The sequence below is a fragment of the Neofelis nebulosa genome, chromosome 2, assembly GCF_028018385.1.
Source record: "Neofelis nebulosa isolate mNeoNeb1 chromosome 2, mNeoNeb1.pri, whole genome shotgun sequence".
Classification (NCBI taxonomy): Eukaryota; Metazoa; Chordata; class Mammalia; order Carnivora; family Felidae; genus Neofelis; species Neofelis nebulosa.
In genome coordinates this window covers 29,138,624-29,282,802 of record NC_080783.1, presented here as the reverse complement: position 1 = coordinate 29,282,802, position 144,179 = coordinate 29,138,624, and the positions used below count along the sequence as shown (strand labels likewise).

Here is a 144,179-nt window from a genome sequence, read left to right as displayed (position 1 = left end):
AAGGTTCTCAAACACGAGGGCTTTTCAAAGGAGCATCTACTCGGAGGAGCCAGAAAACCTTGGTTTAATCTCAACTCTGGTATTTGCTGTGTGGCCTTGGGCAAGTCATGCTTTATGCCCGAGTTTCCTACTTTGAAAAATGGGCACAATGATAATAAATACCCAACCCAGAGGCATAGAGGATTGTGAGGATTAGCTAACACAACTAAAGCGTATGGATGGGTGGCGGGTACTTAGTTCTACATGAGTGTGTGTTATTATTGCCGCTTCTGCTGTCATTAAGAAGACCTAGTCCCTGCCTGCTCCCCAATCCTGGCAGCTGATTCCTAACCTTGGGCCTGAAGCTCTTGTCCTCATATCTTGCCTACTATTTGGTTTCTCTAGAACTAGGACCTGGACCAGACCCTCTCTAGAATCTCAACCCATTGTTGTTAAAAGAAACGCAGCATCTATGGCCCCTCCATCTCTCCAAAGACATCCCCCATATCTCCACCTGCCAGGATGCCCAAATGCTTTGAACTCTCTGACTCTGGGCTCCACTCTCTCACCTAACCATCCCCTAACGTGTTAACCCCGCCAGTGATGGCGAATGACTGGGCTACACCTGCCACCTGCCAGCCAGAATGGACTTGCTCCCTATCTCAGTACCTGCACTGTCCCCGAGAAGTCTGCCCAGATACCAACAAGCAGGCTGGATGACTCCTGTTTGCTCTAATTTCCTGCAGAAAATGGAGTCATATCCAAATATGAGACTGAATGATTCCACATCCCACCAAAATGGAGTCTGTTCCTTTGACTACAAAGCTGCTAAAACATTAAAACTATGTGGGGGCTCTATGGGCACTTGACAATGTCTATTTAATAATGACAAACCCATCAGTCACAAGGCATTCCGTGTGAATGCACCAAATCATAAGATTAAGCAGAATGGGAAAGTCGACATTTGTAAGACTTGAAAGAATTTCTCCTATTCTGCAACATTCTCTGTAACTGCTTCAATGGGAGGTATTTAGAAAAAACATCCACAACAAAATACAAAAGTCAAAAGTTAAATCCTTTTCTGCTTGTCATCGTCTTCTCTTCAACATGACTACCTACCTATAAGGTATTAGTTAAGTTCTACATGAGGAGCTGAAGGGCAGGCAGCTGAGACCCAGGGGCCACGTAGGGAGGAAGGCCTGTTTGTCAACTACTGATCGTGTTCCTGACCTGGTGCTAACTGCTTCACACAAATAATATAACTGAATCCTCATAATAAACTTGTAAATTAGGCACTAATCCTGTGTTTGGTTCGTTTTGGTATACAGATCGGGAAACTGAAGCACAAAAGAGGTGAAATAATTTGACCCAGAATCAAAGTCTGCTTTAGCTGAGGTTTGAATGGAGGTCCTAGTCCAGACCCTGGGCACTAAAGCTGAAGAAATAACACCCTTCTGCCCTTTTTCCTCCTTGTCTCACTGGTTTTGGTTCCTACAGTGTGACAGTGTCCAAGTAGCATGCACCTTCCAAATGGATTCAGTGACATTTGCTCGCAAGAGTCACAGCCAGCAAACACTACCTTCATTGTCCCCAGCATAATGCAAAGTCACCATGGCCAGGGCAGCAGAGGCAGCCACCTCCCTGTCGGTTTCATTAACCAACCTTGGTGGAGGCTGGGCTGGGAAAGCACTAGAACTGCCCTTCCAGCCGGCAGCCGGCCTGGCCCGAGGACAGAGGTGGGATGTGATTGGGACCTGTCTCGGACGACGGTCCACCTCTGGATGAGGCGGGCCCTGAAAGCCCATCTTGGGTGATTTGGAGTGTGTTGATGGGAAAGGGAGTGGAGGTGGGAGCTTGGTGAAAAGTTTTTAGGAACAAAGGTCGAAACTGGTGGCAAAGCTTCCCCCTCAAATCAAAGAAAATGGCTTGAGGAAGTTGAATCTCTAGCCCTGTTCCTGTTGTTTCCTCCTTACAAATCTACCCCTAAGTAATCTTGAGGGAACTGAAGCGGTTGCTTTCTCCCTGGCAATAATGGGAATTCCAACTACAGTCCAATTAGAATACACCCAGAACTGCCAGTAAAATGTTTCACTGACTTGATTTTATTGGTTTCATAAAACAAGTGAAAAAAAAAAAAATCAGACAGTCTAGAACCTTGCCAAGGCACAAGTCTCTGTATGAAGCAGATCGAAGCCTGCCTCGTGGGCTCCTGATGTCTGGTCCTTCCTCCAACACGATGCTCTCAGCCACTGCCACCTGCTCAGGGTGTCGTGAACCCCAGCTCAGCACACAGACCTGAGGTGTAGTTGTCACTTCCCTGAATATTTGATCCGTGCCCTCAGAGGGCTCACTTTGTTTTTCTGAGCCTCAGTTTCCCCATTGGTCAGTTTCAGGCGATACCCCTCGGGTACCTATCTCAGGCACAGGTATAATTGCAAAGCCTAGAGAATGGCAGAACACTTAGAAATGCTAGCGATTGTCTTCATTCTTTCTCGCCTCCCCACATTACACTTCTGCCTTGGCTTCCTCTCAGTGTTTCCAGCCTAGACATAAATTATCCTTGCTCCTATTGACTCCCTGTTGCAAGTGCTGCGCGTGTGTGTGTGTGTGTGTGTGTGTGTGTGTTTGTGAGTGCGCGTGCCCTGCATGCCTGTATCCTTGTCAGTCTTTCTTTGTTCTTTCCCAAGGCTTCCCTGAAAGTAGCGAAGGGAATGGAATGTCCTTGACCAGCCTCCTCCCCCCAGCAGGACGAGGATGGACCACCTACTATCACCCCCTCTCCATCCCTCCCCCTCCCCCATCTTCATCTGTGCAGTCGATGAACTGAAAGCCGAGGAAGAGTAATTTGATTATTTGCCTGACCTTTGCCGGTGCCGGAAAATGTGTAGATCCACATGCTTTCCTCCAATACCCCTTTGGGGCTTTTCTGACCGAGTCCCCAAAGGAGCCCTCTGCGGCTCCGCCTAAATCAGCCTCGGAGGGCTGGCTGTGGTTCAAAGCCTAGCGGACCCTCCCCCCAGCACCCCCACCCATCCCGCCTTTATCCGGCATCTTGTTCATCACAAACAACAATTACTGACAGTAATTAGCTGCCCAGAATAACAAGGACGTTATCTTTGCTCTGCTCTACTCAGAAGGCGCATGAGCAAACCTTACTGTGCTTAAGCACAGTAAAATACACTTAACAATACCCTTTTAGAATCCTGGAAAACACGACCCTTGCCACTCCCTTATAACCTGTGGAACCAATTCCCCTCTTCATTAAGTTGGATTTTCCTTTTTGGGTAGAGTACAAAGAGGGGGAGAGAAAATTGTGGCTAAGAAAACTGTCACTTTGTCCATAATTTTGATAATCCCATTGCTTGGTGAAATTTATTTCACCGTACACCCACTCTTTAATATGCATTTCTTGGGTTATAGGGCTTTAGGTCGCCTTTAAGGTGTCAATATTGAAGCAGAAGCCACAATCCAACGTGAAGTTACAGAGGTGAAAGGGGAGAAGTTAAGACTCTATTTAAACTACTGGAGAGGTCGGGAAGCCAACTTACCAAAATAGCAGAATCAAAAAAAAAAAAAAAATCTGAAAAACAAATTCACCACCAAACAGTTTCTCCTGCTCCATTTATTTCAACTAGTGTGGTATTAATAGAACGCCTAACAGCAGGGAGTTGGAAAATAAATGTATTCTCACTCACAAGGGAATGTCTAAATGACTCACAAATGCAAAAATAAATAAATGGTTCCCTATGAAAATCTGAAACTATATTACCCTGACTGAAACAACTAAGCTTCTTCACTGTAACCTAACATGTTAAATTCAATCAGTTTTATTTGAGGCCATAGATAGATCGAGCGATCAATCTCCATTATCCCGGGCTTTTTTTCATCTTCATAGTGCTATTTTTCTTCCTATGAGACATTTCAGTTCATTTCCTTGAGCCTTCCTCAGTTTAATGGCTGATTTTCAGACCAAAAAAAAAAAAAAAAAAAAAATTCCCCCTTTCTCTAGAGGGAATGGGAAAAATAGAGCAAGGAAAAAATATTTAAGAAGGGCATGTCTTAATTCTATGTAGTAAAGAGAAGGAAAGAGGACACAGTGTGAGAAAAAGAGAACAGGTAGATAAATAATGTGTGTTATAGCTTGTTTCAAATGTTAAATGTTAACAGGTGCTGCCTCCTGACACTATAAAAAGATCAACTTTTTGTCTCCTTTGTAATTTGTGAACAGGTAGGCCCTGAGGACTTGAATGAGGTCATGCCAATTAACTCACGATTCCTGCAATCAGAGTGATAATGACATCCTTAGCAACCATCCTATCACTATGGCACCAGCTTGCTGCTATAAAAACCCTTTTTATCGACACTAGTTTTAGGTTAGGTGGCCAAAGCTGTGATCCTGAAATCCACAGACTGAGAATGTATGTTAACACTACTCCCCCCACCCCCCACCCCCGCCCCGTCCCCCGGGCGCCACCTCACCCAGGAGCATGAATCTTTCTCTTTCCAAAGAGGAACATTGAGAACAACATTTTCACTGGCTCCAAAAGCTAAGGATTGGGGCTTTCCCCAAACATCATATAAATCATCGGTCGGATCTTTGGAAGCATCTCCTATTAAAGGAAGCTAATGAACTTTATCTTTCAACTTCGTCCAGCCTGATTGCCCTATACATACATCGTATATACCTGCTACCTAAAAACTGCTCGTTACTGTATTACCTTTATCAATAAAGACTTTATCGGTTACTTTACAGGATGAGAATTGATAATTCCAAACACAGCTAAATGAAAACCATCAGCAACCTGTTAAGGGTTTCTTTCCCAGATTATGTTGAAAATTTTTAGTTTTCTGGAGATCAACTGAATACATATAACAAACAGAAGGGAGGAGATCAGGGAGACAGAGTCAAAAAATGTATTGGGTGGCCAAATTTATCTCCACAACCTTCTCCAGCTAGAAGCCTTTTAGTTTAGGCTAGCATTCATTATACTGGGCCTCTCCTATATGTCCCTTGTTAAATTGGGTACTTTGGGAAATCCACAAAAATCTAAGACACTTGAGTGTGTCCTTATTTCAAATAACTTAAAATCTATTTGAAAAGAGAGAGAGAGAGGCATCTGAAAAACAACAAGTTTCTGTTGTTCTGTTGTTCTGGAAGAAGCAAGTCTAGCAGTCTGATAAATAATCAGAAACTAAAGAACAACTAAACATACCGGGAGAATAAAGAGAAGGCAGTTGAATATACCCAGGGCCTTTGCATCGTTGTCCCCTAGGTGGAATACTCTTACTATTTTCTCAAATTTTCATGTGACTCGTCCATTTTCACTTTTATATGAAAATGTCTCACTTTGTACTTTTCCATTGTTTCCATCTGCCCCTCTCCCCAAACTCCTGGAACCAGGGACTCTGTCCAATCTAAAATAGTGCCAGCACAAGGTGGGTTCTCAACAAATCTGTTAAATGAATGAATGAATGCATAGGAAGAGTTAGTTGCAGGGGATGGAAATTGCGCATCAGGGAAGACCGTGTCTAATACGAGCAGTGGGCAACATAACTGAAGTAAGAGCTATGTTCTCAGACAGATTCCTTCAGCATCAATGACAGGGTTGGGTAGGCCTGTGACTTCAGAGATGATTTGCAGAGCCAACGTTATCTGTAATGTCAGCAGTTACCATACATTTCTCATTGGAGGATATCAATTCTCCGTTTTCCTAATTGATTCCCGTAACATAGATACCCCGAGTGCTGTGTACAGCTCACTGATTGCTGGGCAAACATTATTGAAGTGTCAATATTTGCTCTTTTTCCTAGAGCATCATTTTCAAAAAGACTGCAATTCATTTGGGGACACTTCTCTTATATTTAATGCAAGGAAGTGCCAATACAAACTAAATCTTCCTTTTATTATTCTTTACCCTTGCTCTGTCACAGGGATGGTTTGACTTACCAGCCGCCATGACTGTCCTTAGGCGGCTCTAGACATGTTCCCATTGGATGCTGCTATTGGCAACTGCTACACAATGCTATTTCCATCTCTTCCGATGAGCTTTGCAGTTTAGAAAAAGACAATCTGGAGTGGCTTGGGCCACTGATGGTCAGGGATCTTGATCCTCTCTTCCACATATGGCAGCTGACTTTCCCATGTGACTTCTTGGCTCTCAGCCTTTTGGGTTGACCTGAACCACACTTTGGCCCAAAGCTCAGACTTGGATCAGTAAGGAATCATTCTGCTGTTTGCAAGGCCAAACACATGCAACGTACTTTGGAACATTCTCTCCATGGTGGCAAACAAATGCCTAGTCCCTTTTCAGTTTGTTTGTTTTGCCTCAGGAGAGACTTGGCCTTGGCAGAGTCAGTGACCTTAGGCTAGGTGCCTGTAACTCATAGGGAGGTGATTTTTTCCTACACTTATTTCTGGATGCGAATAGAGCCATATTCCAGCACTTTTTGTCTCCTGGGAAATTCCTGTAGCATGCCTCTTCTGGAGCACGTGCCCTGCTATCTCATTGGGTGTGCTCTCTAGCCTTGAGCAGTCCAATTTTTCAGGGTGACTTTCTTCCCACTCTTCCTGGGGGAGACTTCCAGACTTGGAACCACACCTGACAAAATCATTACTATGTATCTGGGAGTTTAGACGATGTTTTGACCAAGGCCTTTGATCCTGATGTCCCTGGACCTTTGTGAGCTTCAATCCCTAGATACCTAAGTCGAAGATATTAATAACTGCTCTATTCCTTCCAGCCACATTAGTGGTAATTGAGGTGCTTCTGAGAATGAACACAACCTGTGATCATGCTGAGATATGATCTGAGGTGATGTGCCAGCCAGTAATATTTCTGATTAGTCATCACTGGGCCACCTAGACTTTTGGTTTACTTCTAATTGCGTTTCAGATGCTGCTATTCCCAGTTAGGCAGATGATCATTGTCATTTCTGGTAATGAAATGGCTAGGGAGCCCGTCCAGTGCTGGGAAGTGAGCCAGAGGCTGGCACTTTGTAAGAAACAAGTGTTATGGTCTAGGATGGAGACATGAAGCCAGGGTACTAGTTGAACATTATAGCATGTACGGGATCGAATCTTTATCTAGTGCCCTCTTTCATACTTAAGACTAATATGTTTTCAAAGGGACATCCCTCAGATTGAAAGCAACTCTGCAGAAAGCAAAGACACCGACAATTTTTCTTTCCCCTTTGCACCCTTCAATACGCCAAATAATCATCATTGGCCTTCCATGATGGCAAAGTCATTTTCTCACCATGGTCAATAGTGGTTTGACCAATAACATCTACAGACGGCATCGATAAATAATAATGGGAATTTTTCTTTTATTTTTTTGGTGAAAGTTATCGAAAGGACTGTGGTCAAGAGCTCTCCTGATGAAAAAGTAAAATGAAGCGTCTCGAAAGGTGTGGGGCTGTCATTCCCCTCTTTTTCTGTGTGTCTAACGTCTCATGCCTCAGGTATGCTCATAACAAAATAATAAACATAACAAAATAATCAAGTCCTGGCTTCAAGCTTCTGAGTCTTTAGGCATGCCAACTGAAGGCTGACATCCCGAGTCTAAATGGCTTCTTTTCAATCTATCAAGCAGTTCCTCAAGCAATACCTCATCGGCACAAAGATTTCCTTCTCCTTCCAGGTTGGAATCCATCTCTGTTGAGTCCGTAACTGTGGACGCGTCTGCAAACCACGTTTCCCACACTGTCTCCTCAGCAGGCTTCTGGCCGAGTTCAGGCAGTGGGAGGGTGCAGGAGAGCGGGAGGAAGGGAGGACTCAGCTCCAGGTGATGGTTGACAACAGTGCTTGAACCCTGCGGTTCAAGCCGTCCTTCTGATAGCCCCTCTCTCTGGAGTCCCAGCTTCTATCAAGTAGTCCCCGGCTTCTGGCCTAACATCACCTTTTCCCTGTATTTCTCCCGTCATAGGGGCGGCAGCCTCTTCCTGCTGCTGTTGATTTCTGGGTGGCTTCATCGTCTCCTGTTTGGTTTCTTGTCGCTTCCGCCACCTTCATAATCATTCTTGTATTAAGTTCCCTCCATTTAAAATACTTAGAAACGGGTTCTGTTTTCCTGACTTGACTCTGCCTGTGGCAACCCATTCTATCCTTTTCTGAGACTCTTCACTGGATACAGATTGCACCCGTATTCAGACTTCAGATTATCTCGTCAATGCTGAAAATGGATAATACAGTCACAACAATAATCGTAGCAGCTCCTACTACTCAACCGGAGTTTGCGGTGTCCCCGCAGTCAATCAGTCCTATGTACTGAGCTCGTTATTCACAGAGGCTCATCTAATTATCACAAAGCATCCTGAGTGAGTAGTATGATTATCATCCCCATTTCCTAGATGAGAAGACTGAGGCTGAGAGACTATAAAGTAACTCGATCAAAGTCACACGGATAGCAAGTATCAAACATTGATTCGAGAGTAAGTTCATTTCAAGCCCCTAGTTTTACGCCCCATGATGATTTTGATAACCACCAACACCGCACTGTGAAGTCACCGCGACTCCAGAGCGTGGTCGTTAAGCCTTGCAAGCAGCGTGTCTTTGAATAACGCTGTTGGCTCCCTACTTTAAACTTTCAGGGCTATTCCTTCCGCTTAGAGGCATTAAAATGGATATTTTCTACATGTCAAGGACACAGGGGAAAGAATAAATGCCCAACGCTGAGCACAGCTATTAAAGTCCCTCAGGGTGCTTGTGGGGGATGAGAAGACTGTCTTCTTCTCAGGGAGGGCAGCCCGGGCACCTGCTGGATGCCTGCTGCTCTCCGCTCTCTGAGCTCCCTGCAGGCTTGGCCGCCCAGAGCTCTCAGGCTCTGATCTTTCCCTACCTGAAGGCTAAGAGATATGCTACAGAGAAAAATTAATAAGAGCGAAGGAAGAAATAGTCCTAAGAGGAGAAGGGGAGACTTGGAAAACAAAGGGGGATTGTCCAGACACATGTTACATCCTTTCCGCTGGCTTTTTTCCTCCCTGTCTCCATTTTCTCCTCCTAAGCTTTGTTTCCAGACTGATTTGCCTAAGCATTCCTTCCCCCTTCAATGTCTAAATACGGGGGCTGAGGGTTAGGCATAAGAGCCAAATTAGCCAAACATTTTACCTTTGGGACTGAGTGATAAAAATAACAGCTCCATTTCAGCTCTCTGAATCATTTCAATAGCACTGGAAGCATGTGGAGGAGTGCCGCAGGAGGGGGGCTGGGAGGATAGGGGTTAAGGCTCTCACCCTGTATTAGAACTTGATTTATTGCAGGGATCAAGTTCATGTTCCTCTCAGGGTCTGGTTTTGAGTAAAAGCAATGACAACCTGCCAAGTCTCAAGTCCAACATGGTCACGCAGCTTGTGGACATACTACCTTGGCCTCTGGGAAATAGGCATCGGTGAGACCCTGCAAGCCCACAGCTTCCTGTGGAGTGTTTAAACGTCTCTGGGCCTTCAGTCCGGGGGTGTGACAAGAAATGAGGACAGTCGGGGCACCTGGGGGGGCTCAGTCAGTTAAACGTCTGATTCCTGATTTTGGCTCAGATCATGATCTTGTCGTTTGTGAGTTCGGGCCCACCATGGGGCTCTGTGCTGACAGTGTGGGGCCTGCTTCAGATGCTTTCTCTCCCTCTCTCTCTCTCTCTCTCTGCCCCTCCCCCCCCAACAAATAAATAAACTTTAAAGAAAAAGAAATAAGAACAGTCAATTTTCTATTATTTGGGGTCACTTACCCAATTTGTGGTTGGCGAAAATCTCATTTTCCTGTTCTTTCCCTCCAGCTACTTGCCTTCAACACTCCTTCCAAAGAGGTGGGTAATAGAGAATTGAGACTACGAGCAGATCGGTCAACTCTCACTGTGTGCTTCTAAGCAACACTGGTATTGCTTGTTAAGCTGTCCCCTTCCTTCCTTCCTTCCTTCCTTCCTTCCTTCCTTCCTTCCTTCCTTCCTTCCTTCCATTTTTTTGAATGCAAAAAACGTTTTTTGAATATCAAAAAGTCAGAGATACAGGTGACCCTTCTGACACTTCTAAAATCCTGTTTAGATCACACTAACAGACACCATATTTTTAATTTGACTGTGTGAAGGGGGGAAAAAAAGATATCCTTGTTCACCTCCTTGCCCCAATTGGTGAATGGTACATGGCTGCATATACACAACATCTTTTTACACCCAAAGCCAACAGCTGCCACGATGATTTAATACTGCAGTCATAAGAGCTATTGAAAATGCAATTTTTATGAAAAGGGGACATTTTTATATAAATACAAGGATGATAGAAAATGAAAAAAGCAAAACAAATCCGAAGATATACCCTATGAATAAGTGTCTGCTATTTTAATTATTAGTAAAAAGAAGCAAAAAAATAGCAGATGGAGAAAGCTGAAGGAACGTACGTGCGGACTGAAAGACAAAGGAAAGGGGAATAAATGATATCTTAACACTGAGATGTGCGCCTCAGCAGCAATTATCACTGGCATATTCTGCCCTGACAGGGGGAGGCAGGAGCTGTATAAAAGGACTTTTTCATTTCTATGTCTTACAGTTTGTGAATTCCCGGGTGACAATTACTCTGCCTCCTCCGAAGGCTTCCCTACTCGCTTCGACCACTCACAGCCCAAGCCCTTCAGAAATAAAACCCCACTGGCTCCTCCCATGGTCTTCTTTCTCTGAATTGCAAGCCTGACCTTGATGGACCTAGAGTTTGGGGGATAAAAATAGGAAAAGAAAAGCTACCTTAGGACAAAAACCTCCTTTCCAGGATTGATTCCCCTGCTCTGTGAGCCTGTCAACAAAGACCCAGACAAAGGGCCATGTGCTATCTTGAGCCACTTCAGACCTGCTGGGGAGTCTGATGGTCAGCGTCTGAATGTTCCTGAGGCAAGAAGGAACCTAGGAAAGTGCTGGCGTACTGGCTTCAGGCTCCCCTTGGAGGTACTGTCTGTAAAGTGGCTTCACCTAAACGTATCTCCCCAAGAGTGTCAGAAATTCCATGAAGATTGATTTGTAGCGCTGGGGTAAATCAATGGGCCGCACTTGCATTTGGAATACCCTAGGAAGATGTGATTTCACGAAGACTGGGCTAAATATTTCTCCTTCCCCAAAGAACTCTTTTTTCCCTTTTAGGATTCCAGTATCATAGGGGTAGTTGTCATTAGTCACAAATACCCTAGTGAGGATTAGTTTGTCCAAATTACATTCCTATAAGCACATTTTTTATGAAATAGTGGACAAAGCTCACTTTTCAAAGATGCTAGCAATCTCTTGGGGGAAAAATTGGAGATGAATATAAGGCTTAGAAAAAGTATGGAGGAGCGCATTCATGCTGACTGAATTACACAAATAGGAAATGTTACAACTCAGGGCAGGGGTACGTCGAAAGCTTCAGGGAGGAGGTAGGACTCGAGTTGGAAGGAAGATAAAACAGAAATGGAAAAATGTAGTAATCGTCCCACTTTTTGCAATGTTCACCAGTTGGAGACTTCTTTGAGAGAATGACATTTACTGAACTAAGACTTTCGAAAAATTAACATGAAATGCACTGGTACTCTTTTGGCTTATGCCACCAAGGTCTCTCCCTTAGGTTCTCATGTGCCATCCTGCCTTCTGTCCTGCCCTCCTGCTGTCCATCCTACAAAGAGCAGCAGCGGGATCTAAAACTCTAATTGGACCTTAATGTGGCTATGCTAGTGAAAAATCTTCATGGCTCCCCGTTGGTTTCAGGAGAAAATCCACACCAACACACACAGTTTACAAGACCAAGCTCACACCTCCAACCCTAGCTGTCCCCTTTCCCACCATTGAATTTCAACCATGCTCTCTCTCTCCTCTTGGTTCAGAACCATAACTCCTACTCCAACTTCCTCCCTACCCACAGGAAACCTGGTTAATTCCCGCACACCCTTGAGGCCTCAACCTAGAGATCATCTCTCCCCAAACTAGATCCCTTCCCTTCTATATGTACTACGTGGCAGCACTTTTCTGGATCCTGTCTCCACATTGATGACAAATGGTCCCTGTTCTTGGTGGAGCACCTATTCTGGTGGGAGAAGGCACAAGAGCGAAAAATAAGCACACAAATATACACGATCATTTGAGATGGTGTTTAGGCCTGTGATGAAAAGAAAACAAGACGGTGGGCCAGAGATCAATAAGAACAATGATGGAGTCGGTGATTGGGGTATACTTATATCCTACTTCAGTGGAGTGGTCACAAGAGTTGGGACCCCTCCAACTGTTTGCTTTGCAACTCGCACTTCCCCATAGCAGGTGATAACCACCCAGTGTGGCAAGAGTCATTTATTCGTCTATATTCCCCAGGAGTTTATAAATGCAGGGGCAAGTCTTATCTACTTCCTCATCTTCCCCTAGTCACTTAATGGGGGGCGTAATACGGGGCCTAAGAAATATTTGTTGAACGAATGAGAGATTAGTAGGGCAAAGACTTGAGTTAGATCATTATAACCTCCCACTTAGTTTATGAAGGCCCGAGGTCAGATGACAGTAAGAATAAAAAAGAGAAACTGGATATGCTCAGCGATGTTGTGGAGGAAATATTAACAGGACCTGGGGGTTAACTGGTAAAAGGAAGGCGGTCCGAAAAAGACCTAAGGGATACTATCTTCAGGCTTTGGACTCAGGGAGAATAACAGACAGCTGACTACTCACTAAAACCCATTTCCATGTGGGCACAGGGCTGGATAATATTGCCCAGTGTCCTTTGCAAGTAGGTCATGTGACCAAGTTCTAGCCAATGGAACGTGAACAAAATGCCGCCTGCTACTTCCCGACTTGGACTATGTAAACCTCCTCTGCCGATGCTCAAGGGCCTTTCTCCTCTTGACATCTGGGTGTCAGCCCCTGAGACTTCCTTGGAAGCCATGCATCGAAGGCGGCAGAATCTCTATCTGGCTGAGTCATGAATGACCAAGCAGAGCCCACTCTTTTTCCACCTCTGCCCATCTTGGGATGGGAGGGATGTTTCTGCCTTGACCTCTTGCTAGGTCAAGAAATGGCTTCAGATCAAGAAATGAATAGAAATAAGTAAGTTAGGGGAAAATGATGGTATGGGTTTGGTGTGGAGAACACGGATAAACTTGACTTTAGAAAGTGGAGTGTAGGGGGGTGCCTAGGTGGCTTACTCGGTTACACATCAAACTCTTGGTTTCAGCCGAGGTCATGACCAGGTCATGATCTCAGGTTTGGTGAGTTCAGTCCCCACATTGGGCTCTGTGCTGACAGTGTGGAGCCTGCTTGGGATCTTCCCTCTCCCTCTCTCTCGGTTCCACCCCTGCTCTCTCTCTTTCTCTCTCAAAATAAATGAACTTAAAAAAAAATTATGAATAAATAAATAAATAAGGGGGAGTATAAAGTTTCAGAAAAGTATTCAGTTGAAAATGTCCCAAAGGATGTTGGAAAGAGATGTGACTCCATGAGGACCAGATTGACCCTGTGGGCTGCATACCTGTGAGGCCTCTGCCATCACTCTCTTATTTTCATTTCATTTGGAGGCTCCTGTTCACGTATCTAGTCTTGCCTCATCAGCTCAATGTATTGCTTAATCGCTAAATCACAGGATTGTGTCCAATGTCAACGACTTGGACCCTGAATGGTACTCGAGCCTCCAAAACAGAGATGATAATTATGTGAAAGCCAATACACTGGCTGAAAGAGCAGAAAAGAACCATATCTCACACTTGTAACGGTAATACGATTAAGGAGCCTGTTCTGGAAAACAGTCTGCTTCTCTTGAATTGTATAAACTCTCAGGGACCTAGATTCCTGGGATAGAAAAGAAAATCTATTTTCTGCCCCTAGCATAGAGCCTGAAACATAGTAAGAGCTCAGCAGATGTTAGCTGCTCTTATTAATATCATCATTAACCACTCTCTCCTGGGGGGTAAAGTAGTCAGCCTAGAGCGTTATGACCAACATTAGACCAAGGGGTCGTTGATCATTATAGCTGAAGCCTAGGGTTTTCATGGCAGGACTTTCATTGGTGGGGGAGGGAGGAAGTGGAGGCAAGACAACTGTGGGCCTGGGTTTCCCACTAATGAAGAGGGTCAAATTTATACTTTAATCATTTCACCAAATGAGGTGGTGTCTTCAGTCTCAGAGTTACTCTGACAGGACTGAAAGAAGCTATTCATCATCCAACCTTAAACTTGTGTTCCATTTTTGGATCAGACTGCCTATGGTTCCCTAAGAATAACTATTTTTCATAAATCTTTAATTATCTTGCAAGATTAAATTGCATTGCAGTCTTATATTAAATGATATTAGTTTAAATGTAAACATAAATTATGCGTTCAAAATATGCTATTCAAATATTTTTTAAGCTTCATTTTGATTTTCTGATTACATAGAAACGCCCAAACGTCAGATATGAGTTCGGATAATTCCTGGCTAGAGATGACCTAACTTAGTGATTTTTAACCAGAGGAGCACATCTGAGTCCTGGATGGTACTTCTTGAAAGACAATGCCCCACCCAGCCCAAGAGTCTGCTTCAGGTGGGTCCGGATGTGTCCAGAATCGCATCTATTCTGAAACAGTCTCGGGTATTCTGTCCTACGGTTCTGATTAAGATCCACTGATGGGGCCCAGTTGCCTCTCCCGACTCCCCATCCGGGGCTCCTCCCACCAGTTCACAGCCAGTGTGTCATTTATAAACATATGTCCTGACCTGAAGGGCCTGGGGCAGGTGCATTTGCCCTCTTTTGAATATTAGCAAGTGAGTCCGTTTGAGTTGTTTGTTTCTTGCCATTCTTGTTAAATCAGCAGCCCGAAGCAGGACACGATGTGGTGCCTCTTAAAAGTCATGTGTATCTGGCTTCAGAAACAATGAAAGAAGAGAGCCCTCCTCCCCCTTTTACCCTCGTGAAATTTGGTTTGGGAGGCATATGTCCCTAAACTGGAATTACTGATTAACTAAGAAGCTTGCTTTATGAATGGGACTTTAGTCCCTGTGCCCCTGGGCATGGAAATGCGATCGGTGCATTTTCCCTTTCTAGCAGAGCAGCCTGAGTCTTATGCTCTTAGGATCCTGGAACTCTGTGTCTTGCCCTTGGGGCACTCCTCCTGAAGAGGGGCTGAAGTCAAATGGTTCAGCTCCTCCCCTCCAGGACACACAGGACACTGGGACAGCTGGCCTCTGGTGCTCCAGGAAAAGACTGAGCATTTGTTGATGTGCCTTAGACTCCTGGGGGACGGTACAGGACACAGATGCTGCCTAGAAAAGGATCGACCATGTGTCATCTCTGTGCTTCCAGAGGGTCACGGCACATTAGCATTGGTCTTGGCGCCTCGCAGAGGGACAGAGCATTGTCTCCCGATTTCATTCAAATTCTGGACTTAACGTCTGCACATTTGACGCGAAATCATAGCCTGGCTCATAAAATCGATGATCTTGTCTTCTGTTGTTCTATAACTTTATGTGAGTGTATCCTATGTCCCCCATTAGACGGTAGGTTCTTTGGGCAGGAACTGTAAGCTGTTCATCTTTGTGTCGCCACTGCCTAGGGCACAGTGTGGGTTCACTGATTTCAGATCAAATGAACAAAAGAATTCAGGAAAGTAGCCCCAGTATAATTCCTAGTCACTGGTGCTATTAATACAAAGTCATATCCAAAGGCAGGAGCCTTAGACCTTGTCCCTAACTGGCAGAAAGATGAAAAGCAATCAAGTTGATCGTTGAACACACTCCTGTTGTTACGGGTGGCTCTCCGCAGCAAAGTAGATCCGGGCTTTGTCCCTTATTGGGGAATCATCAATGGACATCACCATTTCAAGTTCCTGAAGTTTTTAAAATACTGGAAACACCAAGAAGAAAGATCAGAGTGACAGCGGATGGCAAATGAAGTGTATAGTTTGGATTTTTCTTACCTGAAGTCCAGGCTAGGTTTTAGTAGATGATATATCAATTACAGAAGTGAGCACTCTGAGAGACACAATTGCTAAGAGTCCAGATCCATATCACCTGGTGTAAACAGGATCAGCACTCTTTTTTTTTAACACTCTTATTTAATATCCACCAATCCTACTTCTAGGAATTCACCTTGAATTAAGCAATACGACGAGTGTGCAGAGATATACATTAAGGAAGTTCATAGAAATTTGAAAATATTGGTAACCACACAAATGTCTACTCATGAAGGATTTGTTAAGTAATTTATGATATGGCTGCACAGGGCAATACTCTGCAGCTGTCAAAAAGTTAAGGTGATTTTTAAATCTCTGTTTCATCATTTATAAGGTGCCTTTTAAATATTTTAACATGTCTGAAATTACAATATGTCTTAGCATCTACGGGACCTGATGGTTATAATCTGCAGCATTTTTTTTTTTCTTACAGATACTAACCTTACAATGAGAAGTGCCTTTCACTCACTGAAGCATGGCATATTGACATGGAAATATGGCCATCATACGTGAAGCTAAAAAAAGCTCCTACAGAACACTGCATAGAGAAGATTCCGAGATGCTATATGTGTGTTGATTTCTGGAAACATGCATCAAATTCTTGACGGTGATTATCTGGGTAGGGTTATAAGATTATCTGGGTAGGCTTTGTTTTTTGTTTTTGTTTTTTAAATAATTTACACTTCTTTATTATTAAGAAAAAATAAAGATTATTTTCAAATGAATCAGTTGCTTTGATTTCTCCTTTCTACCCACTATGAGGCTATTACTCGGAGTGAGAAGTTCTGGACTCGTTCCCCTAACGCAGCCAGGTGAGCCAATGTGGTCTTTCCCTCCTCCAGCCTCGGTCAGCCACATGGTCATGGCCACGAGTCTACAGTTCTCGGCCCCAATTATGCGATCCAGACAGTGTTTTTTTTTCTTTTGTGGAGTGAACTTGTGTGACAGAACTCCTACTGGGCCGGGATTACATTGATCCCAACAGCACTGATGCCATATTTTCTTCTGATGAAGGCAGGGAGGCGTTGTCAGGGAACCTGCCTAGCAAGGGGAGGAAGGAGAAAGAAAAAGTAGTTGTTTCAGGAGAGAAGCTGTCTATGTTGATAATGGAAAAAGTAAGGGACAGAGGAGGAAAAAAATAAGGCATTTAGAACCTATTTGCCATCTGTCTTCTTCTGCCCCAACAACTATCTACATTTGGCAGAAGTGTGGCCATCAGGATAATATTCCCTCCACCAGGACTGCAGGGTGGAACAGAAACTGCCTAAAAGGAGGACTCAGAATACAAGCGTGCTCACTTAAAATTATTAGGGCTTTTTAAATTTTTTTTTTAACAGTTAATTGTATTACATTATTTAAACAACCGTAATTAGATGATAACCAGAATCATTTAAATTTATTTGATGTGTGATTTTTAAATTCTTAAGCACTGTGCTAAGTGTGTTATTATCAACTAAATTAGCATCGTCCCCACTTTTGCTCTCAATAACTTTCAGCTGCTATTATCTGGAATTTTAGTAGCATCTCATCAGTAAAGGCTCAGTGTGGTTGTCCCGTCTGTTCCATTAATAATTTCTTAATTAAATGAGATGACAGCTGTCCCTCCTTGTCCTCACTACCTTGTCACTCTCTTTCTTTCCAAAGTAATTTTTTTTTTGGTCTTCCTCATTTTTGCTCCTTATTTTTCTCCCCCCACAGACAGCTCCTGGTGTCGTTCACAAATGGATCTGGAATTTCTTCTCTGATCCTCACCCCGCCTACCCCCATCTGTTCCCTCTCTGTCTTCTTGATTTCAGTTCCATATTCATTTCTCTGCTTCAAAAGCTTTTCTCACTTCTTGCCATCCCCTGTCTCTAGTCCCTTCTCTTGTCTTGGGTTTCTTTTCTGCTGAGCTCTCACTTTCGCCTGAAACACCTCAGTCACGTCACCTACCTGTCCTGTCCATTTCTCCTGATATTTCACCTCATGTTCTAAATATTCAGTATTGGAAACACAGTCCTTGTGTGTAGAGACAGAATTAGTGCCAACTTCATCATGGAAACCCCTGATGACCTCACAACTGTCAGCTTCACATAAACAATCTCGACTGCAGCCATCCATTTATTTATTCAATTCCAAATATATATTTTTTCCTAGTGACTTTTCTTAATGAGAAATGGGGAACGCTAACTTTGGAACAAGTAGGCTGCTTGCTACCAAAATACAACTCCCGGGAGAACGTGTTTCTAAAGTAGTTCATCTTCCAGGATTGCGTTTCACTCGGAAAGATCAATTGACGGCAACTGGCTTAGAACTATACAAGGCAGAGGTTGAAGAATCTGGGACTCGGTCTTGTTCTAAGCTGAAGACCCCAGTGCCCTATAATAAAATTTATTTTGTAATGCTGCCTTACAATATAGGAACCTGAGAGGTCACATACAAAGGGAAACTGAATTAAATATAATTTCATATAGTTGATCGCTCAGGAAGAGAGGCGCTTCAGCTTACAAAGCATGTTCACATCCGTCATCACGTTTGAAGCTCACAGCAGTCCTGTATGACGGAAAAGACAGGTGTTTACATCTTCACTTCCGAGAAGGGGAAACAGCAGTTCAGAGACATGAGAACGTGTCCAGAGCCACACTTCTGTAAAACGAGGATGTAAACCCAAGCCTCCTACTCCAAACCCCTTGATCTTTTCGTCATGTTGAAAAGCACAAGGAGGATGGACGCTACTACAAAAAAAAAAAAAAAAACAAAACAAAACAAAAAAACATGTGTATTAAGAACATTCAAGAAGCCAGGTGCTCTGTTAAGTGTTTATGTGCATTATCTCATGTAACCCCAGCCTGACCTTTAGTCTTAAAGGTCCAACCACCTACTTGACGTCTCCCTTTGAAAATCCACTAAGTTCTCTGACAGTGTCTAAAATGGCATTGCAATAGCCTAGACAAGACAAAAGAACTAGGCCGGAGGTAGTTTTAGTGGAAGTGGAGAGACCCTGAGATGCTTGGGATATATTTTAGGGAGCAAGTTCACTGAATTCATTGATGGAGCAGCAGAGGGAAACTGAGCAACCAAAGACCTAGGTTCTTCACGTGAGCAGTTAAATGCCGGTGCTCTTTACTGAGGCAGACTGCTCGTTACAACATGTAAATCAGGTAAGGACACCCGTTTAAATTCCTCAGTTGAATCCCCACTGCTTTTAGAGCAAAGCCCCAGTTCCTGACCTTGCCCCACAGAGAGCACTTCATGACTTTGCCAACGTCCAGCCTCTCTCCTGCCTCGCACTTAGTTTGCTTCCTAAGCTCTGGCCCCAGGGCCTTTCTTCTGTTCTTTCAGCCCTGCAATCCTGGCCTCTCCCTGGGCTTTGCCCTTGCTTCCTCTGCCCAGAAAGCTCTTCCTTAGCTCTACACAAGGATGCTCACACTCTCCCCTTCCAAGCTCTTAGCTCAAATGTCACCTCCTTAGAGAAGCCTCTTCTTTTCTTTTTTTGAACGTTTTTTTAAGTTTATTTATTTATGTTCAGAGAGACAGAGATAGTGTGAGAGGGGGTGGGGCAGAGGGAGGGAGGGGGAGAGAGAGAGAGAGAGAGAGAGAGAGAGAGAGAGTCCCAAGCAGGCTCTGCACTGCCAGCACAGAGCCCGATGTGGGGCTTGAACTCACGAACCATGAGATCATGACCTGAGCTGAAATCAAGAGTCGGACGCTTAGCCAACTGAGCCACCCAGGCGCCCCATAGAGAAGCCTCTTCTTACCACATTGTCTAAAGTCACCCGCATGGCCATGATTGAGTCCACATTACTCTGTTTACTTCCTTCGTAGCTCTGCGTCACATTTTTAATTAATTCATTTACTTATTTTCGTGTTTATTGTCTAGGGACCCTGTCACCTGTGTTTTCTGAAATACCTTCCTGAAACTTGAGCTCCTGGTGGATCCTCAATAAATTTTTATGCAGTAAATAAACAACCTTGGGAGTAAGTTCCATTATTATTTTCATTTTACAACTAAGGAGGTGAAGGCTTAGATAATAATTCACTGATTGTTTCACATTTAGTAGGCGGTTCAGCCCACAACTGATCCCAAAGACATCTGACACCAAGGTTCTTAATCAAAGGTCAGTGTTGTGCCTTTATTTTTGAAGTCCCTGTGTTAGTTGATTCATTCATCATTCATCAAACATTTATTGAGCATTTACAAAGTATCACAGCAGGATACTCTGAGCAAATTCTGGCTCTTCAAAAATGTGTCTTCATGTAGCTTAAAATTTAGCAGGCAATTCTTTTGTGAGGTGAAAAATAATCACCAGTTTATTTTACATATTCACCTGATGTGCTTAAATCTGCATGTATTGATTATAACACAAGAATCATAGAAATAAGCCAGTTCCTGAGAGGTTATTTCTTTGTCCCTCTCACCTCCCCTTCCAGGTGGGAAGAATCTTTTCTTTCAGGTAATTTTCCGGAATGAAGGTTTTGTAAGATAGGTTTTTTAATTAAAATTTTTAAAATATTTATTTATTTATTGAGAGAGAGAGAGAGAGAGAGAGACAGACAGAGCATGAGCAGGGGAGGGGCAGAGAGAGAGGGAGACACAGAATCTGAAGCAGACTCCAGGCTCTGAGCTGTCAGCACAGAGCCTGATGCGGGGCTCCAACTCACAAGCCGTGAGATCATGACCTGAGTTGAAGTCAGACACTTAACCGACTGAGCCACCCAGGCAACCCTGCAAGATATTTCTTTTTTAAGTGTATTTATTTATTTTGAGGGGGGGGGGGGGACAGGAGAATCCCAAGCAGCCTCCATGCTGCCAGCACAGAGCCCGATGTGGGGCTTGAACTCATGAACCGTGAGATCATGACCTGAGCTGAAATCAAGAGTTGGATGCTTCACCAACTGAGCCACCCAGGCACCCCACAAGATATTTTAATAACTGACTGAAACAAAATATACAGAGCTCATTTGGCACCATCCAAGTGGCTTGTCACAATAGACTGGATTATTAGTGACACAGATATGATCCCTCATGTTGACATTAAAGTAAAACCCAAGGAGGGGCAGAAAGAACACTCCGTTGGGAACTGAAAACCCAAGTTCTAGTCACACTTCTTCCCCTAAAGTAACCTTAGCCAAATCACAGTCCTCTAAATATTTCTCTCTTCATCAATAAAATGGGGAGGCGGGGGATAGGCCTGTCCTGTTCATATCACGCCAAAATTGTGTGAATCCAATGAAAAAGTTTATGTAAAAGTGCCCTGAGGGGCCGCCTGAGTGGCTCAGTCGGCTGAGCGTCTGATTCTTGATTTTGGCTCAGGTCGTGCTCTCGAGGTTTGTGAGATGGAGCCTCTCTGAGCTGACAGTCTGGATGGAGCCTGCTTGGGATTCTCTCTCCCTCTCTCTCTGCCCCGCCCACACTCGTGCTCGCTCTCTCTCCCTCTCTCTCTCAAAATAAATTAATTAACTTACAAAAAAAAGTTCTCAGAGAAGGCCAAAAGTGCTATACGATGAGCTTCCTATCATTTCAGGACCTTATCGGCTCCTTAGAGGATGGGGAAGGTGGATGGGTCATACATCTATGCACAAAGGGACATAGAGTGCCACTCCCCTCTCCAGCCTCATTTTTCACTCCTATGCGTTATGGTTCTATGCTGCTTCCCTCTGCCTGGAATGTCCTTTCCTCACTGATCATTCTTTTGTGTCATATTTCAAAACCCATCTGGAGTCTTACTTTCTTTGTTCCTGATTTCCTCTTTGGCAGAGTCATCCCTCCTTGTGTGTTTTTAGAGCGATCTGATAGATTTCTTTTATTGTTGGGTTCATGTAATTATAGTGCCATTATTTGTTTCTGTGTCATGACATTGGGAGTTTCATGAGAGTTGGGATTGTCCATTCTTCAGAGGATTGTCTTCTTCACACCCTTCCTCCAGTGGCAGCTCATTTTCACCTTCACCCACGTGGTTATCATGTGACCCATCCTGCTGGTCCAGTATAATATCATCCCTACCCCCAACCAATTGGTTAGGAGTGAGTACCTGACCAAAGCAGTGTATCCTACTCCAAGGGGCAGAGTCATATGACCTAGGGTGAGCTTCTGGTCCAATTTGGGGATTGGAACTAAGGAAAGGAGCCCAGTCTCTTGGTTTGAAAGTAATAAACTCCAGAGTTATCAGCAGCCGTGTTATCTGACATGAGGGCAAAAAAAGGGGAATGTTTAGAAAGACAAGAATGAAATAAATGGGCCGAGAGGAATAGAGCTGAGACAGAGGGTCCTGAGTGTTGGAATTACCATTCCTAGTTGTTTTAGAAGTCATATTCTACATCTAGGGTTTCCACAAATATACTCTAAGATCCCTATAGTGAATTATACCCCAATCCTTATAATGCATTCCCTTTTGGGCATAGACCATTTCAGGTTGAATTTCTGTCACTGCCTAACATAAATAAGTAAACCTAAAAACACAATTCTAAAATATTTGCCTGGGCACCGTTGAATCTTCAGTGTTGAACACAGTCTTTAGCTTATTGTACCCATCAGATGAGCTAGTCAATAATTAATCCTTGTTTGAATTCCTGTGTCATACCATTTTCACAATCCTAAGTAAAAATGCCCGATCTTATAAATCACCAAATGTAATAATGCAGCTGTGTTTTTAATCTTTAAATATGGACCAGTTACTTAATAAAAATATAGCAAAACTCATTTTTGAATAAACTTCCGAAATATTAGGATAACTTAATTATAAGCCTAAGTATCTATTAAATGAACCACATCTTTGGGTAACGTTTGCTTCATAAAGTGCTGATGGGCCCATGGTAGATGAGAGAGAGAATTAAGAGAAGAGAGATGTTATCATGTCAGCTCTAGAGCTTAGCACTTTTGTGGCTTCGGACAAGCCACCCAACCCCCCTGGGCTTTACTTTCCCCATTCAAAAGCAAAGAAGGGGCAGGCAGTTAGGCTTGCATAATATCTACCCTCTTGACTGCACGACTGGTGTTGTGAATATTAAGTGATCAGTATATTCAAGCTATGGGCAAGCTATTTAAATAATAACTTTTAAAGGATAACTTTTGCTCTTATCCTAGTATGTCACTAGTGAATACTTGGATAAGTCGTTTTCCTTCTTTCTGTGCTTATGGAGAGCTGACATCAAAAGTCTAAATAATCAAGTCAAATCAATCAATCCCACAATCCTATGACTGCTGTGCTATAAGCACTGTGACCTGTGATTAGCTGGTGAAAACCTCTACAAAGTTATTTTTAAAGAGAGGTGGGGGGCGGTGTGTAGAGAATATCTCAGCATATTTTTCTGTAACTCTCTTTGGTGCCTTTCCCTTTTGAAGATGTCCTTTCTTCACCTCTCACTGAGTGCTATCTCCCAAGACAGAAGCCTTTTACAACAATAATATTAAGTTAGACTTGCCTGCCATCTTATCTGGAGGGAAATCCAAATCATTTATCAAGCACATATTGTCTCTGTTTAGGGGCTGAAGAAACTGGCCCAATGAGACACGGCTCTTGGAAAGCCACTGCTCGTGAGTGACAAAACTGAAGGGAAAATGCTGAATCTTCTGCTCATATCATCTGGGGTCCGTTAAACAAAGGCCCTGTTCTTTCTATACAAAAATAACCAATACAAGAACATCTCAAAACCCTTTCCTGCCGTCGTGAAGGAAAAGGATGGAAATGAGTGGGCACTTAATCACTGCTCCCCTCTGTGCTGAGTTTCCTGACCCCTCTTCCTCCTGGTACTCTCCAAGAATTGCAGGAAATCGGACCTCTAATATGGAAAAAATAACACTTAGCAAAGAAAATGGCAAACATTTCCACCGGGGTAGTGTTTTGTGAGAACACACCGATTGGCTTTTTGGGGCTGAAGTCTCTGGAGAAAGAGAAGGATTGAACTTGGAAAACATTCAACCTCCCCCCCGCCCCCCCCCCCCGCCCCAACCTCCGCCTGCCATTCCCCCTAGCTTCTTCTCTGGCGATTTCAAAGTCAAGGAGAATCTGAGACGGGTGAGGAGAGGTGGGGGCCGGGGGGTGGGCACAGCAGTTGGGGTGGCTGCAGGAGAGGAGGGAAAAGAGAGGCTGTGTGCTATGAATGGAGATCCTCTTGTGGTCTCTCCTTCTCTGAGCCCAAAGCAGAGGCTGCCAGTCTAAGACTTGGGGTGCATGTGAGCAGCACGTCCAATTTCTCAAGGACGATGATTAGATTCAGATCCAGGAACCTCTTCTCTGAAATGCTTAAGCTTGCTATTAGTAATAATAATAATAGTAATAATAATGACAGCCAGCACTTACTGAGCATGTGACATATGCCTGTCCCATCATTTCCATGTATTAATGTGTAACATGTAGCACGCAACACGTAAGTACTTGGCTGAGCATGTAACATGTGCCAGTCTCATCATTTCCATGTAGTAACGCATGATTCTTTTTTTAGTTAAAAAAAAATTTTTTTTACAATTGTTATCTGGCCTACAATGTCTACCTTTGAGAGACAGAGTGGGACAAAGTGAAAGCGGGGGAGGGGCAGAGACGGGGGGGGGGGGGGGGGGACGCAGAATCCAAAGCTGGCTCCGGGCTCTGAGCTGTCAGCCCAGAGCCGGGTGTGGGGCTCGAACCCACGAACCATGAGATCATGACCTGAGCTGAAGCCGAACGCTCAACCGACGGAGCCGCCCCAGTGCCCCTTAACTCATAATTCTTAAAGCCATCTTCAAGTTGCTAACACAGGCTCAGCCAGTCAACGTGGGGGGGCAATTCATAATCAACTTGTGATCGTGTTTCACAATCCTTTTACATTTGTCTTTGGATATAAAGGCTTCCGGTGTTTTTAGAACTTATTCCAAACCTGAAAATGAAGGTTCGTTAGGAAGACAGAGATGGGACAGAGATGAGCTAGCACTCAAACGTTCTCGATAAAGTTTTGTTTAAGGAATGAAAAGAGTGGATGAAAAGAGGAACCATTCTTGGCGACCACTCGACACCTGCTGTCCTATAAATTTTGTATCGTACATTTCTCGAAATTGTATTATCACAGAATTTAAGAATAAGGAAGGACTTGCCGATACATCTAATCTGTTCTCTACTTAGGAAGAGAAAACGAGGCCCAGAAAGGCTCAGTGCTTTGCCTCAGGTCCCGCAGCTCACCAGAGGCATCGTTAGAGCTAGGAAAGTTCCCGACTCCTTATCCACTGTTTTGGGGTTTTTGGTTTTTGTTTTTTTTTCCTGCCTTCACTGCCTCACACGTGAGGTAATAGGGAAACTCGTCTTTGTCCTTAATAGAATTCTGTGTTTTTCCCCATTGTTGCAGTGTCTCTCTTGGTTCTCCTGATGCTCTGATTTTTTTTTCTTTTTCTTTTTCCCCTCCTCACTCAATCTCTTGAAAGGAGATGTAGCAGAAATGTGAATGGGGAGGAGCTGGAGGTTCTGGCAGAGTGAGTGTATCAGTGCAAGTGTTGGAGTAGAGGATAAATGAGGAACCGGAAAGAAAACCAAAACTATTTGCAAGGCCGTGCTGGATATTCTAAGACGCCTGACAGAGGACAAGGCCTTTTACGTTGTCCCGAGGAAGATCATCGGAGCTGCTGGTGTTTTGACATCTGGGGCCCAGGGACTGTGTCCGTTCCTGAGGGTAACCAGGCGACAGGCCCTGCAGAGGCTGGAACTAGAGGAGTCATTTGGGGGCCGCTGAAGGGAAGGTATCCGGACTGTGTGCAGTGAGTGAGAAAGCGAAGAAGCTTATTTGTGGGAGGAAGGGCAGAGCAACAGGTCAGGGAAAATGGAGATCAATATGGGGGTGGGAGTGGGGGACCCGATGACTCTCAAATTCCCTCAGGGACAACTGACCCATCGCGAGCTTTGAACAAATTTCCTTGCGGGCTTTTTATCAACCTTTTCATCTTGAGACAATTGTAGTGAAGTTGTGTCCTTTGCAAAGAGGGGGTGACTTCTGAGAAGAGCCAGGAGAGGAAAGGGGCAGGTGAGCCGGTGCTGGAAGGGGAATAGCACTGAGAGAATGAGGCCGAAGGGCAGAGAGCCGACGGACACAGGGACGGGGACGGGCAAGACCAAGGCCTGGTGGAGCCGAGGGGAGAGGGGTGACGATGGCTGCCTTCCAGATCCCTCACGGACTCGGTGCCCAGCCAGACTCACTTTGCATCCCCAAGAGCCAATCAGCTGCTCCTCGCCGCTGCGCAGGGAGAGCATCAAAGGGATTTAATAATGGTTGGCAAATGTCAAATTACATTGAATCGAAACCAAATTCCAGACATTTCGGGCTGCCTAGTCATTAGCCACCAATTAGTGAACTTGCTTTTCAGTCAAAGCGTTTTTTTATGCCCTCTCCTTTCCATGACAAGGAAGCACGTGCTGGGGCGGCCGGGGCCCGCGCATCACTCCTCAAAGCTTACTCAGCCGAGGAACAATCTAGTCCCTGTTCTCTCACGGCTCTGTTTCCTTGCTTGCTCTCCCAACAGCACTTTCAGGAGTGGAAGGGAACATTGAGTGGCGTGTGTACCTCCCGTCCTGCAAATGTGAGGAACTCAGAGAAAGAGAGAAATGGGTCATTTTCTCCTTTTCCTGGGAAACGTGAAGTCATAAAACGTAGAGAGGACGTGGGGAATCATCTAAAACCTTTTCTCTAGGTGGAAGCAAGGGGCTTTGGCTCCTGTACATGGAAGAGCGATGCGTACCAATTACACAGGAGGGCATTAGGTGAACTCATTTCACCTCTAATGGCCCATGTTCTGATGCAACGGCATTACATTCCAGCAACAGAGCCGTAAACGTTTACCACAAAACAAGACGACGCTCTATTGATTGCTGAGTATCTGCTTCATCCTTCCCTTTCCAAATTAGCTCAGATTTATGGCGATTCCCTTCCTGTTCCCTGAGCCAATCACCTCATCTCTGGGGCGGTACGGGTCAGAGGAAGGAGATAAGCAGGAAGCTGTGTCCACATTTTCAAGGAGAGCTTTTGCAATCATTTTGAAAATTCCCCTTTCCTCCTAGTTTTCCCTGTTCGGTCTTCCACAGGCCTATTTTGGGAATGGCTTTCTCAGAATATAGAAAAACCCACATTCTCCAACTGTGGCATGGATTTCGTCCTCTAGTTTAGTTGATAAAACCTGGAGGTAAAACCAGGCTTTAGCTCAAGGGCTGCTTGACAGACAGCGGACTCCTCTGAGGTCCTCAAGCTCTTAGGGCCGGGGGACTTCTGCTTAAAAGATGAACTTCAGGGGAATCAAGGGGCAGTGATGAAGGAGGCAAAGGTATAAAAAACAAATAGGACTTGACACAGAGACATTGTTGTTGGCATCTCAGAAACCAAGGACAGGGTCCAGACTTTGGTCTTATGCCCAGAGGGGATGGGTCATTAAGGCCGGGTAATAGGCTGGCATTTCTATGCCCAGGTTAGGGCTCTGCCAGAGATCATCTCTGCACAGGGCATGAGCCATATAAGAAGATTGAATCAAAACCAACAAAGATGAACCTTACTATCCCCAAGGAGTTACCACCAGAGTTCTTTTCTAAGAAAAGACCCAGAGGCCATCTGTTTCAGCATACATTCAGGGGAAGGTCCCCGGGACTTCACCTGATCAGCTGCCCTGTTGGAGGTCCCCCAGTAGTCACTGGTGGAAAGGCAACTCTCATAGTGACAGATCCTAAACAATGCGGTCTGATGAATAGACACACTGTCCTCTCAGCAAATCACAGGTGCACATGAAAATCCATATTTCCACTGAATAAAAACTAGAAAACACTTACATGAAATTTTAAAATGTTGCTTTGCTTTACATGTGAGTGTTTCTCAGGCTCTGAGATGCTCTGAAAATGACCCCGAGAGAACATGCTAGGTCCTAGGACTTAGGTGGGTCTAGGTCCCACCCCCAAAGAATCTGATTCAGGTTTGGGATGAGACTCAGGAAACTGCATTTTTGAAAAGAACCTTTGATGATTCTGATGTACGTGGTCATTGGTCTGCCCTCTGTAAAACACTGCACACACCTGGCCTTTGTATGCATTGAAACCGAAATCAATTGCTATGTGGGGGTCAAATATGTCACATAAATCAGAACCCACCTATGTTGTAATGGACAGGACGGTGAGCTAAGAGAGAAAATTGCCATTGGGCATTTTACAATCCTGACTCTCTAAGATTCATCTTATTGTTATTATTTTATGACTGCTTATGTGTCTTGAGAAACGTTCAAACAGGTATGCATGTAGCTGACAAATCTTCTACAAGGCACATATCCAGGCAGCCCTCCTGCCTGGAGATCGGTGTTTAGCAAACGAAGATGCGTTCGAATTCTCTGTGTCGTCCCACAGATTTCTCACTGTGCCTAGGGAAACCAGGAGAACAACTCAAAGCATTGTCTTAGTGGCATCTTTTTAAGTTATGCTGAAAAGCGCACACACCCTTCCACAGGGAAATAGGGATTCTATAACGAGACAGAAGAGGAAGAAAAGGCACCTGGGAAGATGAGGCCAGCTCACTGGGACAATACCAGAGAATGGGGCCCAATGTGGGCTTTGGGGCGAGTTCCTCACAGTGATTTTCTGAAGACACCAGGAGGCAGAGAGCAGGGAGGGAGAAAAGAGGAAAAGAGAATAAATGGGACCACAAGTGGGAAAAAAAATCAAGATTGGGAACAGAAAGGTGTTAAAAGTCCCCAGGGCCAAAGAGAAGATTCAAATTATAGTCGTTTATTAATATTGTCATTGCATACTATATGCATTAGGGTGGGATTAGCCATTTCCAAGCAGGGATGGAAAGTGATTTTGTGACAAATTCGACACTGAATCCATTCAGGTAAGGTTTCAAGTGACAAGTCTTTCTGTTTTCTTGAGTCCTCCAGAGCATGTAAATAAGATCAGGGTGTTTATTTCTTATAGCCTGGGTTCTTTGACTGGCAATCCCATGATCCTGGGTCATGTGCTTCTGAGAACAGTCTGCGAACTTAACCCCCCAGTGATGCTGCAGGAAATATATCCTCTTGCTTTGGTTTTGATATTATTTAGAATCCTTCGGTGATGACCCTTTAAATATTCCCCCAAACACTCAAGCACATTCCCATTTTTACGGAGGGAACCTGACCTTCCTCTCATAAAACCAGGACCCAGGAAGTTGTTGCTTCAAGGAACAGAACCCAGCCTGGCAACTGAGGGTCTGTCATTGCCATTATTATCTAACTAGAAGCCACCCATTTGCTGGTAGCTGTTTCCTGTGATAAGCTCCGCAGGCCAGCTTCCTGGAAACTCTTATTTTGATCATGTAGCAGACTTTGCCAGCAACAAAATATTGTTTAAGTCCCTTTATGAACTCGTTTGACTCTCCTGTGGTTCTGTAGTGATGGGCAAAGAACTGCCTGCCTGAGTGCTAACCTCTCTCTATCTCCCGAGTCCCAAAGTTAGCCACCTGTATCTGTGATTTTTTTTTCTATCCATGATCCCCATATCTCCCATCCACCTTGCACTTGAAGCCTTTCCTTTGAAAGGATAGAATAAACTTGAGCACATTAAGGTACACATGATGGATAAGGCATAAAGAGTCACCTCTTTCTGCCTAGCTGTAGTTTAAATACAGGAAAGCCACTAGGCAAAAAATATTTAGGAGTAGACTATCAAGTGCCTGGAAACTGGTTGGAAAAATATTTGGAGGGTCACATTGTGTATATGTGTACACGTACAGATGGCGGTCTGGGAATTTCAGAAAACATGCCGCGGAGGTGAGCACATTTTTTTGCAGTTGTATCTTATAGCATATACATTTATTTCTAGGCATTGACTATTGACGGGGGACACAGGGAAAAGGTGATTTCCTTGATTCAGTCAATGCCTAATGTCCAGGGCACCATTTCCAGGATAATGGTATGACCTGGCCATGAGCCCATCCGCTGAGAGCGCTTTTTCCTGAGGGAAGATGGGTGTTCCAAGGATGGGAAAACAAGGCAGAGAATGCATGCACACTTCACTCACGGTCACATTATCTGCTATCTCCTAAGAGACCTCTGGGTCCTTAAGTAACTTCCCAGTCATCAAATCAGTCTTTATTAAATTTTCACATGCACTTAGTTTTAGATTCAATTTGAAATGTGCTCCAAGGAGCATCATATGGACTAAATAATTAGCTAAAGAGAAATGGAACAGAATAGATCTCAGACTATGGCACAGAACAGCGTGGAGAAACACTGCCGATCTTAGTTGAGCATTACTGCATGTCAACAACCCTGGGTTGACTCCTGTCCTGCAAAGGATGTGCCGTATCGCCGTGGGCAAGCTGCAACCTCTCTGAGCCACAGTTTACTCAAGTACAACGGTGGCCTTGAAAGAGATCTCCAACTTCCCTTTCAATTCTAGCATGCAATGACTTACTCATATTCAAAAGTACCTTTTGTAATGAATCGGGGAGGAAATGGAAATAAAGTCAGTGTTGTCAGCGGTGATGCTGTGGCTAAGCCCCACACACAAGCATCAAGTTAGCTCCTGGATTATCCAGAAGCAGTACATTCTAGAGTTACCTCTTTCTGGCTAATTGTCCACTGGACTGAGAATCTGGGGACATAGGAGCCAGCTCTGTCACTTACTCTGCCCCCTGGGCCTTCACAATTCACTTGCCCTCTTTGAGCCCCGGGTTCTCTATTTGTGAGGGCAAAGGGTCATGGCAATGAATGACACCTATTCCATTACCATGCAGTCTTGCTGGACGGCTTAAATGCAGCACTTGTGAGGAGAAAATTCTATACAGACAGACGTCTTGTTCTACCACCCTTTTGTACCTGTCTGTTTCTTTCTGTTACTTTTCAACAGTATGGTGGTATGTATACCTATATTATGATAAGACAGAATTTCTTAAAAAAAAATAGGTCAAGTTCAAGCAGGCAAAATATCGATTGTCTTTGATAGCGCAGATAAAATGTTGAATGTTGGAGAAGGAATCATGAATTGGCTCCTCATGGATAACCCTGCAAACCGTCACGTAGCCGTCACCTCGAAATCTTGTTTCAGTTAAAAGTTTTAACCATCTCCTCTTTTAAACCTCTACTCGTAAGCGGAAGACGGGCTACCTTATTTGATAATTGACTAAGTTATTTATCAATTGCACTGAGCTCTGCTTTTTATGAGGCTCCTTTCCATTAGCACAGAGTACCCCACTGGGTAGGCAACTTCAGATTACAACTGTCACGAGGCTTATGCACTTCTCTCCCCTAGGAGAGCCAGGTTACGCTTTCAGACGACAGCCTGTTGAGTTACAATTATCCTTCTTTTTGCACTCGCTAGTTACCAAGCTTGCTTCTCCAGTCTGCTAGTGGACGAGGAGATAAATATTGCTGGAAGCCGACGCAAAGACGGCGTAATAGGGAGGACACAGCAGAGAAGGGAGAGTCACCCAGTATAAAGTCAGGAGCCATTTAGGGTGAGCTCAGGAATCCCAAAGTCTGGAGTCCTCCCTGAACTTGTATTATATTGCAAAAATGGATGCTCAAAAAGGTTGTAAAGTGGGTAATGTATTTTTAGCCACATTTTAAGCAAAAGTTAAGTCTCTAAATGTGGAAGCTTCAGTTGTCTAGAATATCCCCTTATGTAAACCATCTCATCTCCTTATGTGAAACGATCAGACTTACTACCCGCTCCTCCTTTCAGCACAATGCTGGTCGTCCCCCACCTAAAATACCCAATTCGATCTCTTTTTTATCAGTCAGCTTCTTGGTACAGAAAAATAACCTTTGTTCTAAGTCATACTGCAAAGCTATCTTATCCTTCCTCCTGCAAAGAAACATCTAGGCAAATGACTTTGGTTATGAGAATTAAATCACTCATCTAGTTACAGAGCTACTGAAGGACCGGGAACCAGGAGACAGGTCCGTGGCCTCTGGGCCAGTGATTCCCCACCCCCGCCCCAGATCTCGAGGTTTCTCCCCAGTCAACATTGGGTTGCCCTGTTGCCCAGCTCACTTGTCTGCTCCGGAGATGTGGCAGCTGATACAATTTTCAAGACCCTTTTCTGGCCCCCACAGCTCCTCCTTTTCCTGGTAGCCTAAATTTTATCAGGGTGAGGACACAATCACTCAGCTTCCCTTCCCAACCCACCGCCACTATCCTTTCGTCTGCTCTCCTCTTCAGAGACTGGAACATGTCTGTGCCAATGGACTAGGTTCGGTCACTGCACCACAGTTTTTCTCTTTTTCCTCTATGCAAATTTGAAGAGTTTCTTGTTGGATTCATTTGACGAGGAACTGAGGTTACTCACCGCTCTAGCCGGTTCCAAATCCAAAGCGTGAAAAGAAAGCTTGAGTAGTGACACGTCCCCCGTAAGTGAGAAAGGTGCTTACTGTCGGTTCCAGTTAACGATACCACTTCTCTGGGGGAAACGCCCTGCAGGGGATGCTGGGATAACAACACGGGTTCGATTCCCTACCTTCCTCCTCACTCGGTTTTCTTTCCTGGAGGTCGGGCATGGGAGACAAGATTTTAGTGAGTGTTCTTTTCAGCTCTGAAGAATTTCCCGAGACCTTTCACCCCATCCACCCCCCCTTTCCTCCATGTTTGAGGCTGCTTATATATGCGTCTCCCTCCCCGCCCTATGTCTGGCCACCTGAAGGTCTCCACCTCTGGTTAGCCACCTGTTCCCCACTTTGTTCCCAACTCTCTCCTGGGCGTCGACTCCCCCCAACCCTCACCTCAGTTATTCCCTCTGGCCTCTGCCTCTTTTCCCTCCTCCACAAACTGCTTCCGGGTAGCCTTTCCAAATAGGCTCCTATTTCACGCTGTCCCGGAATAAACTCTCGCCTTCTCTCACCAAACAAACTGCTTTCAATAAGCCTCTCCTACCCCCCCTCCCAAACAAATAATATCCCGTAACCCACCTCGTTCTGAGATATTGCTTTTCATAACCTCCAACCGTTTGTTCCCCTCCTCTCAGAGAAACAGTTTTCAGAGTTCCTTCTTATTGGGCACTGAGCTACCTCGGTGAAACCATAAAACACACACACACACACACACACACACACACACACGCACACACACCCACACACACACACACACACGACCAACAGCCTCCCAAACAAAGACAAATGACCTAATATAATCTCCCCTTCCCTTTCTCTCTCTGAGAAAGAAAACTCTCGTGAGGTGTATAAGGGCCCATTTGGGTCCCTTTGAGGATTTTCTTCTTCCCGACGAAATGAGCTAAGGAGAACTACAGTAAGGCATTCCAAGGCCAAACACATTCTACTGTTTATTACACATATTACATTCTTAAATAAAAATGCGTCACATAACATTTTTTGCATAGATATCTTACAATATACCAATTTAAAAAAGAATTATGAAACAGACCAGTAACAAAAATAAATTTTTTCTTCATTAATAATTTTGTAACATTAACATACCACCATCATATAATACAAATAATAGTTTTAAATTAAATCTTAAGACTTTTGTACAGCAAAAAAACTTGACAAAGTAATATATTTATATATATATATAAAAAGCTTAAAAAAAATAAAATGTCAAAAAAAGGCATAACCGAGGGCTATAAGACTGGGTACTTCTGTGATATATTATAAATACCAGAGAAGGCCTGAGAGAATGTGACCTGGGGGGAGGCGGGGGAGGGGAGGGGGCTGGGAGTAGGTCTCTCCTAACACACTTGTTAGACACATCTGGCAAAAAGAAAATGTATAGTGCAAAAATAAATTTCTTCAAGCAACTGTTAAGAGGATAATAGAGATTTGAAAGAAAAGTGGTGGTGGTCGGGAAGTTGTGTGCTGGGTATGGGGACAGGGTGATGAGAGAGAAGGAGTTTGGGGCGATTCATGGAAAGGAAGGGCAGGCTGCAAAAACATTCAACATTTATTTTTGCCTCTGTGTTAGCAAGGAGATCTTGGCCATAATAGGTGTATTTTTCCTCCCTGGAATGAAGCAGAAGTGAAAGATAAGGAAATTAAATCAGGTCTGGGTTTAGATAGGAAATGCATGCTGGAAAAAAAAAAAAGAAAGAAGAAAGAAAGAAAGAAAGAAAGAAAGAAAGAAAGAAAGAAAGAAAGAAGAAGAGAAAAGGAAAGGAAAGGAAAGAAAACGGTTGAGAACCAGCCAATGAGCCCCGAAGCCTTTTGGAACCTAGATTTGCAGAAATCATTCTGCCTCCGGTCCCAAGGCCTAGGATTAAAATGTCCCCTTTCCCCACCCGCCGCCCCTCCCCTCCACGTGGAGCTCCCAGTGTGGTTTCAATATACTGGCATTATAAGCATCCGTCCCCCCCAAAAGATATTAGGCACTGGTGGCTACTCCTCTTAAACGTCAGTAGCCTGTTTTCCTTCTGCGAAGGTACAATAGGTACATCTGCACGCCTGTCTAGGCGTGGGCACACATACCACCCTCATTATTCTGACGTGGGGTCCGTTTTATGGCAGTAGACAGAAGCTGGAGTCAAAGCAGTTTACGATTCCAAAGCTTACAGTTGAAAAAAATTGTATAAACAGTCCCCAACAAAGAACGTATCACCCTTCCCTCATGACCGCTGAGAGGGAGCCCTGTTTGAAAAGAGTATCTGGTTGGGGATATTAGTGAAGTGACCGCCTAGGATTTCGCTCTCCATTTTTGATACCTGTTTCCCGAGGACTTAAAAACATAAATGCAAAACACCTGAAGAATACAGTACTATATTGGAAGGGCGCACAGAAGAAAAGTGAATTGCAGCTTTATTTTTCCCCCCTTTTCCGGGATCTATTTATCAGGAACCAACAGAGGGGGGTTAAGAGTGTTAAAAGCAAGAGAAAACCCTGAAGCCTCAGGCCATTAGTCAGGGGATCTCACGTTTACAAGCAGTTTTTGTTTCCTTGGACGCATTTTTGTTATTCCGTCTCAAGTATTCCCGAAGATCCTCACTGAGGAAAGGAGGCCGTCAAAGAGGCATTGGTGTATGCTCAGGCCAGCCCCTCTAGTTTCCAAACTGAGAGATCACCATGTTTACCGAAATTTAACCCAAACTCAGAATTCGAATTCTCTCCTCCAGCCCCTACCCTCCCACGACCACCCCCCACCCCCCCAACGCTTGGCAGGTGGCCACTTCCGGAAGATGCCAGGGAAAGCTTCCACATGTACATTTCAAACAGGCTCTGCTTGATGAATTTTCACTTTGGCAAAGATCTGGGTGCAAAATTATGGCCAGAAATGCTGGCCCTCATGAGATCTTTTAAAAAGAAAGAAACGACAAACCTGATTTTTGCAGTTAAATACGTCGCATCTCTCTGACTTTCCCTACCTTCTTCCTTCTCCTAAAACCAACTTGTGCAAAAGAGAAGACAAAAGTACTCTGCACTGTAGTTTATATTTTATGAAGCGACTTCCATGGCAGAAATCATTTTGAACCAATGAAACTGATCACTAGAGGTGGTTGTTCTTGCCATTGGAGTTCATTCCTTTTGACTTTGCCATACAATTCAGGCATGGGGGCTATGGGCGGAATGTTCTGAATGCACTAGGTGAGCTGCCCTGAAAGTCCCATTTATTTCCCCTTTTGATGCAAATAGACATGGCTAATCTGGAAGCTTATCCCAAAGGAAAGTCCTTAAAAAATCTTCTCTGGCTTCTGGATTCAAAGAAGATTTTTTTTTAAAGATAGGAATCAGTTCTGCTAATCATGCGTGAGGTTGGCTGTCTTTTTACCCTGTTATAATCAGGCAATCGAAGATGGAAAAAGGGCACAAGAGGCGAAGGAGGGGAGGAGATGGGGTGTCTGAAGGGCTTTGCAAGGGAAAGCACACAGAGAGGAGGAGGAAATGGCCAGCATGAGTTCATTTTGGGGTTTCCGATATTTTTATAAAATGCAGCTTTGTCATGGAATCTGAACATTTGTTTTTCTGGACATAGGACTCATCACCACCAGGCTTTAGGCTGGGCCAATTAACTGTTAGTGGGGCAGGAGGCCAGTAGCTAGGAGAAGCATGATAATTTCACGTTTCCACATCTTTGACTCACAGCCATGTGGCAGGAGGATTCAGAAGCACAACTTGAAAGAAAGGAAATGGTCAATGGCTTAGAAACACTCTTCCTCTGAACATCAAGCTCTGAACCCTGGATAGAATGTGCTCGAGAGGACAACCGCAGGAAACACCATGCCAGGTTTTTCCTTCCAAATTTGGGATCCCCGGGAATGTCAGGAGGTAACGATTCAAATGAGAAAGCGGTTTAATGTGTTTTAAATGTCCATTAAAGCACGGTTTTAAATAACCTGTCCTCTTGGGGGGCAAAGCATCTTCAGATGGTTATTTCCTGGAAAGCCTGCTCCCGCTCACAGGCTCTTACCAACCATCTCTGTCATTTCAGAGACGATGGACATTTTATCACGAATCCGTTTCCAAAATGATGGGGTGTTACCCTCGCTTTTGTGGCTAGGTCACCGATCACAGGTGTCAACCAGGCTAGAGAAGAACAGTTTCAAAGCCATACACTTAGCACCCACCGAATTTCAGGCCAATTCTCACAGCCCACAAAGGACTCTGAAGCAAGTAAGCCTCACCATCGTGGTTCAGCGCGCCCTGCTCCGACCAAGGTCAGGAGCAGATTACAAAGGACCTCACTGATACAAAAGAGAGAGGAATTACTGAACATTTCAGACACTGATGAGGACCAAAAGGGCCTTTGTTCCGCCACATTCAAATGAGAACTTTTCAAGACCACAGATGACAACAGGGAGCAAACAAGCAATGATTACTCTTTTGCGTTCTTTTTTTTTTAAACTTTCTTTTTAATAGAGCCTTGCATTGGTCAGTTCAAAAATTAAATTCAGTATTATAAACCCTTAATAATAGCATTTCGAGAGGCAAGAGCAGCTCCAGCAGGGGAGAGAACATTTGTAAATCGTGGCAGCCACGGCTAATGCCATCACTGGTCTGTGCGTGCATTCATGCTGGAGGCTGCTATAGAAAGGGAAATCAACGAACCAACAAAATCTGGGGTGTCTAAAGTTTCATCTAGTGCACTGACTGGAGGCGCTACAGTTTAATACAGCTGAGGTTTAAGGGTCCCTCACACATCCTTCATCCAGAAAGGATGCACCACACATTCAAATATAATCCCATGATACGCCCTGATGGACTGGCCACAAAATGCACTCAAATGCAGTAGAGAACTATAAGATTGTCAGCAAGCAGTGCTCCAGAAAATGTTTCTAAGTCATGTCTAGTTTTAAATCTTTGGAATAAAACTGATTTTTTTTTTTTTTTTAAATACCCTCCAACTAACATATACAGAATTGCCTCCGGCAAATGGGCAGATTTTATTTTATGTGTGTGTGTGTGTGTGTGTGTGTTTTAGGGTGGTTTTTCTTTTTCTTTTCTTTGTTGTTGTTGTTGTTGTTGTTGTTGGTTTTTTGTTGTTGTTGCTGTTGTTGCTGTTGTTTTGTTTTTGGTCTACATCGAAAAAAAACGAAAAAGAGAAAGAAAACTTTAAGGGCCAGACCTCAGAATGCCCAAGTGTCCAACTGGCAGTTATAGCATTTGTGATAAGGAGGCTCCTTTACCCTTAGACGAATAGTTTCAACATTTCAGTGAAATCAAAGGTTGCAGAAAGCTGAGAAACCAAATGCCAAGGATCTTGAAGGTTGCTGTCAGAAATGTATTTGTGTTGCTTAGATTATTATTTCCTTTTAAAGACTTCAGTGTTGCATCCCAAATAGATATGGGGCGGCATTTTAACAGTCAATGAGTCAAACAGTCAAAGGAGGGCAGAAGGGGAGCCAGCTGGTATGAGGGAGCAGCAACCATGTGCGGACCAAACGCCATTTTTGTTTTTTTTTAGACGTGTCTTGAAGGGATGGTCCCAGAATATACAAAATATACAATCTGTCCTAATAACCACCCCGCTTGCTTGCATAGGCCATTTAATGGTCCTAAAGGCAGTCTTTGGAGTTGAGGCCAGGGCCAGCTAGCTAAGAATGCGGGTAGATAGAGACCGATATTGGATGTGTGTGGGCTGAAAATGAGGAATGTATGCCCCCTTGGAGTCAGCTTGCAGAGTACGTGTGAGGCCTCTGTTGATCCTGGGTGCTCTAGGTCACGAGTCATGGGGGGTCTAGCCAAAAAGAATTAGAAATATGTCTCTCCTTTCAGACAGACCATGAGAGAAACTTCTCGACCCTTCCCTTAAATGTCCACCCTTCGTTCCCACAATGGCATTTCGAATTGTGTGTTTTAACAAGTGGGGGAATATGAGCTCAGTGGGTATGAGAGAGGAAGATAGGATGATGTTTTCTGAAGCCACTAGACTCGGGAGGCATCCTCAGTTCTCCCCACTCCTGGAAAGAGTGATATTTTTGGCTTTTTGTCAGGTCAGAACCCAGAGTTAGGTTAAATATGCAGCTGCCCTTTGAGACTAGCGACATCTATGCTGAAAGTGGTTCTAAGGTGGCAATGACACACAGCACGGGGTTGGTCACTATGAGCTGAGGTCATGATGCCTCAAGGGGGATGAGAGAACTGTGATGTCCCATCTGATTGGCTGCTTCGAGAGCTGGACATCCAGGTGCCGAGAGAGTCCTGGAGAGGTTTAGTCCATGGAGAAAAGATAAAACATTTAAGCTTCCAAATAAGCTTTTTCAAGTTTTCGTTAGCAAAAACAGAGAGATTAAAAAGAAAAAATCTAGCACTGGCAATAAGGTGAGGCTCAAGGGATATACTGTGATTTATCATCAAGGACTTTATTCTCTTGGCCACTTTGCAGTCATGCTAGAAGTTTCCAGAATCCCTAGTGCATATGGTGTGCAAGAGTCAAAAAGTAAGAAAAGAAAACTCCTCCCTTGAGAGTGAAGTCTAGAGAAATGCAGGCCAGAAAGGTGTAAGGTGTTATTCCAGAGTCTGCCGCCGCTAAGGCCGTTGGTATTGACTCGAAAGATCTCAATAGTACTAAGAAGAACCAAAACCGATCAACAGTTCTGTGAGGAAGTCGGACGCACGGAATAGTAGGACTTTTCACACACAAAGGACAAATAAACCAAGAGTTAATTTTGGCTACCAAACTGCAATTTGGTTTTCTAGGTCATTTTCCCCCAACTATTTAAAAAGAAACATCAGTGCTACACATATGCAACTTTAAGACGTTGTATTCTCCTATCAAGTTGCACTGAGAAGCAAGTTAAATAAGCCCCTCTTACTGCCGTCCACCTGCAGAGACGTCACATCCATTTTCTTTGATTTCCATTGGCAACAGCGGGAAATAATTCCAATAGTGCTGAAGTAAGCAGCCAGTCTGCCTTGCTGAGTTCACCTGGTTTCCTTCTTCTTCGTCTTCCACCATCTGGCAAGGGCAAGGCATAAAGAATAGACGTATATATTTTAAATATAGCTGAGTGCATGACAGTGCGTGTGTGTGGGTCTATGTGAGTGCGTGTCTGTGTGTGTGTGTGTGTGTGCGTGTGTGCGTGTGTACACAGAGGTTTATACGTGAGAACTTTCTTCTGCGAGGCAATGGCTCCCCGCCTGAAGTCCAGCCCCCTGCCTCACGGCATTTCCTTTAGACAACGGCCGACGCCATGGCAACTCTGGCCTTTAGGGTTTTTAGATATGTCTCTTCATATGGAGGGCAAGATGGTCAGACCTGGAAAAACACCTAGGAAATATAAACAACAATAAGGATATAAGAGGGGTCCAGGTAACAAACCCAACTTCCAGCACCCCTTAGAAAATGATTAGCCCTACCTTAAAGGGACGCGGGTACATACGTATGAGAAATAAGGCAGTGTGTAGGGAAGGGGAGCTGGAGGTCAGACTGCGTGGGTTCAAATCCCAGCTCTTCTACTCTTTGTGTGAGTGACTCTGAGCATGTTAACCTCTCTGGGCCTTAATTCTTCCTCAGTAAAATGGCGATAATTATAGTACTTACCTCACAGGTTGGTTTGGGGGATTAAATGAGATGATCTATGTAAAGTGCTTAGAATATTAACTGGCACAGAGGAAGATGTCAATGAATGTTAACTATTATCATAGTTGTCATTATTAAAGAAGAAACCAACGAGAAAGTGCTTCGGAAACATGGGACATGCCCGTATGCTGCCCGTAGTACGGCAGAAAGTGATTAGCTTGTTTCATTGAATGGTGGAACTCTAACAGTTCAACGCTCAGATTTTAGTCTTGAGCTTTACAGTGAAAACACAGAAATGCTGCCTGTGATACCTACGGGTCTGTACAGATGCTCTATTACATAGTAAGTCAAGAACAAGAACGGAGAAGTGAGCTCACATTTATTGAGAATGAGAAAACACGCAGGCATGTGCTTGGTATTTCCCCAGTATTATCCAGTAACATTCTCAGCAACCTTCCATGGTAAGTGTTCACACCTCTTGTGTGTGTGTGTGTGTGTGTGTGTGTGTGTGTGTGTGTAAGGAAACTGAGGCAAGGGTCCTGTAGCCAGCGAGTGGTAGACTTGGGATTAGAACCTAGGCAGATCGGCAAGCCCACTCTTTCAAATGCCCACTCTTTCGACTGCCCGGTTTCTTGTTGCCTGAGGTCCACCACTGAGTGCCCTCCTCAGGCTCAGATCCGGCACAGTGGTCATCTTCACTCCTCCCCCTTTCCTCTGGTCCCAGCAACTTTATCTTCTCTTGGCTAGCCACGCTTCTGCACTCCCAGGAGTACGGGCTGACCCTCCTCCTAAGGCTAAAGCTACAGCCACAGTGGGCCGACAGTCCTATGACCCATGAAGATTCATGACAGCCAGTCCTGGAATGCTTGCTGAAACAATTGGAAGACAGAAGCTCTTTTCCCACTCGGGCTGCTGAGCTACTAAGATTGAAGCTGGAGCTGCTGGTGTCCATTTGGCCACGTGGGAAACAGCCTGCTTAAGAATGAAGTCAATGGGGAAAAATGGGCAGGAGAAGAGAAAGAGAGAGAAAGAGTCCTGATGACCACATCTGAGACCCTGGATCCAGCCAAACCTAAAGACCAATCTAACTTTGGTCTTCTTAGTTCGTTGAGCTACCAAATCCCCTTACAAGCTAACACCAGTCTGAGTCAGGTTTCTGTATCATATACCTAACAGAGTGGGCATTTCCATATGCCTGCAGCCTCCAATCAATCTAAGGTTCTGGCTAGAATCTCAGTACAGTCAGCACCCAAGACAGCAATCATTCTTAGCTCTGAGTGTGTGCTCTCCCTCTGGATTCTTCTCTTGAAACTGGCCGCTCTCTTACCTGTGAGAATATTCCCAGGCTCTCCTGAGGCCCAAAACATGCTCACAGTCCAACATTCTTGTTAGGATGTTAGCAAGCTGCCCTGTTCAGGTTAGCAAGATTTCCTGTTTGGGGCAGGATTTCCCAGTGTTTGTTCATTCTTCGAACAAACAAACAAAAAAAACCCCACCCTACCTCCTGTGTTGAGTGAACCCACTCTACCCACTCTGTGTTGATTTTTTAAATAGGTACACATGCAGGATATAACCCCAAGGAAATGAAGCAAAACAGAACAAAGGCCAAAATGGAAAACATGTAAAAATGGGAAAAGTGCAGTAGAAAATAATCGAATCCAATAATGTATTGAATAATAATAATTCTAATTCTAATCACACCCACTTATTTTAAGCCCTAATTTAATATGAGCGAGATATTTGGATAATCCCTTAGAGTGCCGTCTAAAGGGGATTTAACTTACTATAAAATAGGGATAAATATTCTTTAAAAGTAAGTGTTTGATGTTACTGGTATACAGATTAGCAATACAGCCTATAGGGAATTCAGCAGTTAACTTCCATGACTTTGTCTTATCCTGAGGGCATACTCAGTGTTGACCACTGCCTGCCTGTTCTCTTTCTTCCCTCCCTTCCTCCCTCCCTCCTGTCCTCCCTTCTTCCCTCCCTCCTTCCTTCCTTCTTTCATCCCAACAGCCTAGGGAAAGAGGATCTAAGTTGGGAAGTTCTTTTTGTAGGCATTTTTTAAAAAGTTAACATCCTCAATAAAGACTCTATAAAGAAGACACCATTCTTATCTCCTCCACCAGCTGAGACAGTCATCAGAAGGAAGCAAAGCCAAAATTTGAACCCAAGTAGTGTGACTCCAGAGCCCATGCTCTAGCCACACCTTCTCTTTAGACTGAGAAGAAGGGAAAGCTGAGCTGTCAGTTTGAGGAGTTTGTAGCAAGAAGAGTAATGGGTTTGCCCCCACCAAATGTCTACACTGAATCCCTAGAAACTGTAAACATGGTAGGTTACGTGGCAAAGGGGAATTGAGATTGTGGATGGAATTAATTTGCTGATCAGCTGATTCTAAAATAGGGAGATTATTCCGGATTATCTGGGTAGGGCCAATGCCATCCCGGATATCTTCAAAAATGCAAGAGGGAATTGAAAGAGAAGACAGAGAGATGGCAGCGGACAAGAACTCAACGGCTTGGATGAGGAGGGGACGAGTGAGTAGGGAAGAACTATGGGCCACCCCCAGAAGCTGGAAAAGATGAGGAGATGAAGTCTCCCCAGAGCTTCTAGCAAAAAAATGCAGCCCTGCTGACAGCTTGACTGTAGCCCAGTGCCACCTTCTAACCCACGGAAGGTTACCCGTAAGAGGGTGCCTATGAGAAAATGCACTTATAAAGTTAAATAAAGATGATACTAAATTTGTGGCAATTGGTAATGGCAGCAACTAGAAAATGAATCCAGAAGCGCATGCGGTCAGGCCTGAGTGGTGAGCACCTGTGAGAAAGCAGGAAAGCAGGCACCAGGAAAACGCTGGCTGTCTGAAAGAGGAACACGGGGGTTGGAGGTGGTGGCGGTAAAAGACAGGTCTTGGCCTGTGGACGGAACCTCTTTCCTTTCTATATCCTGAGAACCTAAGGGAAAATGGTAATCCTGATACGGAGCTTCATCTGAAGAAACCCCTCGGTGATGCACACGTTTAGATTTTTATTCTGCCTTTACCAATTGCCTGCTACTATGTGCTGGGCATCCAGCGATATATGCGCAAGCATCTATCTTTACGCTTCAAGATCTTTCAGGGAAGAAGAAAAGTGCAAAAACAAACCAAGTCTTTCACGTGATATGAAATGTAACTGCACTCTTCCTGAATCGAACCAGCCTCATTATTTGTGCAAATTCTTGTAAGTGTATGGTGCTTAGAATTCAGATGAGGTCCCTCACCATTGGGGTTGTATTTAAATTCAATACACCAGCAAGATACTTAGTCGTGATTAATTTATATTTATTAATTTATACTTACTGAGAGCCACATAGGAATAGAAAAAGGTAATGCATAAACTCACCATCTAGAAATGCAGAATCAAATGATTCTAAGGGTAATATACCCCCAGAGGGTATTTATGACTATACAGCAGTCAGATGACCTTAAATAAGAAGGTCCTTAATGACTGAAATTTGTTCATTACAGAGGACTAGTCAAACCACTATTGTCATTTTGTCTGCTTATGAAAAAGGCACAGTAAAGTCATGAGGGCATGAAGTCAACGGCAACCCTCTAAGGCACCAAAGGGGCTAGAGATGAGTTGGTATTTGTTACCACCTATAAGTGGGCTGATGCAAAGATCACAATGTTTCCTCTCCACTGCCCAGGATCTCGAAGGTACTGTCCTGATAGCAGTCTCCTTGAGTTGTAACTATGCTGAGTTGGCAGAACAATGGCCTATATATCACGGCTCATGGAAACAGAGCCCTGTTTACCAGCACCAGTGGCCTCATGCCGCATGGGCTGAGACACAAGACTCATCCCTCTAGCAAGTGGTCACTCCACGGGCTATCCTGTTCAGTCTGATGGCAAGGAAGTGGCAGAGGCTCATGGCTTTCTCCCCCAACCCACACCTAAAGCCAGAGGTCACAAAACCCAAAGTCTTCAGGGGCCGGGCAGATAAAGTGAACAGGTGCAGTGGGCCAAGGACTGACTACCTGATTGTACTTGTGATAAGGCATGGCTATGAAGCAATCCTGCTCTTCTCTAAGAGGAGACAACGGAGCAAGCGAGGATGCATGGCAACTGGTGGTCTGGCTTCACACCGGGAGACACGGGGTGTGGTGGGAACGGTGAGAGAGTAGTGAGCACGTGGCCACCACGAATGCGTAGTGACGACTGTTTAGCTCCAGAGAATTCTGGCCACACGGGAATGCGAGCCCAGCGTGACCGGATCTTCTGATTTTTCTGGACAAAGCCAGAGATGCAGACATTTTTGTGGCATCTGGTAATTTTAAATGTAAGCAAAGCAAATACACAAAGACAAACTCATTTATTTTTTCAACCTCCCCAATCGGCAAAATAAAAGTCTAAATTAGACTTGGTACACGCTTTGCAGACAGGAAGCCCCATTCCAAGCTTAGCCTATGGAGTGGTCTGCTTTCTCAAATTACAAGAAGCAAGAGGGAGGTTTCTTACACTTATCCACGCTGTGGTACCAGCGGGACTCACAGTCCTGCTAAGGGCTACAGATGCCCTCTTTTCTGAAGGTAAAAGTCCTTTAGGAATGCCTGCTCCCCAGTCATACCAGGCTTGCCTTTCATCTGCTTTGGGACCACTCCAATCCCCCAATGCCACCTCCCAGACCTGCTCTACTCTTAGCACAATCGCCACCACTGAAACATAAGGTGCTGCCTGTCGTGAGACACTAAATGAGAATCCAACCCCTTATTCCGGACATTGTTGAGAATGCACTATTGGCCAATGCCACAGGACTTTGACCCAGACCTCTCCCAAATCACAATCTCCCCCAAATACTGTGTCACAGAACTTGTACCATCTGCCCAGTGAATTTCTAGCTCCAGAAAGCATATATTTTGGAGAAGAAAATAACGCAAAAGACTAACCAAATTACCCATCTCTGACATCTCCTTCACTGAAATACCCAGTGGGCTTGAAGTTATCTCTCCACAGAAATCATACAAACGGTCAGATTTAGTCCTAGCATGTCGACTGCTGGACAGTTGTAAATTTCTTAAGAAGTCAGTTGATCTGAAGAGAGGAATACTAACTCTGGCCATTTCCCAATAAGAATTGTTCGTCCATTTCTAAGGATGAATGCAGTGCACAGTGCACAATCTGAGCCACGGCCACACCACTCTTCAGGGATGGGCGTCTTTTGTGTATGCCTGCTACCACCACACTTGGACAGCTCACAGAGGATTCATCTTCATCCCAGTTGATATAATCCTCTCCCTCAGAGAACTGTGGGCAAAGAGCCACACGCTATGCAGCTTCTTTATCAGCAGCCGGGACTAGAGAGAAATGAACTTGAGATGGCAGTTGAGGGAAGATGTCAAATGAGAAACATTACTGAAGTATAATCTGTAGAAAAGCAGCCGATGCACATAAATTCAGGAGACCTTGGCGGTAAGGGATAGAAATTAAAAATCAGGTTCTGGGGGCGCCTGGGTGGCGCAGTCGGTTAAGCGTCCGACTTCAGCCAGGTCACGATCTCGCGGTCCGTGAGTTCGAGCCCCGCGTCAGTCTCTCGGCTGATGGCTCGGAGCCTGGAGCCTGCTTCCGATTCTGTGTCTCCCTCTCTCTCTGCCCCTCCCCCGTTCATGCTCTGTCTCTCTCTGTCCCAAAAATAAATAAAAAACGTTGAAAAAAAAAATTTAAAAAAAAATCAGGTTCTGTTCTTGGGGAGCAGAAGAGAACTCCAAGGGAATGAAGGACAATAGCTTCGTAAAGTGGACTTCCTCGGCCGGCCCTGGGGTGGGAGGTTATCTCTGGGCTCCAGGAGGCATGGGGGCTTTATTTAGTGCTTAAAGAATGAAGATAAGAGGAAAATAGCCTCTTCAGGAAGAAGGAAAAAAAGGAGGAAAAACATGAATGCTCCTTTACAAGCATCTTAAAGGAGCACCAAGCCAACCGGCCACCCATGAGACCTGGCTACTACTGCTCTGCTCTCCAAACACACACGCGCACGCGCGCACACACACACACACACACACACACACACACACACACACGACTCCAGAGGAAGGCCTGGTGCAGGGAGGTGCCAGTACAGGCGCGGGGAGGCAGGATGTGAAAGCGATCACATTTCCTCCCACGGAGAGCCAGGCCTCTACGGACATCCTGCGGGCTGGGGAACCCTGAGGCTTTCAGGGCTTTTATCGTATTAGGAGCATTTTTCTCATCATAACTGAGACCTTTAGTATTGCATTAAAAAGATGGTTAATTTTCTTAAGCTTCCTTTTAAACACAGAAATAGGATTAGAAGGATAACATGCTCAGATGCAAGCCCATTATTTGATTATGTCTAAACCTAATCCTGCCTTCACCTTGGCCTGCAGAGTCTCCATTTTGGGGTTTATTGGTTGATAATGCCAAGGCTGTCAGATACTATTACTTGTGAAGTATCTGTTGCTACGTGCTCTTTCTTCTATCAAATGCTGAAGGTTTGAAACTGAATTATAGGATAAGTTCTCCCAGCCTCGCCATCTTTTAGACTTTAGTCCCTATTTTCAAAGGAGAACGAGTGATTCAGGCCCCCAAAGAATGGGGACTCTCTCCGGTAAATTCATTTCTACTAACGCTTCAGAGGAGAGCCTTATGAGTAGCCTTCCTTCCGTTCAGCAGGCTTTCTATTCTTTCATGTTATTAAGCGTGAGGAAAACTGGTATTGATGCTAATAAAAAGATCAGAAGCAGCAGCTACAGGTGACCATTCTCTAGCTTATTACTTTTCATATTACAGTAAAATCATCTGCCACATCATCTCCTTGAGGGTAGGAACTGTGTCTTATTGCCATTCAGTGACGAACATGATTCCTGGCCCAAAGCTGGCATTCGCTAATTACCCATGTTACCGGACCACGAGTCCATATCACCTCTTGATTTTACCCTGAAAGGCACCCTTATCTCCTCGGTTTTCTCAGTGGCCAAGTAAAAGGCATTCCCAGGCCTGAGTCTCTGGGACAGAGGCTTGGGATAACCCCAGAAGCATATGGGCAGTCCACCCCCAACCCACCTCACCTTCTCCCCTCCCCATCCCGGAAGCTTCCTTGTTTCTTTACCTGTCGCAGTGGTTGCATTTAAAGGGCTTTGCACCTGTGTGTTTCCTGTAGTGCCTCGTGAGCTCATCGCTTCGTGCAAAACGCCATTCACACCCTTCCCATGAGCACTTATAAGGCTTCTCACCTGCAAGAAGAGACGGAACGACCATGGTCAACAACGGGAACAAAATGGCCACATACCTGATCAGGTTCTGCTCTCTAGCCACCGTCTTGAGAAAGGACCGTAGAAATCATTCTCGAAAGACTACATTGCCTAATACGCTGTGTCACATTTTCTTTAGTCTCCTGGTGTGGTGTTGTTGCTGTTGCTGTTGTTGTTTTTAACCTTCAAAAGTGGTCTCACAGGATCCTCTAATCGGGAGCTGTCATTTCAGTTCACAGAGTCAGAGCATTTCCTTCAACTGGTGAGGGATCAATTTTTATTTATTTTCTATTCCCTGGAGCACTTTGACCCCCACTGTCCAAGCAGAAAGGAAATGCGCTATTTTCGTCCGAACCGCAAATGCTTCTAATTCTATTTTTCTCCAGTACCTACAGTAATTTACCATTTCAGCCTTTTTAGCTTTCTCCCTCCTCTTCCCTCCTACCACAAACTGGAGCCAGGGACCTGACTGACAAGGCAAACAGCTCAGGTCTCCCAGAACCACTGTGCCTTCCAGTAAATGGGAGTGGATGGACAGTCAGGAGAAAGGGCTACAGTTTGAGAGTAAAACAGAAATCCCTTGACGATTCCTGCCATTTATGTAAAATACAGTCACAAAGTCCTATTTAAGAAGGCCATAACTTAATGGTTCCAGAGCTTTCATAGTAGAGAGAGATACAGAGTATTACAAAATATTTTTAAAGCCAATTTGTAGAGCAAGGTTTTAGCCACAGTGAAGCTGCTTGTAAGTACGAAATTCGAGCTCTTGTGCTCAAGTGACCTTTTCGCACAGTAAATACAGATGGAGGGATATGCAAGAGAAAGACATGATTTTTCCCTAGACCTTTTCTTTTAACCCATCAACGTCTGTCACCAAACATGGCAAATATTTACCCTTCCAACTGTATGGTGGGCTGGTTCTGATTACGAAGAAAAATAATCTTGGGGCACCTGGGTGGCTCAGTTGGTGAAGTGTCTGACTTCGGCTCAGGTCATGATCTCACGGTCCGTGGGTTCGAGCCCTGCATCGGGCTCTGTGCTGACAGCTCAGAGCCTGGAGCCTGCTTTGGATTCTGTGTCTCCCTCTCCCTCTCCCTCTCCCTCTCCCTCTCCCTCCTCTCCCTCTCTCTCTCTCTCTCCCCCTCCCCTGCTCATGCTCTCTCTCTCTCTCTCTCTCAAAAATAAATAAAACACTAAAAAAGAAGAAGAAGAAGCAAAAATAATCTTTACAACACGATGAAATCATGAGAGTTACCAAGCCCTCATAACTGACAGGTAGGTTAGCACAGTGGTCATGAGCTCTGAGGTCGACCTTCCCGGGTTCAGCTTTCAATGCTGCCCCTACCTGTCTAACTTGGGGCAAGTTAAGAAACTTATCTGCACCTCTGTCTTTCTAGAGATAATAACAGCATGGACCTCAAAGTGTTTGAAGAGCATAACTTAATACACATATGTATTATATGTTAATTAGAACAGCGCCCAGCACACTCGATGTTGACGTCACTGGCAAATATTACAAATTGCCAAACCCACAACTTCAGGATACACACACAGGTGCCAAAGTAGTCCTATGGCTGCTCCATTATATCTCTATTTTTAACAGCTAGACCTTCACCAGGCAGCGCTTAAGGAGACATTGCCCAGGTACTATAACTTGACCCACTTTCTTCTTTCACCTTTCTCCTTCCCTTTATACCGGACTACAAAGTGTTCACGATTCTTTATTTGTATCACCTAGAATTGAACCAAACATGATTGAAAATTTTATTTCATTAAATCGATGCCCCAGTGAGCCACTGCTCTATAAGACCCATAGAGAAGAGGAATGAGAAACACAGGCATTTCTTTTAAAGGGAACCAAGAGGACATGAAGGAGGGCTAGAAGCACAGGAGGAAACCCATTCGGTTTTGGAAACCAGGAAAAAAAAAAAAAAAGAATCACTGAGCAGTGTTAAAAGTTCACCTTCTGAATCCTTAAAGCCGAAATTTTAGAAAATTGCACCTGCTGAAGAGAAGGTAGCAGAATGGGGCTATCAAGTCAACTTTGGGGTTAACACACCTGGAAGCTGAGTTAATTACAGACCCTATGCCTCAGTGTCCTTCTCTGTCAAATGGGGCTGAGCTTCCCATGTTTGTTGTGAGGTTTAAATATGTTGTCAAATATAAGACACATATCCTGAAGCCTGACACGAGGTAAGTATTCAATCAATTTCAACTTCTCTTCCTCCCACGTTTACCTGTGTTCTCAGAAGCTGTCTAACGGCTGTCACCCAAAACTTTCAGAGCTCAGGCTCCAGACAGCTGAGCCTGGAATCACTCTGGGCAACCTAAATATTGGAAAGTAGTGTGTATTTCAGTTCTAAATATTTTCTCCATATATCAATGGAAAATTCACCAGAAAAGTGGAGTGTTCTCTAGATCTACTCTGAACGAGTGAAATGCTGAAGGGGAAATTGGAGACCTTACTTGGGGAGAGGTGTGCCCTCTTTGAGAGGTGTGTTGGCATCATTCACTTAATGTGATTGATTACCAACCAGGCTCTGTTACTTCAAGGAAATCTGGCACAAACAAACAAACAGAATGAGGCACCAAAGGTGTTAGAAATTCACAATGCCCTCCACCCCCAAGGCCCTCAAATGCAAGTAAAATTGGGGTTTCCTGGCACCCAGGGGAAGCAAACACACCCCAAATGCAACAAGGCATCTGGAAATCCCATGACATTCTACAGCACCAAGCAGAGACTTCCAGTCCCCAAAATCAATCCCGCAATCGAACTAACCCATCCATCATAAGCAACCACATTTTGAAGGACACAGGAAGGACAGAGAGAAAATAGAGGTTCAAATGGATGTCTTTGGGTATTTTTTTTTTAAATTATTATTTCAAACTGTTTGGTTTTCCTCTTGGTGAATTTTTAAAAATAGTTTGGTTTCCTTTTATTTTGACAAATAATATGAAGGATCTGTTCACTTCCTAGAAAATAATGTCGACTTTTCATTAATTCTGGCACAAACCAACTATCCTATCCAGTAGCTATTTCAGTGTCCCTTTTGCCAGTGTTCAGACAGAAACTGCAGATAGTTTGACTTGGCTTTGAATTGTATCACCTAACACAGTTTCCTGCTTGCACCCAGAACAAGTCCCTTTGTGCCCTGATAGTTTACCCAAGTTATATTATTGTGTCTCATCAAGCTATTTTTCCAGCGTCTGATCCATTTACCTACAAGTTGCCATTTCTGCAAATGCTCAATAATGCGAAATTTAAAAATAACCAAGAAAGAACTCCACCAAATGAAGGAGAAGTGCCTGATACAGGGCAGAGTTCAGAAATCAGAGGAGCAAAAAAACGTTTAAAGAATCGGGAATAAGACTTCTTTATTTAGGACTCAGAAATAGCGGGGTTAGGCTGGCCTCATTTCTGGGTTCCAGGTCGGCTTCTGTAAACCAATGTCTCCTTGAAAGACAGCCGTGAAAACCCTCTGTCAGTACTTTGCATGGTCAAGATTACACCTCCCTGGACACCAGCGCCCACTGCTTGATCTCGGGGTTGGGGTGGCGGGGCAGGGAGCAAACCATCTATAATCCACGATGCACTAGTTTTCATCCGAACAGCCTACCTAAAGATTTCTGTGCATTTCATAAAAAGCTTGGCTTTCTTTCTTGGTGAAAGAATAGCTTTCTTTCTAAAAGACAGGCAGAAAGGAAGAGAAAGGGGCCAGAGGGAAGGAGGAAAGGAGAAAGAAAGTAAGGAGGGAGGAAAAAAGAAAAAAGGGTCGTTCAGTTGTAACTGGAGCAGACCTCATGCAAAATCAGCTTATCTCCTTCATCCTGCCCTCTCTTTCACTCTCTTTCTCCCCCTGCTCCACTCCAGGTACTACTTCGGGGCAGAAAGCAGAAAATGGCATGCCCTTGCCAACGCTATCTGGTATGGCACCTGCACTAATGCCCACCACTCAGCTCACTGCAACTCAATAGCGATCACAAATGTGCGGGAGGGGTCTCTATGAGACAGGAAGATGGAGAGAGGCTTAAAACACGAGGACCCAGGTCTGGAAGGAGTATGTGGATGAAGGCGGCCTACAAACCGGATGGACAAGGGAGCGTGCCAGGGCCTGCACAGTTCACAGGGCCACAAGTGAGGACTCGGTCAGAACCCCCTGAATTGCAGGGGGAATATCAAGATCTACTTTTCCTATCTGGAAATTAGCCCCAGGAGACGTGCTTCCCTCAGAGGTGATAGGAGGTCTAATCAGGTGTAAATGGATTTATAGCCATACAAGGGCTCTTAAGGAGAGCTAAGGATGCTTGAGAAACAGGACTTGACATTTAGCAAGGTTGAATCATGGCAAGAATTCATGCTCTCCCACAGAATGGCCTCTGAGATGGAATGTGGGCTAAACCAGTATGGCTTTTTTTTTTTTTTTTTTAGTTTCTTACAGAGTAACTCTCTCTACATCACGATCATCAAATGTGATTGGTCCAATGCACTTTTGAACATGCATCTCCAATATAAGTAGGTTTATTCATGAATTATATAAGTTTACTGATGTCCTAATACATTAGGATATTATAAAATATGCATTCACTATAGAAACTAAAAAGAATGAGAGTAAATTAAATATAAATAGGAGGTACGCATTTTTCTTCCTGTGCTCAAAAAGACTATGTTGCACACCCTACTTTAGTGACCAGCGCCCCAGAGAACAAATGGAAGCAGCTTGGCTCCCAGTCCATTGGTCCTGGTGCTTCCATACTCGGTCTCTGCAGTCCATTCTCCCTACAACACTCAGACAAACCCTTTGAAAATATAAATCAGAGCAGGTGGGTTGTTTATAGGGGATTTTGGTCTTTATATTGCCATAAATTGGTTTCTCTGACATCCCCTGGCTTTTACTTTGTGCATTTGAAAACATTCCATGAAACCTTCTACAGATTTCACCAGACTGCCAAAGAAGTTCCTGACCCAAACAAGGTTAAGAAGAAATTAAAGTATAAATGCTGCACTGGCTTCCTGTCATTCTCAGAATCCAAGTCAAAAGCCTGTGCAGCCCTGTCGTATAGACTCCATGTGATCTGGCCCCTTTTTAATCTCATCTCCTACCCCCATCTCAGGGCCTTTGCACTTACTAAACCCTCTGCCTGGAATACACGCTCCCTCGTGCCATTCAGGTCCCTGCTCCAATGTCTCCTCCTCAGAGAGACCTACCCTCATCGTCCTCCATAAAACAACAGGTTCTGTCACCTTCTCCACTCAATCACTTTGAAATTAGATTGCATATTGTTTGTGTGTTTTACTGCCTGCTTCCCCTCCTAGAACATAAGTTTTGGGCGGGCACCTGTTTCGTTCACTGTGATACCAACAGCACTAAGGCAGGGCCTGGCTCAATCCTGTAGAATACAGTGAATATTCGAATACGACATCCTGATCTACAACAAAGAACCAAGTGCACCCAGAGGAGCAGGGCAGCCTGTGTGATTTCAGTCCCTGTCTTTCTATACATTGAACTGGCCTAAGAGTAGAAGATGTTTGTTTGCTGGCTAATCCTCTACTCCAGGGACTAAAGTATGGAGCTACAATGGATTAAGTATTCCTTCACCATCAAAGGTCACTCTTCTTCTCTATCTGCCTGAGCCTAAAGAAAGGCCTATCCTGAAAATCTCCCTGTAATATTCAGCTCACACCTGGGACCACAGTCTCCTGGGCAACATCCCCTCTGGGAAGCCAAGTGCGTCATTTTATGGAACTCATTTGTAAAGGTTCTCACTGAATATGTGTTTGGGAGAGCATAAGTGATATGTCAAATGTATTGCACCATAAATTTGCCTTTAAGATATAGATTGTAGAATAAAATATGAACATGTCAGAATCTCGCATACCAGGTTAAAAGTCCCTTGAAAATAAACATCGTTAATGCAAATTTTCTGCATTCATTTCCCGATCTGCAAATTTTCAAGTCCCTAATCCAATTCCTAGAGAGACTAAGACCTTGACACGCCCAGATTTCTGTTAAAACTAATTTTATCTACCGCTTTTTACTTTTTAAAAAGTGTTACTAGATTTCTGTTATCTGGGCATGTCAAGGTCCTAGGCTCCTTAGAATTTGGATTAGCAACTTGAAATTTTGCAGATCGGGAAATGAAAAAGTAAAATGGAAAGGAGGAAGAACACTTCGTAATGGGTTTGTATTGCCACTGAGTCCATGAAGAGGAAATCAGCAAAGACCCATCAATTGCTTTCACATCACACTCGGCGGCACCAGAGAATTTAAGCCACCTGGGGAATAAAGACACCGAGAGAGAAAATGTCACTAAGCTTTCTTAACACTGGAAAAAGAGTAAGCAGTAAACATCACTCCCCAGCTTGGCAATCCCTTCTCAGGGTATATGAGCAGCAAGTAGAAAACCTTGTTATTAACTCGGCTTTGGAAAACTGGCTCAGAGTTCCTCTTAGATTCCAGCTGAATCTTCAATATTTTCTTTTTCCAAGGAATTTTAGTCAGGTGATTGTTGGAAAACGAGACCAAGGCTTTCTTTTCCAGAACTTGAAAAGCATTTGTAACCACACCATAAAAGAAAATGTGTACTCATTTGTTCATGTTCCATGTTGGTTTTTTTCATTCATCCATTACTCGCTCACCCAGGAGCTACAAGGCGCTAGGACCTGAGTGGTTCAATTTGCATAAAGCAGCGGTCACTGCACGGAGCACACGTTTCCTCTTTTTTTCTTTTGTTCATGAAACAACTAAGAAAACAATAACTGGCTGAGGTCTGGATAAGTCCTTACAGCCTGGATCGCCACCTTAAAGTGGCTGTTTAAAATGTATAACCTAAAATTTAAACCATACCCTCCGTAAGGCAGGGTTCCTACTTCAGCATGTGGAGAGGAGCAAGAAAGAATTCTGACATAACCCCACAAATACTGACATCTTGGTGTCCAGCCACTAGCCCCATGTGGCTACGAACCCTTGAAATGTGGCTAAGGCGACTTAAAGAATCGAACTTCTAATTTAATTTTAATTAAAAGTTAAAGACTGAACCATGATAAAGCATAATTTATATACTCTTGTTTTGGTAGGGCTAACTACATTTAGCTTTAACCGTGGAAAATTTAGCATATGGATTTAAATATGCTGTAAGTATATATAATACACACTGGATTTCAAAGACTTAGTTTTAGAAAAGAATGCAAAATATGTCTTATTAATTTTTCCCATATTGACTTTATGTTGAAATGATCGTATTTTGGATATATTGGTTTGGGGTAAAATATTATTATTAAAATTAATTTTACCTATTCCTTTTCACTTTTTAAAAAAGGTGACTACTGGAAAAGTTTAAATTATATATATGGCTTGCTTTCTATTTTAGACAGCACTGGTTTAAAATACATTTTCTATGTGGAAACTCCACCATCACCTCAAGCATAAGGATTCAGCCTTCCTAAACCTTTCCCCACGCTCAGTCCAAAAAAGCTTGTTACCACCTTGCCTTCCAGATCCATGAACCCTAGCATGCGTTATCTCCAAAACACCTCATCTCTGTCCACAGCTGAGCAGGCAAGGTCAAATACCTAGACCAAAGCCTCATTCATGGATGATGAAAATGCAGCCTCTTTCGTGTGACAAGTTGGATTCAATCTACATTAATTGTTGGCTCAAATCTGTACCGAGCAATGACACTGCTGGAGATTAAAGAAAAGCACAGGGTCTCTGTAGTAGGTGACTCCCATGTGGGGAAGCCCCACGCATGCATACAAACAACACAAGGCCCATGTGTTTGATAAATGCGTGTGAATGACATGTGGAGGAGGGGATCCCTAAGGCTCTGTAGAAACATTAGGGTAGCCATGCCTTGAGGCCTTGATGAGACTTGAATCATTGCTCTATTGGAGAAAAATGGACTTGTTATCAAAAACAAGGACTAGCCATCAAAACCACCTTTGCTGCCTAATAGCAGTGTGGCCTTGTAGAGTCGGTAAACTTCTTTGGGACTTGTTTTTAACTGTATGGGGAAGGAACAGAAAAAAAAAATCTGTCCTACTTCCTTTCTAGTTATCAAGATGCGATGGCATTTACCATATAAAAGTGATTGGTCGATTACAAAGTCCCAAACGCGTGAAAGATGTTCTCACGATGATGGGGTATCAGAAGGGAGTGTGCAGGTGCATGGAGGCCAGAGAAGGCTATGGGCGCAAGGGCTTCTCCATGAGATTTAAACTAGAGCCCAAGCATCACTTCTCAGACCCACTTTACCTTGCGAAGCACAGCCAGGAAATACACAGGATCAAACAAATCTTTGAGGGCCAGCTTCCATTTTTAATGACTCAACTTTGACCAAAAAGTTTCTTTGGGAGGGATGTGTTAGGTTCTTGGTGAATTGGTTTGAAATGTTGGAGGAAGACAGGGTTGGTCATGAAAACTGGCAACTATCCCAGAGGCTGGAATAAGTATAGCTGTTGGCAATTGGAGTTTTTTCAATGTGCAACCCGTGATTCCAATACACGTGTTTCAGAAACCATAGTGTGTTTCTCCTAGGCCAAGGGGTATCATAATATTCTCAAAGTCAAACTGAATCTTTATTTAATTAGAAATGTATGCAGTGTTCTAATATTTTTAGTGGGCTAATACCCTCCCCCCTCAAAACAAAACAAAATCCCACAAGGCTTAAGATAGGAATTATTGTAATTCTCAAAAGACTGTCGGGGCGCCTGGGTGGCTCAGTCGGTTAAGCGTCCGACTTCAGCTCAGGTCATGATCTCACAGTCTGTGAGTTCGAGCCCCGCATCAGGCTCTGTGCTGACAGCTCAGAGCCTGGAGCCTGTTTCGGATTCTGTGTCTCCCTCTCTCTCTGACCCTCCCCCGTTCATGCTCTGTCTCTCTCTGTCTCAAAAATAAATAAATAAATGTTAAAAAAATTAAAAAAAAAAAAGACTGTAAACTCACTTAAAAATTTAGATCTCAACACTCATACCTAAAGTTATATGTTCTCAAATCATGACACAGATAAGCATGACTATGTAGGTAAAAAACTCCATGCTTTTCTGGCATTGAGGTTAATTTTTTTTTTTGCATTTTTTCTTATTTGGCTTTATTCTTTTTTGTCTTTGTTGCTTTAATTTTTAAAAATTATTTGTATCAGCTTTTTTTAGAGATAAAGCCAAAGAAAGTTTAATGTCAATTTGGAAACTTAAGTATATTTTGGTGATTGCCAAAGTTACAAAAAGTTAAAAGCTAGACAGAAACTGAATTTGAAGACGAAAGTTAAAACATTTATCTTTTTTCCTGTGAAGATGATGACACCATGTAAATTTACTGAAAATGAATTTATAGGAGACTTCTTCCACTTAGTAGTAAAGGTACTATTCTGTAAGCCAATTTCCCACAAATCGATTTGATGTATTTAGATAGGAACATGATTGCCTAACAATATGAATTTTAAGTTCATGGCCAATCTTTCGTTTTTGCATTCAAACGTGAAGATGGTCATATTGCAGAGGATTATGCAGGGCACAGCCTAAGACCACCACGTGACCAAACTACTAGTTTCTGAATCACTTCTAAAAAGGTAATTTTAAGGGGTGCCTGGGTGGCTCAGTCGGTTAAGCGGCCGACTTCAGTTCAGGTCACGATCTCGCGGTCCGTGAGTTCGAGCCCCGCGTCGGGCTCTGGGCTGATGGCTCAGAGCCTGGAGCCTGCTTCCGATTCTGTGTCTCCCTCTCTGTCTGCCCCTCCCCCATTCATGCTCTGTCTCTCTCTGTCTCAAAAATAAATAAAACGTTAAAAAAAAAATTTAAAAATAAATAAATAAATAAAAAATAAATAAATAAATAAAAAGATAATTTTAAGAATGCAGAGAAAGAAATGTTACTTTAGCTCCACACATGTTCCAAGTTTAGTTAATATCCAAAGTTATCAACAAGCCACTCAGAAAGTGACATCTCCAAATGCAGATGGGCGCCCTCAGAAGCAAGCCAATCCCAGGTGAGAACGCTTCTCCCAAAGATACAGTTCATTGCAGAGGTGGGCAACTCAGGTGTACAACTCCAAGCGAGCACTGCAAGAAACTGATTCTTCCGCGCGGAGGGTAGTAGTAAGGAAAAGAACAAATGTGGAGCACACAGCTTTGAGGAAAGGTAGGCTTACTGGACACTTCCTGGGGAGGATTTGAGGGGGCCTGAGGTCATTGTGAGAGGACTATACCTGGGAGTGATGGAAACAGGGGGTGCGTGGAGGTCCAGTATAGGTGGGTGGGGAGGCGGGGGGAAGGCTGAAACAAGTCTCATCAGACCCAGGACCCATGGTAGCCATCAATGGCACACACACAGTAGTTGAAGATACCTCATGTATTATCCCTGAGCACACTGAATTTTTTACTAAATAAAAATTGGAAAATACAAGCCCAAAGCATTTACTATCAGGATGAAAGTTAACTTTCTGCTACATATTTGATAAATATGAAAAGAAATACATCGGGGTGCCTGGGTGGCTCAGTCGGTTAAGCGTCCGACTTCGGCTCAGGTCATGATCCCACAGTCTGTGAGTTCGAGCCCCGCGTCAGGCTCTGTGCTGACAGCTCGGAGCCTGGAGCCTGCTTCGGATTCTGTGTCTCCCTCCCTCTCTCTCTGCCCTTCCCCTGCTCATGCTCTCTCTCTGTCTCAAAAATAAATAAAAACATTAAAAAAAAAAAAAGAAATACATCGATGGTCTAGAAAACCCATGGGAATACACAATCCAAAACCACCTCAGGTATGATTTGAGAAGCTAGCAAATGATTGGTTTCAGCATCCTGAATTTGTTCTGATTAAGATAAAGTTAATATTAATTGTTATTCCCTAATTATATAAATGCAGATGGTGGAGAAGTGACCCAAGCATATGATTATTTTATATGGCAATTTGCCCTAAAATTAAAAAGAAAAAAAAACCAGGTAAGTTTATCAGTCCTCAAGAAGCACAAATTGGATAATTTACATAGAAATGATAAAGAGATGGGCCCTCCCCTGGACCAGCTACTACTCAAGCATGGATCTAATTCTCCAGAGATTTTTAGAAGTAAATATTAAAGCAGCCAAGCTTTAAAACATCCATTTGTCTGCATAACTCTTTTCCAAGATGATCAAACACTGTTTTTCAGAGACTGAATTTCCTCATTAGCTAAGGCAACCCAAATATGTACCTTACCTGAATATGAAATATAAGGAAAGGGTAACTCAAAAGGGAAAGCTAAGCGTCTTATTTTGACAAATAACAACCTAAGACAGAGATGCTCTTCACATACCACTGCCTATGTACTCAAAAAAGACGTCCACGAAACCGTCTCACTTATTTTTCTACCCTAATCTACCCGTTGCTCCTTATATAAATCCCTCACTCTCCATCATCCTTGAGTAGCCCTCCCCAGCCTGTCCCACTTACCAGAATGTCCTGTACTCAGAATTTAATCTGTCTTCCACATGTCACCCCAGCCTAATGTGTTTCTCCCGCTTAGACAGCTGAAATCTTGTCAGAGTTTTCACTCTTTGGCTACTTATTTATTTACTATGCCCTGTGAGATATTTAATTTCTTACGTCTTGATTCCTTGCCCTGCTTTCCCTACCCACGTTACATAGAAAGTGCTTTTAACATTGGAATGCCTTACACCTCCAATTCAATAAATGGGATTAAGAATCCAATGTGTGTCCAGGAAAGGGGCAAGGTGATTCTCACTTGCTTCTGTGTCATCATCCGCAGCGTCTAGCACAGGCTCAGGCACGTCGTACGGAATCAATACAAGGCTTGCGAATGAACAGATTGGTGATCCATCAAAAATTAACAGCCCCAAAAGTTGTTACCACCTTGCCTTCCAGATTCAAAACCCCTAACACACAGTATCTCTGAAATACCTCATCTCTGTCCACGGGTGAGCAGGCAAAGTCAAATGTCTAGACTTCTGGTCTCATTCACTGAGGGTGAAAATACAGCCTCTTTAATGTGACAAGGTGGATTCAATCTACATTAATTATTGGTCTCTTATGTACTGAGCAATGACAGTGTTGGAGATTAAAGGTAAAAGCAAAGGGTCCCTGCATTAGAGGAGTTCCCGGGTGGGGAGGCTCCATGGATGCATACAACAACACGAGGCCTGATATATCTGGTAAATGTGTGTGCATGGACATGTAGAGGAGGGAAGCCCTAACACTCTGTAAGAACATTATGGCAGGCATCTCAGGGGGAAGGAACAGCGTGCGCAAAGGCTAGAAATGAGAGACAGTGGTTTGTCATAGCTGAGGCCAAGGACGAGTTTATAAGGAGGAATTTCAAGAATGGCTGAAGAGATGGCAAGACCCTTGTGGGGTCTTGATGACATGCTATCCCCCCAGGAGACTGACTGCCTTGAGGTCAGAACCCATGCCTCTGCATATCTGATGCCTCAGAGCCTCCCCCAACATGTGGCATTAGTACTTTAAAGAACATATCCTGTGTGAAGTGGTTCTAGACCAACTCTGATAGAGTTGGGTGCTCCTTCCTCTTTGGTCCCATAACTTCCTTTCAAAGAGTCTTATCATATTGCTTGAATAATTTTTTACATGCTGTGGCCTCACAAAACCAAATGGTTCCGTCATGGACAGAGACCAGGCTTATTCACTTTAGTGTTTCCAACACTCAGAACGCTGAAGACAGGTCAAAGACCCTCGACTAACTTGACTGAATGAACATGCGCATACGTTATTAGTCCTTCTTCAAAACTACTTGAAACACTGCAACCTAGATTCTCCTACATCCTCTTTCTGCTGCTCTGTAATATGAATAATTAGGAAGAAAACACAATGATTGAAGCCACCCATGGAATCTATATTCACACATACACATACACACACACACACACACACACACACACACACGCACACACACGACATCCCCCCCAAATCTGCAAACAATTCAGCACAAACATATTGACACCCACATATATAGAAACACCCCCACACAATCTGTCAGCCTACATACCTCTAACCTGAAACAGCCTTGATTTTGTCTGTGCTAAACTCACAGCCACAAAATACTTTCTCTTTATTCTTCTACTTAATTTTCATCCTGGGAAAATGTCAAGGCGATGTGACTTTACCCTTTACCTTTTGGGGGGGATGCAAGGAATATTAAGATGTGGTTATTCTGACACTTTAAGCTTGCTCTCCCAAGTTATTAATTTCCCATTCACTTCATATTATTCCAGTAATGGACTATCCTCATAAAATGCAAAATGTAAATTAAGTTTCCATTCAAAACTTTTGGCATTCCACAGACACCTAGTTCTCATGCAGTTATTTTGATTTTGTAATGTGCCATGGACTAGAATATACTAAAATTTTTCCCTTACTGTATTATACATTTAGAATTTCAGAACTCAAGTGTTTCATGTTCAAATGCCTGTATTACAAGCTAAAATGGAACTATTCTTAAGACAAAGAGCATAGCACAATGGCCAGGTGACTTTCCATATTCATTTTCCCTTTCTCTATAAGAGAACCCCCAAATTTTAGTTGGGCTCACCGCTACCCAGAATAAAGACTATTTCTCAGCTCCTTTGCAGTGACTTGTTGACATATGACTAAGTTCTGGCTGATGAGATGTGAGTGCAAGTGACAAGTGCAATTTCAAGCTGTACTTTCAAAGGTTGGGACATCCTCTCCCCTTCCCATTTTCAAAACAGCTGTATGAAAACTAGGTTCCTGGAAAGCAAGCCTGGTGGCAGCCATCTTGAATTGTATGGACACAGGCAATTCCTGAAGGGCAGAAACCCTAGGGATGGGGGACAAACAGGACAGAAGGAGTTTGGGCCACTGACAACTTCTCAGAGTACAGCCGTCTGAGATTCTGGATTTTTATGTGAAAGAGCAAAAAATCTGATATCTTTTTAAGCCCCTGCTAGCCTGTGTCTCTATTACAAATAGCTTCATTTATGTTCTTAATAATTCAAAGGGTAACGGAAACTGATGAATGAAAACAATACATGCCTAAATGGCCCATACTTGCAGTGTAAACATTATTTCATATCTCAATCACTTCTTTTACTCAGGAAGGTTGCCTGAGCTCCTGTAAATGGTGTCTCATGTGTGCAAGTACAATTTAGTAGAACACACACACGTACACACGCACACACATGGCTCACAATCAGGAGACCTGGGTTCTAGTCCCCATTCTCACTACTTGGTATATGATCTTAGGAAAGTGACAAACTCTTTGAGTCTCACTTTCTTCCTCTGCAAAGTGGGGCTGACCGCTTCTTTGATGTTGGCCTTACAGGACCATTGTGAAGTATGACGAGAGATAATACCTGTGTTAATGCTTTGTATATTGTAAAGCAGTTACAGGCGTGGTGATTATTAAAATATTCCAAACAAAAATCCTTCTTTATGCAAGGTGGCTCATAAAAACACCTAGTGCCTGAACATACTTTCCTAGTGAATAAAGGGCCTGCCGTCACTGTTTTCAGTCAAGATGAGTAGAGATCTGTGTGCCAGTCTTAGGAGCAGATGCCTCCTGGGGCTGGCCTTTTATTGAATTCAATGCTCCAGGCCTCAGTGCCTCAACTGGCAACATGTCATTGATTAGAAAGCTAAAGAATTTAGACCCAACTGCACAAACCCAACACCACATATAGAAAGGCAGAAAGGGAGCCCAAAGCCTGTGTACCAATAAAATATGGTATATATCTCACCATGCCTTATGTATCATGCACTAAAATATATTTGGCTTTTTCTAGTGGAGATATAGATGACAGAATCAAACCATGATGAGATGTCTATATTTTCCTTCCTCACAGATATATACATAGTGTAGAAAACTAAATGTGAGAGAAAGACACAAAATGTTATACACAAACTAGGCAATGAATGTATCTGTTCAGAGAAAGCACCTTGAATGACCATCCTGAGCCAAGACTGTGACCCAATCCAGCCATCCTCAATTAATGATAGTGTTTTGCAAATCCTGAGGCAATGGGCTATTAGGCAATATTTAGCGAGCTCTCCTTATATGCTGGGCACTACAGGAAACTAAGGGCTTTATGTACATTCTCTCCTTTAATCCTCTCAATAGCCCTATGAGGCACATCATTCCCATTCCACAGACGAGAAAACTGAGGGTCAGAGGATAAAACCACTCACCAAGTTCTCCAGCTTATAAGCGGTCCAGTCAAGATTTAAATTCAGGCAGCTGCACCTTCAGTCCACAGGCTTAATTAACCACTACGTCACTCTCTTACTGAAATGCCAGCAATTAAAATAGAATAAATGTTTACATTCCCCTTGAAAACATTTTCTGATAAAGTGAATTTTTCAACTGGAAAGAATGTCAAAAATATTTAGATGCACCCATATAATAGCTGTTGTAACTTTTTAAACCTGAGTAAGTGAAGGAATGTAATCTATTGAGACTAGAAGCCAAGGGTGTGGACTACAATTCACTCCTCCTCCCCTAGGTCCACCTTGAGCTCACAGAACAGTGCTACCCACCAAAGGACCTCTGTGTGGGACAGGCAGTTGATTTTCCTCAGAAAAGAATACCACATATCAACTTTACCAGTGTTTTTCCATTTAATTCCCTTCACTTTCTCAAAAAACATCCGTTTAGCCTGACACAGCCTTAGATAAACCAAAAATGGAAACCCCCCCAAGGCCAAAAGCAAAGCCAAGGCTTCATCCTTAACCCACACCTCCAGCTGCCTGAGAGCCCCACAGAGTGGAAGTATAAAGTGAAGATGGCCCAGTACTGGGCTATGTCTTCTACTCCTTAGCAGGGGTGAGTTTCTCCAGTCCTCTGCCACATCCTGTCCCACACTGACCCCAGATGCCCAGATGTCCCACAGGGATAGAGAGTCACAATGTGGCTGGAGAATCAGGCAGGGCTAGACCACAGGGCTTAAAGATGAGCTCTGTCCGGTCTGGTGGCCACCAGCCACATGGGGTTCCTGAGCGCTTGAAATGTGGGCGGTCTGAATTGACATGTGTTTTGAATGTAAAATATACACTGAATTTCAAAGACTTAGTATGGAAAAAAAAAAAGGACGTAAAACTGCTCATTAACAATTGTTTATATTGATTACATGTTGAAATAAAGCTTGGCTATATTGAGTTAAAGTCTAGTATTAAAGTAATTAATTAGTACAACTAATTAATAAATGAATAATTAATAAAGTAAATAAACCAATGAAAATAAATAAAGCTGACAGAAGATTTATATGTAAGTGTACACATGGCTCACATAATTTATTTATTTCTATGGGACAGTGATCTTAGCGGCCACATTTAAGAATCTGGACCTTAACACAATGGTGGCCATTGTGAACTTTTAAGCAGAGCCATAACATGATCAGATGTGAATTCTCACAGTATCATTCTGGCTATAAAATGGAGAATGGGCTGCTGAGGGAAATGAGCTGATGTGAGAGGACTTCTGAGAGACAGAAGATAGTGGCTGAAACACAGATGTCATCGCCCCTAGCAGCAGAGATGGAGACAAGTGGACAAATACAAAACATGCTTAGAAAGTAGTGCCAGCCCGATGCGGATGTTGACTGAACAAGGGGAAAAGGCAAGGGTGTGTATCCGGAACGCCTCCGGGGGGGAGGGGGGGGTTGCTATGAAGACTGGGTGGCCATTCAGCTTCCACACCCTAGGTAGCATGCATCCGGGTAAAAATGGCCCATCAGGTTATCCCGGGATTGCAGCAGGCTGTCTACCTGAAGTTCCCCTGCAAGGAGTATGAATCATGGGTGTTCCCAGACTCTGGAACCAGCGCATGCTGCCCCAAAGTGCTTTCCTTCTGAAGAGCTCCAGAACAAGTAACCCAAGATCCTGCTCAGACAAAAACACCCTGGAAAGCTGTCGGAAACGATGAGGGTAATTGCCGCTGAGACCAGGAAATGAGCCGAAAGCACAACACATGGGATGGGCTGCAGTGGAAGCGGGGTGGGGTCTTTGCTCCCAGGCCTCTTCCTGGCTTCTTTCCTAGAAAATTCCAGGAGAATGCTGCCGGAGAACCGGCTTTGGAGTCAGACCGGACTCATAAGTCAGGTCCGCCCCTTACTCTCTGGGTACCCCTGGGCTGTTTGCAGGTCTACATCTCCTCCTGCCTCCGTGGGCAAAGCCCCACCTGCAGGACTCAGGACAAGGACGCAGGCGCAGCACCAGCGCGCTTCCTGCTAAGTGGAGGGACTGCCCGGAACCCCGGGCTGGGACCACTAGGCCTTTCTCCTTCGCTGCAGTGCGCTCAGCACCCGCCCCCCAGAAAGGGGCGGCAGGCGTGCCCGAACCCCCCAACCTTTAGCCGGCTCACCTGTCGCGGGTGAGAGCACAACACAGCTCCCCGAAAAGCCGGGCAGGCTGGTTGGGTGTTCACCGCACCGAGGACCGGACCGGACCGGACGCAGTGCCGAGGGAGGCACGCTCCTTGCAGGGCAGGCATTATCATGAATAATTAAAGCGAAGCTCTGCTTATCTAACTGAATGAACAAAAGGTGCCTCTGACACAGCAGCCACTTTTTGTTGTTGCTGTGGTTTTAGGAGACCTTTCCCCCCCCCCGCCCCCTCAGTTACTGCTGCTTCAAATCTGATCATCTTCAGAGGTCTCCCTATCAATTTGGGTAAATTAGCACGCTTCTCCTCCGTAGGGAGCTGCGGCCGTAAATCACGGATATGAGCGTGTGTAAAATTATATAGCATGGGCCCAGTGTAATAATAAACACATTTATAGTTTATAACCGCTGTTTTCTCCGCATTCGAGCCGTCTCACTGCCTGGGCCCCAGGGGCTCACAAGCGCTCCCCACCCGCCCCGTGCGCGCCCGCAGTCCTGCTTTGTGCGCAGATTGCCTGCCCCCTCGGCTCGGCCCGCTATCTGCCGAATGCCAGCCGGCCCCTCTTTGTGCTGCGGCGGCGGGCAAGGGAGGCCACTCGCTCACGGCACTCGGTGCAGCGCGGCAGAGACACAAATGAGCAGGTGACCTTTCAAACCGTGTCAAAACGGGCCCTTGACCCAGAGACCTCAAAACTTCGGCGGTTTCGCTGTCTGAATCAGCCCGCTGAAAGGACCTATGTTTGCACAATGTGATTGTGTTTACACAAAGATTTAACGCCTCAATAGAGCAAAAGCTGTTCAGTTAATTTTAATTATTGCTTTATTCTTCCCACAACAGAGTAAAAAAAAAAAAAAAAAAAAGGTTAACAGGGAGCTCGTGGTAATTGATCCCATAAGCTTTGTGCCCAGGGTCCTTCTAGCTCCGGGAAGGGCAGTAGACGGAAGGAGGTATGAAAGGATTGTTTCCAGTCTCTGCCTTTGCTTATTAAACATGCTTTGTGGAGAAGACGGATACCAAAGAAAACCACAGGAAAACTTCAAGACCTGACTGTGGTGAGGGGAAGACTCACAGGTGGGTGGGAAGCGTTCTACACGCTTGGCAGTGAACTCAGTCGCAAGCAAAAGGCGAGTATCAAATGCGGACGGGGGCCCTGCCGAATACAACGATTTATGAAGGTTATTTCTCTAGCAGGTAGAATAAATAAAAGGGGAAAGTAGATTTGAAAATACAAAGATAGACAGGAACATAGGATCAGATAAAAAAATATATATATGTAGGCAAACAATCCTCAGGAACCCACACGGGTCATGCGCGCTGTTCCTAGCACCTTCCAGGGATTTGTCTCTTGGTGTGAAAACCTTTTCTTTCTGCAGATCTCTGGAAGACAATGCAAGTGCCTGTTGCTTGGCGGTTCCCGTAGATCCTTTTGGCAGAATGTTAGACACCAGCTATTCTTCCTCACCGTGTGCTTTTGTGAATACGGAGGAGAGACCGCTGCACACAGCAGCAGAATCTTAACCTGAGCTTGGGATCGCTGCCCATGAGGGGATCGAGAATCCCTGTATCGCACAAGGATTCTTCTCCGTAAGACATTTAATACATCCACAAATATCCTCCAAAAAGTGGGGGGAGAGGGGGCTAACGCAGGATTATCTTGAGTCGACATTTATCGTACAAATAAAAATAAAAGCACAAATTGTTTGTTCGCACTCCCCTAGCAAAGCTCTGGTGTACCTAAGCCAGCAATGTGCAACTTGTACAGCAAGATCCATCCACCCCTAGCTTCTTCCGACTTCCCGAAGGCACCTCCATTTGGATTTGCCCATTTAGTAATAAATGAGGGCTGTTAAGGTGCATTCTTGTAAGGGGTCAGGGAGAAGTGTCTCTGTTCACGATTTCTCTCCACAAATTTTCTACAACGTGCAAATGCACGAGTACTGAGATAACGTTTTGAGAATCAATACCTTGCATGTGTTTGTATCTTCGAAACCAGCTTTCTTTCTTAAAATGGAAAAAAAAACAACCCTAAGATCAAGGATTTTTAAATTCAATCAAACTAGGGGCGCCTGGGTGGCGCAGTCGGTTAAGCGTCCGACTTCAGCCAGGTCACGATCTCGCGGTCCGGTCCGTGAGTTCGAGCCCCGCGTCAGGCTCTGGGCTGATGGCTCGGAGCCTGGAGCCTGTTTCCGATTCTGTGTCTCCCTCTCTCTCTGCCCCTCCCCCGTTCATGCTCTGTCTCTGTCCCAAAAATAAAAATAAAAAACGTTGAAAAAAAAAAAATTTAAATTCAATCAAACTAGAGAGGATATAAGAACATACAATATTCCTATACATTATATCATTCTGTCCTCTTAGCTCTTCTGAATTTGCTGTCATGTTGGACAAGTACGATAATAACTCGTGTTACTTAGCATATGTATGAAATACATAGAATGGCAAACAGTAGGCCACTTATTTTGCTCAACTATAACAATATACCCTGCATTCATTTATATCCTGTTTTAATTCAGGCACTCTTGCAAAACAAAAACAAAACAAACAAACAAACAAACAAAAAAACCACACCTGATTTCTACAGGGAAAAAACAGCATAAGGCAGGCTCTACAGCCCAGCAGAGAAACCGGTGACAAATCACCCTCTGAGCCTCAGTTTCCTCATCTATTAAATGGGAACAATGAGAATATCTGCCCCGTAGGTAAGCGAAGGTGAAATGAAATGAGGTGTGTGAAAACACTTGGTAAACTCTAACGGCTAAGGCAAGTTATATTATTGCCTGTTTACTCGGAAAAAGCAACCGTGTGGAGGCAGCCATTTCCAGGCTTGGTACCCAATTGCCTTCTCGTTCCCAAAGCCAATCTGAGTAGGAATGCCTCAGCCTACCCTTTCTTTAGCCCATCTGCGCTGGGGAGCTGTCTAAATAACCACTGCCTCTTCAGGTCATGGAGCTAAATATTACTAATTCCCTATTGTGCCTAAAACTAAGGTCCGATAACAACTGTGATCCAAAACATGGCACTTGCCATGACCCCAGGAGGCCGGCCCACTAATCGCAATCCCTCCAAGAGGCAAGGGATAAGCTAATCTGTGTGAAAGACACAGATGTCACGTATTCCCTACAGCCACATTCACATGTATGAGGGGAATAATGTCAGCAGTATTATCTCCAAACAGCAAGGACAATGCCATACAATTCTAATAGCATATTGTCCATTGTATCTGGGGACGACACTTCTGACAATGTTATTTTCTATGCATGCGAGCATAGCTGAAAGGGCCGATGCATGATTCACATCTCCCGACAAAAATGCAAGCATAAAGTATGTGTCTGTTAGATATTGCCACTTAAATCTTTTTACCTTCGATGGCACCTTTCTCCCTGAGAACTCAAACTGCTTCATAGTACTTTCCACGCGGTGTTGGTGCAAACTGGAATCGTGAGCGACGGGAAAGGCGCTGCAGTGGCACATAGAAATGCAATACGGTTTTCCTAGCAGAGGTTTCTATTTTCTGACTCAGACACCTCTTTCTGCACCAACAGTCGAACTTCTTTTTTAAAAAAATTTTTTTTAAACGTTTATTTATTTTTGAGACAGAGAGAGACAGAGCATGAACGGGGGAGGGGCAGAGAGAGAGGGAGACACAGAATTGGAAGCAGGCTCCAGGCTCCGAGCCATCAGCCCAGAGCCCGACGCGGGGCTCAAACTCACGGACCGCGAGATCGTAACCTGAGCTGAAGTCGGACGCTTAACCGACTGAGCCACCCAGGAGCCCCTCAAACTTCTTCTTAATAACAAGGAAACAATTGTTATTATCCAGTGAGGCTGCCGGATGCCAGAGGACAGGTAGAATATGATCGTCAGTGCCCAGTCGGTGAGGCCCCCTTGGCTAAAAGCCTCCCTCCCACACACCAGCCTGGCAGCTCATGTGATTCATATCCCTGCCTCAGCAAAACCTCAAATTATTACAGGTCAGGAGCCGTCAGCAAGAGGGGAGGGGATGTCACTTGCGAAGAGTCCCAATCACAAACGTTAAATCTAGAAAGCTGAGCGTCTCGCGGAGGTGGAGAGAGTTCTCTCATGTTATAAGGAAGGGCGGGGGGGGGGGGGGAACCAGCACATCTAAGTCCTGACAGAAATAATAAATCATACAATATTTATACTTAGTCAATTTTTTAAAGATCATAAAAGGGAACCAAGACCTGGGGCGTAGTCTTAAGAGGATGAGGAAATACTTTGCAAGTGGTGAAGAGTAACACAAAGAGAAGAAAAGGATAGCTGAGGTTGCACTGGGCCAGGGTTTCTCAACCTTGGCACCGCGGACCTTCAGGGGGCGATGATTCTTTGTTGCGGGCCGTCCTACACACTACAGGATGCTTAGCAGCATCCCTGACCTCCCTTTACCAGATGCCAGGAGCAACACCCCCCCTTCCAAGATGGACAACCAAAAATGTCTCCAGACATGGTCAAACGTCCCCCGAGGGGCAAAATCAGTCCAAGTTGAGAATCACCGCATTAGTCAACTAATGACCTCACATTTGGGAGAACGGCTGGGCTAAAAGGTTTGCTCTCATGTATAATGGCCTCTTTAGCCATTGAGAGCAGGCCCCAGAACCACCCCCCCCCCCCGCCCCCGCCCGCCTTCAACAGTCACGACTTTCCCGTTCCTGCTGGAACCTCATTAGCCTCACCAGTTCTTGAAGGGTCAGGGAAGGCCCGCTGGAGTGGATCAGCACCTGTGGTGAGCAGGCGGCCATGTGACGTTGTGAGCACAGAGCGTGCAGCTGAAGGGCTGAGGACTGCCTCCAGCTCTTCTCCAGCACGGGGCTGCTATCTGCCCCCTAAAAGGGGCACTTTTTTTCTGATTCCCACACAGGCAGAATATGGGTTAGCAGCAGCCCTGCTCGGCAGCCCGGCCCCATCAGATTCCTCTTCGCTAGGTTTGTCAACTGATTTACCTCATATAAGGAGCAGTAGTATGGCATGCACATGAGAATGAGCAAAGCAGGTGACTGAGGAGAATGGAAAGGTTGAAGCAGTGAGGTTGAGGACTACCTCCTTTCCTCAACCCCCAAAGCGTGTCTGCATGCCCCTGACTGCTTTCATCCAAAGAATAAAGATTGCCCACCCACAAGAGCATGAAGATAGGAAGCTCAGAATTGGGAACTGGTGTTCACTCAGGGCTGAGGCTACCCGTGACTATGCCAGTTTTCGAAACCCCCTGTGTCACAGATCTTACCAGAGCCTGAGTGTAGACATGTAACCGCACCCAATGGACGGGTGAAGGAACGGTGGAAAAGACAGACACCAGGCCATCTTTGGACGGTTCACTCCAGATCCTGCTTCGGTTGACTAGGGACGATCCGTCATACACATGGAAAGTTGTTATTCTGACAATCTCCCTCAACAAAGACTAAACACTCAAGCAGTCAAAACCGCTCCCTCCCAAAGTCAGAATATAAAACCTGTCGAGCGATGAAGGAATGTTCCGACATCTGACGACTCCCCATAACCAAACGGCCAAGTCCTTCCATGGGGAAATACTCCTGAGTGATTAACAACCGGTCCTTTGAACAGAAAGGGCAGGAATAATATTTTGCCCACTCTGTAGTTATCCTCTGATGATAAGGTTTTCTTTTGTAGTTTGAATGCTACTAATGGTTAGCGGGTTTAAGGCCTATGGAACATTATAATATTCTCTCCGTCATCCTAGACTAGTTTGAGGTCTCCCACCTATTTTAAGGATACTTGAAGCAGAAAAGATTCCACAGAGACTGATCTGGTCTTATAAGTGGCTTGTTGCTTTGAACAGAACTTCTCCTTTTTCACTTTCGAGAGGGAGTGGTACATCTCATTAGCATGGAGAACCAGTGTCCGCTATTCACGTCGAATAAGAGTTGCCTTTGCTAACTATTTCTGAGCACGGTCACACAACGGTGGGCCGAGTCTTCTCACTAAAACAGCTCCTTTCTAGAGCAATGAAGCTGCCTCTTCAAGGGGCCTCAATGTGCATACACCTTCTCAACCATTTACAGTGGAACCCCCTTGAAACATCACTTCACTTCTGAAGAACCTTCGTCCCCATACTTCCAAGGAGGATTTCGATAATGAGGAAATGGAAACCTCTACTTCAATAGGAGATGCAACTATTTGGAACGCGATTAGACTTTTTTGTACATCACAAAACCAATTTTAGGTTTCTCTCGCACCCCATTTGTTCATTTGCTATAAGGAACGAAAATAAGGTGTGCGAAACATGCATTCCTTCTGTGGAAAGCAATGTCCCACCAAAAAGCATTTGAGACCTTCGCTATGCTTATCAGAGGAATGAAATCCATAATGTAAAGTCATGTGTCTAGAAGTCTCCTTTTACTCCATAATGAATAAAACAGTTGGGAAAATCCGATGATTGCCTTTAGTCCATTTTATTTCTTACTTTATACTCTGTAGGATACCAAGAAGAACGGCTACAAAAGACTCTGGTCCATTTAAGAGATAAAGAGCCACTACCTTTAAGATGTTAAAGATCCTGCTTTGTTATTAAGTTAGTGATTTTAACGTTCGTGCAAATGCTCTTAGTGCCCATATCAAGTATAAATGTGTAATAATTTGCCAGTTCTTTCTAAAGAAGACCAAATCCACCATTTAAGTAGTCGTCGTCAAATGTCTTATTTCTTTCAAGTTCTAATCAAAAGGTATGCAGAGAAAAGAAAGACTCCAAGATTCAATCTATTTTCACAGCTAAAGGATCTAGTTGAGAAAGCAGGATGAGGGGACGCAGGTGCCAGACATTGTGTAGAATTTGCACTTATGCTCCATTAATTGCCAGCATATCTTCCTTTTCCTTTTTCCTCCCCTCCCCCCCCCCCTTAAATCCCTTTGGAGAACAGCAGAGCAGCAGGCCCAGACTGGTACCCAGCAGCAACACCAGGAGCAGAAGTAGCCAATTAGCCTCCAGAATACAAAGAGGGGGGGAAAAAAATGATGCAGTTACCTAGCAACCAGAAAGAGCAGAAACAGCTGTGTAGCAGGCCCAGGCTGGTACCCAGGCAGAAACAGGATAGCCAATTAGCACACTGTATTTAATGCTGATGTGGTTTCCTAGTAACAGGCTGTACAAGTCTGTCTGTTGCGTTTTCTCCCTCCCTTCCTCACATTTTCCTCAATCATGCACAGTATTACTATTTGCCCTAATTACTGTTTCTCCACTGCTTCGGGCGGCCATTATTTTGTCCCCAGAGAAATTGGAAGAACTCAGGAAAAAATCTTCTGTAATGACAGTATTTAGTTTCAAATTTAGATTAGCTGTAAGCCTTGAGACACCAAACAACAACAACAACAAAGAATTAAAAAAAAAAAAAAGCCAGCAAATCGCCTTCTGCCTAAATTTGTAAGTAGCCTATGGTACCTTTTCTATATGCTAATATTTACATGTGGGTGAAGCAAAAAATATTTAATAATGCATAATGTCATTTTGCCATACGCTACCCTTCCGAATAGGCTGAACCCTCCGTGTACTTGAATTTATTCATATTGATTTTCTGACACTCTCTCCTGAACACCAGGAACATAAGATGTCTTATTACCTATATCAGAGAAGGGAGATGTATCTTTTGTTTTCTTTTTAAAATACGAATACTAGTTTCAACAAGCTCGTGACCAATGGAGAATTCAGTATGAACAATCGTTATTTCCTTTCTACAAGAGAACTCGAGTGTGGGTAAAGAGTGTGCATACCCCACGGCAAGGAGATGCAGACACCGTAAGTTCCTAATCCCTGTAATGAATTCCAGTAAGGTGACATTAACCACGTGAACACGCAAAATGAAGACCGAAAACGTTTAAAAATGACTGCTACACAGCTATCCTCTGCTACTCCTACTGCATCGTGCTGCCCTCGGATACTAGAATATGTACCAGTCAAGCTTCTTCTTGGGTTCTATTCATCGGGGCATAGATTATATAATTTTACATTTTTTAGGGCATCCATTAGATGCCTAGAACCTTCCTCACTTAACAGTGCCTTCGCTTTTGGAACAATTTATAGTCCTTTTTACAAAATTTCCCTGATATGAAAATAGCAAGGGCTCCAAAGGAAGACATTATATACCATAACACACTGAACTGGGCGATAATAATCTACCATGAAGGGAAAGTTTTTTCTCAACCGAAGATGGTTTCTGGCTTCCTTCCCTAAAACAAAAGGATTGATTGCTTTTATCAACTTTAGCTTAACCTAGTGAAACAGTTGAGACTGTTCTGTCCCAACAAAGTTGGGATTTTGAACAATTGTATTGTTTGCCTGAAAACAGTATGTGTAATACTGTTTTACTTTACTGAACTCCCTAAGTTAAATGTCAACTATGGTAATGAATAGAGAAAGGATACATTCTAAAGGCAGAAACAACAAAAGAAGCCTAACTCTATGTTTTATGATACTGGATGAGTGGTTTGCAATATAAAATGGGTTTTAAATTATAAATGCATTTTATTTTGCAAACAAAATAAAAGGGGTCTAACCTGAATGCAGGTAACTTTTGAAGGGAAGAAGGCAAAAGACTCAGGGTCTAAAAAAAAGGGGCAGGGGCAGTCTGCCAACTAGGCCTAGTTCAGGGGGTCCAATCCCAGGTGAGTCCTTAACTCTCCACCTCAATAAGCACAGATGGTGAAGGAGAAAGAAGGTGAACAGAAATATGGGACAAACCATGAAAAGCTTATTCTCACTGCAGACACTCTTAAATAATTTAAGTGGGTTGACCTCCATTATATAAGCTAGTCAGATTCCAACACTGGCTACCAAACATAGAGACACTGCAGGAATGAGGAATAACTCTTGTCATTGGTTGGCCAAATAACTAGCACATTAAAAAGTCACTAACTTTTGATTACCTTGAACAATCTTGCTTCTACTAACATTTAGCACGATAACTGTCATGTCAATAGGACTTTTAAAAATGGTTGAAAAGAAGTTACTCTTAGAAAATGTAGAACATCCAGGAGCAGAAGACGGAAGGTGGAAAATGCTGTCCCAGCTTCCAAAACGCCCCCATCTTGTCTCCCTGCTTGCTGGAAGATTCCTGAAATTCCACTAACTGCCTCCCGTAATCGAAGATTAGAAAAATAATAACAAGAAGAAATGTCATTCTGACGTAAAGAAGGGTAATAAAGGAAGGCTTCAAAGGCAGGAAGTGACTCAGTGCAAGAAAGCATCAGGTGTAAGGCTCTTAGGTGGGGCCTGAAGAAGGAACTGAGATTTTAGGAAACAGGTTTGCCCACGGCCATCCAGTTCACCTCCGTTAGGGTGGAGACAGACAGAAATCACCTGGTTGGAAAGAGCCAGACTCTCACCATTAATACCTGAGTCAGCTGGAAGAGCTCTCAGCCCCACTGCACATATGCCCAGCATAGGCTGGGTCCCCAGAGAGTTCCATTTGCTTACCGGAACTAACTTCCTTACACGAGAAGTTTGTTTTCTCTTGATCCATTTTCAAGGCTTCCACCATAATTTCTACTAAATTCAAGCCAGGTATCTTTCAAAGAAAGACAGTCATTTTACAAATACATTTTCATCTATCCTTACATTCTAACTTTTTAAAAAGAGATATTCCAAAGTTTAAAAAAAAAGTTTTGTTTTGCTTTTTTTATTACACACTACCTTCTTCAACTCCTTTTTTTTTTTGTCTGATTCAAACAGAATCACTCCATTTTTGTTTTAACTTCAGAAGACATAAGACATTAAGTATTGTCTACCCCCAGCTAATTCTTATGCTATCACTTAGCCTGTACTCTTTACAAAGCTTCATTTAATCTCCGCAAACCTCCCAATGTAGTGTGTATAGGACAACCACACTCCTCACAGTCATTAACATTCTTATTATAATACAAACAGCTCTGTACATTATCTATTTATTAAACAGAACAGTTACTTTTTTTTTGAAGTTCACATCTGGTCTTCCCAGTGTCATTCCTTCATTTGCACAGACTTCTCATGACCTTCTTTTTCTCTACTCTATCAAACAGAGCTGGCCTAACCTTTAAGTCTGCGAATTTATAAAATTCTATTACTTCAACTGCCTTTTCTGAAATGAGATTCCTCTTTTCTCTTCCCTCATTCCTACCTCCCCCCCCCAATCCATGCCATCTTCTCTTTTGAGATCAGGTTCCAAATATAGTGACTTTGTAAAACCACATTTCAGGCTTTTGCATCAAAAAGCAAAGTCCTCAGGGCTGGGGGAAGGAACAAGAGTCTAGTATAATGGGTGTTCAAGAAATATCGTTTATGATGAAACACTTATTAATTTCATACTTTTTTCTTTTCCTTCCATTCTTGTTTTAACATGCTTATTTACTTTGCGACTACCAATTATCCATTAAAAGGACATCTGGAATAGGCATCCCGTGAAGCCTACATTTATTACCATATGAAAATAATAAAATAAACGTGCTTGCTGTGTATATGCCGAGGTTTATGCCATTTCAGCCAGTATATGTTTACCTAAATTTATCTTCATAAATGTTAACAGCCAGCATATTGCTAAATTACCATGTGGTGAAGCTCTAAGAATTTCTTGAATCATAAAATTCTCCCATCAATTGTTTTCCATCATCTCATTCACACCCGTTCTTTTCAAACACTTTCTCCTAAGCTCTTGAATATGCTAAATCCAAACTATCACACCCTCCTATTAAACTCTCTCCACCTTGTGAACTGAACAGTTAACCCTTATTCCAGTTTCCATCCCATAATAGGGGTTTAATGAGTTTCTGCCTCAACACATGGATAAACTTCATTAGCAGCCATGTGTCTCAGCATATTAAAGGCCCTTTAATGTCTTAAAATTGCCCTATTTCAGTTGCTATTGTATAAATTCAAAGAATTCTTATCTATGGGGCTGAGGAGGTTGAAAGTGGTCGATGGGCCCCCTACAGTTCCAGACTGAGGTATTTAATTTTATCCTGCTGATACGCCTGACCTTGCATTAGGCCTTCTATTTATACAAATGGGTGTATTATCACATTGGCATCATTTGAAACGATGAACAGCATTCATAAACACCCTGTTCAAAAAGAGAAAAGCGACTTTTTCTGAATCATGCTCGCTACTTCTGACCTCTGGTAGGCATCCCTACTCTCATGCCATGCTATGTCTCCCTTTGCACTCTTTCTTGGAAGGGCTGCACTGCTTACTCAGTGGCACAGAGCCCGACATCTCTGGGCACTTACTACCCCATTTGAGGAATGACTGATAGAACAAACAAAGTGACTAAGAGGATGATCCATTAAATAGCACGTAAGCCCAAGGGACAGGAGGCCTGGGTCAAGTTTTAATTCTGCCAATGACAGGTCATAGAACCCGGGCTGGGGCATTTTTACACTGTTGGTGCTCAGTTTCCCCCAACACGTGATAATGCTTGCCTGATTTCATAGGGCTAGAGTATTAACATTTGTCATTTTAATGAGTGCATTGGGACTGTTAGAAGAAGTCTCTCTTTAATCCTACGGTAAAAAAAAAAATGGTTTAATAGTAATGACCATAATAATAGTAACTATAACAGTAACAATAATGGGCCTAGAAACGGAAGACCATTCTTTTGTAATTTCCTTGTTCTGGTACTTAGTCACTTGATGAGGCAATATGTTTAAGGACCCTCCCAACTTTATTCTATTTAGAAGACACTGAAAGTAGTTTTCATTGTCAATTTGTATTTAAACTATGTCTCTCATTTCCTCTTAATAATGAGTTATTAAGAAAAAAATATCTACTTGATTTCTTTTCCTCTTGTTAGTTAGCATAGAAGTTAAGAGCTCAGATTTGAGCAATACTGTTTGGTTTGAATCCTGGCCCAACCACCTAGGAGCTGTGTGACATTGGGCAAGTTACCTGACCTCTCTGGGCCTCATTCCCTCTATATTATAAGAATAGCACCTATGTCATTAGATTAATGCGAGGACTAAAAGGATTAAGTTTGTAAAATACTTAGAACAATGCCTAGGATGTAACACCCGCTTTATCTTTGTTGAATAAACAAAATAAATCACATTTCAAACTTTGAAGAACTTTCATTATATAAATTAAACACTTTTATTCGCCTGTTAAACACAATGCTCTTCTTTTCGTTTATAATATTTTTAGCTACCTTTTCATTTGAAAACAAACTATTTCCCCAGATCCAAGGTAAGCTTAGAAATGGTGCCACCCCGTGACTCAGTGAGACCTGTCCCAAAGCAGACATAAACAGTTAAGTAAATTGCACACTTGTGTTATCTTCCCACCTAAAAAGAACCCCTTTACGTTCTTTGGCACAAAATCCAGAATGTCCTTATCAACACCCGTTGATTAGTCTAAAGCAACCCTCTGTCCATAGAAAGAATCCTCCAAGTAGAACATGTGAGAACATGGCCTTCTTTTTTACCCTCCTCTGTGACCAGCAATCAAAGATTTCATTCCTGGCCTTTGTCCTGACTTTGTCAACATGACTCACTCTGCATAGTGTACGTGAATCTCCATATTAGAAAATTTTATTTGAATTTCCATATTAGGCAAGTCTGATCAATTAACACAAAGTGCCATTTCAATCCCAGGCTTTTTTTTCTTCTTCTTCTTCTTCTCAGAAGTGACCAAGAAGAAACGTGGAAAACAATTCTTTCCCTTTTTGCATAGAAACTACTAACATTTTAACAAACTGACTTGTGCGGAACATGCGCATAATAAAGTGATTTTTTCCACTGGAAGTGAAGATTTCCTTTGCATCAAAACATAAGGACAATTTAGCTGACTCCAAGAAAATGAATAAAACTATGATCATGATAATTGGATTATTGAGCAAGAAAAGTCCGTTACACAAAGACCAGAAGACAGAGTGGGAGAGAAAGGTCTGTAATGGTTGGCTGCTAAAGGACATTTTTACGCACATGCCAGCACTAAGTGCTCTTCGCGATGAATAAACCATATGTCCATTTTTATATGCTTCCTTTCACTAAGATCCTGAGACTTCACAATATTCCCTTTGTCCCAGTCCCTGCCTTGTCTTCCCCCTCCCTCGGTTCCCCCATCCCTAACTTCACCTCCTTGGGCAAACAATATTTGTGCCCTAGCTACCAACTTGAACATCTGCTACCTTAAAAAAAAAAAAAAAAATCACCTCATTGCCTAACATGCTCCAGGGCAAAAAGTTTGAAGGATTCAGCATCCTCAAAAGAACAGCCACAGAAGGGGGGCTGGAGGAGGGGAGGGGGGCGGGGAGGCATATCTTTTCCAGCTCAGTAAATTCTATCTATATAAAGATTAAATGAATAGCATTTTAAAAATTCTTCAGCGCAAGCAAATCCATGTTACCAACAATGTATTGTCTTTCTTAGGCATACAGGGAGACCCACACATTTTATTTTATTTCATTTTTCCAACTGTGTCTCCTTTTCAACATATTACCGTATAGAAGAGATACAGCGTATACAGAACTCTAGAGAAAAGGAGGCCAATGGTTTCCCTCTTTTTACCAATTGTTTTCTCATCTTCTTTTTTTTTTTTTTCTGTCCCCAAACACTTACCCATCTGAAAGATAAAGAAATGTTTCCACTGGATTAAAGTGAGCCCTGTGTTAAAAGAGCTTGCCCGAATCCAACCAGAGCCCATTTCTTTTAAACTCCATTTCAACACTGGGTCGGCAGTTCTGCCCTTTCACTCGCTTATATCGGCGACTCCTCCAACCAGAATTCCCATCGCCATATACCTTTGCCCTCAAGCTTGCACTAGTCCATTGCTTTTATATGTTTGCACTTAATTTGATTCCATCCTTCATGCTTTTTTCATTATTCTTAGTTCATCCACACCACATAAATTATCACCTTTGTGTTCAGTTCCCCATGTGCCCCATTCACACCAATTCCAAATAAATACTTCTGATTCTCATCCATTTGATCCAAATTAATTCACACTCTCTCTCCCCTTCCTCCACCTCCACCTCCCCTCCTATTTCTCTTGCGGCACCTACTTTTCCTTCCATGCTTATCTAGGAGGGAGGTTTTACAGGCAAAAGGCTTCCGGAGGATGCAAGGTGATTGCTTTCTGCAAGGTCTTAGGAAAGCCGAGCTCTACGGTGCTTCCACCTTCAATGAGCCGCCGGCTGCACATCCAGATGCACTTCCCTCAACTGGTGTCCGCGAGCATCGTCACCCCCTGCACAGAGTGACGAAAAAGCCTTCTTGCTTTTCGATGGTATTTAACTTTGGCAGCGGCCTTATTTCCAGTATACATAGAGCTGTTTTTTTCACACGACCATCACTAATCAATAGCAACAGCAATCCTACTAACTACAACCAACTCCACTACCACCTTTCATGAGCTCTCACGGCCTGCCAAGTCTTTTACATACGTTTGTTCATCGAACCTTCAAAACAATCCAGAATGTAGACACAATTATCCCTGTACTTTACAAGCGGCTACACTGAGACTTAGGGAAGACAAAGCACTTAACCAGGTCACAGATCTAAGAAGCAGTGGAGCCAGAATTCAGACCGAAGTGCACCAAACCACAAAGCCCCGCTCTTAACCACTCTGCAGTACTGCCTTTCAGTAATGCATGGTGCCTCCTTGGATAAATCCCCCGCGGAGAGGAGTCTTTCCACTAAAGTCCACCCTACGGCAAGTGGTTGCAGGTGCTGGGGAACATAATTGAGCTCCACCTTGGTAATCGTTCCGAGTAGACGATGCCCAAAAAACAAAGCACCGAATAAGGGATCACTCCTAAGAGGTCTCCTTCTGACACGTCCGTTGGGCAATGGGGATAGGAAAAAGGAGGAAATGCTCTGGACTCCCCCTTGGAAAAAAGAATCCTGCCTCCCCAGAGCCTTCCGGCCTCCATACTAGGCAGGATGTAGCCCGTCTCAAAGTCAATAATTCAACAATGTGTCCATACTCATGAATTCCAAGCCCCCAACGAAGCTCAGCATTCTTGCCTCATCCTGCTTTCTCGGGTTTCCTGGGGAGAACAGGAAGTGAGTCACCAATGAAAGCCCGGGAGCACTGCAATGTCTTGCCATTACTTTCCTCATTGACTCGAGAAGAAAGAAATATAAATAATGATGACCTTCAGGACACTCTCAGGGAGGGAAAGAAAGCTGACTCTCGCAGGGGATGTTAGCCTTGGTGTCTGTGGAGTGGACAACTCAGACCCAAACCCTCACGGGGAACCCTAAGTGGGCCTGAGCTGTGGGGTTCAAGAGTCACGTTAGGAGACCGTCCCATGAACCGAGCAGGAGCTACATAGGCAGCTAAGTGCAGAACTGGAGGAGTACGTGCCTCAGTCCTGTATAGCAAGGAAGCAATGTATTCTCATGCTCCCATGGGAATGGTTTTGAGGTTCAAAATGGTGATTTCTTCTGGACATGTATGCTGCATCTTACTTCAGGGAAGTACTGCTGTCCTGCACAAAGGCATTTCACGCCCCCCCACCCCAGCGCACCGGAGCCTCAAGGGGCCTTAGGCCAGTCTGTGTGACAGACGTGGCAAACGGGGCCCGGTGAGGTAAAGGGACACTCTCAAGGTCACAGAGCTAGTTAGTGGCAGGGTTAGAACCAGAACTAGCTAGTTCGTTTTTCTGATTTTCCAGCCAATGAACTTTTCACTGCACACGTCCTTGGTGGCACAGACCAAAACCCGCCGCAGAGCACCAGGAAGACGAGCTACAAGACCAAAAAGAACTCCCGCCAGCCACTTCTCCTGGCTCAAATCCAATCACGCATTTCTCTCTGGCTACACTCTCACTCTGCTGCTTCTGCTTCTGGAGCTCTTCCCTACTCAGTTGCAATGTACAAGCAGTATGCACAACCATACAGGCGATACAGCCGGGACTCTTTTAAAAGCCACCAATGACAGTAATTGCTCCTAGGATGCTAACGCCAAGAAGAAACACCATCCCTAAGCTTGCGTCTCAAAGCACACGACGAAGACCAGGTTTCAAGGAAAATGCCAATCTCACTCTTTTCTCTATAAACCCCACTCTTCCAAAATTATCCCATTGCTCCAAAGATCACTACGATTCCTGGGAATCACGCAGATAGTCCTGAGAAAAATATACAGTCCCCGCCGGTCCCCGCCCTCCCCTACCACACACATAGCGATGTAATCACTTTAGCAACTTCTCGGTAACAAGCTCATTAAAAAGCAATTCTGCCATCTCCCCATAAAGCACGCGCCAGAGAACAATGCAAAAGAGGAGATGCCAATTAATTATAGAATGATCACATCTAATGAACTCTGAAACCCTCCTGCTGTTGGTGACTTTGACGAAAAATCAGGGACGCCCCGACTACCTTGCGTAACTGTGAATTCTTTCAAATGGGCCTCCTCAGATTCCACGGTTGATCAAGGCTGCAGAACTACACTCCTGAAACACCGAGGAGTGTCGGGAGGTGACAAGTGCCCGGACGGCCGGAGCCCCCCCATGGGGGCATCCTTGGAACCGCCTGGTTCCATGCCGGGGTTGGCACCGCCCGGGGAAGTACCGCACGGCCAGCCCGGGGCCTGCACCCGGGGCCTCTGCGGGGGCTCAAGGTCACGCGTGCGTCCCTTGGCTGCCCCGCCCCCGACCCTCGGGCCTGGCTCCCACCCCCCGAGGCAGCACGAAGCCGCTCCTCGGAGCCCCGACGCCCTTCCCACCGCGAGGCTAGAGGAGGAGGAAGAAGAAACCACGTGCGGCCAACTTGTACCACTACCTGTGTGAGTCCTCTGGTGGGCCTTTAGGTGGGAGCTTTTTGTATAAACTTTCCGGCACCCGTTAAACTGACAGCGGTGAACCCTCTTCTTGTTTTCGGGGCACGCCTCGGCCCCCACCCCTCCTTGCTCGCTGTCGCTCTGTCCGCTCTTAACTGTCCCCGCTGCCGCCACGGCCGCCGCCGCCGTCGCCACCCCTCCCACCTTTACTGAGCCGAGCGCAGCCTTCTTGGCCACCAGTTTCAACGTCACCGTGCCATCCACGGCTGAGAGAGTCTGTGAGGTTTTGACCAGATGGCGGCTGAGCTCAGGGGACGAGGGGGGCGTTAATGAGGTCACTGCGTTGAGCTGGGCCTGGTTGACGGCCGTGTAGCTGTCGAGAGAAGAGCTGGTTGGCTGGAGGCTGAGGCAGGTCTCAGAGAGCAACTTGTCCCGAGAGAGCAGAATGTCCACGGCCGAGCTCTTCTCGCAGATGGTGGCTTCCACGGGGAGCAGCAGTGGGTCCAAGCGCCGGAAGCTCTCCTCAATGCACGGGGGAGGAGAAGCATGGAGGAAACAGTCCAAGTCCTCACCGAAGGTCTCCGAGATCCTCCTGGGCTCCGTCTGTAGGTAGCGTTCCAATTCAAGGCATGTCTGCAGGGGGGAAGGCGGGAGGGAGAGAAACAGCCATCAGAGGCAAAGAACACCATGAGGCCACATGTTGACAGGCAGAGCAGGGAGACACAGAGAATGGTTTCGCGGCCGGAGTCTGAAATTCTCTTGGTGGAAGGTCTGACCTTGTTATTTACTCCCTGAAGGCTTCTGAAGGGTTCCTAAGGGCCACATCATGTGAGTTTAATGAAGGGGAGCTAGAGGCCCAGAAGGGCTGTCTCGCCCCATCGGGATCCCAGAGAATATTCGGGGTTAAAGTCATCTCCTGCCCTATAACCCAAGTCGGCAGGTGAGATGCTCCAAGCAGCCCCAGGAGTTCCCGCGTAAGCAAGAGGCAAATAGAATCAAAGTTTTTCATACCAAAACAAGACTTCCCGTACTCCACGTTCATTTTTCAAATAGACGGGGGCAAGTCACAAAAATAAGTCAATTTTCCAACCTGCCCCGAAGAACAAACCATACCCACCCAAACTAAGAGGTGACCTCGGCCATGATGAGCCAACAGCAAGCTCTGCCTCGGATTCCCTAGCTGGCAGGAACAGACACTGTTCTCAAGAATGCCTCTCACAGAATCTTTGATGTATAAGACAAAACTCCCATTGTCTACAGCAAGTTATTCAAAATCCGATTGCTACCTATTTTGTGGCAAGAAGCATGAGTCCCATTACAATGGTTTAGTATCTCTGACTATGTGATAAGAATAGGTTCAAACACAGCTATTTGACTTGCTAAAAGATAGGACCCAATAGATTTCACCGTAAAGCTTTCACCTGGTAAAGAAATAGAGCAAACTGAAGAGTTCAGAGTTGCAACAAATCTTCACCCATGGTGCTCCTCAGACTTTGTAAGGTGGTGGAAATGCTGTTGTGGCAACGGTGTGGATATTTAAGTTTGTACTAGAAAGCTCTCCTCACTTACAAATCCCACTTTTCCAGAATCTTGTGTAAAACGATGGCACTAACTTGCACCGTCAGCTCAATTTGCTCTGGTTTCTGGGCTCCGACAAAGAAACACTGATGACCGATTTAAAATGAGACTAGCTCCTAATTTACTGCCTCCGTAGAGCATCTTCGATTTCAACCGATGTTCAGAATCTAGGCTTTTATTCTGTTAAGAATAGATTTTAATGATATGCCTCATTGTGCTGTATATGTTAAGGATTTTATTTTGGCGACATTTCAAAAGGTTGTTTTTGTTTTGGTCTTTGTTTTTCTCTTATCCCATTCATTCTCCCATATATTTGTAATAGAGATGCACTATCAGTGGGGTTTACCTTTCCCCGGTTATAGAATTCATAGAACCATGGAGTTTCAGAGCTCTTTATTCTCTGCCAGCCTGCCCTTCAAGTCTTCCAGTCCCCATCTGTATCCTCATGACATCTCATGCCCGACTTCTCCTCCTTGCTTGTCTCACTCCACTCCTCCTCTCTGAATAACCCAAGCTCTACCTGTGAATTTTTCTTTCCTATTTGCCAAAGTATCTACTACCACCGTATAAACTTTAAACTTCAAAATCGTTAAATCACTACTTATGGTCTCTCACTGGTTATACATTTATTTGTCTTGTGTCTTCTGTTTATTTTTTGTTAGTATTTTTTATTGCGGTATAATCGACCTATAACATTGTATCATTTTCAGGTGTATAACATAATGATTCAATACTTGTATACACTGCAAAATGATCACCACAGTAAGTCTGGTGACCAAAAAGATTGGTTTTTAATCAGCCTTATGGTAGAACTCTGCATTAGCGAATAAGACAAAATAAGATTTTTAACTATGAATTAACTTTGGCTTTCACTGTTGACTTTTAATAGTATAAACTAATGAACGAGTCTAATCTTCATTCAACACTCATGTCACAAGTTTTCACTCAACTCCTGTGTTCACAGCAAGGTACAAGGCTTTCTGTGTGTTGGAAGCAGATATTAATAGATCCATGCGAGGTAGGTGCGCAATAAGAAATTACAAGCTAAAAATGACATGAATTTACAAAGCAAAGTGATACCAAATAACATAACATAAAGTATATTGATGAGTTCTTAGGGGATGAGTGGACAATGAATTCTACATTCTATAATATAATGGTATTAATCAAGAAAAGCTTGTGGGAAAAGTCAGTTTTGATTCTGTTGTACTTACTGATTAAATAACAGCTCTGGTTGAGTAGCTTCCCATCACTTCATATTTGAAACCAATACTGCCACCTTCTCAGGTCTAGAAATTTGCATTATCTTCAGTTGCCCCTTTTCTGAATTCCAGGTCTCAAAAATTTCTTTTCCCTTTTTCCATCTCATTGCTAGAAATTGCCATTTATCTCTCTCCAATAATGAAACCCTCAGGCTTAGCTCCAGTGAATTCACTTCTGAATCTTACTCCTAAAACCTCCCTTTAAGCTCCTCTTCTCTTTTAAAACCCTCACCTACCAAGCACAGTGCCTGGCACCCAGCAGGTATATAATATCTATCAAACAAGGACAAAATCAACTTTATACTCTTACTTTGATTATTCTATCTCCTCCACTCCACAGAAGTCATCTCCTGACACCCTATCCTGGACCATGCTGAGGCCAGCAATCTTAGAAATGAACACTAATACATGTCTTCTGGAACGTAACTGTAATGCTTCTTCAGCTTTGCCCAAAACTGATGAACCAGATCTTTGAGACACAGATATGTTCTGGGTAAAAATCAGCTGAATCATGGATGATAAGTTGTCCTTGAGGCAGTTTTTTGCTTCACACACAAAGATTATTTCACAACATAGTCACCTCTGTCTTTTGATAGAGTTTCTGTATGTCATGTTTTCTTACATACTTTCTAGCTCAAAGATTTGAAAGCCACTAAGAAATTGTTGTGATCGTTAGGAAGCTCAGATCTCTTCATATTCAGAGTTGTGGGCAACTGAGAGATTCTAAACACATTTACATACTTTTCTGGGAAGTTAAAAAAAAATAATCTACCCAGTATGCCCTACTTTAAATCCCAGGGGCACACAGGTCACACTAATGATCTAAAGATAGAGATACATCTACTAAAATGTGGGAAATGCTGGACCACTTAAGAGCAGCTATCATTTGCAACCCTAATGCAGGGCATTCTTATTCCATCTGAGAATCAGAGAAGCAGGAGTACCCATCAGGATGTGCTGGATAACCCTATGAAATCATTTTGTAATGGTTTTTGTCTTGAGAAATCCCCTTCTTATAATATTCTACTTAGAGAGAAGAGAAGATTTTGTTAATCAGAAACTCATCAGAAGTGCTGGGAAATAAAATGTCAAGAATGAGAATTTTAATGTTAGATTATTTATAAGCCAAAGAGAAACTTTATCTCCAATGTTTTTCTTTAATGATTACAAGGACTCCCTTAAGAAATGACTCTGATGTTTAATTGGAATTTACTCATAGATGTTAATACATATATACAGAGAGAGAAGTTTATATAGAAATAAACATGTATATGTGTGTGTGGGGGGTTTACATACATATTTCCTAGCTCTGTCTGTAGGAAGAGTCTACAAGCAAAGACACCTTGGTAGCAGTGAGCGCGCCTACTATACAGATCTTGGTTTCTAAATATCATCATCCAATAAAGGGAACCAGGGCATATTGGAGAAACAGTTGATTCAAAGTGTGGGGCAAAGTAAATAAAAGATGAGCCTAGACTATCTTGTGGTACTGGAAGGTAAGGAAGTGTTCATAAAGTGGTAGAGATATGTCAGAAAGACTCAGGAGCCAATTTGAAGGAGCTCTCAGTGGCCAAATTTGGACAATATGAGCAATAGCAATGAATAGTGATAATGTATTTTTAACACATGGAATAAAATTAGTATCTATGAATCCATAGTGATATAAATAAATACTTGAATCAATAAACAAATGGAAAGGGTTAGCTTCACCTTCTAATAAAACTATAATTAATAAACATAGAAGTGATGATGGAAATAGAAAATCACCATTAAGCAAACAAAAAAGTAATAATGACTACAGGCAAGAATCACCAATGGATGCTAAAATTAGTACATGAAACTATAATGAGAAGCAAGATATTTGCCAGTCTCAAAGTACCCCCCCAACAAGGTGGATATATTTTGACTACATAAACAAAAATAATAACTTAACAGTAGGGAAGCCTGGCACGCACCACTTTAAATATACGATCAAAGTCAGCAGCACCAGTAATAAAACATAATCATATTTTGTACCCTGGTATGACAGGCTGCAAAGGGCACAAAATTATTCTATTCCATTCCTGCCAAAAACATATAACCTCGGTGTAATCATGAGAAAACATCCGAACAATCCAAACAGAGGGCCATGCTACAAAATAACTGGCTAGTATTCTTTAAACCATATCAAGATCAGGGGTGCCTGGGTGGCTTAGTCAGTTAAGCATCTGACTCTTGGTTTCTGCTCTGATCATGGTCTCATGGTTTTGTGAGTTTGAGCCCCCATCGGGCTCTGCACTGACAATGCAGAGCCTGCTTGGGATTCTCTCTCTCCCTCTCTCTCAGCCCCTCCCCAACTTGCACTGTCTTTGTCTCTCTCAAAATAAATAAATAAAAACTTTAAAAAATATATCAAGATCATGAAAAAAAAAAGGAGACTGAGAAGCTGTCCCTGATGAGGGGACTAAGAAGATATGATAACTAAATGCAATGGATTTTGGATAGGAAAAAGACATGGATGGGGAAAATCATTTAATTCAAATAAAGTAAACAGATTAGTTAATGGCATTGTATCAATGTTAATTTCCTGGTCCTGATCATTGTACTATGGTCATGAAACATTAGGGGAAGCTGGGCAAATGTATACAGGAACTCATGCACAATTTTTGCAACTTTTCCGTAAGTTCAAATAATTTCAAAAGAGAAAGAGAAAAAAAAAAAAAAAAAAGAAATGACCATTAGCAAACTAGGAGTGTCTCCAGATCGCAAATTTGGATGTAAAGTTCAGATATTTGTTTATCTACCAGAACCAGAGATTTACTCTGTCCCAATGACACTGTAGCTAGCAAACCCCAACTCTGAGACAGCAGATGTCAACTTAATTACATAAATTATGCCTTTCCAATACTTCATGTGGGAGATATGAGACTTCCCTCAACCTGACCTAACAATACAACTTAAGACTTGAGCCGCTGGATCAACTTCCACTCCCTCAAAAATCCATTACAGTCAGCAATGGGAAGGAAATGTACCCAAGTACCAAGTGATTTTCTTATTATTTATGAGGTCCAAATGAGCTTTGTGAAGACACTCCAACATCTCAACTTCAAAATACGTGGTTTCTTCTCCTAGTTTCATAAGATCAACTGAAATTGGTTTTGAAGTCATCTTAAAATTTGATCATCCTGAAGTCTTTTTTAATACTCTCTCCATTTTGTTCATAGTACTTACTGAAACATGCTTATTAAAAGTGATAACCCAAGCCTTAGTTTAAAAAGAAAAAAAATTCAAACCTATTACTGCCATGCCTACAACTTCTGTGACAGGTTCTGGAGGCAGAAATTGACAGAGAACAGAATAACCCAAGTCTTGTAGCACAAATTAAGTTCCCCCAAATCTCCCAATGTTGGCAAGAGGTAGTTACTTTAATAGGATCAAGAAATATGTAAGAAACTTGGCCATATATGGGCATGATGATGCCAAGGTTACCAAATGGTTTTCATTAAACCTGTCCTCCTCTCATCATAAATTATATGAAATTTGTCATTCAGGATTGCAAATATCTCCAGTCACTTTTGCCATTTCCCCTACAACCCTCCCCTAAAGATTCTCTTTACCTATTTTTCCACTCTTTACTTTCCCTCGTATTCATATGCTTGATATAATCTTTCAACTTCCCTCCCACTAATCATTCTTTCATTCAAAGTTCAACATAGTCTATCTTCTTCAGGAACCTTGGTCTAGAAAAAAAAATGGAGTTAAGAAAATATGCTGACTGCCAAGTGTTGAAATACACACCTCCTCAATCCTGGACAAATAAACAGTATCTCCAAAATGAATCTATGAGTCCATAGACTGATGGTATGCCTGGTTTATTAAGATCATAATCTCCTTGCGGTTTTAGTATGCATTTTCCTAATGACTAGTGATGTTGAGCATCTTTTCATGTACTTGTTCACCTATTAAGGTCCTCTGCCCATTTTTAAACTGGATTATTTGTTTTCACGCTATTGAGTTGTACGAGTTCTTCATATATTTTGGGTATTAACTCCTTGAGTACAAGGTTTGCAAGTATTTTTCCCCCACTCCACAGGTTTTCTTTTTACTTTATTGATGATTTCTTTTGCTGTGCAAGAGGCTTTTAGTTTGAGGTAGTCCCACTTCTTCATTTTTTATTTTGTTGCTTCTGCTTTAGGTGTCATACCCAAAAAATCATTACCAAAGCCCACGTCAAGGAACTTTATTCCTATGCTTCCTTCTCGAATGTTTTCTTTACACCCATGCCAGCATGACATGGGTGCAAAGGAAAGGGAACCCTTGTACACTGTCGGTGGATCATAAATTGGTGCAGCCACTATAAAAAACCAGTATGGAGGAGCCTCAAAAAAATTAAAAATAGAACTACCATATGATCCAGCAATTCCACTTCTGGGACTATATCCAAAGGAAACAAAAGCACTAAGTCAAAAAGATATCTGCACCCCCATGTTGATAGCAACATTATTTTTAATAGCTGAGATAAGGAAACAACCTAAGTGTCCATTACTGGATGAATGGATAAAGGAGTTGTAGAGTATATATACAATGGAATATTATTCAGCCGTTAAAAAACAAGGAAATACGGGGCGCTGGGTGGCTCAGTTGGTCAGGTGTCTGACTCTTAGTTTGGTTCAGGATATGATCTCACAGTATGTGCTAATGAGTCGCGTGTTGGACTCTAGGCTGACAGCACAGAGCCTGCTTGGGATTCTCTCTCTCTCTCTCTCTCTCTCTCTCTCTCTCAAAATAAATAGGTAAACATTAACTAAAAACAAGGAAATCCTACCATTTGTGGCAAATGGGTGGCCCTTGCAAAAATTATGCTAAGTGAAATAAGTCAGACAGAGAAAGAAATATGCTGTATGATCTCATATATGGAATCTGAAAACAAACAAAACAACAACAAAACTCATAGAAAAAGAGATCAGACTTGTGGTTACTGAAGGCAGAGGGTCGGGGGAGAGGATATTAGAAAAGGTGGTCAAAAGGTATACGAGATATATAAGAACTAGAGATGTAATGTAAAACATGATGACTACAGCTAACACTGCTGTGTGATATACAGAAAAGTTTTTAAGAGAGTAAATCCTAAGTGTTCTCATCACAAATGTTCTCCTTCTCATTTCTTTCTTTTTATTGTATCTATATGAGAAGATGGATAATGGGTGAACCTACTGTGGTAATAATATACGTAGGTCAAACCATCATGCTGTGCACCTTGAACTTACACAGTAACGCATGTCAATTATTTCTCAATAAGAAAGAAAATTTGATAAATTAATCTTTAAAAATTACAATCTTCTTAAAAGCAATGATCATATTCCTTAAGTTACATGAGTACTCAAACAATAACAGTAATATTTCAGAAATAAACTTCTCCCTTATTATCTCAGATGGCAAAGATATCTAAGTGTTCGAAGTGGTGTAAAGTTGTAAGAGTTAGAACTTTCTAAAAGAATGAGCTAAAATCTCCTTACAACCCCCATCCATAACCACCACCATAACTACATCCATAGTCAGTTGGGCACACTCTAGTCCAGTCTCCTCAATGTCATCCCTTTACAAACCAAGTGTTTAGAACATAAAAAGTTCTTGTTTTCATTTCTGTGTCTTTTAATGTGAACATAAGATAAAGCCATTGGTCCAATATTTTTGCCATCACTCGTTACTGTGTCCTTATGATTAATTATTTGGAGTCTTTGTATCCATGAATACTCAAGTTGGTGAATCAAACACAAGATAGAAAAGAAAAGAAATCGCATTTTGTGAATTATTTTTTTTCTGGAATAGTATAGAGTCAATTAAATAAAATGCCACCTACGACTACCTATGTTTATAATTAATTGTCAGTCATTTGTGGTCCCTTTAGCCAGCTACCCTTAATGCCAATCATTCTACCTATTTCATTCACCTAAAAGATCCAAGAGTTAAAAGGGCAAAGAGATCAAGCAAACTGGGGAAAGAATATAGATGCAAAAATATAAGGATATATCGTTTTCTATTTCAGGGGAACTTGCAAAGTCATGTTCTTCTGAGATCAGACCTGGACCTGATGACGATATTGATGATGATGATGATGATGATGATGATGGTGGTGGTGATGGTGATGATATTAACGGTGACGATGCTTCTAGCAAGGAAGAGGTGAACTCTGTTCCCAGAAAGAATGCTCACCCAGGTAATTGCACATGCAAGTAACTGCATCCGGCTACCCATGGGAGCCCCTTCCGATATTTATTATGTGTGGTTTTGTCACGTGCTATTAACCATGGTACCACCATCCCCAAAGAGCGTGAAGTGCAGAAACAGGGAGATGAATCCCTTACCTTTCTCCTGGGATTGTCCCAAAGCTTAATTACTTTTTTGCACTTTAAAATCTTCACACACATCCCAGAATGGAAATAAAAGTGACACAAGATAAGCCAGTGATAGTGGGGTAATTTGAGCTTCTTTTTAAAAATTATCTTCTAAAATACTCTTTTTTTTTCCCTAATTCCTTCTTAGATATACTTTATGCTTTATGTATACTTTAAACTTTTTATACCTTATACTTTTTAGCAAAATCTGTATTCCTCTGACTCCTGAAACCAACTCTGTAGGACTGCAAAGCTTGATATGCATGGGAATTTTGTGATTTTTTTTTTTCCCTTTAAAGGATGATATGATGTAACGGTTCTGACATGTTTCAAGTTTTTTAAAATTAAGTCAGAGTTGAAAGATGGGAAAGGAAGTGGACAGCACTGTCAGAGAGTTCTGGTACCATTTTTCTTAGGAGTGAGTGGAGAGATAAGAAGCACCATGATTATGATTAATAAGTTCATGTAAGCCCACTAGAGAACCTCAGACACCAAGTAGTTGGACTTTATTGCACATCTTCCTGGGTTTCAACATTTTAAAGCGGGTTTGAGGAGGAGAATGTAATATTAAGTTTAACCCATGGTAGAGACTGTGTATGAGCCAGTGACAAGAATCAACCACATAAGACCCAAAAAATGATTCCTGTTAAACAAATATTCACTGTTGACTTTCATTGCCAGGAAATATTAAGGTGGAAGGCTAGGAGAGAATGATTTTGTCTGGAAAATAAAGGTAAGTAAATATATAGTACAAGTAAAAATCTCCTCCTGAATTTTTTAGCTATTAGGCTAAAAAAAAAACCAACCGCCCCAAAGCCACATCAATAGCACACCCCAGAGGTGCAACAGCATTACACATCACTGTCAGAACTGCTGAATTCCACGAAACAACCATGGGACTACAATGTCAGATCGCATTCCTTCCCTCTGTTTCTTACATCAACCGGTTGCTGGAGATGAAACCAAATTAAGTATTTCCCTCTGGTAATGTGTAAATTCTGACAGACAATGCAGTGAAAATTAATTGAATTCTAAACCAACATGAAAGTTAGGAAATGTGTACCAAAACTTCTTCAGCATCTCTCCTCTCCCCAATTATTTTCCACATACAGGGCCGCCTGGGTGGCTCAGTCGGTGAAGCGGCTGACTCTTGATTTCAGCTCAGGTCATGATCTCATCGTTCATGAGTTCTAGCCCCACATCGGGCTCCACACTGACAGTGTAGAGCTTGCTTCAGAACCTGTCTCTCCCTCTCTCTCTGCCCCACTTGCTCTCTCTCTCTCTCTCTCTCTCAAAATAAATAACCAAAAAAAATTATTTTAAACATACAAAGAAAATATTTGTTTGTATATTCTTCCTTGGGGAGGTGGGGGAGGAAAGAGAGAAGATTAAAGGCCTGGGGAGAGGGTGCTGTCTTTGAAATAGGCCGTGTCCAATATCCCTTTCATCTTCCAAGGATTCCTTAGTTGCAGCGCATAAAAGAAATCCCCAAAACAACTCAAAGCCAAATTAAATGTTAAGGTGAGTTGTAAAATCACATAACTTGAGCAGAGCGGGGGCCCAGGTCTTACGCTCTTTGAAGGAAGGCACTGGAGTCCCCCACACCTCCAACAGCTTGGAAAAGGACTCCCTCCTTCAGAATGTCTATGATCCTCAGAAATAAGTGTCCACAAGGGACAGGATGGCCCATGACCTGAAAAGGCTTCCTACCTTGGTTCAGAGTTGTTTCTCCAGATGTCACCTGTTTCAACATACTGATCCAAAGTCCGTCACGCTGGCCTCTACCCACAATTGCTGCACCTACCCTCCACCAGCCCTTAAGAAGAGTCACTCGCTATTACTTGGCTGCTGGGCTAGAACTAAATTCAAACTCATGAGTGGTCAAGAGACACCATGGCTCACGTACAGCTGGATCCCATGAGATGTGTGGATATGCTACCAAACCAAGCCCGTACTCAGTTCGACATACACTGGAGGAAACCCCATGTGTTCATTTACAGCTTGAAAACAAGTTTCATTAGACGCCCCTGCTTTGGTCATTACACTTTCATGGACGAAATGAAATTCGTGCTTTAACAGTCAATGAAGAATCATCCTACACTGGGCCAAAGATCTAGATTTGGGCTGACAGTGAGGTTTAGGAAAGAAGAAAAATGCAGAGGAGGCACTCCTAAAGGAAAAACCCATCACTGTGCAGAAGAGTGCCAGCCAGGCCTTGCTCACGAAGGGAGGCCCACTATCCCCACCGCTGATGACAGCCCAAGGCCTTGGGAGAAGGCTTCCCCTCTGAGGAGTGATGGCTTCCCAAGAACAACAATGGCCCTGACAGTTTTTCAGCTTCACCATTAATTTTCCATAAAGAGCAGTTTTCTCGATGAGCGCTTGTGTCAGGCAGGGCCTGATGCTTCAGAAACCTGTAATTATTCTTGGCTCCCCACCCCCCACAGCCTCTGCACCTGTGTCAGTTCAAGGCACCAGCTGGTCGTGTCTTGCCTCCTGCCTCTTAAGGGGGTGGGGTGGAGGGGTAGGGGAGCCTTCATTGAAAACCCAAACTCACATTACTTGCCTCTTCTTCCAAAACACAAAAACAAACAAAAAAAAATTTTTAACTCACCAATCTCATCCCTTCCCCCAACGGGTCTTGCCAAAGGAAACAAATAAACATTAATTGGCTAGAGAGCCTTCATTCAAACCAAAATTACTGAAAAACACAGTAACAGGGAAAGGTCTGACAAGGGGTTATTAATCCTGTTTTACAACCCACTCTTACCCAACCCCCGCCCGCTCCCGTTAACTTTGCACTCACATGCACACACCCTCCCCAAACTCCTGGGGCCCCTTTGCACTGAGTGGCCAAGATGGGAACATGCCGAACCCATTACATCATCTCCCCTGCCTCTCCCAAATCACTCGCACAGGCTGACTCAGGCTACTGGGATTTTTTTTGTTAAAGCAAACTCATTTCATTGACTCCCTTCTGGAACACTGCTTTATCCTTTTCATTTGGATTAATTAAATATACCTTACCCCTAATCCCCCTTGAAAATCCATGTATGAGTGTTTCTTTTACCCAAAAAGCACAGTTGCACACATGTACAATGTACAGAAACATGCGTGTGTACACACATTCTCTCTCTCTCTCTCTCTCTCACACACACACACACACATGCACACACACACACACAAAGCTTGAATCCCAAAAACAACAGGTTCAAATCCCATAGGGCCCCTTATGGCAGACGCGATTTAGTGGCTTGTGATCATGGAGGATATTTCCAAATCCAAGAGAGTTTTCAGGAACTTCCATTGTGGACTGACCTGGGAGCACTAGGAGGGGTATTTACTCTCTCCTCAGATGGTGTAAAATGACAGCCAAAAATATAACAAAAACAAGCCCTAAGTCACTTTTCCTGACATGGATGGTTGTACATTTACTTAAGTTGAGGTACACAGAATCAACTCCCCAAAATATTTAAGGTGACTGCATATATGTGCCGCTGTACTGCCCACCCCAGTTAAGGAAATAGACAGCCCTGTGCACACTGAGGGGCAGAAGACAAGGGATTAAGAATATTGGCCCTGGAGCTAGGCTGCCTGGGTCAAAAATCAGGTTAAACTACTTACTGGCTTGCATCATTGTTGGGCAAGTTACTTAACCCCTCTGTGCCTCAGTTTCCTCGTCTGTAAAATAGCTAACAGTAGCAACCACCACACAGGAGTATGTGAAAGTCCCAATCACTTGACATATGTCAAGTGCTTAGAACAGGGCCTGAAACATACACTATGTATGTTGTAGCTATTCTCTGACTAGTGTTATTTTCACTACACTTCCAAGAAGACGGTAAATATAAACAAATATAACAATGGCAGAGAAAGGGAAAATAAAAAACACCAAATAATTCTCCAAGTAAAATAAACCTGTGGCGTATAAAAAGTTAAGCAAAGCAGGGGACTCTAGCTGGGCAACTTGCCTCCCGGGGGGCTCAGTTTTCTCTTCTACCAAGTGAATGGGTTGGACTTTTAAGGAACCTACCATACTAGTCTGGAGTTCTATGATGCTGTGAAATCATAGTGGAAGGGTAGAGGGTGAAACGTGAGAATGGCCCCTTCAGAGCAGGTTCGAAGGAACTGACCCATGGCTCTGCTACCCCGAGGGGTGGTGAGAGGAAGGAGGTTGGAGACTCTGGAAGAAAATGGTCCTTGGACTCTGTTCTGCAAAGGATGCTGTGAAACTAATTCTCTGGTTCACCATGGATATCAGCCTCACATCTAAATGTGAACTTCACTAGAATGGAGGCTCCTCAAAGACACCTGGAGCCGTCCCTGAATCATCATGGCCTGTCTCGAGCATTTGTCAGATGAATGAATGAATGAATGAATGAAGCAACTCCCAAACAAGCCAGTCAAAAGTCAATGGTGATCACAATCCTGAGCAGGCAGGAGTACAACAGTATGAGGAAAGCCAAAAATTCTTCCTTCTTAGAACAAAGAACATCAGAAACAATGTGTATGCATTTACTACCAACATTTCTTACAGGATATGTCAGTATTTTAGGATCTAGCTATAGGTGATATTTACTTGTCTCTACAGTGTTTTTTATTTGAAAAAGAAATAGTTCAATGTTTCCCGTCTGAGCTACATCCAGTATTCTCAACTGTGAGGTACATTTAGGTTCACAAAAGGCCACAGGACAGCCCTGGGAATATGTACCTGGGTAGGAGGTAAAAACCATTTCCTCACCTGGGACAGTGTCTCCCTCTTCTGCCACTTGCTTTTTTTTCTCCTCTGACCTCTAGAAGCCACCAGAAAGAGAAGCAATAAAGACAAGTGGATAAGATGCTATTTTCAACTCTTGTTCTTTACTGATGAAAAGAACCTGACCTAGGAATCAGATTCAATCCCCTGCTTTCCCCACACTCTCTCTCCCCTCCCCCACTCACTAAGCTACTGAACCTGAGCAGGCATTCCACTTCCTTCTCCGTAAAATGAGTGAACCACACTCTCATAAGCCCCTTCCAGCTCAAAATACATGCTGCCAATCCTTCCGTGGCCTGCCATCGCGTGGACCTCCTTGCCGCAGCACATCAGCTCCTCTAAGATCTAGCCTTGCTTCCCTCCTCTCTTACCCCTGTCCCATTCACACAAACACACCAGGCTCATACCTTGTCTCAGAGCTACAGTGCCACTGTTCCCACGCCCCAGATGCAGACTGCACACTTGCTCTCTTTTAAATCTATTGGGCTTAATCGTCACCTATTCAGTGTCCTTTGATCTGCTTAGATAAACTAGCCCAAACACCCTATTTGTTCTTCATCAGGATACCTCATTTTATTTGCTTTTTAGTATTTACCAAGTCCTGGAAAGATCTAAATTATTGGTTTTCATGCTTATGGTCTATCTTTCTCTACCAAGCTGGAAGTTCCAAGAGAGTAGGACTTAGTCTCATAAGTCAATGAATCTCCGGGACCTAGCGCAGCACCTGGAAAAGGCATCCAAAACATACGAGTTGAATGAATAAACAAATGAATCAGCAAAGCCATTCATCAGTCCTGGAATTCTAGGGAAGAATAACTGGTCTATCCTAAAGCTGGCCTACAATGTCTACCTTATCAGGTCTAAGGCTTCATCGTCATTCCTCCTCGATGCACACTCGATGCACATTCATCAAACAGAAGTAAAATGGAGCCTCTTCTCGAGACAGATCAGTCTTGGCTCCTCAGATCTGCCCAGTTCACACAGATGCCAAAAGGGCATTTCTTCTCAGCAGTGTATATTGCATCATATGCTCTGAGTGTCGCTCAGATGAACAAAACCCACCCCTCTCCAGGCCTCTGCACCAGGTGTTTATTAACTGGTGCCTTGAGGGAATAGATTAAAGGTAGAGGCTCAACCCACATCATATCACTTATTCCCATTTCTTTCACCTTGAAAGACCTCCCTGAAAAAAGTAATTCTGGCCACTGGTCTTCAAAGCTCTTGAGGGTCACATCAGTTGGTTCCCCAACATTGGCATCCTTACTATCATCAGTCCTTAAATGAAAGGCTCTTAAATGAAAAAGTTCATTCAATTTTAGCAGTCATCAAGGGCTTGTGTTTTCTGTTACCCTAAATAGTGCCACACTCCATTTACATAGGCGAGGCCCCCAGAAATCCCTATGTGGGCCCATTCTGGTGACTTTCCCATAAATTCCTAAACACAGAAGGATTTCGTTTCTCTCCATTCCCTTTAAGAATTTTACATAAAAAGATATCTCTACTGAGAGGTGCTATTTATTTCGGGATCATTATTTCACAGATACAGAGCCCTCAAACACTGAACCTGGAAGTAAGCCAAAATCCAATTAAGAGGGTATGGCGTTTGAACTAGGCAAGAGCTAAGGGTGAAAATGTTGAATATAGCTGTACCGGGTTTGTGTGTGTGTGTGTGTGTGTGTGTGTGTGTGTGTGTGCGCGCGCGCGTGTATCACCGACAATGAAATGTAGATTCTTTTTCATGTATTTCTGATGCCTTTCTCTAAACCTATCGTTGTTCCAGAGCCACAAAGCTGTTCCCTTTCTTGTTCATTAGGTCAGGCAGTAGGAATCTTTCACATGCTGGCTGCACAAAGACGAGGGAGAAATGAAGAGAAGGTTTTCCATCATGTAAAGAGAAGTAAAATTGTGCTTGGCCCATTTCTGAGCCACATTACGATGTACAGATTTCAAATTAACAATTCAACCAAACTTGACAGGGAAGAATCTAGTGCTGGGGCCCTGAAGTTTGGATTCCAGTAGCTCGGGGACCTCACTTAACCTCAGGTGGCTCAGCTGATATGGGACGACATGCACTCGCAGGCACACCAGACTCTCATTGAAGAAGAGACACTAATTTGAATCATCACTGCCATCCCCTCTCCCCTTTGTTCCTGTCTGAACCAATTTCCATACAGTTTCAAAGAAATCATCAGCCCATGCAAAGGGGAAATCCCAATGGAACAAGAACTACATTAGCAGCATAAGGGGGAAAATCTAATTTCCAATCCGGTTGCTTTGTTGTTTCAACCTCTAAGGAAGGTTCCTACATATGCACAACGTAAATTAAGTTTTAAAACACCACCGCGATTCACGATTAATAAAAACTCTCATGGGAAAAAGGTGGTTCTTGGTACAAATCTCCTTACACGATGAGGGTCAGCTCTACCCGGAGCTTGTGGGTGGTCTGTGTCTTTGAGGTCTCAATCATCTCAGCCAACAAAATATTTTAGAACGTTATGTATTCATTGAAACCAATGGACTTGCTACTTAGTAGATTATGGAGAATGAATTCTCAGTGTGAGGCAGTACCCACCTTAAGAATTCTTAAACTACTTTGTTGACAGAGCTTACTAAGACATATTCTAAACACTGAGATGGTCCAAATTAAGGATTCCTTTTTGGCATGACAGGCTATGCCAATACAATTTCCTAGTGCCCTACTTGCTGGAATAAACTCATGCAAGACAGCAGTGTGACTACATCATTAATTAACCTGAACCACATACCGGAACATTGCTGCTAATAAAACTCCCCTATAAAGAAAACATGTTTTTTCTACTCAGAATCCTGGAATGTGGGCCCCAGCAGTGCCACTGCCTTAATGAAGGAGATATTTTGATGTCGTGTCTCTATCTGCGATTGCCATGAAATTTGGTCATATTTGGCTCGATCTTCAGTAACGTGAGTTCTTGAATGTGCTTTCCGGAAGAAGAAAATGGAAATGTCATCCACACTATCAGGGTGTGCAAACAACTATGGGAATGAAAGGATCACTTTTGCTGAGGTAGGAGTGCTTTATCTGTGCTGTTCTTAAAAGCAGTCTGAGCTCTCAACCTATGATCCACTAAATCAGAGATCTAGAGAAACCTGCCATTATCTCTAAAAAAAAACCACACACACACACACAAAACAGGCTAACAGCATCAGGAACAGAGTCATAACTACAGCAGCCAGATGAAACTGGGACTTTTTAAATGCAATCCACACGAAACGATGTATACTTTTTTACAGAGAATTCCTTTGTGTACAGCTTCTGAAAATGCTTATCAATATTGATCATGTGACTTTGGAGTTCCCCCATGAGACTATCTAGGCAGCAAAGGATTAAAATCCCTATCGTATTTATGGGGAGCCCAACCTAGTAAAGAAAACTGGGCTTTCCATAGTTCTGTAGCCATACAGAAACAGAGCTAAAAGTTTCTTGGCTATTAGGCTTTTTTTGGTCCGACTCTAAATCTTCTACCAGGATCTCAAACATTCTAAAAATTCAACAGGGGTTCCTGGGTGGCTCAGTAGGTTAAGCATCCCACTCTTGGTTTTGGCTCAGGTCACGATCTCACAGTTTTGTGGGTTCGAGCCCCGTTGTCGGGCTCCTCCGTGCTGATGGTGCAGAGCCTGCTTGGGATTTCTGACTCTTTCTTTCTCTGTCCCTCCCCCACTTGCAGTCTCTGTCTCTCTCAAAATAAACAAATAAACTTAAATTAAAAGACTTCTAAAAATTCAACAAGTCATCCTCCCTCAGGATGAAGGAATAGGACTCCGAACAAAAGTTCAGGATCTTCCCAAACTGGAAACGCCACACCTTATCTCAAACTTCACTTCACAAGCTTTTCAACTACATATCTCTGTGTAGTTTCTCCTGGTGAGACTGGAAGGAGGGTCTTGGTCTTGACACCACCCTTTACTGAGAGATTCCTGGGGTTTCTCTGATTGCTCCATATCTTGCTTGGACTGTTAAAAGTAAATAGGATTTCAATCATTCCAACATGTCCATATCAAGAGTCACTGTTGAGACAGGAAGATTATGAAACTAGTATCATTTTTTAAGATCTGCATTAAGAAAACTTACCATAACTGTTACTGAGAACCTAATTTTATTTGTTTATTGGATTAATGTCAAATATATGAAAACTAAAAACAATACATTTTTAAAGGGAAACTTGAACCTGCTATCCAACATTAAAAAAAATTTCCCGGTTGTAATAAATATTAAAATTCATATCTAAGTAAACCAGATTCAACATTTCCCCCAACCAATGCTGTTCAGAATCGTGGCTATTGGCCCATTTCAACACCAGTGTTATCAATCACTCTTTTCTTTTGTTCAAGAGTCAAATAGAAAATGCAGCTTTAAAAAGGACATGGAAGGAAGAGAAGCAGCAAAAAGAAGAGGGGGGGAAATACAGCAGCAATGGAAAATAGATGAACAGTGGGCATCTCATTCCTGTGTACGAATCCTGGATGCCAACAGCTCTTATCAGATTTACGCACCTCTAACCAAGGGAATCCATCAGACTCTGGGCAACAGAGCAGCTCGAGGGCATAACTGACACTTGGCCCTGCTCCCTACATGAAGCCTAAACATTAATTTTAAAGTGGTTTTGTTTATAATCATCTGGTAGTAACAAACTAGAGAGGAAGATGGTCAGTGGGTGAATAACATTACCGTGATTAAGAAATGTGTGGTAGAAAACCATCTTTGTTTAAAAACCAGGTGTTGCACTGGGATATTGTGCCTAACCAATCTTAGATATCAAAATCCTTCAACTTTGGGACTTTTTGTGGATATATAAAGTCAAAGGCAATGCAGTGGCATGGAAAGAATACAGACCAAAGTCGGGAGGCCTTCTACCAGCTCTTCCTCTGTAATTAGCTTTGGCCTTCCTCAAGTCAGTTCCCCTTCGGTCTTTGGCTTCTCATGATCAAATCTTGCTTGCTTAAGGGAAGCAAGGCATGAGGAAGATGGAATATACTCTCCTGATCCCCCTGCCTAAAGAAGTACCATGCCTCCAAGTATCTCAATTTCAGACTCTGGACTGCAGTTTCTATCCTATCTCTTAGATGAGGACCCATCATACAAGGCCACATGGCCGTCCTTGAGGCGCTGGAGTAGACAAGGATTGTTTCTACCGATGCTTTACTCCAGAAGTTAACAACGCCATTCCTGATAAATCTACGTGGGGATTCACAAACTCAAATACCTACAGGGACCCGGAGGATCACATACATTAGTAAAATAGTCAAGGAGTGTGACTGTAGGGCCTGGTGGAGACCATGATAAACGGTTCCCACAATTTTCCATGAAACTCCTTATTTAAGGAGAGACTCAGCTTTTGATAGTCTTCTGCTCAGCTACTCTTGCCCAGCACCACTCAGCCTAAACCCCTGCTCTCAACAAGAATCTCGTCACAAGAATGGAAAGCTGCAGAGGCGGCACCATGAAATGTCACACAGAAGACAGTGAGAACTGTGACAAATCTACAAAAGCTTGGAGGTCTGGCACCAAGTTTTAAACTTCCCTTGGGCTAAAGCACAGTGTTTGGCATAATCAGCTGCTCAATAAATACTTCTTAAATGATTTTTAAAAAATCTTAATTAAGAGCCACTATTATTTCTCATTGCATGCTCTTCCCTGGGGTGACTGGGTCAGACTGGTAGATTTATCCAACGGGATAATGACCAGAGAGCAAGAACTCTGCTAGGATAAGCAGGTTACCCCCACTTGAATTTTGCTGGCCTTTCAGGGGAAGGTACTATATCTTATAGCTCTTTTAAATTACTTACACAGTATTTACTGAGCTTCTGCCTTCTACCTGATGCTTTGCTGGAGACTTCAGGGAATCCTAGGGTTCAATATCCTCCTACGAGTTGCCCATGGTATATAGTAGGGAAAGAGGGACTGAAATGCATACAACTTAAAGATAACAAGGTGTACGTGCGACTAATAAACAGAATGAACAAAATGTTATGGCGACAAAAAAGAAGGAACAATTCACTCTCTTGGAGAGGTCAGTGAAGGCCATGTGAAGAAATCACATTTGAGCTAGACCTTGCAAAATGAATGAGAGAAAAGGAGCAATGACATTCTAGAAAAAACATATGACATGAGAGATAGTGTAGACACATGAAAGCCACCCCCCGCCCCGTGTATTTGGAAAGGGAGGAACAGCCTAGGGGTTCTGAGCATGGGGTATACGTTATAGGGTAGCAAGAAATGCATCCCTGGGTCCTAGAAAATGCCAAATATTTTTGTCTGACAATGCTCTGGCCTCAGGCCTCCCTCCTCAACACCCCCATTTGTTCTGGCCTCAGCCTTTATACTTATGAATAGCAGTGGCTGTCTCTCTAGCTGCTCAGTGGTAGTTCAGGGAAAAACTAAGAGCTCAAAAGACAGTAGTGAGGCCCAGTGGTCATATTAATGTTGCCAACTAATATTCCTGAATGTAAATGTTTTAGACAATCATCTCAGGAATTTCCTTTACAAATCTATACTCCTAATTTAAAGCACACATGTAACACTTCTTCAAATGAGAATAAAAGAAGACAGGAATAAATACTACCAAAAAAATCTTAGCTTAAAAAAGAAAGCTACTGAATCAAGCGCAGAATTAAATTTAGCCCTGAGCATCCTGGTAGGCAAGGCAAAAAGATCAAGAGTGAGTTAAGAAATTCTCAGCATCAAATAAAAGAAGCATCAGTTCCTTAGAGATAGTTGATCTGTGCACACCAGGTTTACCAAGAGGCGAAGAGGAAAAGAAAATGCGGAAGAGACGAAAGAACAAAGGAGGAAAAGAGAGGATTTAAAAACGTATCTCCCCCTCTTTAAAAAAAAAAATAAAGGCAAAATTCCCTCATTAAAAACCATCAAATGTTTTGTTGGTGAGGGGACCAAAGGTTTAGTGCCGGGATATGTTTTTCTCCTTTGTAGTCTCTCTCTGTTGATGCCTTTCTGGCTTTCTAAGCAAAGAGGAAACCTCGCCCATTCCTGTAGACATGCATTTATGACCGCATTCTCCTGGCCAATAACCCTCCGTGGCTCCTTGAGGCACTTCTCAAGGGTGGAGTGTGAGCAATTGGATCTGGTTATGAAAACAAAAGCTCCAGGGCTGGAAAAAGAGTTGGAGGAAGCACGCTGTGAGTGCTGGGCCCATCCCCCACGCATTCCCCAGTGACTGAAAGGCTCACAAAATCAATAGAGCCGCATTATTAACTTTGCAATATCATACGAGAAGGCTTCACTCTCTGCCTGGGTGGAGGGGAAAGACTGGGAGAAGCAGGCTGGCTCCAAGGGAAAGGATGCTTCATTAAAGTCTTAACTCTAGGGAGGCAGCTGCCACGTAAGCTCAACCGATGAACCTGGTGTTGATAGCCTCCCAGAAAAGTCTTGCCCTCGATCCAGGAGTTACGTGGAAGAAAGTGAAGCGGGAGCAAGGTCCGAATGGCAAAGAGTTTTTGTACGGTACAGACTTCCAAAAGGTCATGCCAGGGGGCTAGCCAAAAACAAAATTTTAAAACACAGCATTCAAATGTAACACTCTTTCAGTGGCAGTGTCGAATTTTGAAGCATCCCACTGTTGCTAATTTTTCACTCACTTTTCCTGGGTTGCCTGCAAGTATCAAAATAAATACTTTGTTTTCACCAGAAGAAAGTGCAGAGCTATTGTTACACCTGAATGGAAAGGAAACCACCAACTCTATCCTTATGCCCCCTCTGATTCGCCTAGAACTCCCACCTGGCTGGCTCACCACTTCCCATTCTCAGATCCAAGGAGCCAATCCCACTGTCTCTAGGACCAAGTCAGTGTCACCAACAAATCTTGTGCACACCTAATGGCCAAAGAGGGGTTCATTTCATCTTTCCTTTCATATGAAGTATGCTTTGGTCTCTCCTTTATTCTGCCCCCAACCCTCAATAGTGACAGTAACTGGCATTGCAGGGCTGCAAACTGGCAGACATTAAAGGCAAACAAAGTAAATTTTCAGATACGTCTCAATCCCAAAATCCTTCCTCCAACCCTGCAGATTAGGCAAATGTCTTATCTTTGTAAAGTCATTAATGCCTTCAGCTTCTCCAACTCTAGACAATACCTCAAGCATCCCCTGTCGCAAATCATACCTACATCAATTCAATCCATTTGCTGTTAAAGAAGCATCACACTTCCCAGAAACGTTTTTCCCTTTAACTACATACCAAGGCAGAATTAGGAGAAATATAGCTTGATACACTCATTGTCACTGTTCACATCACTCAACAGGGGACAATGGCAACTTGCCAATCAGTTCTGGAGCAGAACTTAAGGAAAGGAATACTCATCATAGCTATATTTTTAAAAACCGGCACCATTGATGACCATAAAACACCTCCTGCTTTTACATGCACAGACTTTGTTACAAAGGAAGGCCTTCACGGACACGCAGAGGCAAAATCTCTCACCTGCTCTGCTTTGCTATGTAACACGGAAAGACCTTTAACTTTTCCTCTCCTTCACTTCCCTCATTTTCTTTTCTATGCAAGGAATACTATGCATCTATTAGAAAATAAGTTAAGGTTAAAACCAAAATCTTTAAACAGCAATACATGTACTCAATGCCAACAATATCTACGGAATATGGGATGTGATGACTTCTTTGCTTAGCAAGACTAAAACTCCAGCCACAAACATAGCAGGGAAGTTATAAACCCAAGAGGCTAGTCATACATGAAATAAAAGCATCTAAAGGCTCTAAGTTTTGTCAACCCCAAGTATCTGTTCCACTTTAGATTCCTTTTGAGTGGTAACTGTAAACTTTCAGGAAAAAGTTCTGGGAACATTTTGGGGAAGTATACCAAAGAGCTGTCAGATGAACAGGAAAATTCCTTGACTATTTCAGATGGGACTGGGCAAGTCACTGAAGAAATATTCTGTCTTGGCACCCTGTCCTTTTCCTTATATCTCAGTCATGATGTAAACTTCTGTGTGTATTTATTTATCTTTGGGTTCTACTTCTAGACTCTAAACTCCATAAGAGCAGGGACGGTGCCCACCTGGGTCACTACTGCATCCTTAGCACCTAGCTCAGTGCTTAGCATATTGAAAACCCTCAACAAAAGGAAGAAAGGAGGAAGGGAAGGACAAAGAGAGGGAGGACTTAAATGAATGAATGAAAGAGAGAACCAGGAGAGTGATGTCACCAAGGTGGTGACACGGTTCATTCTTGACTCCACTTCCTCTCATAAGATGAGCCACTAACGATTCATAAACAAGGCACCACTGAGAAACTCAAGAAAGAGAACCCTCCCCCAACAAATCACAGAAGAGAAATGAAGCACAGCTACAAAATTAAGCACTCTCTACTTCCCTTTCGATAACCTCAATGGTTTATTACAGACCAGTCTTCATCCCTTGTCCTAATGTCTTCGCCCCTTGTTAATGAATGACATACTCTGATGAGCAAGGGCCAGTTGACTTCAGAGACTAGGAGTGAGTTCTGCTCTGAAGTGGCCAAGAAGAAGTAGGTGGACAAGTGGACAGGTAAAGGACAAAGCAGTCCCCACAGCCAGAGAGTTAATAGAGACCTGGGATTCTTCTGTTCTCTTCTCTCCACCTATACCACTCTTACATTAAGGCTGCTGGTCCAAAGTCCTCCAGTTTTTTCCATTTTTACTTGTAGGTGAGGTTGGGGAATTCAAGATCCACTAGAACCAAACACACCTTGCATCATTCCCCTTCCCTGCCTACTCCCTGAACATTCTCTCTCTGGCCAGTGTTCCTTAAGCACCAGGGCCAAGGATAGTGTACCCTTCCCCCAAGTCAGACAGACCAATGTAAAACCATCACTGCTGACTCCTGTCTTCTTTCCTGCCACCCTGAGGCCTCCCACTTGCTTTGTTGGGCTCCCCCTCCCCTCCACTGGAGGCAAGGTATTCCTTCTTCCTCAGACTTCATTCTGGGTAGAGGGAAGCCTTTCCCTTGTTCTTTGTTTCCCTGAGGGCCCTCCTCCCCCAGAAATAAATACCTCCCAGAAGATCCTGAAAGTAAAGCTTCCAAACTTTCTTTTACTTAACTTCACTCATGCCTGCTCAGCAAAGAAAGTAATTGGTGATAACAGAAGGAAAAGTGGATAGGGGAAGGGAGTGGAGGGGAGGGGAGGGGAGAGAAGAGGAGAGGACAGGAGAGGACAGGAGAGGAGAGGAAAGAAAAACAGTGTAGTGCTCACATCATCTCTCTTTACCCTGACCCCTCCCTAGAGGGCTTGACTCTACCCCCTGCCATGAGGGAAGCACCCTGGGGACAGGTTGGCCTGGTGAATCCCTGGTGAGCTGCTTTTTAGTGGATCAGACACTTACCTGGATGGGCCAGCCCAGAAGCTTAGCAGGAGATGGGGACAGGTAAACACTGGGAAGCCAGAATGAAACAGTACTTCCCAACTCCAGCTTTATCAATGATAAACCTGATATTCAACCTCTGTCTCGCTGATTCTTGACTCTATTTTCTCAAATACGTTAAGGGCAGGAGAAGTGGGCTTAATTTACTGACTGCACTAAAAGAACAGCAATTGTGCTATAATTGTAGACCACTATTAACAGTCCAAATTATTGATTCTCTCAAGAAGCTTGGTAATTTTTAAACTAACATATAAGACTTAAAAAAAAAAAAACATATAATGAGGAAAACACAAGTGGCCCATTATTCCATCACCTGGATTGCTCTTTAAAAAAAATTAAAGTAATGAACATATGTGAAAGTAAAAAACATTTATTTTTTTTTATTTTTTTTTTTTACGTTTATTTATTTTTGAGAAACAGAGTGAGACAAAGCATAAGTGGGGGAGGGGCAGAGAGAGAAGGAGACACAGAATCCTAAGCAGGCTCCAGGCTCTGAGCTGTCAGAACACAGCCTGAGGCGGGGCTCGAACTCATGGGCCGTTGAGATCCTGACCTGAGCCGAAGTCGGACGTTCAACCAACTGAGCCACCCAGGTGCCCCGAAAGTAAAAAAACATTTAAATGGAACAGAAAGGGTATAGAAAGTAAAAATTTCCTTTTCCTCACCCCCCATCATTCTCTCCTCCTTCTCCCCCAAATTGTAAATAAGTACTTACACGTATCCTTCTATTTGAAATGGTAGGCATATCAGCATATATAATAGACATTTGTATTTACTCTTTTTTCTCATTTACACAGAAGACAATGGGCTTTTCGTTTTAATAGCCAAGAGAACCCCGTTGCAAAGAGGCTGGGGTTGGGAGGCCTGATTCCTTCTAGCTCACTGCTCTATCCCTGCCCACAACCACATTTGCCCCTCCTTTTCTAGGTGTTTCTTTCTGCCACACCTACCCCACTAACTCCGAGCAAGTGCCTCAGAAGGAACTAAGCCACCTGATAGCTATATAATAAGACGTCTCCTTTGGGGGAAGCTGGGTGGAGGGCGCAAGGGACTCTGTTAGATTTGCAACTCATTGCTGAGTCTACAATTATTTCGAAAATAAAAAATGTTTTTAAAAGGGAAAATAAGTCAGTGCCTGATGGGGAAAGTTACTGTGGAGGAACCCTCAAGCGGGAGGCAGAGGAGGAAGCGACAATGGCCAAGCTCTCTGCTAACAGAATGTGCTGAAGGCCAACACCAGCCCTTAGCCCCTGCTGCCCGCGTGGTGCCTGCTGGCCGGGCCTGCAGATGAGCCAGCTCTTTAAATGTCTTAGGACTGATTTGATTTTCTTTAAAAAAACAAAACAATGTTTTCCAATAAAGCTATTTGTCGTGAACTTAGAAATGTTACCACTAGATCTGGAGCCTGTTGTGGGCTTTTTTTTTTTAATAGTTGAGTGTGTTTCTATCCTCTTTTAAAAACTCAAAACTAAATCCTAAAAGTATATAAATATTTAATTTTGTAGAGAAAGGTATGGTTCTCCAGATGGGGAGCCTGTCCAATTCATGATCTCAAGCATTTTATGGCCCCACTTCCCTGCAAATCACACTGATGGCAAAAACCCAGCTGCATACTCAAGTGTTTTGCCACATTCCTGACCCCGGAATCAGATTTCTCATGCGGGAGGTTGAGCCAAAGGGGTGTCCTGACAAATCCCTACAGAGGTGGATTGAGAGGCTGACATTCTGGCCCTCTTCATCTCCACTTTACGTTGAAGGTCTGGAGCTAGAGCAAACTGGAAGCTGTGAGCTTCAGGGGCCCCATCCGAGTCTACCTACACCGAGGGAGGAACCATATCTGCCATCGGACCCAGCAGACAGAGCAAGAGCAGCCCGTGCCAAGCCACCACACAGGCTGGTCCCCAGGGCCATCCCAGGTGCAAACTTCCATCCGCTTCTAATGGATATAGAAAGACAGAGCCACTCAACCCCGAAAGAGAGAGAGGCTAAAACCCTGGTGGCTCCTCATCGACAGAGGAGGTGTGCTCTCATTTCCACCAGTGCTCCAGGTGAGGCAGTCTGCAACTGGACCTTTGGACCTGACACTGGCCTCCTAAGTCCTCATCAGTATGGCACCTGTCTTAAGTAGCATGGAGATCTGAGCATCCTTAGTGAAGTCAGTGTGGCCCTCCCGTCGTAGAGATCAACCTCCCTTTTTATCTATAGTTACCTCCTATGAGGGTTACCCAGACAGCATACTGGTATGCTCTGGTGCTCTGTCATTCCAATCCCTATGTAACGTAAGCTGGGTTTCCCTGGAAGTCAAGCTAAGAGGTCACGGTAAGTCTAGGACTTCCTACCCAGGTAAGTCCCCATCCTCTTATCATCTATCAACATGTGACAGTACATTGTTAATGAGTCACACAGACTTCCACTTTCAGAAGCAAACAGTCCCCAGAATTCTTACTTCTACACAAACCACAAACTTCCTTCATCTCTGGGTACAAACGCACACACACACACACACACACACAACTGTTTTGTGAATGGTAAAATACTTTAATCTTTAAAAATTTATCTTAAAAATTAAGTCAAATGTGTCATCTTTATCCAGAAGTTTTGACATACTATCGACTATAAACTAAGTTTACTTTTTCAAAATTTATGTAAAAAGCCAACACACACACACACACACACACACACACACACAAAGTAGAAAGTTTTGTGTCCCTGCTTTTAGACAGCCAGTAGGAAAATTCTTTCAAAGTGCCATGAGTACAACAAGAAGCAAGTATATCCCTGCTCAGAAAACTGAACAGAAATCCTAAGGAGGAAGAAAGTGAACAAGGAGGGCTAGTCCAAGGCTTGAAACAAAAGCCTTCCCTGCCGAAGAAGAGAAAATAATAACACTGTATGGCATGCGACAGTTTACAAGTCACTTTCACATCCATGTATCATTTGATTATAACAAATCCTATTATTATAATCCCCATATTGCAGATGGGAAAATGCAACTTTGCAATTTGCCCTGGTTTATACTTACAAAGTCAGGACAAAATTCCAGGTTTTCTGACTCCAAATCCCTTGACTTTCCTACCACACTAGGATTTCTCAAACTCCATTTGCATTCTACCTTTCTGTATTTTTACCAAAACAGCGTTCCATCTGTACAACCATTTCCCTATCGTTTTCTTTTTTCATTGCCTCATTAAGGCATTATGCATGCATTAAGGCTACATGTATTTTTAAATACTTGTCCTGTAAATGTCCGTCCATCAAAGCTAACCATAAAATTAAAAACAAGAGAACCAAAATGATAGTAACTTTTAGCTAGGTGTTCGCCTGCCAATAGTTCTGGGTCTGAGATCTGTTCTCTTTTTTGTGAGAAGAAGAAGAAGGAGAAGGAGATGGGAAGGAGAAGGAGAAGAAAAGGAGGAGAGAGAAGAAGGAGGGAGACGGAGGAGGGAGGGGAGGGCAGGAAAGAGAGAAAGAGAAAGTAAGAATGCAAGAAAAGGAAAAGAGAAGATGGAGGAGGAAAAAAAGGAAAGATTATCAAGCCTTTGTTGTTAAAAACATACCACTACAAAGCTGAGTCTTTCTCCTTGAGTTGGTCATGGGACTGGAAGGCAAAAAAAAAAAAAAAAAAAAAAAAAAAAAAACCTGAAAAGGGGAAAAGATTACCTTCCGTGGTGATTCCTTGTTATTTAACAGTGTTCTTGAAGCTCAAGAAGTGCAGCCAGCCCTTTAAGAGGCATGGCCTTCAGCTGTGCTGCACCATGCATTGTGTTAACATGGGAATGCATTTAAAATATTGAAAAGGGACTCACAATTCTTGAAGGCCCAATACTGGCTTGGACTTAACTAATGATCTCTAAGGCTCGGACAGGTTATCTGCAAATTGAGGAGGAGGGAGAGGAATTGCAATAAGGTGTCCCATGGTCCTCAGATTCTAATATTTGTAAAATCCTAGTCTCTATGAATAAGGAGCATAAAAAGGAGATCATGGGGGCAAAAGCAGAAGGAGAAGTAGGCAGACACATCTTGGGTAGAAAGACAAAGGTTTTTCTGCATTCTGCTTCTCTTTCATGGAAAGCTGTGTCAGAACATTTTAAGTTCACATAACGGCTACATTTTTCTTTCTTTCTTTCTTTCTTTCTTTCTTTCTTTCTTTCTTTCTTTCTTTCTTTCTTTCTCTCCTTCCTTCCTTCCTTCCTTCCTTCCTTCCTTCCTTCTTTCCTTCCTTCTTTCCTTCCTTCCTCCTTCCTTCCTCTCTCTCTTTCCTTCCTTCCTAGAAATATTTTTTCAGAAATGTTTTAATGGTAGCTAATTCACACAGGAAGGTAAATAGTTATTAGTTTAAAAGTAATGAATATATATATGAACAAGATAATGACCCTCGACCTTTACTTAGCACTCAGAAATTTTTAAAAAGGAAAAGGAACTGGAGATTGGAGAAAAGGAGGAGAAACCCCCAGCATCAAGTAATTGAAAGGAATGGCTTTTTTAAACAGGAAAAGAACGACCCTGAAAATCACCATCTGGTCAACCTAAGTGATATCCTTACTAATATAAGGGAGCCACTATAACATAATATATTTTTTTAAATACCTTTAATGTAGAACAGCATCCTGAAAGCATTAGAAAATGAAGGCCAAGTGCCTTGCTGGCAGTATTTGCGTGCCAAGGGTAGGAAGAAAGCAAATTACTGGATTCTCAGGAAAGTACTTTATTATAATGCCCTGGGGTTCTTCACACAAAAAGCATCACTTCCTCAGTGAAACAAGTCGTCTAAAATCCACCTCAACAACAACAACAAAAAATCAGCCGTTAAAGCAGTCAGTAGGATTCTGTACCACATGTCTCTATGTCAGACTAAGAAACCTCAGAACTGGCTATATGTTTTTCTTCCACAAAAGGAGTTTTTCCCACCACTGACCCATCGGGTCTCTGGGAGTGACAAAAGAAACCCTGACAAATAGCAGTCATTTGGTAAGGAGGGCTGTCTGACCAAAAAATACATTTAGTTCGGATTGTCCCTTTTGCTCTCACTTAGACCAAGGGGAGGCTGCACGCTCAGGAAGCTCCGTTTCCAAATTGGAAAATGTTGCAAATACCAATAAGGAATGAACATGCTCTGGAGCAACTGCTCGGTGCAGGCAGGGAGAGGGGTAAACCAGATGGTCTTCTCCATCCCAGATTTTGAAGATCTACAACAGAACCTGGATGACTCGGAGAAATTCAGATGCAATTTGGAAGCTGCTTTATAAGACAGAATCCTAAACAAAGGCACTCAACAAGGCAAAGAAATCTAAGATGCAATGAAAATGGGTTCTGGGCAAGAGCAGAAAGCCAACCGGTTTGACACTGGGCGGAGTGGGGGAATAAAGGTTGTCCCCCAGTCATAGCATTTTGGAGGGGAAGGTGCCTTCAAGAGCTGCCAGTCTAAGGGTCACAAATCCAGACGCATGCTCACCGGGTCAGAGATCAGAAAGGAAGCTAGGTAGAAATAATCGGTACAAGGTTAATTGAAGAGTGCCTGATCTGTCTAAAAGCATTCAAACTAAAAAGAAAGTTGAAATAGGTGTGCTGGTCAAATAAAACACCTCTTCAAGCCAGTTCAACCTAGAAGCTTCCTGCTTGTATCACTGATAATCTAACTTTCCCTAGCTCTACCCCATGGTGTAACGCACAAGGAAACATACTAACACCTAAGGACCAGAGGGGTCACAACATTTGATGACAAGCACAAAACAGTGGGTATATGTGAGCCAAAATGGCAGGATTATGTTGCAGACTAAAATGACGTTAAATAGAAAAAAATTAAATGATATTAAAGCAAAAATCTTCTGCATGTCTTCGGTTTGGATATACTAAGTTTACATGAAAACAAATTACCATCCAGTTAAACACAAAGCTACTGAGAAGCGGGGGAGGATGTATGTAGAGAGAGGCTGTACGAAACAACACCTAAGTAACCAGAGACCCAGGTAGTTAAATCTGTAGTTAGATTTGTCACAATGGCCCTGGACTAGCGGCAAATGGAGCTCTGACTTCCATTTTCCAGGCAGAAAAAGTGGGGTACTTAGAATCCTTACATCTTGTTTTCAAAAATACTTTTCTAAGTTACATGTTCAAGATTCCTTCGGGATACGTCTCAAAGAGCAATATAAGAAAAATCCTATCCATTCCTGGTATTGGTTAATGTATATTTTTACAAGATTGGATAAATGTGGGACTTTTAAAAATGTTCATTTATTTTGAGAGCGAGAGCGAGAGAGAGAGAGAGAGAGAGAGAGAGAGAGAGAAAGGAGAGGGGCAGAGAGAGGGAGAGAGAGAATCCCAAAGCAGGCTCCACGCTGTCAGCACAGAGCCCCACGTGGAGCTGAACCTTACAACCATGAGATCATGACTTGAACCAAAATCAAGAGTCAGAGGCTTAACCCACTGAGCCACCCAGGCGATCCACTTGAGAACTTTTTTAAAAGTGAAATTCCAGGAAAAAGATCTCATGGATATAGTAAGTCGTATGAAGTCTTCCCAGGAAATCTATGAAGTGGGGAGAAGGATGAGAACATTTTCTCTTGAGACAGCCGGAAGCAGACTAGACAAAGAACTGGAAATGTTCTTTCAAGGAGCCCCCCTCCTGCCAACCAACGGGACCTTCCTTCTCTGGCTTCTACGTATCTGAGAAAACACAAATGTACACACTCCACAGAAGGAGGGAAGGCAGTCTGCACACAGAGCTGGCATCCCTGAAATGAATCTCTCCATAGGTGCTGGGCTAAACCTTCAGTATGAGGAAATAATCTTGGCGTTTTATAGCAGCATGTGCGTGATTCTTCCCCTTCCCCCATAAAACTCCCAACACGAACAACCACATCAAATTATTGCTTTTCAGAGGCCAATTCAAAAACGCCCTACTTTATCACAGAAAGAATATTCCTTGTGTATGTGAGTGCTTCCATTATGTCTTATTTGAAGGAGGAAAATGAAATAAAAATCCTATCTGAGATATTTATAGATCTCATAAAACCTGATTCACTCTCATAAGCTGCTGTAAGCTCAGTCATCAGGTAAGGCAGAAATGGCAGGTGTAGTAACCAGCACTGTATTATGTTATATATGCCTAATTCTGGCTCTTAAAACATAACCACATGCTGGAAAAACTTAAGTAAGTCCTAAGTAAGACTGGAGAGAAAGAAAGGGGAATGGCTTCGACACATGCATGAGCAGGCCAGCCCGTCATGTAGGCCCCCGGTCAGGCCAGTCCTGCCCCAGGTCTAAGTATAAGAGACTTCACAAGAGCTTCCCCTGTGGGATGGATGAAGGAATGCCATGCCCGATGCCCAGCCCTCACTCTCGCCCTGCCTTCCACCATTCACCTTTCCCTAGCCATTCCGGTGATACCATTTAGAGAAAAGAGCATCGTGTCACTTTGCACTGTAATTGGGGAGAGGGAGGATGGTTGAAAATGGAGAAGGAACGGGAATTTGTTAAGTGGATGCTACATGCCAGACCGTGGGCCAGAGAGCCAACGTGCCTGCCCTTACATGGGCATTATTAACTCCATTCCACAGACACCAGAATGAGGCTCAGAGACGCTGTCTCAAGGTTTCAGCTCTGCCTTATTCCAACACCTCCGTGTAATTTGGCTACTACCAAACACTGTGACCTCAAGGAGATGTAGCACAATCCAGTCCTCTTAGACATGACAAAACCAAGCCCCAGAAAGAAGCCAGACCAGAGAACAGTTCAAATCCATACAGGTCCATTGGTTGCCAGGCCATCGTCTTTAGCTTCTGCCCTGGTGTCTCCTATCTAATCAAGAGTCTGCATAAATGTTAAAAATTCAGAGTGTCGAGCAGACTGCCTGAGTTTGGATCCTGGCTCAATCGCTTCCAAGCCACTTAATACCTCCAACCTCGAGGTCTCCCTCCATAAAATGGAGATACACAGAATCTGTATCTCACAGGGTTGGAAGGACTAAATGAAATGCTGCAGATAAGGTGCTCCAGTGAGATCATCCGCAGGAATGAAGACATATATTAGATATTATTATAATGCTTACTTGGCGATAGGAAGAGTCACCGAGTGGAAAGAGGGAGGAGGAAAACGTGTTCCACCACTGGTCTTGCAACTCATTTACTTCGCAGCCACAAGAAGACAACTTGCTCAATCTTCCTCTGCTTCCATTTTCCCACCTCTGAACGGGAAATTCTGTAATATCTGCCCGCTCCTTGGCCACAGGAGGAACATGCTAACGACAAGAGACCATGAGCAAAACACCCTGATACCTTCTGAACAAAAGCTTAATACAGATGTTTGTTAGACGCTCAAAAGCAGTGAGAAAATCCCCATCACAGAGGAAATTATCTCCTGGTCCATACTGAACACTGAGCGAGAGAGGCAAATGCACAGGTGGGGGCTGAACAATCTTAGAACACAGAAGTGAACCCAACGGCTCAATTTGACACGGAGCAGCATCCCCGGGGGCTTACGGGAGAATCAGCTCCGCACGGGGCCTCTTCCCAGAAGACATCTTCTATCACCATACGCAGGGACTGTGCTCTGTTATCGGGATCTATGGTGGCCATATGAACAAACATCAAAAGCTCAAAAGGTATGGGACGGGGGCAATCTATTTCCACTCCTTTGCGCGCTGACAAATGTGCCGCCTCTCCAAAAATAAGAGCCAGCACCGTGACCACTCCGTTGCATTCCTGCTACCCGAGCTCCGGAAGATGAGCCCATGGAGCGGGGTCAGGAACAGGCAGGCACTCCCTTGCACAGCAACTGCTCCACAGCTAATTGCCGTTTTCACAGCTGGGTTGAGCTTTCCAAAAGGCATCCTTCAACCCTAAGCTCTGAGCTCCTCTCATGATGTTCTTTCTCCCCAACCTGTACCCCCATCAAAGGCAGTTTATAGATAAAAGGATGTAGCTACAGTACATACATTTTTGCAAACATCACAGTGTGAAATGGAGGCACTTCTAAGGCTTCTTTGTGAAGATCACCACATGCCACGGTCATTACCACAAGAGCTAAGCCTTCCACGGACAAGGAGGCAGCCTCCTTGCCTGGATGTCCTCCGTGGCAGTTTTTCCACAGTTTATTTTTGCTCCTCTTACTAGAGACATGGGCCCTTTGAAATCCTTTATAAACAGAATCTACTTCCAAACAGTGAGGTCAGTAAGAAATATGGGGAGCTGCTTCCTAACGTCTATCTGGCATCATCCAACAGATGTTCATGCATGCATCCATCCCTGTGAAACCACAGAACAGGCTGAGGTAAGTGGAAAATCATGGTCAAGGGCCTGCCGAGAATGAATTATTTGAAGCACGGCATGGTGGCAGTTGAACGCCCAACACCACAAAGGTACCAGAAATGGAGTTTGACCAGGTTAAGTAAACCTGTAGAGGGTCACAGGAATGTGAGCCAAATGGGACCACACTTGACACTTTAAGGTGAGGGAAAGCAAAACAAGAAGGATGAAACAACGCTTGGGCAGTCGCTATTAACCAGTGAGCTGGATGAAGTGCATCCACCGGCACTGTCCTGCTTTATTCTATACCTCTGTTACACTTGGACTCCAAGTTACACAAGAAATCAGGTATTTCCATGTAAGCAGCAGGCACCGACGACTCTAATACACCGGATATTAAGTCTCTGAAGCTTAATGGCTCAAAGCCTTGGCTACTTATTGGAATCACCTGGAAGCTTAAAAACCAGCAACAACAACAACAAAAACAACGATGCCTGGCTTCCGCTCAAAGGGATACTGACTTAATTCGTCTGGGGTGTACCCATGATTGAGAACTATTTGCTGCAGGCATAGTCAAATGTTAACTCCTGTCATATCATAATCACTACCTATGTATTGAATGCCTACTGTGTGCAAAGCTCTCTATGAACCTGAAGGGTTACATATTAAAAGTTTATTAGCAGTGCACCTGGGTGACTCAGTCAGTTAAGCATCTGACTTTTGGTTTTGGCACAGGTCATGATCTCCTTTTTCATGAGTTCGAGCTCCACATCGGGCTCTGCCCTGACAGTGGGGAGCCTGCTTGGGATATTCTCTCTCTCTCTCTCTCTCTCTCTCTCTCTCTCTCTCCCTCTCCCTCTCCCTCTCTCTTTATCTCTCTCTCAAAATACATAAATAAACCTTAAAAAAAAGTTTACTATCAAAATTATAACCAAGGCATCAACTCTGCTCTAAAATATACCACCTCACTGGAAAACTAAGCCAGCGGGAAAAAAGAAAAGAAAAAGAAAGGAAAATTGTACTATAAGACAAAACTAAAAAGCATCATGAAAAATTAAAAAGCTCTACACAAGAGCATACAAATAGTAGCAATTACTATCGGCCAAGGGAAGGGAAAGGAGTGTCCTGGAAGATGTGGCAACCATCTGAAACTTAAAGGATGGGTAGAATTTGGACAAACAGAATCAGAAGGGAAGAGGGAGGAAGAAGGAAAAAGCTAAAGGAAATGACAGAAATAAAGACAGAAGCAGGAAAGGCACAGTCATCCAGTTTGGATGGCATTTACTGCACTCAAGAGGGGGAAATGTGACTATTACCCAGGCCGGGAACTGGAACATCTTAGAATATCCTAAGTCCTTGAAGTTTGGCCTCATCATATGTGCAAGAGAGAAAGAGCCATCGACAGCTTGAAATCATGGTGATGGAGGTAGAAAGTCAGTCCAGGGGAAATGCAAGGGGCTGCTCTGGGGCAATGGCAGAGGGAGCAGGAAGCTGAAGAGCACGGTGTAGTATGTCAGGGGCCAAATCAGTGGGATTTTCCACCTGATTGGATTCGAGGGAAGAGAGGAGCCAAAGATGACTAGAGCTTTCAAACCTAGACCACAAAAAAGAAGGTCATCTCAAAAAAGAAACTGGGCAGCCAGGAAGAGGGGAAAAGAAGTTGCTGAGTTCAAGCTTTGGAACACATTCAACTGGGATGATCCTGGGACAACCCCTAAGGGATTTATTGTCAGTCCCATGTTTTCAATCCAAAAGTGGGGACTGAAATTCAAGAACATATCTGGAGTTGGAGATGGAGGTCACAGCTTTGAGGAAATAAAGAAGTCCCCTTTAGAGAGGAAACTGTGACTTCTAACATCAGTGAGATGCGTTCCCACAGAGAGTATCCCAAGATTGGGTTGAGAAGGGAAAAAATCATCAGGCACAGGGGCAAAGAGCACCCTTCATTTCCTTTGCTCAGGATGGCCATGTGGAATCAAGCCTGCTTCATCCACCAGCCCCAAGAGGACATTCTGAGAGGTTACAGAAGTTGACTTTCTTCCCAACTGCTTATCCCAATATGGAGTATTTTGCTGTTGTTGTTGTTTAAATCTGTAGAACATTACAACCTCACTGCCCATCCAACCTGCTCTAGAAACTTAGAAACACTTCAAATTTTTTTTTCCTGAATTGGCACATGATTGCTGTTGCAGTTTTGTTCAGTCCCTTTGTTGGCCTGGTGTCAGCGACGAAGCCATTGAACATTCGATGCTTTTGACATAAAACCCCAGTTCTATGGTCCATCCAACCCCCCTACTGCCTACATCCTACACCCTCCTTACTCCCACTCTACGTGTTATCATTTAAGTGACAGTCCTTTTGTAAACAAACCTACACATATAATTGGGGGCTTTTGTTCGTTTTCTTCAGGACAGTGTACATTTTCCAGGTTAGCACACATTATTAAAAGTGGAAAAGGGATTAAATCATACACATAAGCCTTAGCCAAGAAAACCAAGAGCTTGGTTTAGGCCCCAGATAATTCCAAAATTCCATGTACTAGTACTGTTCTAAGTAAAAAGGGCATTTTCTTGTTCCCTTAAAGGGGAGAGAGGAAAAGAGAGAGGAAGAAAAAACGAGAAGTGACTCAAATTATATTCAGACAGTGTAACAAAAAGCAAGCAAACTGATGTGGGCATCCAAAAGGGTCCTGAGCCCTGGAACCACCAGCACTGTTAACTACAGGTGTATGACCTTGGAGGGTTCAATGCCTCATCTGCTTTAACAACCACTTGGTCCAACACTACAGTCTTTGAACTGAAGAACCCAAGACCCTTTTCAGGATTTGAAATTCCAAGATTCTATGTTCCTAGGTTTGGTACGAGGCCTGGGGCCTGACTTTCAATATGGACCCTCAGGGAATGTCAATAAACCCAAATTCAGAAATAGATATCGCATGTAGCTCTACATTAATTATTTTAATTACCTCTAATCATTTCCGAATGACACAGACATGGATGCTGTTTCCGGGCCATTATGGACACGTGTATTCACACTGTATACTCATCTGCCCTACAAGGGCCACCAGCCCCGACAGGCCATTAGCTAAAAAAGCAACAGGAAGTAGTAAATCTAAGGCACACTTTATGAACAAGGTTGTAGCAAAGTGGGGAAACACAGACAGGCATAGGGCAGTACTCAAAAACTCACACAAGACTTACAATTTCTTTTTCTGGCAGTTATGTTCTGATTCTGTACTACTGAATTTTGAACATGTTGACTTTCCCCTACTGGGAGTCCAGCTTAGAGGGCAGATATGTAGTAAAAAGTACCTGCAGTGTAACCTTCACTCACAAGCTTATATCCAAGTCAACTCTGCATCACCCCAAGAGTCTCTTTGCACCTAACCAGCATTAAGAAGGGACTAAGTCTTCACAGTGATATATTTTCCATATTTTAATATAAATAAACAAAGAGAATCTCACAAGGTGTGACCGACTGCATTCACCAGCTCAATCAGGAACGGTATTGCCATGAAATCAGAAGTCACCCACACCTCAAGCAGGCTGATACTGGACCCCTAACCAAGACTGCTGCGGGCTCTTGGCTGTGATACCAACGTTACGACGCATGTGGTGGCGAGGACAGCTAGAAGCTGCTCTATTGCAGGGAGAAATGGACACAACACCCTTAGCAGGACGCTTAGCAAGTTCTCCGGCACGCCAAAATACCAAGGGAGGAAAACAAAAAGGAGTCAAGATGGTAGAAATAACCCTCCAAATGAGCAGCAACAGATAAAGGCAAGGAAAGGGAAGGAACACGATCATGACCGTGTTTAAGTGAAAGCATATCCTGGTAAAGGCAATGCTTCATTTATTTGGGGAACTCTTACACTAAATTGGGAAAGGACAGTTTCTCAGGTGGATGCTCTAGGGCGAGCACACGATGTAACAGGGTAGAGGGGTGTTTCTTAAGTTGCCCACGTTACATGAAATGCTCATGATTAGGTACTGCAAATCGTTCCACGGATTTTAAGCCATTAGTAGTTGTAGAGCTTCCTAATCTCTGTACTTGTTAAGATTCAGCAGTTTGGGTTAAAATGTTTCTACTTGTTTATGCTAAGGAAGCATTCAGATGATTCAGGAAAACAAAGGGATTTCTTTGCAGAGACCAAATCTCCACCCCTCACTCTCCTGGCACCACTCAGGTTAAATCGGGGAGCTGTCCTAAACTTTCAGCAAATCCTAATTCCAACATACATGCTAACTAACGTACTGAGTGAACAGAATCACAGAGTAGTCTGCGTTCACCAGTCACAGGGTCCAGCATAGGAGATAAAGAACTCCTTGCCCACTACTACAAACTGCAGAGATAGGGGGCGTCAGCCATTCGATCAACACGAGCCAGTTGGGGCTGGCCAGAGTAAACTGTATTTTCCTTTGCCCAACGGGCACAGAGTGATTAAAGAAGACTGCAATGCCTTCTTGGACTCAAAAAGTTAAAATACAGGAATTCTCTGAAGGGAGAAGAATCTGAAGATTTATAAGAGTGGCTACTAAAAGCCCCATTAGGACCCTCTCTAAACTAGTCCCGTTTAAGTGGAGAGGCAAAGAGCCCCCACTGGCATTTATATTTAAAATGGGCTGGAAGAGAGGAAGAACCCACATCTGAACACTGAAGGTCTCTGACATACCCACACATAAATCATTTCAGGGTGAGGCTGTCACAGTGCATCTTCTGCTCTGCCCTTTAAATGGATTGGACCCCAACATCACATTCTCCTCAGGGTAGGGGGGGGTGGTGGTGGGAGTTGCATGGAGAACAAAGAAGTCACCACTTCCTTTATCCCCCCACGGAAGACAGAGGTAGTAAGAATATCTGCCGTGTAGCATCCACTCACTTTAACATACTGAACTACAAACAGGTAGATGGAATGATCGCGTTCGTGACCCCTAAATCGACACAAAGATGTCTCCATTAAAAAGAACATGGAAAGAATCTATTAAAGAAAGGCTAAGTGTGTGATTGATTGCATACACATGTGCTTTCATTTGTAAAGCCACATTTACTTAGTGACTGCATCCTTATGAAGAAAATCTGAATTACAGGACAGTTTTCTTTTCCTTTTTTTTTTTTTTATCTCCCAAGTCATTATTTCAAATTAAAAAAAAAATAGATTGATGGTAACTAAAGAGCACCCACATCACATACAAAAAGGCAAAAAAGCCAGCTAGTTTATCCTTTCAGTGTGGTTAGCTAGGCTCCTTTGTGTCTACAAATTTCCCTGGGTGGTGCTGTTGCCAAGAAATTCTAATTCATGACAAGGTTTCCTGCAAATTGGGGACAGAGGCAAACCTACAGATGCAGGGACCCTACAGTTTGCTTTGTCTTTCCGGCTGAGACAGCACCTGGCCGCTCAGGCCTGTAGAAGGCAGTGCACAGGCCAGGGCACCAAAAAGAGGAAGCAGCAATGTAGCTCAGAGAACAAATCCCATCCCTGGTATCATGAGGCTGTTCTTGGAAGGCAACCATTTTTGTAGGTTGTCCCCTAGAGATGCCTCGTATCAAAAGCCCTTGTAACAAGCGTTACAGGGTGCCTGAAACCAAGATGAAACTGCAGTGTTATGGGGACACTTTAGTTCTTACTAAAGTGCCATTAGTTTAAAACAATGGGGGAATGGGGGGAGGAGGGAGGAATGTTCTATGATTTATTTATTTGTTTCCAGTAGCAGTGGAAAATTTTCTCTGAGCAAAAAGGAGGCCTGAAACTGACCCCATCTGCCAATTATGAATCAGCATTAATGACAAGCATAATTCCATAAGAGTTTTCAAGCAAACATACCACGCTCCTCAATGACATGAAGCAAAGCTAAGTGCAAATAACAACTTAGAACTTCATTACTTGACCTGCACTCCTGAAAGAGCAGGCGAGGTATGGAAAATATATCCAGATTCTCAAAGTCTTTGTAGCTTCTCGGAGAAAAATAACCAAGTGTATCATATCAAATCCTTTTTATTTTCCAAGGCAACAGCGGGTCCAGAAAAATCATGATTTCTATTGGCAACAAAACTCATGAATGTGTTTCCCTTTATCCATCAGCAAGTGGTACCCTATACACTACTCCAGCTTCTGTCCTACCTTTGACTTTTTCCTGCTTTTGCTCAGACAGCTCTTGGAAAATTTCCTGCAAGTTTCCAAAGAACTTAAGGCTAGTAGCCTTAAGAGTTGTGCGTCAGCTGAATTCCATAAAATAATAGACCACAGAAGCACAGTGTAATTTACAGTTATATGACAGGCAGAGATGATGTTACTTGGGCCAAGTGCTTAAGTATGCAGTCAGAGCCGGGGAATGGAGAGCTGTTAATGTAGGATGTCCATCTGGATTTTAAAATTACACCGGCAATGATGTTCAGAGTTGGAGCTGTATGTTGCTATAGACATCACTGCCTGAAAGCCCAATGTCAAAATGACGACCCCTGTGACAGCAGGACCATCCCAAGCTCACTGACGGTTAAGCAGGACGATGATCCCAGACCCCAGTTTAAAATAACATCCCCAAATAGTCCATCTTTAATTTTCAAAGGCACAGATGTTCTTGGGTTTATCATCCAAGCCACTCTTTCTCTACAAACCAAATCAGATTATTAGAATCTCTGTATTTCGTTCATCTCAAGCCCAGGTACACTGTTCACTTGCAGAGAACATCTAATAATTGCTCCCCATTTGACCTCTAAAATCTGATTACCCCAGAGCATCAGGAAACTTCCTCCTGCCTGGGGTTCTTTGCAACAACCTTCTTAAGCCATTTTGAGCAAAGGAGTCTCAAAATTTCACCATCTGATGGTTGATTTGGCCCCAGCAGTTGCATATAACCATCCCCCTCTCCTTACACACAGAAGCAGCAAAGGGTGGGGGAGGGGAGGGCCAAGGAGAGGGAGGAAGGAAGAGATGGAGGTTGGAGGTTTTGTCATCAGCATGAACTTAGAGTCATAGTCACCTTTAAAGAGAGCAGTTGTGACTATAGAGAGCAGGGCAGAAAGGTCCTTGGAGTGATATCTTATTTAGTAGTGCTTCCCCACAACTTATGTTTCGGCATAGACTATGAGCATGCTTCTCAAACAGCTTGGCAAAGGGTCTTAAGGTAAGAGTAGCTGCCAGTTGGAGAGGGCTAAGGCAAGAAGTAAGGAGGGAGGTGTGTGTGTGTGTGGGGGGGGGGGGTGATATTCCTTGGCCTGCAGTAGAAACTAAGCTAGCGGTTCCTTGAAGGAGGTGAGTGGAGACGGGTAAAGAGAGGAGGGGGAAGGAAAAGCAGAGAAGGCTTCTGAGGAAACAATAGATCTAACACATCCCCGAATTATCAAACCAGTGATGCTTCTTTACATATCCAGACTTTCTCCTGGACGCTCTAAACCAGATCTAGAAAAGCAGGTTTCCTCTGGAGCGGCCTTCCCCCGAAGCAGGCTTTACTACTGTGAAAACTTGAACCAAAACAAAGTTGTGTGATTCATCAGGAGGGAACGCTGTAACAAATAAAGCCAACTTTCTTCCCTCCAACACTGCTTAACAGTTAGTCACAAACAAGGGCTGCCTTGGGCAGGCTGACTAAATCAACAGATTCCCTACCCTAACCTGTCTAGACAGTCGTTAATACGCAACCGGTTTGACACCAGTGGGCTGACAATGTGAAATGGAGGCTATTTCGGAAAATGAAATTCTGGCCACATTTTGGCTTAATTAGCATGTGAAATAAAAGGAGGAAAAGATCTAGCGAGACCCTTCATGAGACAGTCTCATTAGGGATGGGGGGGGGGGGGCAGAGGAAGGATGCACTGAAGAAATGCCTTGCGCTAAAAACGTATGAACTATGTGCGCACTGAGAGACAAAGTCGAGTGTATCTGCCAGCATCCCTGGGCAGCAACATACATGTGGACACAGGGGCCGGTACCTGGAGGAAAACTCACAGCCTCTAACCAGGGGAGAACAGTAACTAGTAACAAAGGTACAGTCAGAGGATCGGCTTTGCCCCTCTTCACCCTACACCAAAAGCCAAACCTCACCCGCGAAAGCGGCAACTGTTACTTCCCAGCCTCGAGCTGGCAAATCCCGCTTTGGATCCTGGCAGGAGAAATTCAGCCGTTCATTAGCCTTAACAAGCTGCTGTCATGGAGCGAAGTTACATGAGCAGCCACACACCGAGCCTCTCTCGGTCTTCCCCAAGGGCAGGCTGGTTTCTCCAGGACGGACTGTGCGAGTTCACACTTCCGATGTGCAAACCCAGCCTGTGTTCTTGGACGTTCCATGGGGCACAGTGTAGTATTTTTAAAGGATACCCCAACCCCCCGCCCCCCACCCACCATCTTTCCTGCAGAGTGTCCCTTCAGCAGCTCCTAATCCATGCTGAGAAAACCACTGTTTCCGCAGCAGATCTAGCACTTTCCACTGACCAGCACTTTCTTTATTCCACTTCACAAAGCCCGGTGAACTTGTCACCAGACCCACTTTGCCCTCAGTGGGACGCCTAGCCAACTTGGCATCGGTGCCCTTCAGCATCATAGGAGTTTCTTAACTAGTCCTCTAAGACAAAGTCAGAGGCACGGAAGCACATACCACCCTTTGTCAGAGGTTGTGCTGTCTAACTAGGGAGGGACCCCAAACAAAAAAAGAGAAACAGGGACACATACAGAGGCATCGCACTGGGGAAACCTACAATGCATGGTCAGCGTTAGGTAGATACATCTTCCCGTGCTCCTCCTAGATATCCTGGAATATCTTTTGTCACTGGGCTCCTCTGCCCTCTGCCCACCTCCTCAATCTCAAAATCAAGTTTCTCTCTTGTCTTGACACTGGCTAATTACTGAGAAAACACTCCGCTATGCTCCTACCTCCTGACCCCCATCTGACGGTCCTCAGCACCAGTTGAAAGAACTGAACCCGATTTAAGGTACCAAGCAGGTAGAGCTCGAGCATGTAGGGACGCGGTATCCTGGCATTAATGGCTCATCGAGCCCCAAACCACCTTTCCACCCGGTTCCTCCGAACCCCAGAAGTTACGCAGGTCTGTGCTGGGGACAGTGAGCCCGACAACGTGTGCGCAAGGATGTGTGTTGGTGACTGAAACGCAGGCAGCTCAGACCGGCTGCTCAGCTCAGCACGCTAAGGGGTTAGAGGGTGGGTGGAGAGGTAAGCGCAGATGACTGTTTCCGAAAACATTTTAACCAACAAACAGCCAAAAAAGGGTGGGGGGAATAAAACAAACAAACAAAAAATTCAACCCCGAGCCCACACCAACGCAGCCCCTGCGCCTCCGCCGCCACCACACGATTTACACAAGTAATTTAAATCATTCACCTGCTGCCAGGTCTCCTCCAGGGATGGCAAAGCTGAGAAGTAGCCGGTGTCGTGGACAAGTTGTAGCTCCTGGAATATACTATAACTAGCCAACACGTCCATGCTGCTGCTGCCGGGCAAAACGGGAGGAGAAACCCTCCCCCGAACACAGTTGGGTCTGTTTGTTTGTCAGTCTGTCTGGCTCACCCCCCAAGAAGGCAGACATCCAGTGGCCCTTTTGTTTTGTTTTGTTTCAGTCAACTAAAAAGGAAAAAAAAATCAATGCAGGAGAGAGGAAGAGAGGAGGTGAGAGAGGAGAGAGTGAGTGGGGTGGATGGAGAGAGGCATCCAGCGTGTACAAGTGCAGACCGCTGCCAGGAAAAGGGGACTTCTCCACGGGAGTAACAATTCCCTTCCAGGGCTCTAATCACTCCAGCTCGTGGATCAGGAAGGGGGATGCAAACTCACTGACACGAAGCTGCCATCTATTTCTGCAGCGCTGTTCGCTCCTAATGCAATCTTTGCTCTTTATTTTGGGAGGTTGCATTTTTTTTTTCTCGCGATCGCTTCTCTCCCCCCCGTCCCTTCCCTCCCCACCCCCCACCCCATCCTTGCTAGTTTGTAGTCTCTCCCCCCTCCTTTTCTCCTCCTCCTGCTCTTCCCCCTCCCCAAACTCCCCCCCTCCGCCTGGCTCTCCGCGCAGCCGTGGGATCTCGGAGGAGGGCGTCCATTAGGCCGCGTGTGACCATGTAAGGTAAACAGGGGGCTCATGAAGTCACTGAGGACCAATGGGGAGCGCGGAGCGGGGTCCGGGGCGGGGCTTGGCTCTGGCGGCGAGCGCGGATTGGCGGGCTGCGGATCTCCCTGCTGCCTTACAAGGCGGTGCGAGGCGAGCTATTTTTAGAGGGCTATATAAGGGGGCTGAGGCGGCCGCGAGGCGGCCGGGGAGCGCGAGCGCGAGGGACGGGGAGGGCCGCGGTGACACTCGCGCCGGCTCCCGGGACGCCGAGGCGGCCGGGCTTGGGCCGCGCTCCGGCCTCCGACCTTCGCTTCGGTGCCTGGCGGAGCCCCGGGCGCCGGGAGCCTGCGCCCCTCGGAGGGGCGGGGTCGCGTGTCGCCTTCCTGGCGGTGACGCGGCCGGTCAGGAGGTGAAAGTCCAGAATGCGGGGTTAGGATGCCTCCTGGAGGAGGAGCGGGGCGGGAGCCCGGCGGAGCTGCCGTCGGGGGGTGGGGGAGGAGGCAGTGACACTTCCCACTCCGCCTGGCTCCGGGACCCGGGGGCGGAGAGCCGCGAGGGAGAGGCGTGGTAAGGGGGGGAGGGGGGGCTCACTAAAAAATAAACCGAGAAAGAAAGAAAAAGGCCCCCAAAGCCCTTTCACAAATTGCCCACAGGCTGCCAGGGCGCAGGAAGAAGCGCCCGAGGAGGAAGTGGCACACAATGGAACCGAACAAAGGGGAGCGGCGCGGAGACAACGACCGGCGCCCGCCCCCCGCACGCAGTCCCCGCCCCGGTGCGCGCCGCCAGCCGCCCTCCCCCCGCTGGGACCCCACGCGGGGCCCGCGTCGGGAGGCAGACGCCCAGTTAGCGTTGATCGAAAGGGGGCATTTCGCGGGAGTGGGAGTCCGAATGGAAGGCGCCCGGACCGACGCGGGGCGCAGGCAGCTTCTGTGTCTCCCCATGTGGCTTAGGGAGAGAGGTGTCTAGCGAGCTGCGGTGGTGAAGAGTCGGAACCGGATCCGGCTCTGGAATTGGCACGTAGAAATATCCAGAGATACTCCTCTCTTAGATGCAGACCCTGCACACGCACGTTTCTGGGGTCGACCAGTTGTTTGCTTGACCTTCCGTGGTCAGTGTGATTCACGTTTCCCTAAAATGTACCATGAGCCAAGCCTACACCTTTGGAACGACTGCAGAATTCGGTAGTTCTTCAGATGAGAAACTTAATTTTACTCCTAAGAAAAGAAACCCATCCAACTTAATCGCCCTTCTCTCCTTCTGACTCTGTGGGACTCCATAGCATAATATTTGTTAGATTCTGCTTTATAGAACGAGCATAATTTGACATTTAGTTCTTGCCAGGGGAAATTAAACAAATTACTGGGCTTGAGGAAAGTCTAATTTATTTGCTTTGTGATGTCTGGAGTTCTGTTGGTTAGACCTACAGCATCCGTTGTAGGAGAATAATTGGCAGAGCTACTGGAGTGTATATAAGTCGTGCAAGGATCTTAGTGCATTTAGTATTAGGCATATACACATTAGTAGTGCTAGGGGAATGATGGTACAGAAAGGTTAAACGGCTACATGAATAAGATGATATCATGATAGCACACATATGTGTTAGCACAGGGCATACTTCTCATGAAGGCTTCTCTTTGAAAGGCCAGATGGGCCTTTCCCAGAAGTAGAAAACCACTTAGAGCCATCACATCCCAGTTAATGCGTTAACTTGATCCTTATGGTCACTGGTGCTGCTGCTTACTGGCCCTGTGACTAAGCTTCCTAGCTCAGACCCTCTGATTACCCATCTCAGAAATAGAAATAATGGTATCTGCCTCGCCTGGATGTTGTGAAGAATCAAAGTAAGGTTTGCAACTCACCTAGCATAGTATCTGGTGCCATTAGGTAGATGCTAAATGTTAACCATCATTATCTCCTGGCTTTGGCTAAGTAGACCAAATAAGATATCTGAACTAATGAGACCCATGGAGGGGTGGTGGGAAGGGACATACCAAAGTCTTAGAGACTAAGAGGAGTGGTATAAGCCCCTTGCCAATCTGTAATAAGTATTACGAATGTAATGTTCCTATTGTGTGGGGGGATGGGGAAGAGACCATTGAAAAGCCCTGAGGCAGAAAACAAGTTCTACAGTAAATAGGGGAAGGAAAAGAACTTAGACACAGGGAAGCTCAAGAAGCAAAAGGCAAGGCAAGGCCAAAGCATGTAATTTGATGTCTGAACTCAAGTGAACTTCATTTCTGTTTTGTGCATTACCCTCTTGCCATTTTTGAACAAAATATGACATTCTTGTTAACCTGTGAGTTCAAAGATTATACAGATAATAGTTAACTAGTTAAACACTTTCAGTATGCCAGGCTGTATGGGCACACAAACGATTTTTATATGCAATTCTTCATTTCATCCTCACAACAACCTGACGGAAGTATTTTTGTATCTCCAACTTTATAGATGAAAATACACAGGCTTAGAAATAGTTGGTCAAGGTCACACAACTGAGAAGGAACTGAGCAGAGGTTCAAATCCAGGAGCATCTGACTTTCAAGACTTTGCTTTGCCTGGGGGTCTGTGTGCGGTGAAAGACTTAAGTTTCTTGTTTTAAGTCAAGATTTGTTTACAAAAATGCTTCGGTGTGGAGAAGGGGGGGCTTCCTTTGAGGTTTTTCTCCTTGTAAATATCAACCGTCCAACTTACAGAACTCAACCAAAATCTCACAGTGTCAATCTGAAAGACCTCATTATGACTTTCTTCAAAGCTTTATGGAATATTTTAGAATTCATTCTAAGAGATTTATGCCACAAGGCACTCCTAAAGTCACATTTCAAAAAGCTACTTTTTATAGCCTAGAGACCCTAGTTTCACATCGCAAAACGCATACAAAGAATCTGAATGTACAGAATAATCAACAAATTAAGATCACAAGGGAACTTTGGCGGTCAAACAAACCAAAAATAAACATCACCACTCTAAGCACCATATATTGAATGCCCTCTCTGTATCAGGCATTTTAGACGTGTTCTCATCCGATCTTCACCACGATCTTGTGAGGGAGCTGTCCCTGCTCCATTTTCACAGATGAAGGTATGCAAGTTCAGAGAGGGTATGTAATTTGCCCATTACCATATGTCTGTTAGGTGGTACAAGCCGATTCAAATATAGGTCTGATTCCAAGATGACTCCAGAGTCTGTGACCTCTACACACGTTGCCTTAGGAGACACTGATACTACTTTCAATAATATCACCCTTTGGAAGTTATCCCGTAGGAAACACCTAAGAGTAAATAATGTTTGCCTCCCCCGCCCCACAAAACTAAGAATTGAGGACGTTTTATGAACAACATAGTAAAAATTTGATATGTAAATAGACGCAACCAAGACATCAGACTGTTTCTACTAGAAAAGTCTCGTTCGTTAGTCTAGGAAGTCCTTATTAGGCTTGTGTGATTAGCGCTGGTAAAGCCTCCTAAAAATAAATCTACTTAAAGCAGGGGCCAAATCTCAGAGCAGTTGGTGAAAAGTAGACTTCACCTGAAAATAAAAGTCGACGTTATTAGAACACGTTTACTCTATCTTTTATTGAACAAAATTTATGTTGTAAGTACCACTATGCTAATTTTAGGATGAATAAACAATAAATCAAGATTACTGTTGGCTTAATTTTTTTTTGGCCAAACGTGCAGAACCTTACAAACATGCTGTAGTTCATTTTTGACTTTTATGCCATAATCAAAAGGAGGGTCATTTTATTAAAATGTTCGAGGGCTTCATCAGTTTTCCCCAGGATCTCAATTAATTTTGTGATATTCGAAGTATCGTCTTCTCTTCTTTTAAAGCATCAACATAGTCATCATCCCTGTTGACTTTACCTTCAGTTGTCTGTTTAACTTTACAGACCCTCACTTGCCACTTGCTCTACCAATTTCACTTTCACCGACATCACGAAACCTTACACCTTTCGCAAGATTTGCAATTTCACTTCGCAACAGAACTACATTTATTTGCATTGGATTACAAATGTTTACCACCATGGGGAGTAGAGGAGGGGAGCCTTGTGTTCAAAAGATGTTTGAATGGGGAACTCATTTATAGGTGGCCATGTCGTTAATAAATATTTCCACATACCTAGGAGTTTTGCTTCCCTTCCCTTCCCTTCACAGTCTCACTACAATGAAAGAACGTGTGAACTTAGGGAGCATGTTTTGATGATATCACAGAAAATAAGCATGTCAGAGGAGGTGGAGGTTAGTAAACAAGACTGAGAGACACGGTTCGAACCTGGAAGAAAAAGTATTTGTCCGTATGTGTCATAGAGCGAATGACATATGTATATACATATAACCAAAGAGTTGTTTCATCCTTGAAAAAAAAATGGCACCTTAATCAGGCTCTCATGTCCTGGAAAAAATACTCCTCACCGATAGACATCACCTTCTGTTTTCATTCTGTACTTGCTATCTGCTCATAATTTGGTTTCCCCCTTGTTCTGCCTGCAGGGAAAGAATGTACTGGCTACAACCACAGGAGCCCGGTGCTCATCGTGACAGTTTTGGTTTTTTTGTCAATACGAAGACATTTTAGTTATAATTGTGTTTTCTGGGAGTATAGTTAGCATGGGCCTGGCTCCCTGGATGTGTTCAGTTTTGACACTCTGACATGTTGAGGTTTCTGGACACGATGAGCTAAAAAAAAGGAAGGAAGGAAGGAAGGAAGGAAGGAAGGAAGGAAGGGAGGGAGGGAGAGAGAGAGGGAGGGAAAGGACAGAGGGAGGAAGGAAGGAAAGAAATCTTGGTCTTAACGAATTAACCAAAAACTCTTGGCAGATAGTTTGCTGATCTCCAGAAAACATGCCAGTATTGCTATCGCTTGTCAGAATTCTTCGGGTATGTTATAGTTTAATAAAAAACAAAATGTTTTTTTTTTTTTTCATGAAATGTTAAAGCCAACCCTGAATGTTGAATTCTTCATTGTATTGGGTCATACAAACAGGATAAAGGTGCATTGCTGGTGATGGGCATGTTGCTCTGACTCAAGTAGTCTTTTGCTTAACAAAAATTGACCTACCGGAGTGATAAAGGTAAGGCATTCAAAAATTTCTTTAAAAGTTTACTGTCAGGAATGTCCTACCCAGACCTTAGAATTGAACATTTAATGTTATTATGACCTGTAGTGCATTATTCCTGTGGTGATTAATATCTGCAGTCACTTTTTTTTAATGTTTATTTTTGAGAGAGACAGAGAGACAGAGTGCAAGTGGGGGAGGGGCAGAGGGAGCCAGAGACACAGAATCTGAAGCGGGCTCCAGGCTCTGAGCTGTCAGCACAGAGCCCGCTGCGGGGCTCGAACTCACGGACTGCGAGATCATGACCCTAGCCAAAGTCAAATGCTTAACTGACTGAGCCACCCAGGCACCCTTGTAGTCACTTTTCCAGCTTAAGCTACCAGCACTTACAAGCGTCAGTATCCTCTAATGAAGAACAAAACCATCACATAAATTCAATTCGTTATTCAACAAATATGATGCGTGGCACCTGAGTGGCTCAGTGGGTCAAGCGACCAACTTCGGCTCAGGTCATGATCTCACAATGTGTGAGTTCAAGCTCTGCGTTGGGCTCTGTGCTGACAGCTCAGAGCCTGGAGCCTGTTTCAGATTGTGTTTCCTACTCTGCGCCTCCCCTACTCACGCTCTGTCTGTCTGTCTGTCTGTCTCTCTCTCTCAAAAATAAATAAACATTAAAAATTAAAAAAAAAATATGATGCAAAACATTCAGTCATTTATCGTACAGTAGGCAAAGCGTTTGGTCATTTAACATATATTAAGCAGAGTGCATATGTTGAAAATAGAAATGCAAGCAGACACATTACCAATGTTGGTAGTATTATATCTTAGAAGTTTGAAAAGGCATTGAAGTGTCTGGTCCAACCTTCACAGACCCACTGCTTCCTTCTACAACATTCCTTCCAGGAGAGGCCCAGTTGCTTCAGTGATGGGGAAACCCCAGCAGGCAGTGGGATAAACCACTGTGATGGAACCTAGCAGGCTCATTTTCCCTTCCCCACCTAAGAATAGCATCAGAAGCTATTCTGGGGGTTCTGGACAAAGATTTTGGGAAAGAGGCCAGCAGAAAATGAGGAAAGATTTTTAAATAATAAAAGAATTCCTTTGGCTATGTAATGATAGAAATGCCAAGACAGTTTGAAGCCTGTGTGAAATCAAGTTGCTAATGTTTTAGGGATTATTACCCCTTACAGCCTGTGAGGCACAGTTTGGAAAATTGTGTTATGTTTCATCCTGAGTATTTGTTTGCAGTGACATGTTGAATGTAGCCCAGCATTGCTATTAATATATTAAACATCACTGTCAATGTTTTATGCGAATATTATCATTTTTCTTTTAAACATGCCATTTGCAAAGCGTTTGGTACATGCTTCATGGGATTTAACAGCAGAATGCATCTCAGATTTTGTAATGGAAATCAATGGGAGAACAGATTGATTTGATAGAAAGTCTCTGTGCTGCAAACTTTGCTGACAGTGACCATTCCTTTAAGTGAGGGATACCTATTCCACAAGTGCCCAATGATGAGTTTTTCTGTGTATGATAGATCTGGGTAGTTTGGAAGATTAATAATGTCAGCAGCAGTTTTTTGCTGACTGGTTGCTCATTTGAATTTCACTGAATTCTCTTTACTGGAAGCATGCTTGTTTGCATGGTTAGAAGAGTCAGCTGAGTCAGTTTCGAATCTTGGTTACTGCTCTCCTCCGGAGTAAGCAAGGCAATGCCCTAGCCTTCCATTTATGCCTTCTAAATGGGTGTGCGGGGAGGATGCCTCAGGGTCCACCACAGCCTCACAACCCTCTCTCCACTCTCCCCACTGTTTTGCAATGCTCGTAGACCATTCTATGCCAATGTGGTCAGGCTTTACAGAGAGCCGTTTCATTTGGGCCTCTCCCAAACTGGGTCCCACATATAACACACTCTTCTGTTTTGCTTCAGTGCTGGTTATTATTTGGGAAGGTAGGGAAACGCCACTGACCAAGGCCAAAAGGGGGCAGAATGAAAGGGGCTCACTCCCTCCCCCCGACATGTCCAAACGTGAAGTTCTAACCCAGTTCTCTTTGCCTCCCACATTAATCTACCCTTTGCTTTTCTGCAATATCGATGAGTTTCAAGGGATGTCGATGTTAAACCGATCCCGAGTATTTTCGTCCTTTCCACGTGTTCAATGTGCATCGTTGCCCTTTTGAGATGATAAATTTCTGGGGAACGTTTGTCTGATCACCCTATAGAGAATCCAAGATCTGTTATAGTATACATAAAGTTTTTTAAACCCAAATTAGGAGAGATCAGACAAAATATTTTTAGTAAAATTTAAAAATAGTATTCTCCAGTACTGTTTGGACACTGTATTATTTGTGCAGGTTTCTGTGAGACTGGCCTAAATAGGAGGAAATGGCATTACCTCAAATGATGTCAAATGTGGTTAAAAGAAAATGAAGATCTAAGGCACTTAGCAAAAATGTCTGTAATTAAAATTACCAACATCTACATAAAGTACATGAGATGCGTTGTCAAGGAACCCACTTCCCAGACTGATTTGGAAATCATAAAAATATTTTAAAATAAGGTACTTCCCAGTCTATCAGGAAACAGAGACTGTTACATTTGTTACATTGTAAGAGAGACTGTAATCCTGAATATTGTAATATTTCACGGAGTGGTGTAATAACAGACTTTTCTGGGAACTAGTAACAACTTTAGCAAAAGGAAAGCTGGAGAACAAGAATTTGTTAAATTTAAGTTTCTTTCACACCGACCTGGACGAAAGGATGTCCTGATGTTAAAAGGGCTTTAAAGATCACTTAGAATAGAGATCTATGTTAGCAACTTGAAAGTAAGTATTCAGTAACCTTGAATTTCCTCTTTCTGTCTTACCTTTACCATAGTAACTTTCTCACCTGTAATTTGGTCTTCTGAGTGGACTTACTTATATTGCCTTTTGTAAACATGTAGCGGCTCTTTTTATTTATTTGCATCCTTTATTATTTCATCTAGGTTCAGAGAGGAAGTATGAATAAAGACAATAAAATATGAGAATGACAATACAGAAAACTATTAGCATTAACTAAAAGACAGAAGTCAAGTGCTCAAGGGTGAGGGAAGAAGAAATGTAATAAGGATCCATTATCATTCCAGCTGTGTCTCCTAGTCAACACTGATCCAGCTATGTTGTTACTTAGATATTATTTCCTTGTAAACTTGCCTCATGTGAACCAATACTCCTAGAGCACAAGTTATTTGGTTTATGAACTGGCAACACTGAGCTTCATATTTTTCAGTTCTGGTGGCTCCACTAAGATGCCCAGGTAGTCTTATTTAAAGCCACATAATTTCGTTTACTTAACATTTATTGAGCACCTATTCTGTCAAACAGGAGGCTGGGGGCTGGGACTATAAGGATAATGAGATGATTCTTATGCTTCTACATCTGATATGTTAAATGAGGAGAGATACAAATAAAAAATAATATGGGTAATATGGCATACTAGATTATTGAGACATACTTCCTCCTTGTAAAAAAATGGCCAAAATTCTGGGACCTAAGCACTGATGAGCGGACAAGATAATAAGGAATCATTGGGCTAAAATCTAAGTGACAGTGAGATTCAACATCACTTCTGGCACAGAGCACTCTTAAACTCAATATTCCAAGCACTGGCTGTATATTAGAAAGAGTTTAAATAAAAAAAAAAAAAACCGTTGAAAAAAAAAAAAAATTTAAGGGGCGCCTGGGTGGCGCAGTCAGTTAAGCGTCCGACTTCAGCCAGGTCACGATCTCGCGGTCCGTGAGTTCGAGCCCCGCGTCAGGCTCTGGGCTGATGGCTCGGAGCCTGGAGCCTGTTTCTGATTCTGTGTCTCCCTCTCTCTGCCCCTCCCCCGTTCATGCTCTGTCTCTCTCTGTCCCAAAAAAAAAAAAAAAAAAAAAAAAAAGTTGAAAAAAAAAAGAAAGAGTTTAAAAAATACCATCGAGTGATATGGCTTCCAGCAAGTGTAGACTAGCTGTATTGGATGAGTGCCCCCCATCCCCAGAACAATTAGGAAATCTAGAAAAAATATTAAAATTACATGATGAAGGTATTGGAGAAGTAGCAATGCAACAAAAACTCACCAAGCCTGGATAAGACATAATGCTTCATTCTTATCAGAAACATTGGAAGCAAAAGACAATGGAATGACATATTCAAAGTGCCATAAGAAAATAAGTGCCAATTTAGATTTCTATACCCAGTGAAAATATCCTCCAAAAATTGCTGGGGGCAGATCTACTCTAAAGTAATACTAAGCACAGATGTTCACCAGAAAGATAATGGTACCAGAAGAAGGTATGGTGATGGGTGGGAGAAAGGAATATAAATCTTGATTGTATAAAACAATAATAAGAAGATCTATGAGGTTTTAAATGATGTGAAATATAAAATAACACAAAAATAGGGAAATAGAGTTAAAATAGTCTAATACCCTTGCATTGTCCCAAGACATGGAAAAGTAGTAATATGTATTAGGCTTTAACAAATCAGAAAAATGTTTTCATTTCTAAGGCAACCTAAAGAAAATAATTTAAGAATCTTAAATAACAAGCTAGTAAAAGGGGAGAAATAAAATTAATCTAGGAAAGGATAACAAAAGAAATAAGATGTAAAAATAGAGAATAAATAGTAAGATGGCATATTTAAACCCAAAATGTTCAGTTATTTCAGTTTTGCAAACAGACTAAAATATCCAATTAAAAGACAGTGCATAACTAAAAAACAAAACTCAAGTATAATGAAATTCCCATTTTTATAGATTGGAAATGGTCTAATATTGACAGCTTGAAGAACTTTTATCAGAAATGAATGCTATTTAGAAAAGATACTTATTGGGGCGCCTGGGTGGCGCAGTCGGTTAAGCGTCTGACTTCAGCCAGGTCACGATCTCGCGGTCCGTGAGTTGGAGCCCCGCGTCAGGCTCTGGGCTGACGGCTCGGAGCCTGGAGCCTGTTTCCGAGTCTGTGTCTCCCTCTCTCTCTGCCCCTCCCCCGTTCATGCTCTGTCTCTCTCTGTCCCAAAAATAAATAAATAAATTAAAAAAAAAAAAAAAAGAAAAGATACTTATTAAACATAGAGAGAAGAAAGGAAGAAAAAAGATAAATTATGCAAATATAACTAAAACAAAGTTGGCTTAGCTCTAAGAATGCTCAACAAATGAGATTTGGGTTAGTAAACGCAGTACAGATAGTGAGGTATTTTATAATACAGTAGAGTACACGAAAAGATACAGCACTTCTAGATCTATTGATATAGACTCAAAATGGTAAAGTAAGCTGGAAGAAGTAGGAGAGAAGTAGAAAAATCTACCATCATACTGATAAGAGTTTAACTTTTTTTCTTTTTTTTTGGTAACTGACAGAACAAACAGACAAAAATCAGTAATGATATAAAAGATTTGAGCACAAAGATGTCTACCTAATTATCAAATATAGAACCTGACACAATGCTCATAGAAAACGTATTTTCAACTTCATGCAGAAAATTGATCCAAACGGATCATATATTGTGCCATATGCAAGTCTCAGCAAATTCTAAAGAGTGAAAACTAGACAAAATAGATGATTTCACTTATAGTGGGAATTAAGCCAGAAATCAGTAACAAAAAGATAAGTGTAAAGTTCCCGTGCATTCAGAAGTGAAGAAATATACTACTACATAGCCTGTAAGTTAAAGAGAATATCACAGGAAAAAATTGAATATATTTTGAACTACTTAAAGATGGGATGTAGACAGATATGTAAGCAAGCATAGTAAAATGCTAATGGTGGAATACAGACAGTGAGTGTACGGTTATTCACTGGAAAATTTTGTTACTTTCAGCTCAGATTTCCTTTGTGTCAAAAATCTTTTTAGGCTCTTGATTTTGCCGTGTAACACGCTTCCTTCCCTCTCAATTACATGTCACCTACAAATTGGATAGGCCTAATAATAACCACTTATGTGTGTAAACCTTCCTATATACCAGGCCCCATTCTGAGTGTCTGCATGCATTATTTCATACTCACGACCACCCTCTGAGTGAGGGACTAATCATATGCCCATTATACATACTTAAAAACTGAGGCATAGAGAGGCAAAGCTGTGGGCTACGCAGCTTCTAGGTGACAGGCCAAGTCATCAAATACAAAGCCTGCATGCTTAACTTTCAGCTTAACTTTCATGCTTTGTCCTTTCAGATTTCTAAGGGCAATTTATATAGATGAGACTAAAATGCCAAACCCTTTTAAAGACTACCTTCCAAGTTGAGTCTTTACTGGGGGGAGGGGACCATGAAGTCAATGGACTACTTGTCGCACATTCTACACATTCTATATCTTGTCAGCTTGTCCACGAGGATACCATGAAAGTTCTCGCTGGCTGCTTTGCTTAGATGAACCATGTCCACAAGCCCTTTGCCTCCGGCTAGGTCATCCCCCAAACAGGGATATTGTTTGGTCTGGCTTGGCCTGACTCCCATCTTGTGGCGTGGATGCTGGATCCTGGGGATGCTGGCTTCCCTTTTGGGGACCGTGGAACTCATCAGTTTAATAATTAATTCTGGGATTTGACTAAGAAATGATGTCAAGAATCAAAATACAACCTGACCCAGGAGGGGATTTTGGTGGGCCCCCAAATAGATTGTTATAAGAATAACAAGATGTTACTATAAGAAAAATAGGATTCTTAGCACAGGCCCACCTCCTGGGTATCCCTCCCATTGCTTTGTAAATTTAAGTAATTTATAGATAACATAGCTTACTCTGTTCTAATACCTTCTAGACAAGTCTACACTGTTTGTAATTGCCCCTGGTCTTATGTCTCTGCTTCCAACTTTTATACATTCTTCTAGAAGCTAAGTTTATTGAAGATATCCCCCAAACAGGGCAGAGTCTTTAGGTACTTTACATATTTTCCTCAGTAGAGTCATTCATCAATGCATCGTGAGAGTTTCAGTTCTGAAAGGTTCCTACTCTTGGGTTCAGTTTCTCTTTCAGTGATACAGACCTTGCTATTAAAAGTGTGCTCCTTGGACCAGCTATCTTGATATAGCTGAAGCATGTTAGAATTGCACATTGACGAACCACACCCCAGACCTACTGAACTCCAATATGCATTTTAACAAAATGCCCATGGGATCTATGTGCACACAAAGCTTGAGAAGCATTGTCATAGGCCAAGGGCTCATGACCTCTCTGTTTCTGAACTTGTTATAAATGGCTTCCTACACTTATATTTATATAAATTTATATCCCTATCAGAGCATAGCTTATTATTCCCATTTGTCGGGTGAGAAAGCTGAGGCTTACAGCTTAAAGCAACTTTGGTGAAATCATATAGTAACTAGTGGCAATATCCGTGGTAGCATCCAGACCCTTTGCTTTCTTTCCACCGCACAACTATATCTCCAATGTATTGCTCCAAATTTCTGAGCCGTGCTGGAGGGAGAGCGACCCATCCTAGCACCATTTACCAAGCGCAAACACTTGCTCCTCTGTGGAAAATGCTCTTAGTTGCCCAGCCAACTCCTTTTTAAATTTGCTACCAGAAACCTAATGTTTCCGTTAGAATATGTTCAGCTATATACATACTTGCTCCTTGTAGCCAGGGGTGGCCCAGGGCAATTCTGGTCAGTGAGGTGTAAATGGAAGTGTTTGGGCGGTATGAGCTTGCTGGGGCTGTGGGAACAAAGTGCCACAAGCGATAGCTTGTAAACAACAGAAACGGAATCGTCTCACAGCTCTGGTGGCTGAAGTCTGAGATCAAGGTGGATGCAAGGTCAGTTCCTTTCCCGAAGGAAAGGTCTGTTCCCCGCATCTCTCCTGTCGATGGCTGTGCCCCGTTCACATGGCATTCCCCCTGTGTGCACGTTTCTGTATCCAAATTTCACCTTCTTATAAAGACACCGGTCATATTGGACTAGGGCCCACACCAGTGACCCCATTTGCACTTGACTACCTCTGTAAAGCCCCTATCTCCAAATAAGATCACACTCTGAGGTACTGGGGGGTTAATATTCCAACATATTCTTGGGGGGTTGGGAGGAAAAACACAATTCAACCCCAGCACACGGGAGGAGTATGGTGTTCTTGGGGCGCTTTGGCTTCTCTCACAAAAGGGGCAGCCACGGGTGCTCTCCTTCCACTGTCCTTTCTGCTTTATATTCTGCCTCCATAGCTGGAGCTGCTCTGCCTTATTGGGATTAGGAGAGAAAGACCAAGAGAACTAAGGAGTTGAACCGACATTAGGAGGTGCCTGACTCTTCATATCTGTTACAGGAGGAAAATTAACCCCTTTGCTAAAAGTCCTTGTAGTGGGGCTTTCCCTGGCTTATAGCCAAACACGTTCTTAATATACTTTACCACTCTCCAATAACTGGCGTTACATGATTTTATCAAATTATACAATAAGCCAGAGTAAAAGAGCTAATTATTACAGGCTATGCTTATAAATGATTTAGATGGAGAAGGAGGTTGAAGGAATTGAATAACGGAAGTTATCGTGCCTTTTTAGACATTTTGCAAACAACGTCTAAGAAGAATATGTGTGTTGGAGGCTGTCCACCAACGGCCTTCAAGCTCCCCTCTGTCTCTAGTTCTCAAGGGAGACTGGTGTCTCCCACCCTCCAATGCTGTTCTGCACAAGCCAATAAAAAAGATCCTGCTTGCTATTCCTAGCATTTATAGCAAGGTCCTGGCGTGAGAGAATGAGGTCATGACTTGTTGCCCTCAACAGTGGAAATTTTAGTAAGTCCCTCCATGTACTTTGACGACTGAACGTGGGATCCTCTCTGCTGTTAAAATTTATAGTCTTAAATGCACCTAGGTTCCCTTTCACGTGCTGTGCCTTGTAATGATCTCTTTGGGGCTCTTTGGGGAGCCAAAGGAATCTGACAACAAGTGGCTATTGTGACTCCAGATATTGTAAGTAGGAAGGAAAGTGCCGGGGAGGAAAGTAAGGCAGTTGCCGATGAACCAGGCAGGCTGTCCTCTGAACAGGACGGGGACTCAGGGAAAGCAGGAGAGTCTCCTCGGGAGTGAAACTGAAGGAGGTGCTCACTCTCTGTGCGTGCAGTGCAGGGCCAGCACCTCGTAAGTTTCACCCTGGGCATTTCTCCTGTGTTCACCCTACCTTTGGCTAAGAATGATCTTCAATCGACACTATGATCTGTTATTACTTTCAGTTGAATAGCTATACTCCTAATAAGAACACATTCACAGAAAACGAGATTTTCTCCCCCTCATAGCCAGGCATTTCATTTCTTACAGTGATACCTCAAACAAGCAAGTACCTATGTACTCAAACTGTATACGTATTGTGCATGTACTATCTGTAATACTAAAAATTCTGCAATGCAGGCACCATCCGGGTCTGTGGATGAGACCGCAGACACTTTGTAGCTGAGACCAGGACAGATGAAATGACTGACACCTGGCCCCCCACCTTGTTCCACTACTACGTTCACTGCCTGCATCCTGCCCTCCCTTCAGGCCTAAAAATCTCCCCTCTCTGTTTCTCTTACTTTAATTCCCTCAATCATCACAAATTCTACCTCTTCGTCTCCTGGTCAGATTTTTCTTACTTAACTAAAAGATATTATTGTTGCTTTGCTTTTGTGGTTTCTTTCTCTTTTCCAGCTTAAAAAAAAAAAAATTCATTGAGTTTGAGAGTAGATCAGTATGTCAAGTTTTCTCAAAACATTCTTTAAAGCCATATTCTGACTTAAATGTCTAGAGGGCAGAGCTAAATGGGGCCACCAGGTAAAAAAGCAGGACGGCTCCACACACTTAGAGGGGACGGGGCGGGAGAAAATGGAAAGGAAAAATCTTATTAGGTTTTGTAGGTCAGGGAAATCCTTTCTAGCCTGGATTTTTAAAACTTCTGAATTTTAATTGAAAGTATTTCTCCGGGGTATTTACTTTAACATGACTGTGCACTCTCAAAAAAATATTCCCTATTCATATTAGAAAAATATTACAAATTCCAGGAAGACAAGATTGCATTAGAAGGAAGAATTTGATGATGTGCCCTTTCTGCTTCGGACAGTAACCGTGAAATTGCTGGCAGCTACGAAAGCTGCCAGACTTCTACTGAACATCTCTGCTGGGAAAATCTTAATGCTCATGGGCATGATACATGACTGTGTGCTCCCATCTAGAAATCGCCAGTAATTCTTACAAGAAGTGAGCAGGACTCCTTTCGAGATTTATGACCATCTGCACCCGAAAATGCCCCCAGATTAGAAAGGAAAAGGTTGGTTTTAACATATCTGGGGGCTATTGTAGAAAGGTATGAAAATTAATGAACAAAACTTGAAGCCATACTGATTTCCCATTTCGGCCTCCAATGCAAAATATTGCTTATTCTTTGTATGGTTCTCTCTCTCTCTCTCTCTCAGAGAAATTCTCAATTGTTTTCTTACAACAAATGGAAAATCAAGTGATAGTTAAATATTACTGCTCCTCTTTTCTTAATTCAAGGGCATGTGTTTACCAAACTAGAAATTACTCAATTCTCTTTTTTCTGCACAGAGGCATATTACTACAACTATCATTGTTAGTAGTAATTCAGGTTAGAATAATACACTTGTTTAAATAGAGCTTTTTGTATTTCTGGCTCAATATACTTTTAATATTGTATCTTCTCATCTTCATTATGTTCCTACAAAGGAGGTTATTTATCATTTCTGATTTATAGATGTAAAAATGGCGGCACTGGAAAGCAAGAGGACAAAATGTGAGGTCGAATAGTCGTGAAAAATTGGTCCTTCAATTCACTTCCCAGATTCGAATTATTTAGCTCTCTTTAGAGGCCAGAAATGGAATATAGTAATATGTAAGGAGGAATTTTTGGTTGAGACGGTGCTTCAGTGTAAGAACACGTTTCCAAACTAGGGATCTTCCTTTCCAAATGCCTTTGAGCATAACACAGAAGATCGGTTATTTGGACGATTTCAAAGCTGACCTACCTGAGTCAGGGAATTTAGTGGACAAGCTTTTAAGGGCTCTTGAGTAGAATTCTTATGATGCCATGACGAAGTGATCACGCCTTGACTGCTTCGTCTGCCTCTTACTCACATTTTCTCAGCACTTTATGAAGACTCACTTTGGCCCCTCCTTGGAAACATACTTGCCCACAGAACTTGACAGGTTTTGCTGCAACTCTGCTGCAGTGTCCCCACTTGACACGGCATCCCCGCTGTGGGGCTAAAGGGAAAGTTTCCCTCCCACAAGACTCCAAGTCGGAAGTGGTCTCCACGCCAATGAAGGATGCACAATATGTCTATTGCTCTGCTATCTGGCCCGATTTCCTGCTTTGGGTAGAGGTGTCCCTTCTCTGCAGTTTGCTGCTTGATTCATGGGTGCCACCCCCCACCCTCTCCCCCCCCCACCCCGCCCCAGCTTTGGTTCTGTTCTGCGAGTCTCAGGGATCTTTGCAGTCACAGGAGGCTCAGACAATATATGGGCATGGCCGTGACCTCCACTGTCAGCATTAAGAATACAGGATAACTCAGCCCAGCTAAGAAATGAGAAGGTGGGAGGCGGGGTGTTGGCATTACGAGAGCAACCATCCACTATGTGCAACCTGGGCGACAGCTAACACTCATCTCAGCAGTGGCCGGGTACAAGTAGCTCAAATCAATCTAACACTCAGGCTCTCCAGTTTCTAGTTTTACTTAGGTGCATCCTTCGCTTCAATTTCCACATTTAGACCTAACAACTTTTTTTCTTGATAATGACTATGCATTGGGTACATGTTCCCGGCTTTTCCATGTAATATTACTATTGGGCAGTTACTGGTTTCTGTTCCAGCATCCTGAGTCGCTTGCTTGGCTAACCCCACTCTGGTTTTCCTCTGAGCTTCAGGATGGAGTAAATCCCTTCTCAGGTCTAGGAGTGAAGCATGTGCATTAAGCCTGCCCCATCAGCATTTCATATTTCCTTGGATTATGTGGATGATTCAGAGGTAAACAGCCAATCAAAGTGAATCTTGGGACTCTACCAGAAGTGACCTGAAGAGACTTGTTCTAGCTCTATCTGTCTGACTGTTGGGAGCCTATGTCACTGAGCCACACCACACAGAGCCTAAGAAGGAGCAACCCCAGAGGAAGAAATAAAGCAGAGCCAAGAAACGGATGCTGGTGGCCTCATTGAGGAATGACTCACACTGATCTGAAGCTGTATCTATTCCTACAAATTTAGTAATAAACTCTCTTTTTAGCTTAAGCCAGTTTGAGTTGAGTCTTGTGCCATAATTTCAATAAAAAATGCACTAACTGGCACATTATCTCATTTTTTTTCTCACTTCTATTTGCATAAACACTGAGTGAGCTAATACATAATATTGTTGTAAACAGCAAATGAGCTAATGCATATAAAGGAAATTTCAAGAGTATAAACAGAAATATGAAAGCATAAAAGATCATTGTTTAATGTTTATTTACTTTTGAGAGAGAGAGAGACAGAGCGTGAGTAGGAAAGGGGCAGAGAGAGAGAGGGAGACACAGAATCCGAGGCAGGCTCCAGGCTCTGAGCTGTCAACACAGAGCCTGACACGGGGCTCAAACTCACAGACCCTGAGATCATGACCTGAGCCGAGGTCACATGCTTAACCAACTGAGCCACCCAGGTGCCCCTAGAAGATCATTGTTGGCTGACCATAAAGGTACCTTCCTCTTGCCATTTTCTCTTTTCAGTCATGATATTTAAAATCTGATTCCTGTGAAGAAATTGGGCAAACTGATTTATGAAAGAAGACCTAACTCATTAAAGGTTATTTGGCTTAATTTTTCTTTCATTCCTTTGGAACTGAATTCAGCAAAACATAAAACCAAGTGAATAAATGCCTATCACTCTCTTACCCCCCACCTCCTGTTACCGATGCTTCCTTTATGTCTACATAGTCCATTCACTTCTTGCCATATCCATTATCACTACGTTAAACCAGGTCCTCATTATTCCTTGCATGATGTGTTGAAATTATACGCTGGCGTACATGTCTGAAGAGGGAAACACGGGAGGAGTTTTAGGTTTGGTTGGAATATTGGTTATATAGTTGCTGCATGACCGCCAAACTTAGTGGTCCAAAATGACGGTAAACATTTATTTTTTTCACACCATTTCTATGGTTCAGTGTTCGAGAGTAACTTAGCTAGATGGTTCTGCTTCAGGGTCTCTCAAGAAGTGTCTGTCTAAAATGTTGGGTGGGGCTGCAGTCATCTGAAGGCTTGACTGGGGCTGGAGATTTGCACCTAGTTTGGCTCACTCAGAGGCCTAACAAGTTAGTGCTGGTCGTTGGTAGGAGGCATCTTTCATGCCACATGGTCTTCTTCATACGGTTGTTCGGTGTCCTCATGACATAGCAGCAGGCTTTCCCTTGAGCATACAATCCAAGAGAGAGCAATAAAGAAGCCACAGTTTTATGACTAAGCCTTGAAATCCACACTTCATCATTTCCACAATTTTCTCTTGGTTACACAGGTCAGCCCTATCTAATGTGAGAAGGGATACAACAAGGCATAAAAACCAAGAGGCAGGGATCATAGGGAGGTCATTCTGTCAGCTGGCTATCTCAACTGGGGACAGTGAAGGTTTCAATCTGGGATGTTCAGGTTTGAACATAAAGTACTTATGTAGTGTCAAGGTGGGTGGAGATGCACAGCAGAGAGCTAGATTTGTGAACTGTGATTCAGAAGAGAGATGTGCCCTGTGGTCATCAGCACAAAGATGGCAGCTGAAAACACGGGAGTGATTAAGATCACCCAGATGGAGTGAGAAAAACACAAAGGACTAAACCACCAAAACCTGAGGATGGACAGAGCATGAAGAGGTTGCACAGAAGACTAAGAAAAATCAACTAGAAATGTGGAAGAAAAGCCAAGTTAGAGCCATATTGTCAAAACCAAGGGAGTTTTAAGGAAGGAATATCTCTAATTTCCCACTGAAATCTAGAATTCTATGATCCCCATTGACAGTTGTAATGATACTGGGTTTTGCTAAGGGACTGATGTATTTGACATAGAACAGGAAAAATCCAAAAGTCTTTGAAAGTCAATATCTCACAGATTAGTTAAATGTCTCATTGTCTGAATTATTTTTGGTGGAAGTGATAGATTCTGTTTATTTTGCTTTACAAGTTGAGTATTTTATTTCCCTATAAATTCTGTCCATATAGCTCCTCATAGTCTCTCCTGGGCATTAAAAGAATACTCATCATTATTCGGAATATCCGACTTCATTATAACTTCTTATATTCTCCTATCTTTTGAGGTAGCAATCATTCCATTCTCTATGATTTTGAAAGTTCCAGAATCTTTAGACCACCCCTCTGGTCTACCATATCATGAGATACCATAGACTAAAAATTCTGTTAAGCTCATGGTTTTTGGTTGGTTCATTGGTACTCTGGTCATCTATAGTTATCAGAATAAAGC

The 144,179-nt window shown here is 43.4% G+C and overlaps 1 protein-coding gene and 1 long non-coding RNA gene across 3 annotated transcripts; one reads left to right on the top strand and one right to left on the bottom strand.

Moving 5' to 3' along the window:
• Positions 1–37,165: 37,165 nt before the first annotated feature.
• Positions 37,166–124,504, bottom strand: KLF7 (KLF transcription factor 7). 2 transcript variants are annotated; one of them, XM_058707469.1, is made up of 4 exons: positions 123,967–124,504; positions 81,020–81,653; positions 46,839–46,962; positions 37,166–39,480 (listed from the first exon to the last, which is right to left on the bottom strand). In XM_058707469.1, exons 1-4 carry the CDS (start codon positions 124,066–124,068, stop codon positions 39,429–39,431), a joined length of 912 nt encoding a protein of 303 aa, XP_058563452.1. In that variant the 5' UTR covers positions 124,069–124,504; the 3' UTR covers positions 37,166–39,428. The 2 variants fall into 2 exon arrangements, with proteins under 2 accessions (XP_058563452.1, XP_058563460.1); XM_058707477.1 differs by having other exon boundaries at positions 81,023–81,653; positions 123,967–124,501.
• A 13-nt stretch (positions 124,505–124,517) lies between these two features.
• Positions 124,518–128,326, top strand: LOC131499466 (uncharacterized). The gene is made up of 2 exons (XR_009255888.1): positions 124,518–124,699; positions 125,338–128,326. It is a non-coding gene; the product is annotated as an uncharacterized LOC131499466 (long non-coding RNA).
• Positions 128,327–144,179: the final 15,853 nt, after the last annotated feature.

What these genes read in the sequence shown, in the direction of transcription:
- KLF7 (XM_058707469.1), bottom strand. Translation starts at nt 124,068, where the DNA reads ATGGACGTGTTGGCTAGTTATAGTATATTCCAGGAGCTACAACTTGTC. An exon ending in TGGAGGAGACCTGGCAGCAG is followed by an intron (nt 81,654 to 123,966) that starts GTGAATGATTTA and finishes TCCCCCCTGCAG; the next exon opens with ACATGCCTTGAATTGGAACG. An exon ending in CCAGAGGACTCACACAGGTA is followed by an intron (nt 46,963 to 81,019) that starts GTGGTACAAGTT and finishes CTCTTCTTGCAG; the next exon opens with GTGAGAAGCCTTATAAGTGC.